Source organism: Xiphophorus maculatus, chromosome 2 (genome assembly GCF_002775205.1).
Source record: "Xiphophorus maculatus strain JP 163 A chromosome 2, X_maculatus-5.0-male, whole genome shotgun sequence".
NCBI classification, from domain to species: Eukaryota; Metazoa; Chordata; class Actinopteri; order Cyprinodontiformes; family Poeciliidae; genus Xiphophorus; species Xiphophorus maculatus.
In genome coordinates this window covers 26,630,973-26,755,366 of record NC_036444.1, presented here as the reverse complement: position 1 = coordinate 26,755,366, position 124,394 = coordinate 26,630,973, and the positions used below count along the sequence as shown (strand labels likewise).

The window sequence follows — 124,394 nt, the reverse complement described above, 5'->3', positions numbered from 1 at the left end:
TTAATGTTAGCCTATGTTAGTGTATTGAAAAATCCTAAACATTTTTTAAAAGTCAGGTTGTACACCACTTGCCCTCTTACTGTGGATTATTGCCATTTGCTCCAGGTGCCATCAATGTCTTGTTGATTTATGAGTTTGTAGTTTCTTTAAAACTTCTCAAAGTGAAACTGAAATTGGCTCAGTGTCCTTGAAAATATTTATTGAAGTACATAAGCAAATATATATATATATATATATATGTACATACAAAGTAATGGAATCACAAAATATAAAGGTTATCGTTTGTATGAAAGTCAAAGTGACCAGAAGTCATCGACAACTTTACATCTAGAAATGTACTTGGTTATGCAAATAATAATAATAATAATAATAATAAATAAATTCATTTTGAAAAATAGAAAGGGAATTTCTGCTCAGAAATCAAAGCAGCAGCACTGATTTCATTAACTGAGAAGCTGGGGAGGAAAAAAGCCCCTTTGCGAGTCTCCAGACAAGAATCTGTGATGGTCCTCTACAGTTCCAGGCCCAGACATCTAACTTTTGCTGCAGGATGTTTTGCTTTGTCAATGTATTTACAGACAAGTCAATCACAACATTAACATTTTAAGTCATCCTCGCCACATTCGCTCATCAAGTAGAAAATCCTAGATAGAAACAGACATGCTCTATAGCTCCAAAATGGGAAAATACCCTTCCTCTTCCATATTACTCCTAAACAACTACGGTAGGAAACAAGATGTTGTGCTGAATGTTGCATTGTTTGCTACCTCTACACATTATTTCTGTACAGCTGTAAAACCAGCCAGCAGTGGAGGTTTTTACGGAAAGGTCCGATGTGCATCTTCGAGCAGCGTGAGTTAGTGAACTAAATGCAGAGTTTGCGTGGCAGCAGTAGCTTTACACATAAAGGCAGGACTGCAAGTTTGGTTCTGTTCAGTTGACCTCCATCTGAAGTCCTCACTGGGTGGAGTCGGAGTCGCTGGAGTCCAGGCTGGCCTGCGTGGGCGTGGGGGTGAGATTGGTCGCCGCCGGGCAGTAGAGGGCTTGCGTGCTCCGCCGGAGGTTCTCCAACGACTGCAGGAAGGAGCGACGCGCCCTCTCTTCTTCCAAGGGGCAAGAGCCTTCCTCTTCTACCTCAGCGATCTCGGCGAAGGTGACGGGCTGGGTTTTGAAGCGTGCCTCCCGGGGCCGGCGGGAGCGACTCTTGCCCTTCGCCGGGCTCTTGGGGACGGGCAGCTGCTGGGGGAACTCCTCTGTGGCGGTGGCCATCAGGTGGGCTGAGAGCACATGGAAGCCCGAGGTCTCCGGCGGCATCTGACGCACAGCAGCCATGGTGGAACGGGAGCCCAAGTGAAATGAAAATGTTAAGACAGTCTCTGCGGACACAAGCTAGTCCTCTCTTGCCCGTTTGGGAGTCTTGTGGTAGAAGAAGAGGAGAAAAATCTCTCCACTCAGAAGCAAAACAAAAAAGCCAGAGAGGACCAGGGTACAGACCTCCAATTCTTGGCAGAATGGAGAAAATCAGTCTTGAAGAAAAAGCGATTGCTGCCGCTGTCGACTCTAACCCCGTCAGTAGGTTTCAGCTCTGTCTGTCGTTTGTATGTGCCAGTTTCAGCTTGCTGGAGCGAATGCCACCAACAGCTCCGACTGTTTCTTTTATAGTGGCTCACTCCCCACCCTGCATCTCTTTCTCTCTCTCTCTCTCCACACCATGTGTTTACCAGGGCTCTCCCTCTCCCCTTCCCTCCTCTCAGTCAAAAACCCGGCCTCTGAAACAGTCAGCCCCTCGAAATAAACACATGGATATGCAACGAAGGACATGCAGAATCCAAGAACAGTGAGGAGAGATAATGTTTTAAGACCGTGTTTTAAAAAGTAGCTTTTGAGACTCTAGTTGCGTTGCCCATATAATTGAGCAATTTGCAGTTATGCTGCTGCTAACAGGACTTGGTCCAGTATCGCTTCATATTTAGCTTAGTCCACCTCTTCCCATCAACTCTGAAAAGATTTCCTATCCCTACTGTAGAGAGGCATCCCACAGCTCGGTTCAGTAATATAGTTTGCATTTTCCAGTCACATTGTAGGATCTTATAGTACAGTGGTTCTCAAACTTTTTTCAGTGATGTACCCCCTTAAAAATATATTTTTAGTCAAGTACCCCCTGACACGGGCAAAACATTTTTGGAATAAAAAAGAGGTACAGTGCTGTAAAATCACTGTCTGATTTATTAAAGCCAAACAACTTATATCAGTGAACCTGACAAATACATCCATATTGCAAACATTGCATGGTTAAACAAAAAAGAAAAATAGAAGACGGTGACCACCAGGAAGGTATAAAACCAGTCAAAATTGAAATATGCAAAACGCTGCTAATTTATATTGGTCTCTGTAATGGTACAAAATTAAATATATACATAAATAATAATTCAGTGCATGAACACACATTTATATTTTATCGAACTTTTTACAAACTAATTTTTCCCAAGACTTATGAGGAGCCTACTGATTTTTTAAAGATATTTTGAAAAGCTTCACGTACCCCCTGCAGTACCTCCACGTACCCCCAGGGGTACGCGTACCCCCATTTGAGAACCACTGTTATAGTACAATCAAGTACGTACAGTATGTTGCCTTCAGTTGTTATAAAAATGCAGTATAAATCAAATATGACTTAAAAGAAAACTGACTTTGTAATTTAATATCGTGAAATTGAGCCTCTGTCTCTTTAAGAAGCTCCTGCTCTTTCCGAATCTCCGCCTTCAGGAATTCATCGCAACATTGCTCCTATTGAACATTGTTAAAAACCCTTTAACAATGTTTTTTTTTTTTTACCAGCGTTTCATTGAGAAGCAGCGGGGAGGGCTGCTCTGTGAAACATTTTTTACATGTTATAAATGAAATGATCAGCCAGCGGAAATAGTACTTCCTTTAAATCAATTTTAAGGAATTATTGACTCCTATATATTGTTGAAAATTTACTTATAGGGTTAGTTTGTCTTATTTCAAGCACACTAAGATATTTGCACAAGAAACCAGAGCAAAAACACTTGGTAAGATCTTCAGTTTTTGCAGTAAATAGCCTGGACCAAAGTAGTGAAATGTCCACAGCTAAATATATACGTAAGTTTGTTACGGTCACTTTTTGTGCGTTTCTTAATGCGACAAACATGGCCAACCAGGGAAAGTTCACGGTGCAAGAGTGCCTTCAGTTCAATAGGCGCTATGTTAAAAAGCAAACTGGACCAAAGCAAAGATTTACAAAGCTGTGAGACTAAAATATCCCAGGAAATAAACTACAGCAAATTTTGGCAGAGGTGTAATAATTCATCTCACCGAAGGTAAAAAACAAACAAACAAAAAACGGAGCCTGGTTTTTCCCACGAGAGGGGCATGACTTAAAGCTGGCCTCTCTGTGTTAATACTGTAAACATGTAAGCATGACTGCAGTGGAGCAAAAATACTGGAAGTAGCAACAGACCCCGTGTTGATACATCAGTCTGATCTGTCACCAGTTAAACGCGCAAAACTTGCACTCAAAGACCAGAGACCAAAACAAGACAGATACGGGTTATGTGTAGAAAAAGAGGCCAAATCACCTTAAAGGAAAAAGCTCTAGAAATCAAGACAAATCACAGCAGTTACAATGCGACAACATTTTTGGAGGACAAATCCAGCAGCTTCTCTGCCTTATTTTGCAGACATGTCTACAGAATGTAGCTTTGCATTATTGTCAAAGTCTTCAAGGCTTTAGATTTTACGCTCAAATCTGAGCAGATCTCCTCACATTTACACCGCAGTGTCTCATTTGATACCGATAAAAATACCGTAGCAGGTCATGACCTTTGTACTTTCAGCACAACAACATCTTCTGGTTGCTAACCAGCTTTTTGTTCCCTCTGTTAGTCTTCCGATTTGGTTTTGGTGATGAGCTCCAAGTGTGCGAGTTTGGAAGGATACGGAGCTAAATTGAGGCCATAAAGTTTGTTCAAAAGAAGAAAAAAAAAATAATTGAAACTGAAAAAATGAGAGGAAAAGTTCAAAACTACTTTTCAGATTCAAGTTTAAAAATAAACTTTTTTCTTTTTTTTGGTGCTAATCAGTATCTAGTAAAGAGGCATGAGAGCAATTGCAGGTTTTACAATTTTCTGGTTGTAAGAAGCAAAATCGTAATGTATCTTTTAATGTATACTTCCTTGTTTGTTTGCTTGTTTTTTTTTTGTTTTGTTCGTTTGGAGATTTTATTTTTATTGGTGTTCTATAATATGGTCAGTTATTTTGTAGATCAATACCCCTTCTTGCTTTTTGTCAGTTTGTAATGTTTATTACATACACACTAGTTGGTGAATAATAATTTTTTAAAAAAAAAGTCAGTTTAGAAAACAAAGAAGTTCCAGGGTTATGGACACAGTGACGTCCGTTTCAGCGCCACGTCGCAAAGGTTCGTTCCGGAAACGTTTGTGAAGAAGAGGGCGACGAACCGGTAATGGCAACCAGAGTGGATGAATAGGCAGTGAGAAAAGCCTCGGATTCATCAGCGGTCCCAGCGACACTCCCAGCGTGTCACGTCAGCCTGGCTGTTACCGTAGTGACTATATTTATCAGTGTCACTGCTGACGGTGGGGATGTCAGAGCCAGAGTGGACTGCTGGGATCAGATCTGTGACAGGGGTCACATGTCTGATCAGGGGTCACATGTCTGATCAGGGGTCACATGTCTGATCAGGGGTCACATGTCTGATCAGAGGAGCTGCGTTTCGACGCATTTTTCCAATCTTGATCAAAAATATTAAAAGCCGATTTCATACTCATTTAAATTTTGCTAGAAAAAAAAAGGAGAAAGAAATGAGAAACTCAATAAAGTGAGAGAAGCGCATAATGTTGGGCTGGGCATTATGTTGGCTGGAAAATAAAAATTTCAGATTTCTTCATACTGGACCTGATTTCCGATGTTAAGTCCATTTTTCTTTTGCTTTCATTTCCAAAAAAGTACAAGGGAGTAAGGCCATAATAATAATAAAAAACAATAAAAACATAAAATTACAAAAACATAGTCATAATAGTATGAGAATAAAATCACAGTATTACAAAAACTAAGGTCGTAATATTTAGAGGAAAAAAGTCTATTTTGAGAAGTCATGGTATTACAAGAATAAAGTTGTGATATTATGACTTTGTTCTTGTAATTATTATAATAATTTTTTTTACTTTCTTAATGTGGCCTTAATACTGCATCATAAAATCAAAACTACAAGAACTAAAGAAAATATTTGGAAAATATTTATTTCAGTCGTGAGTTGCATGACAGCATGTCAGTGCCAGACTATGAGAAATTTTGCTTAATTACAAGAATATAGTCATAATATTAGTAGAGTAAAGGTGCAATTCTACCAGAAGAATGTCTAAAATGATAAGAAAGAACTAATTCAAGAAAAGAGCTTCTAGATTATATATATATATATTTATCTAGGATCTGACGTGAGCAGCTGAGTCTGTGGTTTTCTTCAAAGTAGACTCAATCGTTTCAAAGTCCTGCTACTAGTGATAATTTCATGTTGATGTGTTAAAAGATGAAGTATTTGTAATCTGCTAAACGTATACCAGAGTACAACTTTGTACAACAGAGTACAACGCTCAAAATTCCTCGTTTTAACCTTTTCGTTATTTTTGTGTAGGAGTTGCCATGAGATGGCTGCATTATTCTCCTAATCTTGTGACCTTATTCTGGTAATGTTAACACGTTGTTCTCATATTGTTTCATCTTTATTCTCATAATTAAATCCATAGTCTGGTCCTGATATTCAAAATCCAAACAAACAGAAGCTGTACAACGCGTTTGTAAAACAAGATGGCCGCCCTGGACTTGCTGGCATCATTCTGGACAGTGAAAACTCAAGGATTTGGTGAGAAGATAAAAAAAAAAAAAAAAAAAATCCAGATTTCTCCTAAATCAAATCTTCAAAAACCAAAAAAATTCTATTAATTGCTAAAAATCGATTCATCGCCCAGCCCTAGTGTGATGTCTGTGCAATTTCATTACAAACGTGTCTTCTACTTGTAACTGCAGTCCTCACAGCTGATATAATTATTTTCATTTTTAGTTTTAAGACCACAGTCAGTGAATCACCAGTCCCTCTGAAGGAAGAACGCTTTTCAAAGCATGGCCTCATGGGATTTCCTCCAGCTGGGGTTTCAGGAGTGATGTTACACCTTTAAATAAGTTGCCACGATTTCATCACACATTCATCTGGTGTGGAGCTCAGTGGAGCTCAGGAGGCGAACAGGTCATCCGCTCTCCCGTCTCACATGCAAACACTTGCCAGAGCAAACATACCCTCACGCACTCAGCATCTTGTTAACGGGAACTTTGAAATGACCCCGCGGTTTGTTTTGAGTGGATTTACGGTCAGCAAGGGGAAGGTCGGCTGTTGCCAGTCAGGCTGGGGGGGGGGGGGGGTACAGATTATTTATTTATTTTTTAATGGATAAATGTTTTTTTTCTTTGTACTTCCAGTAAGAGTCACAGGCTCATATCAGGCGAGTTGTAATAATATTTGAAAATCTTTAAGACTGTAAACAATACTCAAGTATTTGAAAATGATGAAGTTATAGTCATTTGTTTTGGGAACAACATGGAGCTACAGGCCAAGGAACGCATTAAACCTACCATCATCAGTTCATACCTAACTATTCATAGAACCACCTATTGATGTGCTTTAATTTGCATTAGCAAAAGGATGATTCTTTAGTGGAAAAGGCAACAAAACAGTTCCCTCCCCAGAGGCCACATCCTTGTACTTCCGGCCCTGATTGTAGATGTTTCTGAAACGCTGCGAGAGGAAACATAACCGTATTGTAACGGACAGCACAGCAGTCCAAGTGTTGTGCGTTTGTGGCCAGTGGGGTCCAGATGTTTTCCTCACAGCAACAAGCCTGCGTGTGTGGTAAACAAACACGGACACAGTTTGGCGAAAACAAACTGGACATTTCTGCTGTTTCCACACTTGTCAGCCACCAGAAAATTAAGAAATAAAAAGCACATTCCAGTTCAGGTCAATGCATTGTGCCCAAAACAAACAAACAAACAAACAAAAAAATGAGTCATCCATTATTTTTACATGATACTTTTTTTCTGCCAAGTAGAGAAGCTGTCTTGGCAGTGATGTCTGGAGCTGTGTAAAGTAGAAACTATTTTTAACCGTAGAAACATTAACACTTGGTATTGCAGATCTCAGTCTCTCGCTGCTTCCAATTTTTCATACATTAAAATCAAAATATAAATATATTTTTTGCATATTATTGAAGTTTCTGTAACATAACTAGCCACTACTTTGCTCTCTGCCGTAGTGATTTGTTTTCTTTCTTTTTTTTTAAGCACGGTCATGAAAGTTACAATCAGGAGTCAGGAGAAATGGAGAAACAAAGAAAATACTGTCGCATTATGCAGGGTAAAACGTAAATGCAGCTGATTCACAGCAATACATCAAATGATAAAGTTAAAGACAACTATTCTTCTCTTGCCACAAATGAAACGCAGTTAGCCGGGTTATGCCAGATCCCGCGTCCAGCAGCTGATGACATTTTGAGGGGAATACACCCAGCTGGGAGCGAGAGGCAGCCAAGACATAATCCCCTCCCGTCCTACCGACTGGCACCGGCCCAAACATAAACACACGGCTGAAAAAAAAAAGATACAATTTTAAATTAAAACTATTAATCGTGACCTTTAGGGAAAATGCATTTTGTTTGTTTGGACAGATTTTGCTAAAACGTATTTCTTATTTTACCAGATCAAATGAGTAGTTATTAAGGTGTCAAACGGTATCAAAGCGGCTTTGCTTTGTATACCCTGGTAGGGTCGTTGTTAAAGCTTTATGCTAACAAACATTGGCTTTACAGCTGCTCAGCGTCCAAAAATAATTCCTTAAACATGCAAAAACTCATTATAAAAAGGATGACTAAAGGTCTACAGGAAGAACAAGTCAGAACATTCTGCCACTATGATAGCCAGATAGCTAGCTAGTTATATTAGTAGCTAAATAGACAGCTAGATTGATGGCTAGGTAGATAGCTAGCCATACAGCTTGCTAGCTAGCTAGATAGGTAGATAAATAGGAATGTAGACCAAACTTGAGGCATCTTTTTAAAGTTTGTTTAAAACTGCTTTCAAAGAAGGTCTCATCTCAAACAAAGCGTTGCTACTGTCTCGGTTCTAGGTTAGACCGTGGGAATCATCTCGTGGAAATGAGTGTTGCAACGCTAAACGCCAGGAGCTGGTGAAAGAATTAACAGCACACTTCACAGAATTGAGACACTCGTATTTAGAATTTGATTATTTGATTGAGAAACCGTTTCTTGGTAGCAACTTGAAGTATATTCGTTTTGTTCAAAGCGTTGAGAGGTCACAGATGATTCACACACAGCAGACTCCAAAATTAACACCAAGTGCATTTATCCAATTAACCAACACTTTATTCACAATGATGGATGGATGGATGTTTTAACAGAATCTTCAACAAATATTGAACTACCCGCTTTATCAGATCTTCATATCTGTTAAAGCCAAACGTAAACAAGATGTTTGCTGTGCAGAGAGACGAACCAGGAAACATGGAGCCACTACTCAGCATGAACCTTCCCACACTAATGCTTGCCTGTGCTGGCCACAGTGATGACCTTTGGCTGTACAACAATTAGCCAACCTGTTTACGTAGGAAAGAAAAACATGCAAAAGGTCAAAGAGGCAGCAAACATTTTATGTCGTTGTATAATTGTAAACAAAAATGATTATAATAGTAATAGAAAGCAATAGAAAGACATATCAAAATGCAGATTTTGCATACAAAGCAGTCTTTTCATAGTTCTACTTCTGGATTTTGAACATGCAATAAATAAATAAATAAAATAAAATGCAGCAAAAGTTTCCAATTTAAAAGAAATACAGAGTTAACTTACTGTACAGTGCTGTGCAATGTGTATTCTTTCTGAATACTGTGTTCAAGAGGGCGGTGGTGAAAAAGGAAGAAATATAAGGGAGAAAATGATCCAGGGCCACAGGGTGAAAGGGTGAGGAACACATTCCCAGACTAGCAAATCTCCTTGCAGCCATTGTTACGGGACACTCCTGCTAGCACAGCAACCTAAATGTCAGCAGGCTCTAGAGAGCAGGAGGATTAAAGGTGCAAAATCACAGTATGTCCTCTGTCCTTATGAACAGTAAGCGTCTACTGTACCTCAAAGAAACCAAGCACAAACGTTGTGTACGCCAGAACAAAACAAACAAACAATAGTGTACGTTGTGTACGTTGTGTAAGACAAAAAAAGGCCCTAAACCAGGGGTGAGCGATATGTCCAAAACTGCCATGTGAGTAACTATGACTACCATTCAGGGTCATATTACTAGTATTTAAGCTATGAAACTAAACACAAACAAGATATGAACTGATATGGCAACACCCTTCGAACAATCAGGAATGCAGTAAAGTGAAAATGGCAAGAACTAACAAATGGAAATAAACATATAAATGTTCAAACCACAAACACAAATGAAGACCAAAACACCCTGGGATCATGACAGAAACGTATCTTTTAACTTCTGATAAATTCTTTGAAAACTGATGAGTCTGAAAGGTCAACATAAAGTTTATGCAAAGACTTAATATTTCATGTCTATCCTGTTATTTTATAACTTCCTCAATTCATTCTGCCGTGGTAAAGTAAACATTCTGAGGTGAATACTGAACGATGTTGACCTGCTCTTTATTTTTATTAGAGCTTGTTTAATTGTAAACTTTTATTTTAAAAAATTAAAAATTTGATTTTAATCAGTTTTGTCAAAATAAATCTTGTGAATTACTCAAGCGCCACTTCCACACAGAACGTAGCGTTGTAAGACAAGCAGGTTTTTTTTTTTCCTTTCTTATTGACTGACTTAAAGGCAACATGGAGAGAACACAGTTATTTATAGAATGAGACGTGGACAGTGGGAAGCACTCCCATCAGGAACACAGTGTCTGTTTATGCTGCATTTTCACAAAAAGCAACAACACTGAAGTCATGTCTTAAGTCCCAAAGCTAAATTTGAGAATTGATTAGGTTGTCATTTTATTCTGTTTGCAATTAGGGAGGAACAAACGACATTTTGTTTCTGCGGGTATAAAGCAAACGGAAAGTCAGAAGCCAGAGAATATGAAGCAAGTATCAGTTGAATGTGGAATGATTATTAACTTGTGCTACTTTGAATTGTAGTTATTGGGACTTTTCGTTAACCACTGTTGACACTATGCAGCTTCGTCACCTCATCACATTGAAATGACATGTCGGACATCGGGACGTGACACCTGGTATATTTAACGGTCTCGATTGTTTTCCCAAGTCGTCGTCACCAATTCAGCCGTGGCCTCTACTTGTTCAAGCCAATTTGTCTGTATAGGTAGCACAACTTCTTGGGGCTCAAAAGTTGGAACTAGCTAGCTTAGAAGCGGACCTTTATCTTCTCCCTCATGTTAGTCGATTTGATCAAATCTCCAACTTTGTCTGAATTCACACATGATTCATAACACTATGTCATAAACTGTTTCCCCTTACTACCGGGGGAGGCTTGAAAGTGTGCAAGAGTCTAGATGCTAACCAGTTTTATCGTACATGCTAGGCTACATGGTGGTGGGGCAAATGACATCCCACCAAAAAACTAGCTGCTTTGTTCTCGATCTGGTTCCAAGTGGCTGGAAAACAGATTTTTATCACCATTTTTTGGCATAAGAGTAGTCAGTTTGTAGACAATCAAATCGCACACCATGTGCAGCCCTGAAAGGTCGATTAAAATGTCCAAAAATATTTAGACTAGTATCGAACGTGACCTCACAGACACTTAAGGAGCCACTGATGATGTTAACATGGGATTGGCGCCAGCTGCTAACGCCTACAGAGGAAAGACGAGTATTTAGAGAGCGGCGGACAGATGGTGGCAACAGAGAGAGAAACAAAGGGACGTCATGTTTTCCATGATTCCACAACGAGACAGAGCAACTAATAGGTAAATATGAAGAACGGTGCAAATTTCAGCTTCCCAAGTTGCTTTATGGCAACTTGAGAAGCTGAAGCTAAGGAAATGTTCCAGAAATAATTAGTGTAATCCATTTAGGGCTGCAATTAATTATTAGCTATTATTAGCTATTGTCTGGTGATTGTTTGATTAATCAGACAAAAAAAAAAAACATTCTACAGATTTGTCAATTAAACAACATTATAAATACATTAAAAGGTGGAAAGAAACTTTTTTTCTTTTTTGCAGAATTTGAACCGGGCAAATATATGTAAAGAGAATAAAAGTTTTCTCCCCAATCTTAAATGCAAAATGTATTTATTTTTGTACAATTTTGGCTTAATTACCGCTCTGATTGTATTGTTCTTTCAGCAATTGGTCCTGGTTTTCATTTTGTCTGTGCACTCCAGTTAACGATTAATCGATTACTCGATTACTCGATTAGCTGACGATTATTTCAATCACCGATTCATCACAATGAATCGTTTCAACCTTAAATCCATTATATCCAGTTAAAAATACCTACTAAAAAGTATTTTGGGCACTACATGGGAGAAATGTCCACCAATTGAATACCAAGGCTGTAATTTACATCCGATCCAGCAGAGAACTTAAGCTAAATAAAGAATAGCAGATACCAACCCTCGCAGAGGTAGATCCCTGAGTGGCAGCTGCAACATGATAGAACAAGCCCAAACAGGATAAAGTAGAAAAGGAGGGTGCCAGGAGGTAAAGACACGTAGAACACGACCCAGGCCGAGGGTGGACTATTTCTGTGTTGACGGCTGTCCTGTGTTTAGGACATTTCCCTGCTTGAAGATGTCTTGTTTAAATAAATGGATCATTAGCAGGCTTATAAAGAGCTTCCTGGAAGGTTTCTAAGATTGCAGAACTATTTAAAGCAGCGCGATGGAGCGGGGAAACGCGCAGACCATACGGGGTCCTGTCCGTCAACAACCGTTATTGGAAAGTGAAGCGAAGAGTAAAGGACAGGAGTGGCGGGAATAGAGCGAATGCAGAACAGCTTCCCAGCAAATCAAGACGATTTCAGACTGTGCTTAAACAGGAAGCATGAAAACACAGACAGATTCCCAGACGGAGATAAAGCAGGAAACCGCAGTAACCTCTGGTGTCCACAGGTACAATGTTAGTTATCTAAATGCTGAGGTTCACAGACAGTCCAGCTCTTTGTGTCGGTGTGTTTAGATTAGCCTACAAATCTAAAACAAAACAAAAAGTTGACATCATCGTTCACAACTTCTCCTTCTGTTTGCTGATTGGCCTGTTTGAAATTTTACTGAAATTCTCTCGTCCAGGTCAAGGACGAGAGAATTTCTCAAGTTAATGAAAAATCCTCATTGACTTGGACTTCGCTCAATCCAAGTCAATGAGAGAAATTTCTGATGGAGCACCGAAGGGAGATGAGAATCGCGCAAAATTGTGTAGGTAGGCTAAAAAGAGTCTAAATTTAAAAAGAATTCACTTAGTCATTGTAGTAGCTTTAGCTGGAATATCAGCCTTTGAAAATAGAAACGTCTATAAAGAAAAGTCTGTCATGGCGCTTCGTTAACACTACCAGAAGAAATTTCAGAATTGCAATAACATATAAAAAAAATATAAATAAAATAACACAATAACACAATCCACCATTTTTAAGCTCTGATTAATGAAACCGAATGACAAAACGATGTTTTTCTCAGTGATTTGCTGTTATTGTCATCTTAGCTGGAACAGTCGGTGCTCAAGGTCATCTCGTCTGGAACATCAAGGCGCTGCGCCGAAATTAAATCTAATGTTCGGCTCTAGTTAATTTAATGTGAGATGGTGTGGAGTGCCTTTTATTTTGTACAGAACGTTCCAGACCACACACCCGGACACTTCAAATTTAGCAGGTTTTCGTTCTTTTGTTTATTTTTTGACACTTTTCAAGCAGTACTCTCACAACAGGACATTTTGCCACAATCAATGAGATCCCCTAATTGCCCTATTCTCAAATTTCCCCTTTTTGGATAAAGAAACGTGTTGTTCCGCGGTGAGCTGCGAGGGCAGTTTGCTCGGCTCAGCGCTCAGACGTACGAGAAAGTGGTCAGAGGGAAGAAAGACGAGAGAAAGTTGTTGTGGCCATGGTTACACTGTTTGATGTAACTGATGGGAAACTGAGGTAAACAAAAGCAGGAGGCAGGTTGCTCCGGACCGAACATTATGAGCGGTGTTTGGTGAAAATATTCACACTCATAAGGACTCTCCTCAGCCTTACAACGGTCAGCAACATATGGCAACACAGTCTGATCTTGAGCGTCAGTAAAAATCAAAGACTAAACTCACTGTTTAGTTTTGTTGTGAGGACAGAAGTCAACTCTTGTTGTCCAAACTTTTTGCCACAGTGGCCAAAACTGTCGAGTTGAAAGTAATTACAGAATCGTTTTTTTAAAGGGGCAGTATCGCGTAAAATCAACTGTTTTTTTAGTTTACATCATGTTTTAATGTTATTACCTAATCAAAACCATACCTGGAGTGTTGCTTCTAATTCCTTCATGCATGTTTGAGAAACCTCAGCTGTTCCAAACAACTGGGCGGACCTAGCCCCGCCCACTCAGCTCCTTCAGAATAGCCAGCAGCAATTAGCAAACACCTGGTGAAACTACACATCAGCTGAGCTCATTATAGGAGCAGCTTCTCAGTGAAACTCTGGCAAAAACGTTATTCAAGGGTTAATAGAGGTGCCATGTTGTGATGACTTCCTGAAGGCGGAGTTTCAGAAAGAGCAGGAGCTTCTTAAAGAGACAGAAGCCCAATTTCAAGGCCTTAACTTACAAAGTCAAATTTTTTTCACGTCATATTTGACAGCATTTATACGACAACTGAAGGTAACACAGTTAACTGATTGTGCTACGAAAAGGCACCATGTTCCTGGAAAATACATAATATTATTACTTTTAGCTAAGAATACAGAAAAAGTAAAATATTTATTTTTGATCAAATACACAATATTACAAAAAAAATATAATAATAATAAATAATAAAGAAATGTATTATTATTATAATAATAAAGAAAAAAACCCATTGTATGGTTTTTATCAGTTGGTTCTGGTGAGTCTTAAACTTTGATGCACAGCTTTGTCTGTCAAAAGTAAATTACTTAAAAACGGGATTTTCTTTTTCACCAGTCTTAGCCGTGAAGCTAAACCACATTTGAGCTGCATCAGTTTCCTCACGGCAGCCTTTTCTCTAACACATAGTGCCGAGAAGCTGTTTAATTCAGCTTCAGTTTCAAAACAACCTTCTCGCCTTCCAGGAGCGGAGAGATGTTACATCACACCTCGATCCAAATTTACCAGAGGATCGTTGGGTTGTGATCAAGTTAAGAGTTCCCATGCTGAATGGGGCTATTTATAAAGTACATGGAGAGCCCAGTGGAATGACTGGCTCCCCACCAGTGGGTTGAGGTTGTGTATCCAGTGACCCATCGTCTAATTGTGTAAACATCGAGGAGCCGCAAGTCATGCAGTTTAAAAGATGGTAATTCTGGATGATGACCAAATGTATGTAACCCTTTGAATTCAAGCAGAAAAAAAAGATCTCTTAAAAATATTCTCGCAACATTTTCTGGCAGCTAGGAAATAGAAATAATTTGGGTAATTCTAACTGACCTAAATCAAGAAAGGTTTGGTCAGATTTAACTTCAGGCAGTGAGTAAAAAAACCCCCAAAAAACCATGTATGTTTCTTTTTAGTCAGTGTATGTAAATATATTGGTTTAAGTTGTAGACCTATTTCTTTAAGTCACACTAAATCAAATTTCCTCATTGTTTGATAGAAAGTTTCAGGTTTGTTTTCAATTCCCCACCAGGTAGCAACACTCTCACTTTATAGAAAAGATTTACAGAGATCCTCCATTTACATAAGAATGTTTAAGACAAAAACTCTGCAGCTCAGCAGACGGATTCGGTTTATGTTACCACAAGACACAAACTTCAGAAAATGAAGTGGTTGAAATAGTTTTGCAGTTTCTCACATTAAGTCTCGTTTTTATTTCTCGAACACAGAAAACTACAGACTTCAATTTTCAAAAAGCTTTCGTGTTTTTATTATTTCAGGATTTGAACATTTGTCAAGAAAATTAAACAAACAAACAAAAAACAAAGTAGTTTTGTTTGATCAACTTTTCCATGAAAGTTTATCCCCACTAATAAACCCACTTGCTGTCACTAGCAGTTTCTTTACACATTAGTCACTCCAGATCCTTCTTATACTATGAACCAGCACAAACATTTGAAAGTCATCCAAAATCAGTTGTTCAAAAATAGATTTTGGCCAGATTTTACATCGAACAGATGAAATTCATTCATTAGGGTGAAAATCAGAAAAAAGTATATTATTTAACATATTGAACACTGCAGGAGTCAGTGGATGGAGCCGCGTTTCAAGTTGGCAAAGCTAATACTAAATAAAATATTTCAAGGTTTTGATAAAGCAGCAGCCTCAGAAATGTTAAGCACAACTTTTCTCAACTAGTTTTCTCTGATTATATAAACTAAGCAGGGCTGTGTAATAATTTACAATCCCACTGCAACTCATACCTCCTTCTTCAAAAGCATATCTACATTTAAGTGGTGAACATTTCCATCACCAGCCTGACTCAGAGAGGAACCTACGGGTTCTTTGCTGTGAATCTCATCTTTGTGCCCGGCCTGTGGCCTTCCGGCTCCGGGTGGATGGTCCTGAAGGTCAGGTTGATGCGCGGGCCCCGGTCATGGTATTCCTTTGCCACTTGATGCTGATGAAGAGAAAGAAACTGATGAGTAAAGCATCTCTAATGCTAGGAGGAGCATGATAAAGTGTCAGGAACGTGGGCAAGTCTCTGCTAATGTGCAACACTTACAGCTGCAGTATGTAACTTTTATTTAAAAAAATTATATCATATATATACTGTATATTTCAGATATTTGTTAAAACTATCATTATGTTGTGACAGTATGAGACAAATCATCTGTGAAAAGGTGGCTTATTGCGGTCCGATGAAATGAACCGCTCCTGACGAAAAACAACCAATCAGAGCCAGGGGGAGGGTCTTAGCGTTGTCAATCAACCTCATGTTCCTGCTGCTAAATGTGCTAATGGCGGAGAAACAACTTACCAATCCAGGAAAACCATTACTGCTGTCATTGGTGGCTGTGCTAACTAGCCTTAGCATTCAAAACAGAAGCTGTGGGCTCAGCGGTGCGTACATGAGCGTGACTGACAGCGCTAAGACCCTCTTCCTGGCTCTGATTGGTTGTTTCTGATTAGAACAGGGAAAAGGCAGAGGAGCTTGATTACCTGTCTCATTCCAAACTGTCCCAACCTGACAGTTTCAATCTGAAAAATATATATTTTTATAAAACTTACACAATGCAGTTTTAACACAGATGACAACAAAGATGACAAACATTTTAACCTATTCACTGTTAAAAAAAAGAGGCTTTATTCTATTACTTTTAATGATAAATGTGAGAATAATATGAAAAAAATGTTCCTTATTTTAGAGCATACACACCAATAACAGGAAAGAAGAGACATCGAACTGGCCTAATGACAACCACATATTAAAGTAGAGAAGCTCTGGTTAGTAATTTATTAATAATTAGAGAGTCATTAATAATTCACATAAGTAGACGAGGAAAATCCCACTAAGTGTTTGTATTAAATATCGTTTACTATAGTAAAACAGAGAAACAAACAATTTGGAGTTGAACTGGTAAACTGGATTTTAAATAAGTGACGGGTTCAATTCGTTTAATCTGAGGAATAATCCGTCTTAACATAAAACGCCACCTCTTTGTCTTCAACTCAACAATTAAGACCATTACATTAGCTATTGAGTTTTCTAAAATGCCAAGATTCTCAAATTCAACACTGTTCCATAAAATTCAGCGTCATACAGTAAAACCATCCGAGACTCAGTTCTTCCTGGTCTCTATTAAAGTCAACACCGATGAAACATCCGAGCCTCTAAAAAAAAAAAGAAGCAAAAGTAGGAAACAGTGGACTGAAAAACATGGCATCCACCAACAAGACTTACTTATTCACTTCTCAGCCTAAGTAAATTTCACTCACCCTTAGATCAGCTTAGTTACGATATGTGGACCTTTTGCATTGGTGATCTACAGTAGTATGCTGGATCTCTCTACCCGAACCCCACTGCACACTCACACTTGCGTAAGGCGCAACTTATTCTGTTTTTAAAACGGAGCCCTTTAAGCAGAGCAGACATTCAGACTCTCACTGAAAGGTCTGACTGCAGTAACAGAGCGGATTAATGACCCGCGTGATCTCCTCTCCCTGAACTCAATCTGAAGCACCACTGATACCTTTGTTGGGTCAGTTGGAGAGACGTCAACATAAAACAGGCCTGACCTTATCTTATGTTCTGTTGGCGCTCGCAGCTTTTCCCCCGGCTCTTTACTTTCCACGTTTTTTATTCTCTTGCTCTTTAGTTTGTCACTTTACGACTCCACTAATTTAGTTTAATGAGAGGGAAATGGATGGAAAGCTTTGAAGGAAAAAAAAAAAGAAAAGTCATGGGGGAGTACAAACAGTGTTCATACAATTTCTGATGTAAACTTATGCGAACAATATTAAGGGCAAAAATGTATCGACGTCCATCTATTTTACAAAGAATTCTTGAATATTTCTATTATATTTTAACACTTATTGAAATATATTTATAGTATGTGTTATTATGTATTTATTTGCACTGCTTTCAGTGTTGGTATTTTCTAAAATGTGTTGTGCTTTATGACAATAAAGCCATTCTAATTCTAATTCTATGCGGAGTTCCTCATGGTACCGTTTAGGAGTCTCTGCTATTGTGACCCAGAAATGTTGCTTTCCTGATTATACTAGACCACTTTTTACATCAACAAAAATCACAAAAGATGACAAAAATTCAGATTATAACATGCAAACATATTTTCACAGTTTTCTCTTTTTCATTTTGATTTTAATGCCATCTAGCACCGATTGTACAAATAATTAAATAATTAAATGATGATGATGCTAATTGCGCCTTCTAGTTTACTTTAAAACAGCTTCTGAATGCTTCGTTTTGCTTCAAAAAACACAAAACTCTCATATAGCTTGGCAATTTTAAGCTTTCTGTGAATTTTTTTTCTACACAAAGTGAAATAAATCAATCTTTAGTGACACAATGCATTTACCTTTGTTTTTGTCGCAAAGCTCTGATTTTACCCATGTGAAACTGCCCCGCAAACGGTATCATACCCTCACTCTGTCGCCCACTTTAAGGTTCCTCCTCTAATTTAAACCTAGAAGCTGTCTGAGCCTCAAATACATGTCTCTCCTTGAAAGGTGAGGCTCTAAACTCGCCAGGAGAAGCAAATCTGTCCTGGCCGCCTGTCAGTCGTGGAAGGAACTCCATCACACGTCTTCAGTCAAAGCACATGACTATTTACGGTAAACATTGAGGCTTGGTTGTGGAAATCTTGCACTCCTGATTAAAACTGAGTTAAAACCTGCCTGCCAGTCGTCCTGCGTGGCTCCCTCCATCAGCAGCAGAGTCCCGTGGCTCAGAGGAATCCGAATTCGCTCCACATATGTGTAGTCGCCGTCGTCCTCCTGACATGGAAGCAGATTGATGCAAAACACGGCCCGAGAGTTAGAAACTCAGACCTTTAAATCAGAGTTTGTAAAGGAATCCCTTTGACTTCAAATGAGCAAGAACCAACAAATTATTTTAAATACACATGTAATACAAAATGCAGGTTTTTAGTAGTAAGTCCTCTCTTTATCAGAATTTACACATCAGAAGATGATTTATGGATCTTTTTGTTTCTTGTGTTATAGATTGGAAACACTCAATGTCTCTATCCTTTTTTTTTGTTTTTTACAAAGTTTAAAAAATTTCTTTATTTCAAACCCTAAAAATAAAAACAGTGGTTCTATAAAAATGACAAAATTCCAGATAATAGCTGATATTTATCTTTTTTCTCCCAACAGGTCTTGTAATTTTTGCGGCTCTAAACAAGTTTTATTTCACTGGAATGAGAGAGAAAATGGCTCTATGGATTGCAAAGTTTGCAATCCTAAAACATCACAGTTTTTTCACCTGACTGTAGCTTTAATTAAAATTACAGTTTTACTAAATGTGAGCCAAATTTTGGCACTGATGCCCAAACCAAACTGAGGATTTAAAAAGAAACAAACAAACAAAAACCCACACAAATAAGCGACGCATCTAACAGAATATTTTTAGGGAACTGTAAAGCTAATTTACTGCCAACAAACAGGTCCTAAAAGTGAGCAGAAATTCATAACCGAGTTTCTGCAGGTTTCACAAAATTGAATTTAAGACTTTTTAAAGTCATTACGGATGGAATTGAAGTCCAACGTGTCCGCAGAAATGTGCAAACATTGTACAGCCAGTGACAGTCGCAAAACAGCTACCTAGCTAGCAAGAGAGTACTAGCAGCTACTTAGCGGTAGCCTCAACCACAATGTACTTCCGTACACTCAAATGCAACAGAAATGTACAAACATCGTCCAGAGATACATTTACGCAAAAAATGCTAGCTAGCTAGCTAGCATATATTAGCAGCTAGTTAGCAAAAGCCTCAACCGTAATACATGTCCGTAGAGCAGAGTGTTGCTCAAACTTTTACCTGACAGAAAAATCCCACAAGAAAAAAACCCCCAAAAAACATAGAATATATAAAATCAAACAGTCCAAAATGTAAGACCTGTGATTGACGTATTTTAAGGCCAACTTAGTCTTTTTTTAGTTAATTCAAGACATTTTGTAAGACTTTAAATGTAGACACGTGAATTTTAAACTATTTAAGGACGTGCGGGCACACTGCTTAATATACGTGTGTAAAAATGAAACAAATAGGAAACGTTTGAGGGCAGGGAAAGCAGCTGTCGTCGCCATGATCTCACCGCTGAAGGCTGCTTGCGAAGGCTGAACACTCTGGTGTCGCCCAGACTCAGAGACGCGATGGTGGGTTCGGGGCCCAAAGAGGCCTCGTCGTCGCTGTGCCAGCCGATGCCGTCGTGTCCGTCTCGGTACAAGTTACACAGCAGCGAGTTGAAGGTGCAGCCGCTGGCCTGCTCCACCGCCTCTCTGAGGGCGACCAGCAGTGGATGCCACTGTGTGGAGAGGATGAGAAGACGACGATAAAATGATTCAGGATGGTAATATTAAGAACATTTATTTATCGTTTCAGGTACCTGTGTGTTGGCAGCCATAGTGGAGCGAGCGTATGTGTACGGTAACTCTCCGTACCAGCAGGTGAGCCTGGGCTCGTCATACGCCTCACCTGGACAAATAGAAACAATCAGAACATTACAAAAATGGCCATGTCTATAATAAGAATGAGAAAGTCACAATAATGTTTATTAGAGCGAAAGCATTTTGTTTTTTTCAGGGGGGCGGGGGGTTCTTTAGAAATTCAATGCATTTCTTTAACACAAACATCAAAACTGTAGCAAGTTTTAAAATCCTTTCTGAATTTACTTTTCTTCGCAGAAAACAGCAAAAAAAAAAAAAAAAAAATCTAAATAAACGCATCCCTAATGTCTTTAAACAACATCAGTACATAAATGTAACCTTTTTGAGTTGAACAGAGCAGGAGGAGAACTGGTTCTAAACCATTTTGCCACCAAAGCGTGTTTTCAGCCTGCGGCAGAGCGAAGCTGTCGACTAAATCTAATTCGACTCTCATTCACTTGTTGCCTTTGGGCCGATCTCCCGAGAAACGACTCTCTGGCTTTCTGCTTATTCTGGCCGATCCTCTGGCACAGAAACACGGTGGAACCAAAACAAACTGCAGGACAGGCCATCACTTGTACTGGGACTGAATTATGACAGGACCCGGGGAACAAGCGTTTATAAATACGAGAAGAAATTTAAGCACTTCTTCCATAAAAAGACGGGATCAGAGGAAAAGAAGTTAGAAGTCTGTATGTGGCTTAATTTAGACGCCAAATGGATGGGAAAACTGAGTCAGAGCATTAAAGTGGGCAAGCAAAGAAAAAATAGACAAAAATATTAGCAGTAAGTATTTTAAAGATAAAAATACTTTTTAAACTCACCATCTACATTCTGGCTTACCTGACAACACGAAATATTTGTATCATATTTTAATTACAACCTGTAAAAATTTTTTTAAAAAGCAGTCACCAGATGCTGAGTCCTCCCTGAGACCCACCGACAAACTTTTTTCACTTCCAACACCGATATCTGAGGTTTGGTGTCGGCCGATACCAATCCGATACAGGAAAACAGCTGAATTGACTTAAAACATTTCTTTCTTTCTTTTTCTTTTTTAAACACAGACATAAATGTACCGAATAATTAGGCCTGTCTCAATAAACGGTAAATCAATTAATCGTATGATAAATTAAACTATCGTCTCTTCCGACCTTTTTCTCTTTCAGCTAAAGACACTGAATGAAAAAAGGCTCAACTCCGGTGCTCTCCACTGACCCTCCTTCCTCATTTTACTTAGTGTAAAGCCCAGCGCACACCAGCTGTCGGCCGATTGTCGGCCCATTTTCAAAACCTGAGAGACCACATGTTAGCCGACAGAAATCCTAGGTATAACTGTTCAATGGTTCGTTCCTGCCGTGTGGTGTCCAACAATGGGCACAAAATAATGGCCACAAGTCCAGTGAACTAATTTTAAAACCAGACATTAATCAATGCTTTACTACAATCTACCTGCAATGCATGTGGCTAGTGTCAGAGTAAAGTCCTGACTGAATGAAAATCATTAGAACCTGTTTACGTCATGTTAACAAAGAACAGCTGAAAAGTTACCGGTTTCCTCCCCTTGTCATTTCTATATTCTTTGCATGTTGAATAAACATTAATGTTGTTTCCACATATCATCTCCAATGTTCGCTGGACTTCGGGTTGCGCCGTGTCAGCTGTTTGGGATTCCCCTCCGTAATTTCACCTCAGAAAGCATAGAGGAGAATCCGCGCTTTCTGATTGGCTACCTGTCACATTCAACAGGTGTAGTTAAAGCTCCCAGTCGGGGAAAACCCTGATTTGGATCGGAGCGGCAACGACGATCTACCATAACACACCACACAATCTTAGAAAGATGAACGTTTCAACATGGTCTTAGAAAGTCAGGATCACAATCTTAGTGGGATTGGGGCCAAAAGAGAAAGTCAGGACGACAATCTTAGAAAGTTGGTCTTTCTAAGACCAACTTCTAAGACCAATCTTAGAAAGTTGGTAGTTGGTCTTAGAAAGACCAACGTTCTAAGATTGTCGTAAGGGGAAAAATAGGAGCAAAAAATCATGTAGTGTGAACTATTGCATCAGGTAGTCGATGTGCCCATCTTCTCTATTTAAATCTAATTATTACTGAAGGGCAACATAATATACAGACTTCATAATCTGCACTCTTTTGGTTGAATGCAGTATTTATTTACACTTTGGCTTTATGTTGTTTAGTTTTTTTTTTCAAGTGAGTTTTTTGTTCATGGAGACTGAGAATCCATTTTATTTTTGTTTTTGGTTGTTTTGTTTATTTTGTTTATCAGCTCAAGTGTTAAATGTTCTTTTGAAAATAAAGTGTATCTATCTTTGGCAAGAAATCGCATGCATTATTACGTCATTTACATTAAATCAGTGTAAAAAGGTCTTCAAACTGTATTATCGTTTATCGCAATAATTTTTGAGACAATTAATCGTTGAGCAAATTTGCTATCGTGACAGGCCTACCCAGCCCCATGATTTACCCTCAGTTACCTCATTAGGTTGGATATTTATTGGCTTAGCTAAGTATGTGTTTTGATTTCATAAAGTATAAATGGGGCTTAGCTAACATGGAAATTAATCATTAATAACGTAGTGATTCCTTTAAGGTATGTGTGAAACGTAAAACAGATGGAGCTTATAAAGTCAAGCACTTCTGCGTGCTGAGAACAATTTTCTCTTTAATTTGTCAAAATTTGGCTCTTAAACTGGTGAAATGCTGAGTTTTTGATGGGACTTTCCAAAGTGTAAATACAGATGCTGCTGCTGCTGCTGCTCTGACTGTGGTGCAATTCATATCCTGGCCATTAGGGGGCGCGGCCGTTTTGTGAGCAATGTTTTGTTTTGGTGTAGCAGTGTAAATCGGCAGTAGCCATGTTTGGAGGCATTTCATGTAGTTTCTACAAGTGTGTGTCCATAATACAATATATTTTGTGTTTTATTAAGATAATTTGTGTATTTTGTAACTCTGAACATTTTTTGTTTTCTCACTTTGTAAAAGCTATGGTTAAACTAAGCTAAGTTTTCAGTTAAACTAGTGATTTTTATCATGTTGTTATCTTTTACTTTAATTAACATTACAAGTAACTGAAACACAAGACTGGAGTAATGGGAAGAATGTTACCCAATATGGCTTAGACCTAGTAAAGCCCTCTGGGTCTAGAAGACAAGAATGTGACTAATATGTTATGTAGCCTGCTAATATGATGTATACTTTGGATTGTAATTTGTATGATGTTTGTTTACTTTGTTTTGTAGAACCACACACACACTCAAACCCTCCTAAATCTACCAAAATGTACCTAAATCTGCCAATTAAAGAACCAGACAATGTTCTGTCCTTGTCACTTTGGTCATTAAATTTCAATGACAATTTTATTTACTCTTAATAGGAAATGTTAAGCACAAAGTATTTTTCTTATAATTTTAATTTAATCGTGAGCAGAGCTATAGACATCTATAGACATTTTTGACTCAAACTCATGTATTTGTTTTATTTTAGAACATTTATGATTTTTTTTCTAGCAAGTTTTGGACTTTTCAAATTCAGAGATTTTGAAAAGTCATGTTTTGTTTTCTTGCATCCTGTATCCAGGCACTGTGGCATTTCGATTCACCTTAGTTTCTTCTCTTATTTTGAAAAACTGAAGGCATGTGGAGACAGATTTGTTAGCACACCTGGTGAAGACGTGTAAAAAGCCATTTTATGTGTTGGAATCAATCAGTCGTTTATTGCAGCAGCAACGTCTCACTCTGCACTGCAAAAACTTCTTATCAAGCATTTTTGTTTAGGTTCTAGTGCAAATATCTTAGTTTTATCTTATTTCAAGTGCACCACCTTACAAGTAACAGAGGCGGGTCCTTACTCGGAGGCAGGTCCTGACTCGGTGCCCGGTCCTGACTCAGAGGCAGGTCCTGACTCGGAGCCAGGTAATGACTCTGAGGCAGGTCCTGACTCGGAGCCCGGTCCTGGCTCAAAGCCCGGTCCTGACTCGGAGCCCGGTCCTGACTCTGAGACAAGTCCCGACTCTGAGGCAGGTTCTGCCTCGGAGCCCGGTCCCGACTCGGAGACAGGTCCTGACTCGGAGGCACGTCCTGACTCTGAGACAGGTCCTGGCTCAAAGCCCGGTCCTGACTCGGAGCCCGGTCCTGACTCCGAGACAGGTCCTGACTCGGAGCCCGGTCCTGACTCCGAGACAGGTCCTGACTCCGAGACAGGTCCTGACTCGGAGCCCGGTCCTGACTCCGAGACAGGTCCTGACTCGGAGCCCGGTCCTGACTCCGAGACAGGTCCTGACTCGGAGCCCGGTCCTGACTCCGAGGTAGGTCCTGCCTCGGAGCCCGGTCCTGACTCGGAGACAGGTCCCGACTCTGAGGGAGGTCCTGCCTCGGAGCCCAGTCCCGACTCGGAGACAGGTCCTGACTCGGAGGCAGGTCCTGACTCAAAGCCCGGCCCTGACTCTGAGACAGGTCCCGACTCGGAGGCAGGTCCCGACTCTGAGGCAGGTCCCGACTCGGAGGCAGGTCCCGACTCGGAGGCAGGTCCCGACTCGGAGGCAGGTCCCGACTCTGAGGCAGGTCCCGACTCTGAGGCAGGTCCCGACTCTGAGGCAGGTCCAGACTCGGAGGCAGGTCCCGACTCGGAGGCAGGTCCTGACTCGGAGGCAGGACGAGGCTCAATGTTTGGTTCCCTCTGAGACGGTTTTTGCCTCTGATAATCGTCTGTATCCTCTAAATCGTCTCCACAACAGACAACGTATTGAAAGCCCTTCCATGCTTTTCTAAGATAGTCTTTTTGAAGGTTAACTTTCCTGGGACGTGCCAGGGTTCTCCTGAAACACTCTATGACCTTGTAAATCACTATTGGGTTGTCGCTTCTTATCATTTTGAATAGCAGTTCTCGAACAACATCATCATTGCCACAAAGAAGTTGATAAATGTCTTGGCAGTGTTTCCTTTCCATCTCGTCAAAAAAAACAAAATCGATGTCCTTTACTTCTTCCCACAGTCTTGGAGCAAGCTTTCGTTGGACCGGTTCGGTGTGCTTCCTTTTGTAATGTCCATAACTCGATCTATAACTAGACTTATAAATTAATCGCCAAAGAATTTTCTGTACCTTGTATCTCCTTTCTTCTTCGGTGCCACGTTTGAAACCCATCTTCTTGGCATCTTTCAAAAACTGCTCAGGGTCCATGTCTGCCTTAGTATAATCCTCACTGAGGCACTTTTCATCTGAGTACAACTCCTCAGTAGGAAAAAATGTCTTTATGAACTTCTCTTTTGCAAAAGAAAATCTTTTCTTTGGAGGAACAGGATTCTCCAGGTGACATTTGAAATTTTCCACGATAACTTCATGTCCTTCCTTGTAATCAAGCAGTGCAATGAAATGCAGCCCAGAAGCAAAGTGGAAAGAATCACTGGCAATACTTTGAAAAATTCTATTACTGAGTTCTTCTGACACCTCAGAGAGCACGTCCACATTTAACTCTCCGGTTCTTTTCAAAAGCAACAGCAAAATTCTCCTATGCTCTTTGTGAAATATCTCTTTGACTAGATGCAGAGTTGGTCCGTCCGCAGATTTTTCGATCACTTTCCAAAGCAGATGGCTGAGAAAATCTTTCTTCCTGTAGTCGGAGCTTCTTGGACAAGGATGGACTCTTCTGGAGAAGTTTTTCTTGATTTTTGTCCAGAAAGAATCCTTAGGTTTCAAATAAACCTCACTCTGTCCGCTTTCTTCAGTCATCTTTGTTGAGCTGTGTTAAGACCAAATGAATTTTGTTTACTGACCAGGGAATTAGCTAATCAGCTGGTCGTGTCCCGGACTCTATGACATCACAAAGTCATCCTTAGAAGGTCCTCCTGACACAGACATCATTTGAAGTCATGCTGATGACATCATTGTCAGCAGCATGGCAACTAATGCTAGGGGTGATAATAGCACGCAGTGAGCATTATTATGAAATAAAAGAGAATCTGTGGGCACTAAATCATTATTCCCACAAGTCTGAACTGGAAGTGATCCGCTGGAACCACTGGTCCCTCCACTTTACCGCCCGACCCATTTTTATTTGTTATTTGGGTTCTATCTCCTAACAGGTATAGGGCAAGTGTCAATGGGACCGCTACATCCAACCAGTTACTCAGCAAATCCACCACTTTAACCCAGAAGAGTTTCACCATTTTGTAGTCCAATATTCAGTGTAAAACTTTTATCTGCTCCCCTGCAGGAATCCGCTGCTAATAAACTGCAGATGTTCCGCTTGGTTCAGTTTGATCGCAGTCACGAGGTCATATTTATATATTTTTCTGTATATTTTACAAAGTGCTTCTCTGCCACCTAGTCATCCAGGCGAAGTCGTGAAAATGTATATTTTCTCATGGTGACTCGCTAGTCTCAACACCTTAGGCGCTCTCAACACCACGCAGGCGCACAGCAGATCGGACAGCGACACCAATCGAGTCTATCAACGTCAGCTCAGGTCCTGGGAGTAGATCTCATTTTTAATACAGATTTTATAGTTAGAGGAACTTAAAACAAAAATTCAGCATCAATGTAAAATTCCAAATATATTGAAGGGGTCATGAAATGTTTTTTGAAAAATTTACTACCAAGTCAAATTGTATTGGTTACCTTCTACTACCTGGTCTTAATTTGAGCTAATTTAATTTACTACCTTTTACCCAGAAACCCTGTTACATGAGGCAAGAAGCTTCTGACCCACTGTAACAGTTTATAAACCACTGACCTACTTTAACACGCCTGATTAGCGCACCATTCTGTCCTAACATGCAACAAATTTAACGCTGGCGGAAACACGAGCTAAAATGAAACAAAACCAAAATTAAAAAAGAAACAAAGGAGTAAAGCGATGTTGGGGAGGTCGGGGGATCTGTAAATGAAGTTTTTTATCCCCCTCGCCCTCTCTTATTATTTTCCCGTAAATAATAAATATCCGGAGGAGGAGGAGAATCCGCACTTTCTGATTGGCTACCTGTCACATTGAACAGGTGGAGTTAAAGATCCCAGTCGGGGAAAACCCCTGATTTGGATCGGAGACGATCTACCGTAACACACCACACAATCTTAGAAAGATCAACGTTTTAAGATTGTTGTAAAGGGAAAAATAGGAGCAAAAAATCCTTGTAGTGTGAAATATTGCATCAGGTAGTGGGATGTTCCCATCTTCTCTATTTAAATCTAATTATTACTGAAGGGCAACATAATATACAGACTTCATAATCTGCACTCTTTTGGTTGAATGCAGTATTTATTTCCACTTTGGCTTTATGTTGTTTAGTTTTTTTACCAGTACATTTTTTGTTCATGGAGACTGAGAATCCATTTTATTTTTGTTTTTGGTTGTTCTGTTGATCAGCTCCAGTGTTTAGTGTTCTTTTGAAAATAAAGTGTATCTAACTTTGGCAGGAAATCGCATGCGTTATTACATCATTTTCAGTGTAAAAAGGTCTTCAAACAATATTATCGTTTATCGCGATAATTTTTGACACAATTAATCGTTGAGCAAAATTTGCTATCGTGACAGGCCTAGGAATAATAGATTCATTTGATCATCTGCACCACACTTAAATGCCCCAGCGGCTTGGTCAAACTGGTTAAAACAATACAACTTTTATTTCTTCAGTCAGGAGTAAAACAACAAACGTAAAATAAATCATAGAGAAACTGAAACTGACAAAAACAATAGGTTGACTAACTTGGTCAAACATGTTAAAAATAAACTGCAACAAATCTTTCAAATCGTTCAGGAAGTGCAATTAGGAATTGTAAATATAATGTAGAATAAATATTACAGCATGATCTCGCTCAGAGCACAAAACATAAAGTTAGACTGAATAGATCTGCGTATATGGGTCGGGCACGTTTCAACTATATCCAATCTAGAATTTTTTTCAATATCTAGATTGATACAGATATTATAATCAGATTGGTGCATCTTTACTGTCCATTGACTGCAGCTGCTTTACCACTGACCATATATTTGCGCAATTTGGCAAATCAATATTAGTTTATTTCACAAAGCTGCGATGAAAACACTTTTTTCACGTCACACGAGCCACACGACCAACAACTAGACTTTGCCACGAAGAAGACGACAGAAAGTAGCACGCGGCATGTTTTTTAATGACTTATCGCCTGAACAAACTTTGATTTTAATTACGTTTCCTACTTACTGGAAGCACCGCAATTCCAAAATTGTATTTTGTTTTTTTCGACATTAGGGCAATAGCGATGACGGCTTGTGCCTATTTGTAATGGAAACGCAGGCTGTGCTGGAAAGCAACATTCTCAATCCAGAGGAACAAGTTTACAATCTGCCAAATGGGCAGTCCGTATTAATAAAATACAACGTGCAAAATATTGGAATGACATTATTAAAAATGGAAATGCTAAAGTGGAGGAAGAAAGCCTGTGACCTGGAGGCCCTATAAAGCTTCTGTAATCTCAATGTTTCAAAAATAAAGAATAAAACAAACAGAAAGGCAGAAACAAAGCATGTCTTCTTTCAGCAGATCCTTCAACCAACATGTTGTTGACAAAGTCTCCCAAGTGAATGAAGACCTTATAAAATCTGACCCTGACCTCCCACCTCCCCGCTAGGTTTACATCATCCTGTTGTCATGTCTGAAGCGGCGCTGTCGCGGAACTGCTCATCGGATGGACGAGAGCCAGCTGGGAGAAAAGGGAGACCGGAGTATGGCTTGAGCTCAACGTGATGCCTTCATACAGAGTGAATAGTGTGTTTTTATCCAATTTAATCAATAAACCAAGTTCGTTTGCAAAGTGCATTTCAGCAACAAAGTTCAAAGTGTTTTACATCTTGAAAGGTTCTCTTTTTTTCCGACAGTGGTCAATTGTGAGAAACAATTTTGCCGAGTGTCATCATCAAACTCATCAACACACATCAGACAGGTTGGTCGACGTTCCAGTCATCATGGTTTCAGAAGGCGACTCTAATTACTAACTCTGTTAGACAAACATCTGTGGAACCTGAAGTAAACAAACGTTTATGGAGTGAAATTAAAAGCAATGCGAACCCACAGCAAAAAGCTAAACTGCTAAAGCTATTCTAGATTATAAACTATGGAATTTTGTTCCCCCCACTTTGCCCCCTTGTAGGTCTGGAGTTGGTTCTGCTGGTACCCACCCAGTCTGTAGTTAGTCTTCTGGGACCATGGCAGCTCTGCTAGTAGCTTACTCAACATCCAGTCAGCCTCCTCTGGTGTGAGGAACCCGGGCCGCAGCCGCAGCCTGAACGCATTCAAAACAAAAAAATCACAAAATGACACATCTCTCATCATGAAAACAATGTAGATTTTTCTTGACAACGCTAAACTCCAGCAAAAGACAAGGGCTGTACCACCAGGACGGTTACTTTTTCTTCTATCGGTTCATTTTGAGCATCAATAAATATGAAAATATGACATGTTAGTAATACGAATCGCACATCTTCATGTGCGTCATTTCGAGGCAGGGATGTAGGCTAACTGATTAAAGATCACAAGTGATATTTAATCCTTCAGACTCATTGATAAAATCTTTTTTAAGCACCACTGAAGTGGGGTTAATGATGAGGCACACGGGATGATACAAGTAAAAATCAGTATGTTTTCATTTATTTACATTTGATGAAGACAAATTTCTTTGTAGCCTCTTTTTGTTACATGTACACATAAGACACAAACTAAAAGTCAAGACGTTTTTATTTGCCGAAATTCAAAAGCTAACCTGCGACCGATTATTTGAGTGATTGCTGCCACCTAGTGGACTCAAATAGGCACTGCAGATTGGTTTTAGCTTCAATAAGTATAGTGGATTGTTTATTTAAATGTCTGGTACTTAAACACGTTTCCTTCCTCATTAGAACCGTACTCACCGAGACACCCCAGAAGGCCTGAGACTTATTTCATAATCACCCAAATGTCTGTTGAAAGAATGTTTTCGTTATTATTTGTCCAGCTCTGTTTAAAAAAATTGAAATCTTAAAAATACGCCATTTAATAAAGGGTCAAATATGTGCTTTTAATCCCAGTAAGTCTTAAAAACTGAACCAGAGTTTAACTTACTCTATTACTTTCTCTGGAGGCACTTCTCTTATTGGCTGCAGGGATTGAAATGAAGGGAAGTTTGATTGTATTTTAAACTCAAACACAGCTTACATGGATCAGTTTTACAGTTTACCTTGGAGGGTTTGTGAAACTCAAATGCTTCGGATGTTTTCTGGTTGCCAAATCCCCACGTGCCAGAGGCGGCGTTTTTGGGTTGATTGTTTAGGCCGCCCGCTGTAAAGGGGGAGAAAGAAAAATAAAAAAATAAAAAGGCTCACATTTTTTGTCTATCATCCTTTGTTTTTAGAAAGTGGCAAAATGTGCATTTCCTTTGATTTTGAATAGTTCAATAACTACAGAAAGCAAAATAGAGAGTCTCCAAGAAAATAAAATATTAAAAGGGGCAGTATTATGCATTGTCTGGGCACCTGGTGCCATCTTGTAGCGTAATCAAGTAACTATGTTACCTTCAGTTGTTACAAAAACGCTGTTTATGTCAAATTTGACTTAAAAAATGTTTTGATTCTGTAACTTAATGCTCCTTCAAACTAGCCAGCAGCAATTAGCAAACACCTGGAGGAACTGAGAATCTGCTGAGCTCATTATAGGAGCTCCTTCTCGTAAAAAAGCTAAAAAGGTTAATAGAGGAGCCATGTTGTGATGACTTCAGGAAGAGCAGGAGTTTTTAAAGAAACAGAGGACCAATTTCAGGGCATTAAATCACAAAGTCAAAACTTTGTAAGTCATATTTAATATATACAGCATTTTTATGACAACTCAAGGTAACATAGCAACTTAGTTGTGCTATAAAATGACACTATGTGGCTGGAAATTACGTAATACTTCCACGTTAATGATCAGAAATGTTCACAACTGAAAGAGAGACCTTAAAATTACCCGTTTGACTGTTTGAGGGTTTTGGCAGCTGTTTGGCCCAGGAACCCTGGACTCTTGCACGCTGGCGCTTATCTGACATCCCATCCGATCTGCAGTTAGACAGATAGACGGATAAACCTGGCTTATCATTCACACTTAAGGTCATTTTGTCTCAAATCAAACAAAATAACACATCAATGTTGTTGGATATGGGTGTTTTTTTATTTTATTTAGCAAGGTCAATGTCTTCCTTTGAGAATCCTTCCATTGATTTGCTTAGTTGTAAGACAGAGGCGGTGTGTCTTTTTACACAACTAATCACCTCTCAGGTAAAGATGTGATTATCTGAATTAAAAATTGCAACAACAAAAAAAGAAGAAGAAGAAGAAAGCTGCCTTATGTGAACGTGGAAGCTTTTCTATGTTTTTTTTTTTTCAGGAAGGTAGATTTAAAAAAAAATCTTGGTTAAAAAAAACGATTTACAACAAAACATGAGAGCAAACAGAAAAACCGAGGATGACGTGTAGATGAAATTAGATACACAGTAAAGTTACAGAACATAGATAGTAGCCTTAAGTCTGTAATATCAATGCACTCGCTGTCAATAACGCAAAAATGTTCTTAAATTAATAAAATGCGTCGTCAAATAATATGCCCACAATAAAGTGGCTCTTCTCAAGCAAATGTAACCAAAAAGACTCATACACTGGGGGAGAGAACAGCCAGTCTGTTTAAAGTTACGTAAATATTGTTATAAGCTGACAGACTTATGAAAAATATAAAAATAACCTTCAAATACTCACCCAAATAGAAGTTAAAGCGCCACAACAGAGCTAAGTCAAGAGACAAAAATACTGACGTCTGTCAGCCATTGCTACCGTGTTACAGAAAAATAGTTCCTACTTCAAACTATCAGGCCTCATTAAGGTTCCCATGCAATGTCCACCCATATCATAGGCATGTCTATGGTCTCAGTCATGTAATAAATATACCCAGTTCTCAATGCGTGCACTGTACCTAAAAATAACACCATATTTTCACCTAAACATATTAAGCAATAATTGAAGTACTTTTAAAACCCTAAATCGCCATTTGTATCATAAATGATACATAGGTTTCTGTGGTCTCTATCTTTTATACCACGATCAATACTTACCCAAAAACCTATTGTATACAATTTGAGACGTGTATTCTGCCATCTACTGGATTATCATTGCACCGATATTGCGAGATTGGTCATACGCGTTTTCCAGGAAAGCATGACATTAATCATTTTCCAACATGGGAAGCCCAACAGAGATGCAAGTACTGTTCTTGAAATCATTTTGCACACATCTACTGTAAAAAGTGTAAGGTACAGCTTTGCCTGAACAAGGACAGAAACTCTTTTGGTTCCTATCACGATGTGAAATAAATGCCTATAAAAAGTTGTTGGTGGAAAAAAAAACCAAACAAGAAAAACTTTCTAAAGTGTTCCATATTTTCCAAATGTTATAGGCAACATTTGTTTTTGCACCTAAAACTCATATTGTTGTGAGCCAGGAGTTCTAAGAAAAGCCTGCTGTATCAAATCTGATACAAAAAATATATCATAAAGTAAATGACATGGCAAAAAATATTTTTTAGATTTTGCTTCAAGGCTTCATGAAGATCCTAGTTCTAAAAAAATCAGAATTGTCTGACTATTTTTTGATGGGTCAGGCCTTTTAAGTATATACATTGTATCTGTTTAACTTCATGGTCAAGGTCTGGACATCTACGTAACCAGGCCACTGTACTTCAATTGAACTATACAGAATAAATGTCAATATTTGGAAAGTTTAATTTTTATTTTTCACAGGGGTGTGTTACACTTTCAAGTCTCTTAAAAATAAAAAGAAACATCTAAAAGTGCCTTTAACACACTAAATGGATCATGATGCATTGAAGGAAGGATTGCATCGTCAGCATGTTGGAAAATCAGCATGTTGAAAAAAATAAGGTATTTCTGAACTTTGTACTGTTCAAATTGTGCCATTGTACTGGCACAATTTTGCGAATAAAATCTGAGAATGAATGTCAACCGATAAAGCACAACAGCTACTAATGCTGTCAAATCCGACTACTTCTGACCACCTTCATTCTGGTTTACAGAAAATCTCATTGCGATTTAAAATTTTTAAATCTAAATGTAACGTAGAGCCCAGAATGTTCAGCAAAGCATTCACTCATCTCCAACTCTTAAGCACTGAATGGTAGGAGACAGATAATTTGAGAGAAAAATAAATAAAGCTTCTCTGCCTTCTCCCACCACCAACTAGAAACAACCAACCAACCAATCAGAGCCAGGAGGCGGTGTTAGCACTGTCGATCTCACCTGGTGCCCTCACCCTCTTTACTTGCCCTCTGCTACAGCTTTTCCCTGTCAGCCAATAGTGAATGCTAAGGCTAGTTAGCATAGCCACCAATGAGGGCAGATAAACAGTTTTCCTATAAAGGTAAGTCGTTTCTCACCATTAATACATTTATCAGCAAGTGCATGAGGTTGATTGACAGCGCTAAGACCCTCCTCATGGCCCTGATTGGTTGTTTTTGACCAGCAGCTGTGCAATTCATCCCACAGCATTAGTAAGGTCAAGGAGAATTACCTATTCACAGATTACCTGTCTCAACATACTTTCACTCCATGGCAACAGTTTTAACAAATATATATAAAAACATTCTGGATTTAAAGCTACATACTTTAGCTTTAATGACAAGTAGTACAAAACATGTCTAATTTAAACATGTTCACACACACAAAACAACACAGAGCTTATTCTGCCAAAGTTTTTTTTATTAACAAACGGTAGAAAAGATAAGCAGAATTAATACATTTTACATTTGGAACTCTATTTGTAAGGCATATAAAAGACTAGAAAAAAAAATTCACAAGAATACCACAAGAGGTCCAGGTCAGACCACATCATATGGAGTGTTGCAGCAGGCATCAAGTATATATAATAAAAAAAAAAAAAAAAACACTTGCATCGTTTGATTTTGAAAATTTAACACTTTGTGGCATCTGAACTAATCAATCGTAAAAAAATCGCAGATGAAAAGCTGATGATGCGACAACCCTAGTTTGGTGATATTAAAAAACTCCAATTAAATATTTGCTCAGCATTTAACAGAGGGATCTGTCAATATTAGAGCCATTCCGATACATTAAAGAAAACTACCAAAAATAACAGTCAATTGATTGGGAGAAAAAAGAAAAGAGTTCACTATTCCCATTTAAGATCCTGTCATGATAAATCAAAGCAACCACCCCGTCACTGAATCCAACCGTTTCTAGCAATATTACAAGAAAAGAAACTAAGAATTTGAATAGACTAGCATGGAAAAGGCGACACGTCAATACAAATACAACCCACCACAGTGACACTTTAAATAGTCTGCAACACACAAGATCAGCAAACAAAAAAAAGAAGAAGAAAAAAACAGGGGGAATGTAAGCCAAGTAAGAAAAAAAACAGGAATAATAAAAGCAGAAACTGCCTGTTTTTTTTTTTAAATATCTTACATTAGTAAAGAGAGCTACTGTAGGTTCAACGCTGGTGCTGCAGATTTTGTGTTTTACATGTGCATCTTACAAATATACAATAAATAAGTATATATATAAAAAATATGCCCATCACCATTTTTCACTGCCTAATACAGCAGCGTTTGGTCTTCGATTTGCTTTGTTATTTTTCACCGTTAGTGTCGATGACCAAAAAAAGAAAAAACAAACTAGCACTTTATACCACACAACTTCCTGAATCCTTTGGCCACACCTACCCAGACAGACATCAGGGGCAGATTATCGCAGATTTAAGTCTGCTGTGCATGTTTACTCAAGGCACAAAACGGGTTACACTTGAAGGCAGCTCCAGAGGATGGAAGCACACCAACGTACTTCCTTAGGCACAGTCTCGGCCGAAAAAGGAGCGGCTGCCTGTGTTGCCTGCGGCCTTGCCGTTATTCAGTTTTCAGACTGGCTCCGTTCCTTTGCTCCCGCAGCTTCCTCCTGTGCAGGTATCCTGTGCGCTGAAGGCGGTTCATTCTGGCCCCCAGGAAGATTACGATGCTGCTCGGCACCAGCCGGGTGGTCACCCAACCCTGCAAGCAGGAGACATGCGTTTACACAGACACGCAACATTAAACTTTGGAGTCAAATATAGATTCATTTTATTTTTTATTTATCAGATTAATCACACTCTACCGTTGTGATTAACAAGCTTGAAGTATAAATGTGTACAGAGTTGTGGTTCTTGTAGGAATGGTACCCGGGGCAAGCCCCTCCTTCTGACACTCTCCAACTAATTAAATGCAAGTAATTATCTGGTGTTTTATTTATTTTTTGTATTAGAACGCAGATGATGTAGTCTCCTAGGACTCAACAACTATGGGAAACTTACTCTACTACACATGCATGCTAGTAGTAGCAAACTTATTCACAGGAAAACTGAAAGGTTTCATTTTCTAGTTCTTCGGTGCCCCACTCCTTTGTGATGCTGCCCCGAGCAAATGCCCATACAGCCCATATCAAAGCCACCACCGTATGCACGTTTTTCCACAAAACTGTTGAAGAAAACCTTTATTTTCTCAATCCAAGCATTTCTGAAGATTCTCAGTTTTCCAGGTCTTTATCTCCAGGAAGGTTTAAGGAAAGTCATTTTGTTTTAAGAGTCGTCATAGAAATGCGCTTCTCCATGGAGCCTCTGTGATGAGGCGACAGTCGCTTGTCCTCGTCCAGCCGAGCGATTGATGTAATTCACGCATGTGAAATTCAAGCTCGTACACGTAGATGTGCAAACGTGGGCTGGCAACGAAAATTTTTTAACTTCTGTTGCATAAAACTTTCAGCTTTTGCCGTTTGTTGCTCCCCATGTGTTGAGCCTATAATGCGCTGCTGTGAACTAGGTGGGAGAAAGGCTTTTAGGCCAAAACAGGTAGCTCCATTCTTTTGAGCTATGTAATAACACATTAAAATGTTCAGATTAATTGTATGCATTAACTTTGACAGTCCTCTTAAAAATGCATCAAGATTCTGGCAAAGTTGGTGGTTAATTTAATTTGACTGGTTTTGTTGCACAAGCTGTACCTTTAATTATGACAGACGTTTCAATAAGGGTAAAATCTAGAATATTCCAGAAGCTTGATAGACTGCTTTGATTTCTTTCAATGTGCTGTTGGAACACCCATCTGTGTCCAAATCTGAAACATTTCACCCAAACCGTCAGACTCGGAAGCAAGGTAATCGGACAATTTGCACAGGAAGCACCACAGTGCATGAGTTGAAGACGGCTACACATCCAAACGCACTGTGCCGATGCAAAAAGAAGACAACCATCTTAAAATTTTTCAGCTTCACCTTCAACCACGTCTACAAAAAAATGATTTCAAAAGCCACACCCAAACTTATTTCGTAATGGGTAAAGCAGGCCAATATCAGGATCCCGGACAAGCCCCCACATCAACACCAAAGAAAATGTATTTACTCTGCTAAATACAAGGGCTGTGTGTGAGGAGACCAACTTAAACCACCATTTTTGATAAAGAGCATGGTCAAATATCCAGCTATGACTAAGCCAGAAGCTGGTTGATGGCAACAAAAAGTTTCCCCAAATATAAAGGACTTGAACGTGAAGAGATTTGAACTTTTACACTTGAATTTAGATTTTAAAAAGCCATTGAAGTGGCTTGTGTTCATCCTGGGCAAATATTTTTAATCCATCCTCATAAGGTCCAGAAATCAATTAAACAAATGCCAAACACAGAGTAGAGGAAAAAAGTATTTTCAAGCTTTACACTGAACAGTAATTTTAACTTGGGCATTCTCTTTCAATAACTGTAAATAGATTTTTTTTGTTTTCCATACCATGACAGCGTGGGGGAAGTAGCCGTTAGTCTGGCTCTGCAGACCCACAGTGTTGAGCTCAGCTGCTACGTAGCGCTCCGGGGTGGGCTTATCCAGGGTGGGCTTCCTGATGCGGGTCATTTTGGTTACCACAAAGAAGGGAAGCACACTCTTTAAAAGAAATAAAAGAGAAAAGACAGAATTACAGCACATAAAAATGCAGTTCAACTTAAAATATCTCTTGCAACATCACACTTATGAACACTTTGGCCACAAGGTGGCATAAGTGCACCACAGTGCTGAACAGAAAACCCCAGTCTTATGTGAAGCATGTTTCCATCACCAACTACTGTATGTCTTCAGCTAAATTTGGCTCTTGGTTCCCCAGAGCCAAATTTAGGCCCGTCACAAGAAATCAACCACATGATAAATTAATGATAAATTTGCATGATTTATCATTGCGCTTTTCTCTCCGTCTCTTTCTACCGAACACAGGCCGACAAAGGTCTTCAGTCTGGTGATTTGGTCGCAAATGGACTTTATTCTTTCAAAGGACAATTTTGTTTACAGATTAATTTTATTTGTCATTTGTTTACTTAGTTTGGCTAAAATGTCTTCCAGTTTCAGAGTTAAATGTACAGAAGAAGCTTTATTGATCTTTGAGAACGTGTTCTTGGATTACTATTATTATATTACCTGAAAATGGTCCTCAGAAAAAGTTAGTTGCAATAACTTGAGGGACGATTTATTGTCCAGCAAAAACTTATGACATTTATTATAATTTTTAGTCAAAAAACAAAAAAAATTAAAGCTGCAAGCAGCCTCGGGCGGCCCTCGCAGCAAGCGCCGCTCCGGCCTATTGGCCACCGCGGGGGCTCCAGCCACCGCAGAAGCTCTCGCACGATTTCCAGAGCCGCAGCCAACTCCCCACCGCAGAAGCTCCGCCGCAGTTTCTAGCACCGCCGCCCGCCAGCCGCCGCAGTAGCTGTCGCGCATTTTCCCCGCCCGGCCACCGGGCGACACGCGTGAATGCGTTCGGCGGCGCTCCCCGACGACTGTCGAAAAATCTGGTGCAGATCGGTCGATGCGTCGAGGAGATACGGCCGATGTATTAACTTAGGGGGCGCAGTGGACCAAATTACATTTCAATCCCGTTGGGCTCTTTAGAGGTGAACAAAGGTCATACATATCCAGTTTGGAGCCAATCGGATGATCCATGTGTGAATTAGAGCCAAACGTATGAATATGGCGAGGGACTGATATTCGCCGTTTGGCCACGCCCACATGGTTCAGCCAGAAGCGAGCAATGACAGACCTCATCATCCGAATCATCTTGATTAGGTCAAGAGAGCCATAAACGGAGCTTTCCAAGGAAAAAAACGGCACTTCCGGTTCCGAGGGGGCGGGGCTTAGATGACGTCATAATATGATGACATAGGGTCGTCAGGGATCCCGCCATGGTCACTCGTGCAAAGTTTGGTGCAGAAGCTATCGACCGTTCACAGTAGAATTACAAATTTTTAATTTTTTCCTACATTACAAAATTGAACTCTGTAGGGCAATGCTGCCCTCTGGTGTCGAATTACTGAAATAATGAAACTATTTCAGTAATTTCAGTTATTCGACACCAGAGGGCAGCATTGCCCTACACATGACAAAGCCCTTTGTATTACACAGTCGATCACAGGGGAACTTTGAGCCTTGCTAACCCCCCTTCCACATGTTCAAATGTCACCATATTGATAACTTTGAATCAGACATGCCTTATGATCAGACTGACCGAGTTTGAAGTCGATCAATCGAAATCCCTAGGAGGAGTTCGATCAAATACGAAGGCTGTAAAAGTCAAAATCGAGGTCAAATGAAATTCAATCTAAAATGGCCGACTTCCTGTTGGGTTTAGAGCATGGCTCTAAGAGACTTTTTTGTACGTCCCGACAAGATACACATGTGTACCAAGTTTCGTAATTCTAGGATAAAGCATGGCATGGGGCTGTTCATTTAAAATACTCTAGGGGTCGCTATAGAGAAATTAGGCCACGCCCACCAAATTTTGTTATGAATTCCTGTCGGTGGGTGTACAAGGATCCATCCTAGTGAGTTTGAAGCAGCTGGGCCCGAAATTGTGGAATTCAGAGCCAAACGAAATTCGACGGCGTTCGCAACGCCGCCACGCCCACCTGCTTCATCGCAGCCGGTCGGGGTTGGAATAACTCAACACACCAACATGTCTTCTGTCTCTGGACACAGTTTCATGTTGATTAGGTCAAAGGGCTAAGATAGCGACCGTTCACAGTAAAACATGACACTTCCTGTTCTCAGGGGGCGTGGCCTACTTAAAAAAATAATTTCACCACAGGGTATTTTAGGACACCCGATGACGATCAATCAATGAAAGTTTGGTCCCTCTCTGTGTTTTTGTATAGGAAATATAAGAGTTTCGTGTTTCATGGCGAGTAGGTGAACTTTGACCCCTGCTAACCCCCCTTCAGCAAGCTCATACAGTCACCAATTTGATAACTTTAAATCAGACATGCCTTATGATCAGACTGACCGAGTTTGAAGCCGATCAATCGAAATCCCTAGGAGGAGTTCGATCAAATACGAAGGCTGTAAACGTCAAACTCGAGGTCCAAAATGGACCTTCAATACAACATGGCCGACTTCCTGTTGGGTTTAGAGCATGGCTCCAAGAGACTTTTTTGTACGTCCTGAAAAGATACACATATGTACCAAGTTTCGTAATTCTAGGATAAAGCATGGCCTGGGGCTGTTCATTTAAAATACTCTAGGGGTCGCTATAGAGAAATTAGGCCACGCCCACCAAATTTTGTTATGAATTCCTGTCGGTGGGTGGATAAGGATCCATCCTAGTGAGTTTGGAGCAGCTGGGCCCGAAATTGTGGAATTCAGAGCCAAACGAAATTCGACGGCGTTCGCAACGCCGCCACGCCCACCTGCTTCATCGCAGCCGGTCGGGGTTGGATTACTCAACACACCAACATGTCTTCTGTCTCTGGACACAGTTTCATGTTGATTAGGTCAAAGGGCTAAGATAGCGACCGTTCACAGTAAAACATGACACTTCCTGTTCTCAGGGGGCGTGGCCTACTTAAAAAAATAATTTCACCACAGGGTATTTTAGGACACCCGATGACGACCAATCTCTGAAAGTTTGGTCCCTCTCTGTGTTTTTGTATAGGAAATATAAGAGTTTCGTGTTTCATGGCGAGTAGGTGAACTTTGACCCCTGCTAACCACCCTTCAACATACTCCAAAACTCACCAATTTGATAACTTTAAATCAAACATGCCTTATGATCAGACTGACCAAGTTTGAAGCCGATCAATCGAAATCCCTAGGAGGAGTTCGATCAAATACGAAGGCTGTAAACGTCAAAATCGAGGAAAAAAATGGACGTTCAAGACAAAATGGCCGACTTCCTGTGATAGTTGGCTAATAACATTAAATGTAAGTTCTGAGTCTTTTGGGGAGCTCTACAAGTGTACCAAATTTCATGTCTCTACGATGAAATACGTTCATACCATTGTGTCAACAGAAAATTGCTAGTTGCCGCCGTTGAGCAATTTTTTTTGCGATTTTTGCGACAACCTTAAAATTCAAAATTTTTAATTTTTCTAGTCGCGACCGCCAAGTTTGGTGAGTTTTTGAATATGATAAAGCCCCCAAAAAGGCACACGAAGAGGTGGGAAGAATAATAATAATAATTAAAGCTGCAAGCAGCCTCGGGCGGCCCTCGCAGCAAGCGCCGCTCCGGCCTATTGGCCACCGCGGGGGTTCCGGCCACCGCAGAAGCTCTCGCGCGTTTTCCAGAGTCGCAGCCCGCTCCCCACCGCGGAAGCTCTGCCGCAGTTTCCAGCATCGCCGCCCGCTAGCCGCCGCAGAATCTGTCGCGCATTTTCCCCACCCGTCCACCGGGCGACAGGCGTGAATGCGTTCGGCGGCGCTCCCCGACGACTGTCGAAAAATCTGGCGCAGATCGGTCTATGCGTCGAGGAGATACAGCCCATGTATTAACTTAGGGGGCGCAGTGGAGCCAAATTACATTTCAAACCCGTCGGGCTCTTTAGAGGTGAACAAAGGTCATACATATCCAGTTTGGCGCCAATCGGATGATCTATGCCTGAATAAGAGCCAAACGTATGTATATGGCGAGGGACTGATATTCGCCATTTGGCCACGCCCACACGGTTCAGCCAGCAGCGAGCATTGACAGAGTTTATCATCCGAATCATCTTGATTAGGTCAAGAGAGCCATAAACAGAGCTTTCCAAGTAAAAAAATAGCATTTCCTGTTCCGAGGGGGCGGGGCCTAAGTGATGTCATCATTTAACCATTGGATATTATTGGACACAAGATAATGATCAATAACTGCAGGTTTGGTGTCTCTGTCAGTTTTTGAGTTAGAATTACAAATTATTAAATTTTTTCCTCTTTAATTCAACATTGAACTGTCATTCCATAGGGCAATGCTGCCCTCTGGTGTCGAATTACTGAAATAATGAAACTATTTCAGTGGGCAGCAGAGGGCAGCATTGCCCTACAAACAAAGAACATGGACTGTTTATTATGTAATTACACAGAAGATCTCTCTAATTCATTCTGAGGGGGCGGGGCTTAGATGACGTCATAATATGATGACATAGCATTGTCAGTCATCACACCAGGATGAGTCAGGCCAAGTTTGGTGCAGCTCGGTCGAAACATGTGGAATCTAGAAGCAAACGTATGGCATCGGCGTTACAGGTCACTTCGCCACGCCGCCACAGCCAGCTGCTTCATCGCAGCCGGTCAGGGCTTGAATCCACAACACACCAACATGTCTTCTGTCTCTGGACACAGTTTAATATTGATTATGTCAAAGGGCTAAGATAGCGACCGTTCACAGTAAAACATGACACTTCCTGTTCTCAGGGGGCGTGGCCTAAGTGATGTCATCATTTGACCACAGGGTATTTTTGGACACCTAATGATGATCAATAATTTAAAGTTTGGTATCTCTGTGAGTTTCTGTGCAGGATATATAAGAGTTTCGTGTTTCATGGCGAGTAGGTGAAATTTGACCCCTGGTAACCCCCCTTCAGCAAGCTCACACAGTCACCAATTTGATAACTTTAAATCAGACATGCCTTATGATCAGACTGACCGAGTTTGAAGCCGATCAATCGAAAACCCTAGGAGGAGTTCGATCAAATGCAAAGGCTGTAAACGTCAAAATGGAGGTCAAATGAACTTCAATCTAAAATGGCCGACTTCCTGTTGGGTTTAGAGCATGGCTCTAAGAGACTTTTTTGTACGTCCCGACAAGATACACATGTGTACCAAGTTTCGTAATTCTAGGTTTAAGCATGGCTTGGGGCTGTTCATTTAAAATACTCTAGGGGTCGCTATAGAAAAATTAGGCCACGCCCACCAAATATCGCTATGGATTCCTGTTCGGGGATGGATAAGGATCCATCCTAGTGAGTTTGGAGCAGCTCACCCCGAAACTGTGGAATTCAGAGCCAAACGAAATTCGATGGCGTTCGCAACGCCGCCACGCCCACCTGCTTCATCGCAGCCGGTCGGGGTTGGAATCCACAACACACCAACGTGTCTTCTGTCTCTGGACACAGTTTCATGTTGATTAGGTCAAAGGGCTAAGATAGCGACCGTTCAGAGTAAAACATTACACTTCCTGCTCTCAGGGGGCGTGGCCTACGTAAAAAAAAAATTTCACTGCAGGGTATTATAGGACACCCGATGCCGATCAATCACTGAAAGTTTGGTCCCTCTATGTGTTTTTGTATAGGAAATATAAGAGGTTTTTGTTTCATGGCGTGTAGGTGAACTTTGACCCCTGGTAACCTCCCTTCAACATGCTCCAAAACTCACCAATTTGATAACTTTAAATCAGACATGCCTTATGATCAGACTGACCGAGTTTGAAGCCGATCAATCGAAATCCCTAGGAGGAGTTCGATCAAATACGAAGGCTGTAAACGGCAAAATCGAGGTAAAAAATGGACCTTCAATACAAAATGGCCGACTTACTGTGATAGTTGCACTATGACATTACTTGTAAATTCTGAGCGTCTTAGTGAGCTCTACAACTGTACCGAATTTCAAGTCTCTACGATGAAGTAAGTGAATAGCAATGGGTCTGTTGAAAATTGCTAGTTGCTGCCGTTGAGCAATTTTTTTTGCGATTTTTGCGGCGACCTTAAAATTCAAAATTTTTAAACCGCCTAGTCGCTTCCGCCAAGTTTGGTGAGTTTTTGAATATGATAAAGCCCCCAAAAAGGCGCACGAAGAGGGGGGCAGAATCGTAAGAAGAATTAAAGCTGCAAGCAGCCTCGGGCGGCCCTCGCAGCAAGCGCCGCTCCGGCCTATTGGCCACCGCGGGGGTTCCAGCCACCGCAGAAGGTCTCGCACGATTTCCAGAGCCGCAGCCAACTCCCGACCGCAGAAGCTCCGCCGCAGTTTCCAGCACCGCCGCCCGCTAGCCACCGCAGAAGCTGTCGCGCATTTTCCCCGCCCGTCCACCAGGCGACACGCGTGAATGCGTTCGGCAGCGCTCCCCGACGACTGTCAAAAAATCTGGCGCAGATCGGTCGATGCGTCGAGGAGATACAACCCATGTATTAACTTAGGGGGCGCAGTGGAGTCAAATTACATCTCAAACCCGTTGGGCTCTTTAGAGGTGAACAAAGGTCATACAGATCCAGTTTGGCGCCAATCGGATGATCTATGCCTGAATAAGAGCCAAACGTATGCATATGGCGAGGGACTGATATTCGCCATTTGGCCACACCCACACTGTTCAGCCAGCAGCGAGCATTGACAGAGTTTATCATCTGAATCATCTTGATTAGGTCAAGAGAGCCATAAACGGAGCTTTCCAAGTAAAAAAACGGCACTTCCTGTTCTGAGGGGGCGGGGCTTAGATGACGTCATAATATGATGACACAGGGTCGTCAGGGATCCCACCAGGGTCACTCGTGCAAAGTTTGGTGCAGAAGCTATCGACCGTTCACAGTAAAATACAAGACTTCCTGTTGTCAGGGGGCGTGGCCTACGTGATGTCATCATTTAACCATTGGATATTATTGGACACAAGATAATGATCAATAACTGAAGGTTTGGTGTCTCTGTCAGTTTTTGTGTTAGAATTACAAATTATTTAATTTTTTCCTTTTTAATTCAACATTGAACTGTCATTCCATAGGGCAATGCTGCCCTCTGGTGTCGAATTACTGAAATAATGAAACTATTTCAGTGGGCAGCAGAGGGCAGCATTGCCCTACAAACAACGAACATGGACTGTTTATTATGTAATTACACAGAAGATCTCTCTAATTCATTGTGAGGGGGCGGGGCTTAGATGACGTCATAATATGATGACATAGGGTCGTCAAGGATCCCACCAGGGTCACTCGTGCAAAGTTTGGTGCAGAAGCTATCGACCGTTCACAGTAAAATACAAGACTTCCTGTTGTCAGAGGGCGTGGCCTACGTGATGTCATCATTTAACCATTGGATATTATTGGACACAAGATAATGATCAATAACTGAAGGGTTGGTGTCTCTGTCAGTTTTTGTGTTAGAATTACAAATTATTTAATTTTTTCCTCTTTAATTCAACATTGAACTGTCATTCCGTAGGGCAATGCTGCCCTCTGGTGTCGAATTACTGAAATAATGAAACTATTTCAGTGGGCAGCAGAGGGCAGCATTGCCCTACAAACAACGAACATGGACTGTTTATTATGTAATTACACAGAAGATCTCTCTAATTCATTGTGAGGGGGCGGGGCTTAGATGACGTCATAATATGATGACATAGGGTCGTCAAGGATCCCACCAGGGTCACTCGTGCAAAGTTTGGTGCAGAAGCTATCGACCGTTCACAGTAAAATACAAGACTTCCTGTTGTCAGAGGGCGTGGCCTACGTGATGTCATCATTTGACCATTGGATATTATTGGACACAAGATAATGATCAATAACTCAAACTTTGGTGTCTCTGTGAGTTTTTGTGTTAGAATTACAAATTATTTAATTTTTTCCTATTTAATTCAACATTGAACTGTCATTCCGTAGGGCAATGCTGCCCTCTGGTGTCGAATTACTGAAATTACTGAAATAGTTTCATTATTTCAGTAATTCGACACCAGAGGGCAGCATTGCCCTACACATGACAAAGCCCTTTGTATTACACAGTCGATCACAGGGGAACTTTGAGCCTTGCTAACCCCCCTTCCACCTGTTCAAATGTCACCATATTGATAACTTTGAATTGGACATGCCTTATGATCAGACTGACCGAGTTTGAAGCCGATCAATCGAAAACCCTAGGAGGAGTTCGATCAAATGCAAAGGCTGTAAACGTCAAACTCGAGGTCCAAAATGGACCTTCAATCCAAAATGGCCGACTTCCTGTTGGGTTTAGAGCATGGCTCCAAGAGACTTTTTTGTACGTCCTGACAAGATACACATGTGTACCAAGTTTCGTAATTCTAGGATAAAGCATGGCTTGGGGCTGATTTTTTAAAATATTCTAGGGGGAGATGTAGAGAAATTAGGCCACGCCCACCAAATTTCGCTATGGATTCCTGTTGGCGGGTGTATAAGGATCCATCCTAGTGAGTTTGGAGCAGCTCTCCCCGAAACTGTGGAATTCAGAGCCAAACGAAATTCGATGGCGTTCGCAACGCCGCCACGCCCACCTGCTTCATCGCAGCCGGTCGGGGTTGGAATCCACAACACACCAACATGTCTTCTGTCTCTGGACACAGTTTCATGTTGATTAGGTCAAAGGGCTAAGATAGCGACCGTTCACAGTAAAACATGACACTTCCTGTTCTCAGGGGGCGTGGCCTACTTAAAAAAATAATTTCACCACAGGGTATTTTAGGACACCCGATGACGATCAATGACTGAACGTTTGGTCCCTCTATGTGTTTTTATATAGGAAATATAAGAGTTTCGTGTTTCATGGCGAGTAGCTGAACTTTGACCCCTGGTAACCCCCCTTCAGCAAGCTCATACAGTCACCAATTTGATAACTTTAAATCAGACATGCCTTATGATCAGACTGACCGAGTTTGAAGCCGATCAATCGAAATCCCTAGGAGGAGTTCGATCAAATGCAAAGGCTGTAAACGTCAAACTCGAGGTCCAAAATGGACCTTCAATACAAAATGGCCGACTTCCTGTTGGGTTTCGACCATGGCTCCAAGAGACTTTTTTGTACGTCCTGACAAGATACACATGTGTACCAAGTTTCGTAATTCTAAGTTAAAGCATGGCTTTGGGCTGTTCATTTAAAATACTCTAGGGGTCGCTATAGAGAAATTAGGCCACGCCCACCAAATATCGCTATGGATTCCTGTTCGGGGATGGATAAGGATCCATCCTAGTGAGTTTGGAGCAGCTCACCCCGAAACTGTGGAATTTAGAGCCAAACGAAATTCGATGGCGTTCGCAACGCCGCCACGCCCACCTGCTTCATCGCAGCCGGTCGGGGTTGGAATCCACAACACACCAACATGTCTTCTGTCTCTGGACACAGTTTCATGTTGATTAGGTCAAAGGGCTAAGATAGCGACTGTTCACAGTAAAACATTACACTTCCTGCTCTCAGGGGGCGTGGCCTACGTAAAAAAAAAATTTCACTGCAGGGTATTATAGGACACCCGATGCCGATCAATCACTGAAAGTTTGGTCCCTCTATGTGTTTTTGTATAGGAAATATAAGAGGTTTTTGTTTCATGGCGTGTAGGTGAACTTTGACCCCTGGTAACCCCCCTTCAACATGCTCCAAAACTCACCAATTTGATAACTTTAAATCAGACATGCCTTATGATCAGACTGACCGAGTTTGAAGCCGATCAATCGAAATCCCTAGGAGGAGTTCGATCAAATACGAAGGCTGTAAACGTCAAAATCGAGGTAAAAAATGGACGTTCAATACAAAATGGCCGACTTTCTGTGATAGTTGCACTATGACATTACTTGTAAATTCTGAGCGTCTTAGTGAGCTCTACAACTGTACCGAATTTCAAGTCTCTACGATGAAGTAAGTGAATAGCAATGGGTCTGTTGAAAATTGCTAGTTGCTGCCGTTGAGCAATTTTTTTTGCGATTTTTGCGGCGACCTTAAAATTCAAAATTTTTCAACCGCCTAGACGCTTCCGCCAAGTTTGGTGAGTTTTTGAATATGATAAAGCCCCCAAAAAGGCGCTCAAAGAGGGGGGCAGAATAATAAAAATAAGAAGAAACAGTATGAAAACAATAGGCCTTCGCAGCGCTTTGCTGCTCGGGCCTAATTAAAGCTGCAAGCAGCCTCGGGCGGCCCTCGCAGCAAGCGCCGCTCCGGCCTATTGGCCACCGCGGGGGTTCCGGCCACCGCAGAAGCTCTCGCGCGTTTTCCAGAGCCGCAGCCAACTCCCCACCGCAGAAGCTCCGCCGCAGTTTCTAGCACCGCCGCCCGCCAGCCGCCGCAGTAGCTGTCGCGCATTTTCCCCGCCCGGCCACCGGGCGACACGCGTGAATGCGTTCGGCGGCGCTCCCCGACGACTGTCGAAAAATCTGGTGCAGATCGGTCGATGCGTCGAGGAGATACGGCCGATGTATTAACTTAGGGGGCGCAGTGGACCAAATTACATTTCAATCCCGTTGGGCTCTTTAGAGGTGAACAAAGGTCATACATATCCAGTTTGGAGCCAATCGGATGATCCATGTGTGAATTAGAGCCAAACGTATGAATATGGCGAGGGACTGATATTCGCCGTTTGGCCACGCCCACATGGTTCAGCCAGAAGCGAGCAATGACAGACCTCATCATCCGAATCATCTTGATTAGGTCAAGAGAGCCATAAACGGAGCTTTCCAAGGAAAAAAACGGCACTTCCGGTTCCGAGGGGGCGGGGCTTAGATGACGTCATAATATGATGACATAGGGTCGTCAGGGATCCCGCCATGGTCACTCGTGCAAAGTTTGGTGCAGAAGCTATCGACCGTTCACAGTAGAATTACAAATTTTTAATTTTTTCCTACATTACAAAATTGAACTCTGTAGGGCAATGCTGCCCTCTGGTGTCGAATTACTGAAATAATGAAACTATTTCAGTAATTTCAGTTATTCGACACCAGAGGGCAGCATTGCCCTACACATGACAAAGCCCTTTGTATTACACAGTCGATCACAGGGGAACTTTGAGCCTTGCTAACCCCCCTTCCACATGTTCAAATGTCACCATATTGATAACTTTGAATCAGACATGCCTTATGATCAGACTGACCGAGTTTGAAGTCGATCAATCGAAATCCCTAGGAGGAGTTCGATCAAATACGAAGGCTGTAAAAGTCAAAATCGAGGTCAAATGAAATTCAATCTAAAATGGCCGACTTCCTGTTGGGTTTAGAGCATGGCTCTAAGAGACTTTTTTGTACGTCCCGACAAGATACACATGTGTACCAAGTTTCGTAATTCTAGGATAAAGCATGGCATGGGGCTGTTCATTTAAAATACTCTAGGGGTCGCTAGAGAAATTAGGCCACGCCCACCAAATTTTGTTATGAATTCCTGTCGGTGGGTGTACAAGGATCCATCCTAGTGAGTTTGAAGCAGCTGGGCCCGAAATTGTGGAATTCAGAGCCAAACAAAATTCGACGGCGTTCGCAACGCCGCCACGCCCACCTGCTTCATCGCAGCCGGTCGGGGTTGGAATAACTCAACACACCAACATGTCTTCTGTCTCTGGACACAGTTTCATGTTGATTAGGTCAAAGGGCTAAGATAGCGACCGTTCACAGTAAAACATGACACTTCCTGTTCTCAGGGGGCGTGGCCTACTTAAAAAAATAATTTCACCACAGGGTATTTTAGGACACCCGATGACGATCAATCAATGAAAGTTTGGTCCCTCTCTGTGTTTTTGTATAGGAAATATAAGAGTTTCGTGTTTCATGGCGAGTAGGTGAACTTTGACCCCTGCTAACCCCCCTTCAGCAAGCTCATACAGTCACCAATTTGATAACTTTAAATCAGACATGCCTTATGATCAGACTGACCGAGTTTGAAGCCGATCAATCGAAATCCCTAGGAGGAGTTCGATCAAATACGAAGGCTGTAAACGTCAAACTCGAGGTCCAAAATGGACCTTCAATACAACATGGCCGACTTCCTGTTGGGTTTAGAGCATGGCTCCAAGAGACTTTTTTGTACGTCCTGAAAAGATACACATATGTACCAAGTTTCGTAATTCTAGGATAAAGCATGGCCTGGGGCTGTTCATTTAAAATACTCTAGGGGTCGCTATAGAGAAATTAGGCCACGCCCACCAAATTTTGTTATGAATTCCTGTCGGTGGGTGGATAAGGATCCATCCTAGTGAGTTTGGAGCAGCTGGGCCCGAAATTGTGGAATTCAGAGCCAAACGAAATTCGACGGCGTTCGCAACGCCGCCACGCCCACCTGCTTCATCGCAGCCGGTCGGGGTTGGATTACTCAACACACCAACATGTCTTCTGTCTCTGGACACAGTTTCATGTTGATTAGGTCAAAGGGCTAAGATAGCGACCGTTCACAGTAAAACATGACACTTCCTGTTCTCAGGGGGCGTGGCCTACTTAAAAAAATAATTTCACCACAGGGTATTTTAGGACACCCGATGACGACCAATCTCTGAAAGTTTGGTCCCTCTCTGTGTTTTTGTATAGGAAATATAAGAGTTTCGTGTTTCATGGCGAGTAGGTGAACTTTGACCCCTGCTAACCACCCTTCAACATACTCCAAAACTCACCAATTTGATAACTTTAAATCAAACATGCCTTATGATCAGACTGACCAAGTTTGAAGCCGATCAATCGAAATCCCTAGGAGGAGTTCGATCAAATACGAAGGCTGTAAACGTCAAAATCGAGGAAAAAAATGGACGTTCAAGACAAAATGGCCGACTTCCTGTGATAGTTGGCTAATAACATTAAATGTAAGTTCTGAGTCTTTTGGGGAGCTCTACAAGTGTACCAAATTTCATGTCTCTACGATGAAATACGTTCATACCATTGTGTCAACAGAAAATTGCTAGTTGCCGCCGTTGAGCAATTTTTTTTGCGATTTTTGCGACAACCTTAAAATTCAAAATTTTTAATTTTTCTAGTCGCGACCGCCAAGTTTGGTGAGTTTTTGAATATGATAAAGCCCCCAAAAAGGCACACGAAGAGGTGGGAAGAATAATAATAATAATAATAATAATAAACAGTACAGATACAATAGGCCTTCGCAGCGCTTTGCTGCTCGGGCCTAATTAAAGCTGCAAGCAGCCTCGGGCGGCCCTCGCAGCAAGCGCCGCTCCGGCCTATTGGCCACCGCGGGGGTTCCGGCCACCGCAGAAGCTCTCGCGCGTTTTCCAGAGCCGCAGCCAACTCCCCACCGCAGAAGCTCCGCCGCAGTTTCTAGCACCGCCGCCCGCCAGCCGCCGCAGTAGCTGTCGCGCATTTTCCCCGCCCGGCCACCGGGCGACACGCGTGAATGCGTTCGGCGGCGCTCCCCGACGACTGTCGAAAAATCTGGTGCAGATCGGTCGATGCGTCGAGGAGATACGGCCGATGTATTAACTTAGGGGGCGCAGTGGACCAAATTACATTTCAATCCCGTTGGGCTCTTTAGAGGTGAACAAAGGTCATACATATCCAGTTTGGAGCCAATCGGATGATCCATGTGTGAATTAGAGCCAAACGTATGAATATGGCGAGGGACTGATATTCGCCATTTGGCCACGCCCACATGGTTCAGCCAGAAGCGAGCAATGACAGACCTCATCATCCGAATCATGTTGATTAGGTCAAGAGAGCCATAAACGGAGCTTTCCAAGGAAAAAAACGGCACTTCCGGTTCCGAGGGGGCGGGGCTTAGATGACGTCATAATATGATGACATAGGGTCGTCAGGGATCCCGCCAGGGTCACTCGTGCAAAGTTTGGTGCAGAAGCTATCGACCGTTCACAGTAGAATTACAAATTTTTAATTTTTTCCTACATTACAAAATTGAACTCTGTAGGGCAATGCTGCCCTCTGGTGTCGAATTACTGAAATAATTAAACTATTTCAGTAATTTCAGTTATTCGACACCAGAGGGCAGCATTGCCCTACACATGACAAAGCCCTTTGTATTACACAGTCGATCACAGGGGAACTTTGAGCCTTGCTAACCCCCCTTCCACATGTTCAAATGTCACCATATTGATAACTTCGAATCAGACATGCCTTATGATCAGACTGACCGAGTTTGAAGTCGATCAATCGAAATCCCTAGGAGGAGTTCGATCAAATACGAAGGCTGTAAAAGTCAAAATCGAGGTCAAATGAAATTCAATCTAAAATGGCCGACTTCCTGTTGGGTTTAGAGCATGGCTCTAAGAGACTTTTTTGTACGTCCCGACAAGATACACATGTGTACCAAGTTTCGTAATTCTAGGATAAAGCATGGCATGGGGCTGTTCATTTAAAATACTCTAGGGGTCGCTATAGAGAAATTAGGCCACGCCCACCAAATTTTGTTATGAATTCCTGTCGGTGGGTGTACAAGGATCCATCCTAGTGAGTTTGAAGCAGCTGGGCCCGAAATTGTGGAATTCAGAGCCAAACGAAATTCGACGGCGTTCGCAACGCCGCCACGCCCACCTGCTTCATCGCAGCCGGTCGGGGTTGGAATAACTCAACACACCAACATGTCTTCTGTCTCTGGACACAGTTTCATGTTGATTAGGTCAAAGGGCTAAGATAGCGACCGTTCACAGTAAAACATGACACTTCCTGTTCTCAGGGGGCGTGGCCTACTTAAAAAAATAATTTCACCACAGGGTATTTTAGGACACCCGATGACAATCAATCAATGAAAGTTTGGTCCCTCTCTGTGTTTTTGTATAGGAAATATAAGAGTTTCGTGTTTCATGGCGAGTAGGTGAACTTTGACCCCTGCTAACCCCCCTTCAGCAAGCTCATACAGTCACCAATTTGATAACTTTAAATCAGACATGCCTTATGATCAGACTGACCGAGTTTGAAGCTGATCAATCGAAATCCCTAGGAGGAGTTCGATCAAATACGAAGGCTGTAAACGTCAAACTCGAGGTCCAAAATGGACCTTCAATACAACATGGCCGACTTCCTGTTGGGTTTAGAGCATGGCTCCAAGAGACTTTTTTGTACGTCCTGAAAAGATACACATATGTACCAAGTTTCGTAATTCTAGGATAAAGCATGGCCTGGGGCTGTTCATTTAAAATACTCTAGGGGTCGCTATAGAGAAATTAGGCCACGCCCACCAAATTCTGTTATGAATTCCTGTCGGTGGGTGGATACGGATCCATCCTAGTGAGTTTGGAGCAGCTGGGCCCGAAATTGTGGAATTCAGAGCCAAACGAAATTCGACGGCGTTCGCAACGCCGCCACGCCCACCTGCTTCATCGCAGCCGGTCGGGGTTGGATTACTCAACACACCAACATGTCTTCTGTCTCTGGACACAGTTTCATGTTGATTAGGTCAAAGGGCTAAGATAGCGACCGTTCACAGTAAAACATGACACTTCCTGTTCTCAGGGGGCGTGGCCTACTTAAAAAAATAATTTCACCACAGGGTATTTTAGGACACCCGATGACGACCAATCTCTGAAAGTTTGGTCCCTCTATCTGTTTTTATATAGGAAATATAAGAGTTTCGTGTTTCATGGCGAGTAGGTGAACTTTGACCCCTGCTAACCCCCCTTCAACATACTCCAAAACTCACCAATTTGATAACTTTAAATCAAACATGCCTTATGATCAGACTGACCAAGTTTGAAGCCGATCAATCGAAATCCCTAGGAGGAGTTCGATCAAATACGAAGGCTGTAAACGTCAAAATCGAGGAAAAAAATGGACGTTCAAGACAAAATGGCCGACTTCCTGTGATAGTTGGCTAATAACATTAAATGTAAGTTCTGAGTCTTTTGGGGAGCTCTACAAGTGTACCAAATTTCATGTCTCTACGATGAAATACGTTCATACCATTGTGTCAACAGAAAATTGCTAGTTGCCGCCGTTGAGCAATTTTTTTTGCGATTTTTGCGACAACCTTAAAATTCAAAATTTTGAATTTTTCTAGTCGCGACCGCCAAGTTTGGTGAGTTTTTGAATATGATAAAGCCCCCAAAAAGGCACACGAAGAGGTGGGAAGAATAATAATAATAATAATTAAAGCTGCAAGCAGCCTCGGGCGGCCCTCGCAGCAAGCGCCGCTCCGGCCTATTGGCCACCGCGGGGGTTCCAGCCACCGCAGAAGGTCTCGCACGATTTCCAGAGCCGCAGCCAACTCCCCACCGCAGAAGCTCCGCCGCAGTTTTCAGCACCGCCGCCCGCCAGCCACCGCAGAAGCTGTCGCGCATTTTCCCCGCCCGTCCACCAGGCGACACGCGTGAATGCGTTCGGCAGCGCTCCCCGACGACTGTCAAAAAATCTGGCGCAGATCGGTCGATGCGTCGAGGAGATACAGCCCATGTATTAACTTAGGGGGCGCAGTGGAGCCAAATTACATCTCAAACCCGTCGGGCTCTTTAGAGGTGAACAAAGGTCATACATATCCAGTTTGGCGCCAATCGGATGATCTATGCCTGAATAAGAGCCAAACGTATGTATATGGCGAGGGACTGATATTCGCCATTTGGCCACGCCCACACGGTTCAGCCAGCAGCGAGCATTGACAGAGTTTATCATCCGAATCATCTTGATTAGGTCAAGAGAGCCATAAACAGAGCTTTCCAAGTAAAAAAATAGCACTTCCTGTTCCGAGGGGGCGGGGCCTAAGTGATGTCATCATTTGACCATTGGATATTATTGGACACTCGATTATGATCAATCACTGAACGTTTGGTGTCTCTGTGAGTTTTTGTGTTAGAATTACTAATTATTTAATTTTTTCCTCCATTACAACATTGAACTTTCATTCCGTAGGGCAATGCTGCCCTCTGGTGTCGAATTACTGAAATAATGAAACTATTTCAGTGGGCAGCAGAGGGCAGCATTGCCCTACAAACAACGAACATGGACTGTTTATTATGTAATTACACAGAAGATCTCTCTAATTCATTCTGAGGGGGCGGGGCTTAGATGACGTCATAATATGATGACATAGCATTGTCAGGCATCAGACCAGGATGAGTCAGGCCAAGTTTGGTGCAGCTCGGTCGAAACATGTGGAATCTAGAAGCAAACGTATGGCATCGGCGTTACAGGTCACTTCGCCTCGCCGCCACGCCCACCTGCTATGTCAAAGCCGGCCGGGGTTGGAATCCACAACACACCAACATGTTTTCTGTCTCTGGACACAGTTTCATGTTGATTAGGTCAAAGGGCTAAGATAGCGACCGTTCACAGTAAAACATGACACTTCCTGTTCTCAGGGGGCGTGGCCTACTTAAAAAAATAATTTCACCACAGGGTATTTTAGGACACCCGATGTCGATCAATCACTGAACGTTTGGTCCCTCTATGTGTTTTTATATAGGAAATATAAGAGTTTCGTGTTTCATGGCGAGTAGCTGAACTTTGACCCCTGGTAACCCCCCTTCAGCAAGCTCATACAGTCACCAATTTGATAACTTTAAATCAGACATGCCTTATGATCAGACTGACCGAGTTTGAAGCCGATCAATCGAAATCCCTAGGAGGAGTTCGATCAAATGCAAAGGCTGTAAATGTCAAACTCGAGGTCCAAAATGGACCTTCAATACAAAATGGCCGACTTCCTGTTGGGTTTCGACCATGGCTCTAAGAGACTTTTTTGTACGTCCTGACAAGATACACATGTGTACCAAGTTTCGTAATTCTAAGTTAAAGCATGGCTTGGGGCTGTTCATTTAAAATACTCTAGGGGTCGCTATAGAGAAATTAGGCCACGCCCACCAAATATCGCTATGGATTCCTGTTCGGGGATGGATAAGGATCCATCCTAGTGAGTTTGGAGCAGCTCACCCCGAAACTGTGGAATTCAGAGCCAAACGAAATTCGACGGCGTTCGCAACGCTGCCACGCCCACCTGCTTCATCGCAGCCGGTCGGGGTTGGAATCCACAACACACCAACATGTCTTCTGTCTCTGGACACAGTTTCATGTTGATTAGGTCAAAGGGCTAAGATAGCGACCGTTCACAGTAAAACATTACACTTCCTGCTCTCAGGGGGCGTGGCCTACGTAAAAAAAAAATTTCACTGCAGGTTATTATAGGACACCCGATGCCGATCAATCACTGAAAGTTTGGTCCCTCTCTGTGTTTTTGTATAGGAAATATAAGAGGTTTTTGTTTCATGGCGTGTAGGTGAACTTTGACCCCTGGTAACCCCCCTTCAACATGCTCCAAAACTCACCAATTTGATAACTTTAAATCAGACATGCCTTATGATCAGACTGACCGAGTTTGAAGCCGATCAATCGAAATCCCTAGGAGGAGTTCGATCAAATACGAAGGCTGTAAACGTCAAAATCGAGGAAAAAAATGGACGTTCAATACAAAATGGCCGACTTTCTGTGATAGTTGCACTATGACATTACTTGTAAATTCTGAGCGTCTTAGTGAGCTCTACAACTGTACCGAATTTCAAGTCTCTACGATGAAGTAAGTGAATAGCAATGGGTCTGTTGAAAATTGCTAGTTGCTGCCGTTGAGCAATTTTTTTTGCGATTTTTGCGGCGACCTTAAAATTCAAAATTTTTAAACCGCCTAGTCGCTTCCGCCAAGTTTGGTGAGTTTTTGAATATGATAAAGCCCCCAAAAAGGCTCCTCTTTGGGGGGGCAGAATAATAATAATAATTAAAGCTGCAAGCAGCCTCGGGCGGCCCTCGCAGCAAGCGCCGCTCCGGCCTATTGGCCACCGCGGGGGTTCCGGCCACCGCAGGAGCTCTCGCATGGTTTAGGGCGAGCTTTCCAAGGAAAAAAACGGCACTTCCTGTTCCGAGGGGGCGGGGCTTAGATGACGTCATAATATGATGACGTAGGATCGACGGGCCTCCCACCAGGATCACTCAGGCCAAGTTTGATGCGGCTCGGTCAAAATATGTGGAATGTAGAGGCAAACGTATACGAACGGCGTTGCCGCCATTGAAAACTCTTGGCACTTTAAAGCAAGCGAGACCAACGTCCTATCTGTCATCCAACACAGAATCACCTTGATTAGGTCAAGAGAGCCATAAACAGAGCTTTCCAAGGAAAAAAACGGCACTTCCGGTTCCGAGGGGGCGGGGCTTAGATGACGTCATAATGTGATGACGTAGGATTGACGGGCAAGCCTCCAGGATCACTCAGGCCAAGTTTGATGCAGCTCGGTCAAAATATGTGGAAGGTAGAGGCAAACGTATACGAACGGCGTTGCCGCCATTGAAAACTGTTGGGACTTTAAAGCAAGCGAGACCAACTTCCTATCTGTCATCCAACACAGAATCACCTTGATTAGGTCAAGAGAGCCATAGATGAATGTTTCCAAGGAAAAAAATAGCACTTCCTGTTCTGAGGGGGCGGGGCTTAGATGACGTCATAATCTGATGACATAGAATTTTCAGGTATCACACCAGCATCACTCAAGCCAAGTTTAGTGCAGCTCGGTCGAAACATGTGGAATCTAGAAGCAAACGTATGGCATCGGCGTTACAGGTCACTTCGCCATGCCGCCGCACACAGCTGCTTCATCGCAGCCGGTCAGGGCTTGAATCCACAACACACCAACATGTCTTCTGTCTCTGCACACAGTTTCATGTTGATTAGGTCAAAGGGCTAAGATAGCGACCGTTCACAGTAAAACATGACACTTCCTGTTCTCAGGGGGCGTCGCCTAAGCGATGTCATAATTTCACCACAGGGTATTTTAGGACACCTATTGATGATCAATAACTGAAAGTTTGGTGTCTCTGTGAGTTTCTGTGCAGGATATATAAGAGTTTGGTGTTTCATGGCGAGTAGGTGAACTTTGACCCCTGGTAACCCCCCTTCAGCAAGCTCATACAGTCACCAATTTGATAACTTTAAATCAGACATGCCTTATGATCAGACTGACCGAGTTTGAAGCCGATCAACCGAAATCCCTAGGAGGAGTTCGATCAAATGCAAAGGCTGTAAACGTCAAACTCGAGGTCCACAATGGACCTTCAATACAAAATGGCCGACTTCCTGTTGGGTTTAGAGCATGGCTCTAAGAGACTTTTTTGTACGTCCCGACAAGATACACATATGTACCAAGTTTCGTAATTCTAGGATAAAGCATGGCTTGGGGCTGTTCATTTAAAATACTCTAGGGGTCGCTATAGAGAAATTAGGCCACGCCCACCAAATTTTGTTATGAATTCCTGTCGGTGGGTGGATAAGGATCCATCCTAGTGAGTTTGGAGCAGCTGGGCCCGAAATTGTGGAATTCAGAGCCAAACGTATGGCAACGGCGTTACAGGTCACTTCGCCACGCCGCCACGCCCACCTGCTATGTCAAAGCCGGTCGGGGTTGGAATCCTCAACACACCAACATGTCTTCTGTCTCTGGACACAGTTTCATGTTGATGAGGTCAAAGGGCTAAGATAGCGACCGTTCACAGTAAAACATGACACTTCCTGTTCTCAGGGGGCGTGGCCTAAGTGATGTCATCATTTCACCACAGGGTATTTTAGGACACCCGATGACGATCAATCAGTGAAAGTTTGGTCCCTCTATGTGTTTTTATATAGGAAATATAAGAGTTTCGTGTTTCATGGCGAGTAGGTGAACTTTGACCCCTGCTAACCCCCCTTCAGCATGCTCCAAAACTCACCAATTTGATAACTTTAAATCAAACATGCCTTATGATCAGACTGACCGAGTTTGAAGTCGATCAATCGAAATCCCTAGGAGGAGTTCGATCAAATACGAAGGCTGTAAACGTCAAACTCGAGGTAAAAAATGGACGTTCAATACAAAATGGCCGACTTTCTGTGATAGTTGGCTTATAACATTCAATGTAAGTTCTGAGTCTTTTGGTGAGCTCTACAAGTGTACCAAATTTCATGTCTCTACGATGAAGTACGTTCATACCATTGTGTCAACAGAAAATTGCTAGTTGCCGCCGTTCAGCAATTTTTTTTGCGATTTTTGCGACAACCTTAAAATTCAAAATTTTTAAATTTTCTAGTCGCCACCGCCAAGTTTGGTGAGTTTTTGAATATGATAAAGCCCCCAAAAAGGCACACGAAGAGGTGGGAAGAATCGTAATAATAATAATAAACAGTACAGATACAATAGGCCTTCGCAGCGCTTTGCTGCTCGGGCCTAATAATAAACAGTACAGATACAATAGGCCTTCGCAGCGCTTTGCTGCTCGGGCCTAATTAAAGCTGCAAGCAGCCTCGGGCGGCCCTCGCAGCAAGCGCCGCTCCGGCCTATTGGCCACCGCGGGGGTTCCAGCCACCGCAGAAGCTCTCGCACAATTTCCAGAGCCGCAGCCAACTCCCCACCGCAGAAGCTCCGCCGCAGTTTCCAGCACCGCCGCCCGCTAGCCGCCGCAGGAGCTGTCGCGCATTTACCCCGCCCGTCCACCGGGTGACACGCGTGAATGCGTTCGGCGGCGCTCCCCGACGACTGTCCAAAAATCTGGTGCAGATCGGTCGATGTGTCGAGGAGATACGGCCGATGTATTAACTTAGGGGGCGCAGTGGAGTCAAATTACATCTCAAACCCGTTGGGCTCTTTAGAGCAGAACAAAGGTCATACATATCCAGTTTGGCGCCAATCGGATGATCCATGTGTGAATTAGAGCCAAACGTATGTATATGGCGAGGGACTGATATTCGCCGTTTGGCCACGCCCACACGGTTCAGCCAGCAGCGAGCATTGACAGTGTTTATCATCCGAATCATCTTGATTAGGTCAAGAGAGCCATAAACAGAGCTTTCCAAGGAAAAAAAACGGCACTTCCTGTTCCGAGGGGGCGGGGCTTAGATGACGTCATAATATGATGACGTAGGATCGACGGGCCTCCCACCAGGATCACTCAGGCCAAGTTTGATGCAGCTCGGTCAAAATATGGGGAATGTAGAGGCAAACGTATACGGACGGCGTTGACGCCATTGAAAACTCTTGGCACTTTAAAGCACGCGAGACCAACTTCCTATCTGTCATCCAACACAGAATCACCTTGATTAGGTCAAGAGAGCCATAAACAGAGCTTTCCAAGGAAAAATCGGCACTTCCGGTTCCGAGGGGGCGGGGCTTAGATGACGTCATAATGTGATGACGTAGGATTGACGGGCAAGCCTCCAGGATCACTCAGGCCAAGTTTGATGCAGCTCGGTCAAAATATGTGGAATGTAGAGGCAAACGTATACGAACGGCGTTGGCGCCATTGAAAACTCTTGGCACTTTAAAGCAAGCGAGACCAACTTCCTATCTGTCATCCAACACAGAATCACCTTGATTAGGTCAAGAGAGCCATAAACAGAGCTTTCCAAGGAAAAAAATGGCACTTCCGGTTCTGAGGGGGCGGGGCTTAGATGACGTCATAATATGATGACATAGGGTCGTCAAGGATCCCGCCAGGGTCACTCGTGCAAAGTTTGGTGCAGAAGCTATCGACCGTTCACAGTAAAATACAAGACTTCCTGTTGTCAGGGGGCGTGGCCTACGTGATGTCATCATTTGACCATTGGATATTATTGGACACAAGATAATGATCAATAACTCAAACTTTGGTGTCTCTGTGACTTTTTGTGTTAGAATTACAAATTATTTAATTTTTTCCCCTTCAATTCAACATTGAACTGTCATTCCGTAGGGCAATGCTGCCCTCTGGTGTCGAATTACTGAAATTACAGAAATAGTTTCATTATTTCAGTAATTCGACACCAGAGGGCAGCATTGCCCTACACATGACAAAGGATACCCTTTGTATTACAGAGTCGATCACAGGGGAACTTTGAGCCTTGCTAACTCCCCTTCCACCTGTTCAAATGTCACCGTTTTGATAACTTTGAATTGGACATGCCTTATGATCAGACTGACCAAGTTTGAAGCCGATCAATCGAAATCCCTAGGAGGAGTTCGATCAAATGCAAAGGCTGTAAACGGCCACAATAGGGCCCAAAATGGACCTTCAATACAAAATGGCCGACTTCCTGTTGGGTTTAGAGCATGGCTCCAAGAGACTTTTTTGTACGTCCTGACAAGATACACATGTGTACCAAGTTTCGTAATTCTAGGATTAAGCATGGCTTGGGGCTGATTTTTCTAAATATTCTAGGGGGAGATGTAGAGAAATTAGGCCACGCCCACCAAATTTCGCTATGGATTCCTGTTGGCGGGTGTATAAGGATCCATCCTAGTGAGTTTGGAGCAGCTCACCCCGAAACTGTGGAATTCAGAGCCAAACGAAATTCGATGGCGTTCGCAACGCCGCCACGCCCACCTGCTTCATCGCAGCCGGTCGGGGTTGGAATCCACAACACACCAACATGTCTTCTGTCTCTGGACACAGTTTCATGTTGATTAGGTCAAAGGGCTAAGATAGCGACCGTTCACAGTAAAACATTACACTTCCTGCTCTCAGGGGGCGTGGCCTACGTAAAAAAAAAATTTCACTGCAGGGTATTATAGGACACCCGATGACGATCAATCACTGAAAGTTTGGTCCCTCTATGTGTTTTTGTATAGGAAATATAAGAGGTTTTTGTTTCCTGGCGTGTAGGTGAACTTTGACCCCTGCTAACCCCCCTTCAACATGCTCCAAAACTCACCAATTTGATAACTTTAAATCAGACATGCCTTATGATCAGACTGACCGAGTTTGAAGCCGATCAATCGAAATCCCTAGGAGGAGTTCGATCAAATACGAAGGCTGTAAACGGCCAAATCAGGGTCCGAAATGGACCTTCAATCCAACATGGCCGACTTTCTGTGATAGTTGCACTATGACATTACTTGTAAATTCTGAGCGTCTTAGTGAGCTCTACAACTGTACCGAATTTCAAGTCTCTACGATGAAGTAAGTGAATAGCAATGGGTCTTTTGAAAATTGCTAGTTGCCGCCGTTGAGCAATTTTTTTTGCGATTTTTGCGGCGACCTTAAAATTCAAAATTTTTAAACCGCCTAGACGCGACCGCCAAGTTTGGTGAGTTTTTGAATATGATAAAGCCCCCAAAAAGGCCCACGAAGAGGGGGGCAGAATAATAATTAAAGCTGCAAGCAGCCTCGGGCGGCCCTCGCAGCAAGCGCCGCTCCGGCCTATTGGCCACCGCGGGGGTTCCAGCCACCGCAGAAGGTCTCGCACGATTTCCAGAGCCGCAGCCAACTCCCGACCGCAGAAGCTCCGCCGCAGTTTTCAGCACCGCCGCCCGCTAGCCACCGCAGAAGCTGTCGCGCATTTTCCCCGCCCGTCCACCAGGCGACACGCGTGAATGCGTTCGGCAGCGCTCCCCGACGACTGTCAAAAAATGTGGCGCAGATCGGTCGATGCGTCGAGGAGATACAACCCATGTATTAACTTAGGGGGCGCAGTGGAGCCAAATTACATTTCAAACCCGTTGGGCTCTTTAGAGGTGAACAAAGGTCATACATATCCAGTTTGGAGCCAATCGGATGATCCATGCTTGAATTAGAGCCAAACGTATGAATATGGCGAGGGACTGATATTCGCCGTTTGGCCACGCCCACACGGTTCAGCCAGCAGCGAGCAATGACAGAGCTCATCATCCGAATCATCTTGATTAGGTCAAGAGAGCCATAAACGGAGCTTTCCAAGGAAAAAAACGGCACTTCCGGTTCCGAGGGGGCGGGGCTTAGATGACGTCACAATGTGATGACGTAGGATCGACGGGCAAGCCTCCAGGATCACTCAGGCCAAGTTTGATGCAGCTCGGTCAAAATATGTGGAATGTAGAGGCAAACGTATACGAACGGCGTTGCCGCCATTGAAAACTCTTGGCACTTTAAAGCAAGCGAGACCAACTTCCTATCTGTCATCCAACACAGAATCACCTTGATTAGGTCAAGAGAGCCATAAACAGAGCTTTCCAAGGAAAAAAACGGCACTTCCGGTTCCGAGGGGGCGGGGCTTAGATGACGTCATAATGTGATGACGTAGGATTGACGGGCAAGCCTCCAGGATCACTCAGGCCAAGTTTGATGCAGCTCGGTCAAAATATGTGGAATGTAGAGGCAAACGTATACGAACGGCGTTGCCGCCATTGAAAACTCTTGGCACTTTAAAGCAAGCGAGACCAACTTCCTATCTGTCATCCAACACAGAATCACCTTGATTAGGTCAAGAGAGCCATAGATGAAAGTTTCCAAGGAAAAAAATAGCACTTCCTGTTCTGAGGGGGCGGGGCTTAGATGACGTCATAATCTGATGACATAGAATTTTCAGGTATCACACCAGCATCACTCAAGCCAAGTTTGGTGCAGCTCGGTCGAAACATGTGGAATCTAGAAGCAAACGTATGGCATCGGCGTTACAGGTCACTTCGCCACGCCGCCACGCCCAGCTGCTATCTCAAAGCCGGTCAGGGTTGGAATCCTCAACACACCAACATGTCTTCTGTGTGTGGACACAGTTTCATGTTGATTAGGTCAAAGGGCTAAGAGAGCGACCGCTCACAGTAAAACAAGACACTTCCTGTTCTCAGGGGGCGTGGCTTAAGTGATGTCATCATTTCACCACAGGGTATTTTAGGACATCCGATGCCGATCAATCACTGAAAGTTTGGTCCCTCTATGTGTTTTTTTATAGGAAATATAAGAGTTTCGTGTTTCATGGCGAGTAGGTGAACTTTGACCCCTGCTAACCCCCCTTCAACATACTCCAAAACTCACCAATTTGATAACTTTAAATCAAACATGCCTTATGATCAGACTGACCGAGTTTGAAGTCGATCAATCGAAATTCCTAGGAGGAGTTCGATCAAATACGAAGGCTGTAAACGTCAAAATCGAGGAAAAAAATGGACGTTCAAGACAAAATGGCCGACTTCCTGTGATAGTTGGCTAATAACATTAAATGTAAGTTCTGAGTCTTTTGGTGAGCTCTACAAGTGTACCAAATTTCATGTCTCTACGATGAAATACGTTCATACCATTGTGTCAACAGAAAATTGCTAGTTGCCGCCGTTGAGCAATTTTTTTTGCGATTTTTGCGACAACCTTAAAATTCAAAATTTTTAAATTTTCTAGTCGCGACCGCCAAGTTTGGTGAGTTTTTGAATATGATAAAGCCCCCAAAAAGGCGCCTCTTTGGGGGGGCAGAATCGTAATAATAATTAAAGCTGCAAGCAGCCTCGGGCGGCCCTCGCAGCAAGCGCCGCTCCGGCCTATTGGCCACCGCGGGGGTTCCGGCCACCGCAGAAGCTCTCGCGCGTTTTCCAGAGCCGCAGCCAGCTCCCCACCGCGGAAGCTCTGCCGCAGTTTCCAGCACCGCCGCCCGCTAGCCGCCGCAGGAGCTGTCGCGCATTTTCCCCGCCTGTCCACCGGGCGACATGCGTGAATGCGTTCGGCGGCGCTCCCCGACGACTGTGGAAAAATCTGGTGCAGATCGGTCGATGCGTCGAGGAGATACGGCCGATGTATTAACTTAGGGGGCGCAGTGGAGTCAAATTACATTTCAATCTCGTCGGGCTCTTTAGAGCAGAACAAAGGTCATACATATCCAGTTTGGCGCCAATCGGATGATCCATGTGTGAATTAGAGCCAAACGTATGCATATGGCGAGGGACTGATATTCGCCGTTTGGCCACGCCCACACGGTTCAGCCAGAAGCGAGCATTGACAGAGCTCATCATCCGAATTACCTTGATTAGGTCAAGAGAGCCATAAACGGAGCTTTCCAAGGAAAAAAAAGACACTTCCTGTTCTGAGGGGGCGGGGCTTAGATGACGTCATACTATGATGACACAGGGTCGTCAGGGATCCCACCAGGGTCACTCGTGCAAAGTTTGGTGCAGAAGCTATCGACCGTTCACAGTAAAATACGAGACTTCCTGTTGTCAGGGGGCGTGGCCTAAGTGATGTCATCATTTAACCATTGGATATTATTGGACACAAGATAATGATCAATAACTCAAACTTTGGTGTCTCTGTCAGTTTTTGTGTTAGAATTACAAATTATTTAATTTTTTCCTGTTTAATTCAACATTGAACTGTCATTCCGTAGGGCTATGCTGCCCTCTGGTGTCGAATTACTGAAATTACTGAAATAGTTTCATTATTTCAGTAATTCGACACCAGAGGGCAGCATTGCCCCTCACTTGACAAAGGATCCCCTTTGTATTACACAGTCGATCACAGGGGAACTTTGAGCCTTGCTAACTCCCCTTCCACCTGTTCAAATGTCACCGTTTTGATAACTTTGAATTGGACATGCCTTATGATCAGACTGACCGAGTTTGAAGCCGATCAATCGAAATCCCTAGGAGGAGTTCGATCAAATGCAAAGGCTGTAAACGGCCACAATAGGGCCCAAAATGGACCTTCAATCCAAAATGGCCGACTTCCTGTTGGGTTTAGAGCATGGCTCCAAGAGACTTTTTTGTACGTCCTGACAAGATACACATGTGTACCAAGTTTCGTAATTCTAGGATAAAGCATGGCTTGGGGCTGATTTTTTAAAATATTCCAGGGGGAGATGTAGAGAAATTAGGCCACGCCCACCAAATTTCGCTATGGATTCCTGTTCGGGGATGGATAAGGATCCATCCTAGTGAGTTTGGAGCAGCTCACCCCGAAACTGTGGAATTCAGAGCCAAACGAAATTCGATGGCGTTCGCAACGCCGCCACGCCCACCTGCTTCATCGCAGCCGGTCGGGGTTGGAATCCACAACACACCAACATGTCTTCTGTCTCTGGACACAGTTTCATGTTGATTAGGTCAAAGGGCTAAGATAGCGACCGTTCACAGTAAAACATTACACTTCCTGCTCTCAGGGGGCGTGGCCTACGTAAAAAAAAAATTTCACTGCAGGGTATTATAGGACACCCGATGACGATCAATCACTGAAAGTTTGGTCCCTCTATGTGTTTTTTTATAGGAAATATAAGAGGTTTTTGTTTCATGGCGTGTAGGTGAACTTTGACCCCTGGTAACCCCCCTTCAACATGCTCCAAAACTCACCAATTTGATAACTTTAAATCAGACATGCCTTATGATCAGACTGACCGAGTTTGAAGCCGATCAATCGAAATCCCTAGGAGGAGTTCGATCAAATACGAAGGCTGTAAACGTCAAACTCGAGGTCCAAAATGGACCTTCAATACAAAATGGCCGACTTCCTGTGATACTTGCACTATGACATTACTTGTAAATTCTGAGCGTGTTAGTGAGCTCTACAACTGTACCGAATTTCAAGTCTCTACGATGAAGTAAGTGAATAGCAATGGGTCTTTTGAAAATTGCTAGGTGGCGCCGTTGAGCCAATTTGTTTGCGATTTTTGCGGCGACCTTAAAATACGAAATTTTTAAACTCCCCGTATGCATCCGCCAAGTTTGGTGAGTTTTTGAATATGCTAAAGCCTCCAAAAAGGCGCCTCTTTGGGGGGGCAGAAAAATAAGAATAATAATAATAATAATAAACAGTACAGATACAATAGGCCTTCGCAGCGCTTTGCTGCTCGGGCCTAATAATAATAATAAGAAACAGTACAGAAACAATAGGCCTTCGCAGCGCTTTGCTGCTCGGGCCTAATAATAAACAGTACAGATACAATAGGCCTTCGCAGCGCTTTGCTGCTCGGGCCTAATAATAATAAACAGTACAGATACAATAGGCCTTCGCAGCGCTTTGCTGCTCGGGCCTAATAATTAAAGCTGCAAGCAGCCTCGGGCGGCCCTCGCAGCAAGCGCCGCTCCGGCCTATTGGCCACCGCGGGGGTTCCAGCCACCGCAGAAGCTCTCGCACGATTTCCAGAGCCGCAGCCAACTCCCCACCGCAGAAGCTCCGCCGCAGTTTCCAGCACCGCCGCCCGCTAGCCACCGCAGAAGCTGTCGCGCATTTTCCACACCCATCCACCAGGCGACACGCGTGAATGCGTTCGGCAGCGCTCCCCGACGACTGTCAAAAAATCTGGTGCAGATCGGTCGATGCGTCGAGGAGATACAGCCCATGTATTAACTTAGGGGGCGCAGTGGAGCCAAATTACATTTCAAACCCGTCGGGCTCTTTAGAGGTGAACAAAGGTCATACATATCCAGTTTGGCGCCAATCGGATGATCTATGCCTGAATAAGAGCCAAACGTATGTATATGGCGAGGGACTGATATTCGCCATTTGGCCACGCCCACACGGTTCAGCCAGCAGCGAGCATTGACAGAGTTTATCATCCGAATCATCTTGATTAGGTCAAGAGAGCCATAAACAGAGCTTTCCAAGGAAAAAAATGGCACTTCCTGTTGTGAGGGGGCGGGGCTTAGATGACGTCATAATGTGATGACGTAGGATCGACGGGCATACCACCAGGATTACTCAGGCAAAGTTTGATGCAGCTCGGTCAAAATATGTGGAATGTAGAGGCAAACGTATACGAACGGCGTTGCCGCCATTGAAAACACTTGGCACTTTAAAGCAAGCGAGACCAACTTCCTATCTGTCATCCAACACAGAATCACCTTGATTAGGTCAAGAGAGCCATAAACAGAGCTTTCCAAGGAAAAAAACGGCACTTCCGGTTCCGAGGGGGCGGGGCTTAGATGACGTCATAATGTGATGACGTAGGATTGACGGGCAAGCCTCCAGGATCACTCAGGCCAAGTTTGATGCAGCTCGGTCAAAATATGTGGAATGTAGAGGGAAACGTATACGAACGGCGTTGCCGCCATTGAAAACTCTTGGCACTTTAAAGCAAGCGAGATCAACTTCCTATCTGTCATCCAACACAGAATCAACTTGATTAGGTCAAGAGAGCCATAAACAGAGCTTTCCAAGGAAAAAAAACGGCACTTCCGGTTCCCAGGGGGCGGGGCTTAGATGACGTCATAATGTGATGACGTAGGATTGACGGGCAAGCCTCCAGGATCACTCAGGCCAAGTTTGATGCAGCTCGGTCGAAACATGTGGAATCTAGAAGCAAACGTATGGCATCGGCGTTACAGGTCACTTCGCCACGCCGCCACGCCCAGCTGCTATCTCAAAGCCGGTCGGGGTTGGAATCCTCAACACACCAACATGTCTTCTGTGTCTGGACACAGTTTCATGTTGATTAGGTCAAAGGGCTAAGAGAGCGACCGTTCACAGTAAAACATGACACTTCCTGTTCTCAGGGGGCGTGGCCTAAGTGATGTCATCATTTGACCATATGGTATTGTAGGGGACCCGATGCCGATCAATCACTGAAAGTTTGGTCCCTCTATGTGCTTTTGTATAGGAAATATAAGAGTTTCGTGTTTCATGGCGAGTAGGTGAACTTTGACCCCTGCTAACCCCCCTTCAACATGCTCCAAAACTCACCAATTTGATAACTTTAAATCAAACATGCCTTATGATCAGACTGACCAAGTTTGAAGTCGATCAATCGAAATCCCTAGGAGGAGTTCGATCAAATACGAAGGCTGTAAACGTCAAAATCGAGGTAAAAAATGGACGTTCAATACAAAATGGCCGACTTCCTGTGATAGTTGGCTTATAACATTAAATGTAAGTTCTGAGTCTTTTGGTGAGCTCTACAAGTGTACCAAATTTCATGTCTCTACGATGAAGTACGTTCATACCATTGTGTCAACAGAAAATTGCTAGTTGCCGCCGTTCAGCAATTTTTTTTGCGATTTTTGCGACAACCTTAAAATTCAAAATTTTTAAATTTTCTAGTCGCCACCGCCAAGTTTGGTGAGTTTTTGAATATGATAAAGCCCCCAAAAAGGCTCCTCTTTAGGGGGGCAGAATCGTAATAATAATAATAATAATAAGAAACAGTACAGAAACAATAGGCCTTCGCAGCGCTTTGCTGCTCGGGCCTAATAATAATAAACAGTACAGATACAATAGGCCTTCGCAGCGCTTTGCTGCTCGGGCCTAAATAGATACACTTTATTTCAGAGGAAGGACTTTAAAAAGCTGCACACTTTAAGTTTCTTTCAATCTTGTCACATAAGGGATTAGGAGTTGTGGATCAAAATTCAAGAAGGAATCAAAATTCTTTACTGCTCCAATGCCTACCGGTTTCTCAGCTCCATACATCAACATTTTACATCAAAACTGCCTGGGCATGGTGTACTCATAAAAAAACAAACAAAAAACAAACAAAAAGTACAAAAAGCGCAAGATGAAGTAATGACCCAGTCTCAGCAGACGAGGCCCAAACCAACCTGAATGATGATGCCCTGCCGTCTGTACTCCTCATGAAGGCCGCGGGAGAAGAAGTCCACAAACGCCTGCCAACGGAGGCGTAAAATACAGTCAAGCTTTTCATCAGCAATAAAAAGTCACAGAGAAGAAGGAGCCATTTTGAACGTATGGCACTAAAAATACCCATGAGACATCGCCGCGCCGGATGCTGCCGAGTGGTCGGTTTGACCTTAGTGGGGTTTTAAGTTATCTTTTATCAAAGGGAGAGTGCAAAATAAGTCCATCTTTATGGTCGTTTCTTTGTCGTTTTTAAACTCAGACATTGTTTTTGTCTGGAGATTTTAACCTAAAGTTAGTTGCAACACGTTTCACCGTAACAAAGACTCTACATCAGTTTGCAGAAGCAGCTACTGTTTTAAGCAACCTACAGTACCTCTACTTATGCAAAATTAGTTGGTATCCATGGTAGAAAAATTTGCAAAAAGTCCCAAAATAAATGTCTTTGTACCAAAGCATCTCACTGAACAAGTTCAGGCTGATCAGACTTGACTGCTAAAGGGATATTAATAAGCCACCGCGAGGTACAATGTGCGTAAAGCTTTGTCGTTATTCCACTAAAGTCGCAAAAAAAAACATTGCAATTGCACTGTGTCCATTAAATAAATGGAATTTAAAAAAAGAAAATCACACTTTAATATGTTTGTTCATGCGATAAGTCACTAAAACCACGACATGATCTCCAAACTGCTTCCTGTCGTGGGTTGTGCCAGTGGCCACATCCGATTACCGATGATCCGACTCGTGTGACATTTTTGCTCCAGTAAATGCATGCACACCAAAGGAAGTCTGGATATTATTATGTTTTTGTTTTAGTGTGACATAATGTTACTGCTGCATCAGGTGATTTTAATGATTTCACATCCTTACCAGAGGTGCCGACAGCAACGGGTTAAGCGCATACCTTGGTTGCAGAGTAGACTGTGAGCAGCGGGACGGGGTACATGCCGCTGGCAGAGGAGATGTTGAGGATGACGCCTTTGGATCTGAGAGAGAAACAAAAGCTCAATCAGTAAATTCGGGAAGAGCAGAACAACAAAAAGAACAATAAATACTCAGAATGAGCAGAACTTTTAGAAGGTGGAGCGGAGAATAAAGTCTGAAAATGCAAACATTTCCCCACTATTTCTATAATAAAATTACACCTAAATTCTAGACATTTTCAGACTGTAGGAATCCAGCAGAGCACAGATAAAACAGAAAGCATTCTGTGCATCACATTTCTCCCTCAGAAGCAAACTTCTTTATTAATACATTTTGATAATTATGGCAAATTCCACAGGAAGTTAATCCTGCACACACACACACACACACACACACAGAGAGACAGGGGATGGCAGTGCCCTGCGTGCGTTGCCATGGCAGCCTGTTGCTGCAGTGACGTAGTGAAGACGCTACAGCCTCACACGGCACCAAATGTGCCTCCGTTTCCATTGGCCGGCGGGAATCACATGGGAACGGAGCAGCCAATCGGGTGGGAAGAGCACTTTGTGTGAATTGAAAGCTTGTCAGCATTGGAACAAAGGAGGAGAAGGAAAGAGATCCAGTGATGGAGAAAGAAGAAGAAGAAGAAGAAACAAAACTAATTTCTCATCCCACTTCCTAATGAAAAGTGTCTGGTTTATATATATATAAACAGCATTCCTCTCAGAAGATGATAATTATTTGTGGCGATCCTAGCTGAGGTGTGTGTGCCTCACTCCACCACTCGGCACTCTGCTGTTTGACTGCAGTCATGTCGCAAAACATGGAAGCCCCAACAACTCACCTCTCTACCATTTTGGGCAGCACCAGGCGAGTCATCTAGAAAACAAAAAAAACAAAAAAAAAACACAATAAGTTCAGTCGGTATTAATAACTGCAAACAAACAATAGCAGGAGAATAAAGATGAAAAGAAAAGGATTAAAAGTAGCAGGGTGAGAGATGGACAGAAAAAAACAAAACAGCAGAGAGAAAGCGTTGCGTGGGTGGCGAGCACAGACAGCGATGGTGTAGTCCACCGTTGCTTTGGGAACAACTGAGACACTGCAGGTACCACGGTGGGAAGAGCAAGAGGAGGAAGGGGGGGAAAGTAGAGGAAAAGGAAAGTATGGAAGGTAAAAGCAACAGGCTGGCTTTGGGACGTGGCACTGATGGACAATTTGCAGGTATTAGCAAAAGAAAAGAAAAATGGAGCAGAATCCTCACCTGGCACACCGAGGTCATGTTGACGTTGATGGTGTTTGTGATGAACTGAAACGCAGAGGAAGTATGTTCAGATTCAGAGTTTAATAATAATAAAGTTTAATAATTAAAGAGGTATTTGTTTAAAGAGAAGAAAGAAAAAAAAAAAAAAAGACTCGATTTCAGGATATTCCCTCCACCCCCACCAGTAAAACAGATTTACTCACATTTTCCAGATCAGGAATGTGGAGGTAGTACTCAGGGTAGGGGTAGGAAACACCTACATTATTAACTGTTGACAGAAAGAGGGGAGGGAAAGGAAAATTAATCCACTGTTTTCATAAAACATGTTAGAGCTTCAGAGTTTAAAAAAAAAAAAAAAAGAAGAAATAAATCATCTCCATCAACCACAAGGTGGCAGCAAAAGCCAGCAAGCACGGGGAAGGGATTCACAAAACGGCAGACACAGCCACACCTTGCAACCAGTGGAGCAAAACTGGTATCATAAAAAGAACAAAGAGTTCCTTAAATGTTCAGCTGAAGAGTGCAGCGTGAACTCTGTAGATGTACAGCCAACGTCACCGCTTGGCGCGCGCACACACACACACACACACACACACACACACACACACACACCTCCCTGACTCCGGGGATGTTGTTAAAGCGACAGAAAAATAAAGATTTGTTGAAATGTTTCTGAATGACTTCAAGAGATAGTGCAGTTTTTTTGCTCCCCACCCCCAAAGTAATCTCGGCAATCTCAAAGTAAGTATGAGATTTTATGTCTCTGGTCAAACGGTCATAATACCCGACTGAGAGGGTCTGGATGGAAGAAGACATGGTACCATGACACAAATAAACCGATCCAAAGTCAAACTACAAGAGATGTCCCATTTATGCAATTTCAAGACAATTCCATCTCCTCATTCAGCAACATTCACAATGTAACCAACAGCATAAAACACAAATCCCAAAGTTTACAATAGTAAAGCTAAGCTTCTCTCTGTGGAACATGTCAGGCTCCAACACTTTATGAAGATTTAACGAAATCTAAAAAGAGATTCTCAAATTTTTCCAATTGTATTTTTTGGTTTTACGGGAGACGTTTTAATCTCTGGCATCTCTCTGGGATTAACGCAGGTCTTAATGTCAAAATTATACACTTTTCAAGATTCAATCGTCTCGATTTTGAGTTTCCGCCACATCAGCTAGGAGACTTGCGATTAGGCTTAAAAAGAATATTTCTAAAGAATCATGACACGCAGGCTAAAAGAAGAGGATTTGCTTCTGCAGGATTCGAAGGCGTTTCATAAAAACAACAAAAGGACTTGAGGGATTTTCTCCATTTATGCATCAAAGATCGGATCCCCAACCTTCATCCGATTTGTATAAAAGCGGCAAACACAGATCAAATAACATGGTTGGTGCGTTACTGGAGGGAGTTTTGTTGATGGACTTGAAGGGAAGACATTAAAAGTACAGAATTTCCTGGGCTGGACATCTGAATCTGTGACCATTGAATGCAGATTTTCAAAATCATCCATTTGGGATCTAGGATGTAATCATTAATAATAACAAAAAAAGAAAACACAATTGAAAAGGAGAGTTAAGGAAAGTTACACAAAGCAGGACAAATATCGACAGATACTGCACTATGAGAGCAAATTGACACGGAGAAATAAATGAGGAACAAAACAAATCAGCTCTTACCAAGAACACCAATCTCCAGATCAGCCAGTCCTTCCTCAATTTTGGAGTAAATATCCAGTCTGCAAAAGTCGACAGCGATGGTCCTGGTCTCCACCTTAAACTGCTCCTCTGTGAGAGGAAAACAAGAGTTCATTTGTTTCTCAGTAACAATTACGCAGAAAGGTGAGAAAGGTTTTTTTTGTTCTCAAGAGGAAAACAAATAAAATAAAAATAAGATGGTTAAAACAGTGCATGTTTAAAGTCCCAAGCTCCCTAAATTAGACCCAACAGGATGTTCCTGTTACAAGATTTGTTCCCAGTCAGTGTCAGACATGAACTGAAGAGGGCGCTGTGCACCAACAAACTAGAGTGGTTGTCTTCTTCGACCCCCTCTGCCTTATGTTTGACGCGTCTGCTGCAGTTACAACCCCTTGTCCAAAGACTCGTTTAGCAGAGGATGAACCTCAAACATGAGCTCAGTCAACAGAGTCGGCTTACGCTCTACAGATCTGGGTCCAGAAAAAAAAAAAATATTTAACAAAAGACAAAGTATAAAAAGTGGGAGAGAGTTCAACTACAACAACAACTTAAGGGTGGACTACAACGTAGAAAGTCTGAAACGTCCGGCTGACTTTGACAAAAGTAGAAAGAGCCTCCTGCACGTTGAAGACGACAAAGATAAGGGACGAAAGCAGAAACTCCCGTGGCGACTTTGTGAGACTGCATAGAAGAAACTGAGATTGAAATAAGTCTGCGTGGAACATGGCGGAAAAAAACCCCAAACGCACAAAAAAAAAAAAAAAACAATCACAGGTGGGACAGGGAGGGTTGCCAGGTTACGTGTCAGGCAGGTTGGGTTTCTCAGGCTAATTGTGAGGAGCCGCTCCTCGCTCGTGACTACCCATCAGCCCCCTCTGTCGATTGGAGGCACGACAGGGGGAAACCGCGCTGTGGGAAATTGTCAGAAACGGATGTGAATAAGACGGCGAGTCGCCGAGAGAGGGCACCGCTGACGGAGGGACGGGGCACGCTCGTCATGCAGCCAAAATCTGGACAGAGGGCAGAGAGGTGGACAGATCCCCATCGCAGGCAGGAGGAAATGTGAACACAGAAACAAGTTGGTGCAGTTTCTCGAAGCAGGGCGGATATTAATCCCTTCTTCCCTCTGAACAAAGAGGAAGTAAAACAACAGGTTTGTGTAGGCAACCATGTCATCACCAGTCGAGTTGTGCAATGCAAAGAACTTGTGTGATTTTTAATGTGCCACAGCTGTGGCACACTATTCCGTGAAAGGCGAGCCACTCTTAAAAAAAAAAAAAAAAGAAACGATAGCTTCCTCCCCTTTCCTCTTCAGTACCACGCTAACAGTTGCTAGATAATCTTCCTGTGACTTGTGGAGCCCCAGAACCGTTTTCAGCATCAGTTAGGTGTCAAGAGGAATAAGGGCGTTTTCACACCTGATAGTCTCATAGTAGCGTTGGTTGGATCTGGGGTCAAAAGTGTAACATTTGCTTTCACACCGTTCAAAGGTTTTGGTTAATCTGGCAGTGCAAACTGTTCACTCCCTCACCTGTGGCGGCGCTGCACCAAGAACTACTGAAGCAAATGACACACACAAAAAAAAAACACTCTGAAGACGACACTGAACGCAACTTCTTCACAGAAAGGAGTCGTGTCAGATTTTCAAAGACCACCAGCCACATCTACCTGCAGAGGTAAGCCCACACGTTTGAGTTGGTTGCAATTACCCAGAAAGCCCTGCGCCGCAGCCCGCTTCCTGCTATTGAAGCGGTCTTCGTTCACATATGCATTCAAACTGCACCAGAGTTTACTTCAAGCGTACTGAGACCAAGGTTTTTTTTAGCATTGTACTTTAGGTCTGCATCAGAGTGCAATTACACGTTCACACCTCCCCAAACCAACTGGACTGTCTATGCAAGTGAACCAGAGTTCCTTTGAAGTGGAACAAACAAGGCTGTTTGTGAATGAACCTTAAGAAGCTATCAAAGAGACACATGTTGTTTTTATGACCTGCCAGGTAGCCAGAGCATGACTGATGGCAGATAACAGCATCAGAATCAAGTTGCTGTTTTGTCACTTTAAGCTTTTCACTTCCGTCGGTACATTTTTGAAACTGGAGTACGAGATGAATGATGGTTTAATATGCCGATCATTTTGAAAACATCAACCTTTTATGTCCGGTCCACTCCCCTACTCCAACGTCTCTCTGACCAGCTTTTTAATTCTATAGTGAAAATAGAGATCTAAGGAGGAGCAGCAAAAACAAATGAGGTGGATTAGCAGTGATTGCTAACAACTGATGGCATCCAGAACATATTGCTGTTACTCTGTCTGTCGTTTCTGAAGACTGAGCTGTTAGCATTTCATGAGAGTCATGAGAAGGTCATATAGTCTTCAGTCAGAGGCTTCTTCAGCTTTGTTGCAAGACTCAGTGCTACCGGAGATCGTTCCATCCACAGCAGCTCTCTAGAGATACTTGGATTATCAGAGTTGCGACAACATTTAATTTCCATTTGGGATAAATAAAGCATCTTTGAATTATGATCATTAAAAGCATGGAGGTTAGAAAACAATTCTCTAAAAATAGATCTCTGAAATAGTTAAGCATACAGCTTAAAAAGACTGAAATCAGCCAGAACATCCTGAGCAATCTCTATCCATTTTAACGGAACAAATGTTAGAAATCTATTTTCAACATCTGACAAACTGGGGAAGCAGTGCAGACGTGCAGAGCGTCACCTCGCTCACACGTCCAGCTCCCAGGCCCAAACAGAAACCAGCCGCCAAACAATCAGCTTCATTCGGGTCAACACTTACCAAGTGACCTGGCGACGTCATCCAGCTTCTCTTGGGAGCGACTGATCAACATCATGGCGAACCCTCGACGAGCCAACTGCAAGTCAGAGAGAAGAAACCGGAATCATGTCACACAGCCTGATTACCGTGATGATGAAGAACAGGTAGTTTTATTACTGATGGTGGGTACAGAGGTGGTCAAATGCTCAACATGCTTTTATTGTAGAATAGCTGAGAGGGTAAAGAGGTGAGAGACTGCCTTTTTGTAAATGGACACTATAAAAAAAAAGAAGAAAAAAAAAAAGGTACCAATCTCATCTGAGGTGCAAACAGCCAAAGGTGCATTAATAAAAATTAAAAAAAAGATCAAAATCATATTCGACTTGACTGGCTCTAATCGAAAAGCCCAAAACTTAGACTTTTATCAAAGCCAAGAAGTCCTGCACTTTAGATTTATCACTAAAGGATCTATATATTAAATCAAATAAAGATAAGGGACATACGCTTGGATAGTTCCAATCCTTTTTAAAAAAAATTGTATGTAGTGCAGATAAAGTAATCAAGAAACACCTCCACATATTTTCTTCTTGCGCACATCAAAGAATCGTCCTTAGAATTAAAAATATCAGAAACGACTGGTCAGACCTACACAACAAAAACCAGCAATAGCTAGAAAACAACCAAATCTGTGCAGCTTTTGGATGTAGGATTTATTATTATTATTATTGTTATTATCATCATATTTGGGTGCAATGAGTCTGTGTGCACTTAGATATGTCTGCACACTCTCTCCCTACTGTGACCTGTGAGTGAACAGAGTATGTGCATGAGTCACAGATTTTCCAAGAAAGGAAAAAAACAAACAAACAAAAACAAACAACCAGTAGGCACAGGGAGCCTCACCTCCTCCGCGTAGGACTTCCCGATGCCGTCCGTGGCTCCCGTCACAACTGGGGAGAAACGAGAGGAAACGAAGCGAGAGGTCAGTGGAGGTTAATGTTGACAAGCTCACAGTACGACTCGGACCAAGGTGATATCAAGAGTCTCAAAGCTGGGACGTAAAATATTTCAACTGAAATCACAATTTCCAAGTGTGACAAATATAAGCCGACCGTTACAATGACTCAGTCACGCTTCAGTGCAGGAAGAAAAAACACAACAACGATAACTAGTGACTGAATTTCCTCTCAATGAGGAAATGAGTCGCAAATCAGATCTTTGTTCAAACAAAAGTTACAACCCAGCAGCAGGTTTAGCCACTTGCATCAGTCAACGCCTCGTTATGGAGTCAAGCCAGAAGATCTTACTGTGCAAAAAGACAGTCGACGCAAATTCAGTTGAACACACCCTGCAATAAAATTCACCTGCTGGGGAAAATGGGTTGGATATGGAAAGTCTGTGCGTCCAGATGTTGTAGAGGTGTTTCATTAAATCAGCCAATTTGAGCTTTTTTTTGTGTGTGTGTGTGTCTGTCAGGTTTGTTCTTCCCTCACTTACACTCCTGTCATGTCCTGAATAATACACATTTTCTTGTCATCCCCCCCATTTTGTTCTCAGTTGGTTCATACTTTGTTCAAATAAATAAGAAAAATAAGACGGCAAGTACCCAGACAATATTTCTGCTTTTTAAATTGTAAACATATTGCTGACTTCAAAAATTGGGTAAAAAAAAAAATCTGCATCACACACACCGTCTCCATCAAAAAGGATGGAGACAGTGAGAAACCAAAGGAAGCCCTAGAGGAGGGGTGGGCAACTCAAGGGCCGGTCTCCTGCAACTTTTAGATGTAGCTCTACTTCAACACACCTGAGTCAAATAATGAGGTCATTAGCAGAACTCTGGAGAACTTGACTGCACTCAGGAGGTGATTCAGCTGTTGGATTCAAGTGTGTTGGACCAGGGAGACATCTAAGAGTTGCAGGACACTGGCCCTCCAGGACCAGGATTGCCCACCCCTGCCCTAGAGCGGCGTTTCCCAATTCCGGTCCTCAGGCCTCCCTGCCCTGCATGTTTTAGGTGTTTCCCTTCTGCTACACACCTGGATTCAATCTATGGGTGATCAACAGGTTTCTGCAGCACTTGATGGTCATGCAATCATTTGAATCAGCTGCTCTGGAATAGAGGCACATCTAAAACATGCAGAGCAGGGAGGCCTGAGGACCGGAATTGGGAAACGCTGCCCTACAGGGTTGGTTTGAGGTTACAGATTGGATTGCTCTTTGCCAGCCTCATGAAGACGACATCTATACCATGACTGAGCGTGTGGACGGCATGTACTTCTGTGTGAACACCATCCCCACCAGAAGAATGATAATAAAATTAAAAAAAACAGTGATCTAAAGAAACCGATAAAAACAAATAAATAGAGCATTTGGGGAGCGAGACATGGAGTTACCGAGGAGCGTACCGAATCAGCTCAAAGTCAAGATCAGAGGGCAAAGAATCCTTCCTGTCCACAGCTTTCAACAGCTCAGAAGGATCTTGGATTAACATGAGCTACAAGAACATTTAGCTTGGTATCAATAAAGTTTCTTTTTTTATTATTTTGAGCAAACCCTACACTTTGCTTTTTGTGACGTACTTGTCGATGCTCCCTAGTTCAGAAAACGAGCGGGGGACAGAAAGTACCGGCAGCAAGTCAAGTGTGGAGAAGAAAGGGTTTGGTAAAAGCAGCCGATTCTCGTAGAAGTCGACAGCAGGAAGGGCTGAGGAGACGGAGGCAGTAAGAGCTTCACCTTGTCAAGGGAAAAAAAAGAAAAAGAAAAAAAGAAGCTATTTTTAAACTTGTGCTGCCCATCAACCCCAACCAAACTGAATGATCAGAGAGCGCGGTCATGGAGTTTAGTGCTGCTTACAAGTGTACAAATGCATACACACGATATGTTGTAAAAACATCTATCTACATGTAAATATAAAAAGGTATTTAAAAGACATGAAATATAAAAAGATTTATGCAGGTAGAGGACATTCTCTTGCAAAAGGCTAAAAAAAAGGAAGATGACAGGGTGGGGGGTGCGGGGGAGACGCAGAGAGGAGGGGAGTGATGACGAACATGGAGAGGGAGGAAGGAGGGTGAAGTGGGGGTAGGGAGGGATCCTAGGGGTGGCTAAAAATAGAACTGGAGCAAAGCAAGAGAACAAAAGAGTGGAGGTCTACAGAATGGAGATCAGAGCGGAGGAGAAGAAGAAGAAGAGAGAGAATGAGAGGAACTGGAAAGAGAGCAAGAATCCCTGGTTATTTTTAAACACCCACCCTCCCTCCTCCTCCTTTACCCCCCCAATGTTAAGAATGAAACACTCCCAGGCAGAAAAGCCTCAATGGGCTTGAATGGGTCGAACCAAATCTGGTTGAGGCTGCAGCTGCAGGTGGAGGAGGGTGGGGAGGCTACAGATGCTGCAAAGAAAAATGGCTGAGGAGGAAGAGGGTGGTACCCCTGCCGACATGAAGGGAACGGGGGTTTGCAGCAATTAAAGAAACAAAACAAAAAAATAAACGCTGGACATACTTTTATAGGAAAGAGAATCTGTCCAAGTGGAGGAAGACCCTCTGACAAACGGCAAGAAACTCCTTCAAGGAACCAAGTAAAAGAAATTCACATTTTTAACCAAAGTCTCAATGCATCAGAAACTCATTTCCCCCTCCCCCCAAAAATGGCAGTCAGGATGCACTGGACCGACTGGCGATCAGGTGCAAAAAGAAAAAATGTTGCTCATTTTTGGGAATGGAGCAAGAATGCACCAAAATGCACGTACGGCAAAAATGAGCTTGAACCACGACACACGCACGTAGATGAGCAGTAATGCAGGAATGCTCTCCGACCTCAAACCAGTCCGTGTTGACCCGTTCGCTTCAGACTGACGTTCCTGTCAGACACGTCGTGCATTTTAGGAATGCGGTTTGTAATTTTCCAAGTGTGCGCTTCTAATAAAGAACCTCCACTGTGTAACTGTTTGGTTTTTTTCCCCTTTACATGTAAATTAGATGTGATCTGCATGAAATAAATATTTCCCCCCTGAACATTTTTTATTTTTTTTTTAAGAGTTAAAAGCAGGACCACACTGATACGGGTATTTATCCAACAGGCGGACAGTCGCGGTACATTGAAAATCTGCACCGCAGAAATTTTCCAGGAACTCAAATACGCGTCCCCACGTTTCAAGATTAAACATCTTGATTTGTCACCTTTTAAACCCCGATTACAATTTAGCTGCTTCAACAGCAGGAGGGAATTACAGCGAAGGCGACACGGAGGCGATTTGCCCGGAGGAGTCGGGCAATAAAATAAAACACACATGCAGCTTGTGTTTATTCACGCAACCAGTTTCTGAATGGCGAGCCTCCTTCACATCCATTATATAATTTTCTCAATAAATATTGCCCAGCAACCGAGTTTGTCTCTGCTGCATTCGAGTCCTAAGAAATTCATCGCTGTAGAGATAAAAATAAATAATAATAATATCACAAGCTCATTATGCCTTTTCTTCATTATTAAAGCCCCCCACACCCCCCCCCTCCCGTCTCCCACACCTCACGTGACCATCGCATGACATCAGTGACATGAAGCTCCAACGTAACAAAGGCGGTGTACGCAAGCCGGCATGTTTAGTGACAGCAGCACTGACGACAGCAGAGCGAGTGTGTGTGTGTGTGTGTGTGTGTGTGTGTGTGTAATGAGGGGGGCTGGCTGTTGCCTCGCTGTCCATGTTCTGCCACCCATACCCAGCACCTTCTGAAGGAAGCGCTCCCAACGTTGCAGGGACCCGGCGTGACCTGAAGGGGGCGCGTTTGTACTGCAGCTCAACACATTCAGGAGGTGTAAGACATCCCCCCCCCCTCCCAGCCAGCCTTCTCCGTCTCCCCTCCTCTCCCTCCGCAGCTGAGCAGCCCCTGCCTGCAGCCCGCTCACTTTTCTGACGGTCTAAAAAAAGCAGCCAGGGGAGTAAAAATAGCAGCGCCTGCACTGGCTCGTCCGGGAGCTGCCTGCCGCAACACCTGAATACCAATCGGATCCCTCCCTCGACCTCCTCATCACCGCCGCCACCTGTCACCGTGGCCGCCACGCCGAGGAGGAGGAGGATGAGGATGCTCGGTCCAGAGTCTTCCACCCAACCCTGCATTACCGCTGCAAGCACAGAGGACAGGTACAACACCGGCGTTAGTGAAGCCGACTGCAAATAGCCTGCAGTCATCATGATGCTCAGCGTTACATAATCGGTCGGTACCCGTCCCCAAAAATAATAATAATAATACAACCTTAGGGGTGGACATTTATCGTATCATTTATCGTCTTAAGTTTCTTGGGATTTTGATTGATCGCGGTGACGACAAATTCCAATTAACGACGTGTTAAGTGGAATTTATCGGGACTTTTAAGAAGTCCCGAAACTGACCGTATCCTCAAGATTCTTACTTTTACGATTTTTCCCTTCAATGAGAGCATGAATAAATATGAAAAATATCTAGTTCCTGTGTACAAATCACACTTCTTTACAAATGGGGATGTTTCTCAAGAGCAATATATTTGTGGAGCCAGGATTGCTGTGCCATGTAGTCACCGAAAACAAAAAAAAAAAGTAGTAATAAATAGTTCTTATCACTTCGTTACAAAACCACAAAATATGTCGTTAAGTCCATATCGCCCACCTCTTCTCGTCCTCCCCACTGTTCACATTCAAAATACAGAAATGGGCTGAAGGGGGAGGAGGAGGGAGGGGATCAAACCAAGACTAAAATAAATCTCTATCAGGCCAAAATGAGACTGGAGTGAAGAGGGAAGGGAGGGAAATAACAGAACATGCACTTCAGAGCTGCTCAAGATAAAACCTGCATCTATTTTGGGGGAGAAGAGAACAATAAATAATTCAGTTTTTCTTCTTTTCTAAAAGCAGCAGCCATATTCATCTCTGCCTACTTGTTTTTATTTGTTTTAAAAACTTCATTATGGAGCAGGACTCCCAACACCTATTGTATGGAGAAAAAAGTAAAAATCAAAAGCCATCATTTGTATTTTTTCAATCTCTTAATCCTGCAGCCAGAAACCTTTAAAAGCCGGCCTCTAACACTAGTTAAAAGTTCAGCTATTTGAACCCAACAACAGCCCTCATGTTTATCTAGTGAGAAACATTTGGGCACAGCCTAGGTGATGTAATGCGATAACAGCGTAACTTGATACAAAACATTCCTACGAGAACGTCCTAGAAGAACTATCCGAAACTGAACGGACCACATTTTCTTCGGACAAGCAAGATGGCGTCAAGCCACGCTGGCGGTTCAAGCTTAAACTGCGTGACTGAGACGGTTGCACTGATGCACTTATCGCTTGAGAGGTGAGATAAACACACCAATATGGTAAGGAAATGGTGATTGCAAGTGGGGATGTGTTGTAATTCAATTTAATTCAGTTTCCACAGAGTTAGCAACTTTTATAAACCTTGAAAACAACAGGAACAAATTGTTTTCAGGTTTCCTTTCTCCAACACATTCAAACATTTCTCTTCCACTGTCCAGATGTTTTCCTTCAGACGGTAAGGTACATTTACGCTGCAAACAAAAAGTAGCGCTAGTCGATGCAAGATATCAGTATTAATACAGAGTCGCCGCAGGCATCGGACCGACTTGGTAATATTGATATTTTGTATAGACGATCTCTACTGTCTTTGTTTGCAGCATAAATTTAAATTTAACTAACATAATATTTCAAATACTCAGTGTCAGATTCTTTTGAAATTTTATTTTAGTATCATGTTTCTCCCCCAACTCTCCTTCAAAGATCGTTTCAATTGACTCTCAAACGATAATATTTTGTATCGTTACCATTTGTCATGTTAGTATGTTGAAGTATTTTTTAGACCTTTGTTCAAATTCTGTCCTGGATTTGAATTAAAAAAATTATTTAAAAAAAAAAATGCCTACAGATCAGAAGTTTAATGAACCCACCAATAATAATAAAAAGTATCAGTATCGGCAATATGGGCTCTGTATTTATGATATCATAGTGCGTCTCTACAGCAAGCTATAGTTTCATTTCAAAAACAAGCATTTAAGAAAAGTAAAACCTAATCATGGAAAGAATTGCTTTAAACGTCACACTTTTGATGCTGGCATTCAGGAATGTCAAAGCAACCATTATAAAGGGGAAAAGTGAGTCTTTTTAAAATGATTAACCAAATTTAGGGGAATCAGGAGCGGCATAAAGAAATGCTAAAAACCTACTATCGTTATTACCAGCTGTGAGAGGGCTAAGAAAAAGAAAAAATAAAAAGGGACGGTGATGCAGAGAGAGATCACTTGAGGACGGAGAATGTGTGCGAAAGGTCAGAGGAGGACTCGAACCGGTCGTTGCGTTTCCTCCATCCCGGCGACAGAGCGTGTTCACGTGAGCAGCCGTGCGCGCTCCCGCTGCCGACACACGTCCAGGGCACGCGAGGGAGGGAAGCACATTCACAAGGATGAAAGGAGAGACCCTGCATCCATTGAGACGCGCGCGGGGATGGATTTCATTCACATGTGTGCCCATGGAAACCCCGATTCATAAAGTGTTTCCTTCAGTTAAAAACAGATGTCCGTGTTCTCAGAGGCGACGTTTCTAAACTGGCATTAGAAACAAATAATGTTCCCATTATTGCCTTCGTCGGTTCGTGAGTTGTGCTGATGAATGGCTGCATCCTCCTTGCATAACATTTTCTGAATAAACTGATGTCAGAGAGGAAGTTGGGGTGGAAGCGGAGCAGCGTCCCATCAGGCTCCCATCCTCACACAGAGAAAAAAATAAAAAAAGCTTCCCTCGGTCTAAATTTATTTCCCCTCTAATGACGTTTTACAAGCAGGCAGCGGAGCAGACGCCACTGCTCGATTACATAATATGGCAAGCTGGAGTCTGACACTGGAGGAGAAAGGGAGGGGGAGCGAGGTAAGCCCAAGGAGTGATGCAAATCTGACTAGAAAGATGCAAAAATGATTTGGAAAAAAACCAAAACGTTTCAACAGCTTAGAATACTACACTAATAGTTTCATTTTTGCAAAGTGAATCTGACTTGAGCATTGGGGGAAAGAAAACTTGGTACTTGTGTGGAAGTCTAAATTCAGATAAAATCGTTCAGATCTTCAGGATAAATTAAGTTAATCTTTCTTATGATTTGAGTTTATTGTGATTAAAAAAAGGGTACAAAAAAGTACAGGATGATAAATTACAGGTTCAAAACTCTCATGCAAAAAAAAAAGGATTTGTAATATTAGAGATCAAGTTCCTCTTGTAAATTTGCATATTGAATTACTTCTTTTAATATGTCATTCAGTATTGAATTACATGAGGGTTTTTTGTTAGTGGGGGAGTTACTGCAGCGGTTTTTCACCTCATTTGTATAATTATTGTACTCGTTTTTGTCCATAATTTACGTTTGTGTCGTTTTTATTTTGGAAGTAAACAGCTTAACCTTATCAAGAAGATACAGCCTGTTTTGTTTTTGTAATCAAGTGGACAACAAGGGAGGGGACGAGGGTGAATTGAGAGAGTCAAGCTTATGGCTTCATCATCAGTTAGGAAGCTTCAACCTGTCTATAAGAAGAGAGGCAGAGGAAATAGTTTTAATTCATGCTGCAATGCTCCTATTCTGCCACTAGGAGTCCCAGTCGTCTGACTAGAAACTCCTGTGGAATCCCTGAGCTGCCCGTAAGAGCTGCAGAGATTCATCCACACACACACACACACACACGCACACACACACACACACACACAAACAACCCCCCACCTCCCCCCCCCCACACACACCAGCTTCGGAGTTTCTTTTTTTTACCACTCCGTTTCTCAACAGAGACAAAAACCCGTCCCTGTTAAAAAACAAACAGAACACCTTTATAAGAAAGCATTCCTCGTCGGACTCAAACCTGTCCAACCAGGAAATGCCAGTTACCATAACTACCAGGTAATCAGCCAAGTCAGCAAGATTTTTTTTTCAGGCTTGAAATGAAAACAAGCAACCCCTCCCCCCCCTCGATGAAATGAACACATTCTCAATCCGACTCCTCATATATTGACGAGTCGGGACGAGTTCTGACCATGCGTCAGTAGGGTACCCCCTTCGCGTCAATATGTGACGATTTGGGAAGGTTCCCTCAGCGTCACATGTTGACGCGTCGGGTACCCCCACGTGTCAAAATGAGGCGTCAGGGGGTACCCGACACGTCAACATGTGACGCTGAGGGACCTGCACAAGCGTCAATATATGACGAGTAGGGAGTGAGAATGGGTTGAAATGAAATAATTTGTTGCCGATACTTGATTTTTATCACGATTTACGACCTGATCAGCAAATGTTCTTGAAGTACTGGCGGATTTCTCGCGTGGCTGCAGGAGTCAGCACCGTAGTTGCTCGTAGAAACTTTGTGCTACAAACCGCTTCTAGCACAAACTGTGTTTTTTTGGGCACAAATTTGGACGGTGATTTGGATATTTGATTAAACAGACCCTCCACACCCTGAGACTGCTGACGGAGTCGTACCTTAAAGAGGCGAGTCAAACTCATTTTGGGCGACATGAAGCTCGGAGTGCATTAAGAAAAGCAGCCATTACATTGTTGAAATACAGAAATCTGCATTCCACGAGTACTTAGAAGAATTAAAACAATTATTTGTCATTCTTTCAAATCAACGCAACTTGGCATTATATAAATAGAAACTGATTTGATCGATAAATATTTAAGCACAATTTGTTTTCTTGAAGGACCACATAAATGGTAATCGTGAGCCAAATTTGGCCCATGGGCCTCAAGTTTGACATGCAACTGTGAATAATATGAATGGGGGGGAAAAGTACAAATGGACAGCATAAAGCATCAAGGTAAGTTGAGCTGTGGTGGCTATGGGCTAAACCGGAAGTTGGCCCCCTTAACTCACTCCGCTTAGGGCCTCATGATTTCTTGGGTCGGCTCTGGCCACAAGACACTGCCATTACACGTGTGTTGCCAAAAACTCAACAGGACGCACACACACCTACACTTCTGTGGGATCCAAGATAAAGTCGACAGTTTAATAAGCACTGCTGGTTTTGTTCCATTTTCATCATTTCGTAACCAGATCAATGAGAAATTTACTTTAAGTAGGCCCCCAAATTAAGACTTTTAAGAGGCAATGCGAAGCTGAGCAGGACTTCAAACTTTTGTCTCATTAAATTAAGGGAAAACTACTTTAAAAAAAAAAAGAGCAATAAAAGTGACTCAGATTGAAACTTTAAGTTGTTGAGTCATCCCGCCGGTTGTGTTTCGGAAAAAGAAATACAAAAATCGCCACCGCCGGCTGAACTGGCTGCACAGGCGCATCAGGTCCAACCTGCTGAGAACAGCTCATCCATGGCGCACAGCTTACACACACACACACACACACCCACACACACACACCCGTTCGCCCTAAGACAGCCATCCTTTTAGCCGTTGCGATCGGCGACGAACGTCAGACTCGTCAGACTGGTGGCGGCCATTGGTTTCAGGGAGTGGCATGCAAACTTCACATGTTACGCAAAAGAACATGCGTGGAAAAGTTAGGATGAAGGTAAATCCACGCTGCGGCTGAAGGGGCCAGACCCCTGAGTCATGCTCGGTTCGCAGAAAACAAACACACACACACACACACAAAAAATGAATAAAAGGAGAAGAAGAGGGAAGAACTCTGCAGGAGGATCACAATTAATACGCATAATGAGTCACTTCTTGTTACCCAGCACGCAGGACAGAAACCTTTTGGTAAGAAGTTAGTGCCATACCTGAACATAAATGGCTTCCTTCTCTGGGTGGAGAAGAGAAGCGGGTGGAGGAGGGTGGGGTGATCAGAATCTATAAGACCCAATTGATGACGATGAACAAGCATGATTCATCAGTGCAGCGGCATTCCTCCGCATACTCCGTCAGAGCCACCGGGGGGGGGAGGGGGGGTTGGGAGTGCATTAGTCATTCCTGAAGGGGCAAAAATTTATCTCCCCTCTTATAGAAGCAATTAAAATCATATAGACAACATTTTTAGAGGAGTTCGGAGAAGAATTGCGTCAGAATGGACAGTCATCCCAAATCACCAGGTTCTCCTTGGATGAAACCGGCAGAATACCAACATTATCCCGACGCCAAAGAGAAAGAACCCAAATAAATAAATAAATAAATAAATAAAAATTGCGCAGCAGTCTTCACCAGAGACTGGAGAAGTGGGTCAAACCCAAAGAGGGGCGACACCACTGCTCCCAGTATAACAGAAACTCCACCGACAGAATCCAGACGGAGTTCAAACATCCGAGCAGCATTTAAGGGTGAAGTGACTCCAAGATGATGCGGGACTGAAGACGCACGCGACAAAGACGATGGACCGACAACTTTAATGGGACACGTGTCAATCAAAAGCGTCGGAAACTCTCCAATCGTGGGTCGCGTTTTTAACTACAAGGTACCTGGATTTGTCTCGCAGTCTGTGGCTCAGAGACATTTACTGTCATAAAAAAATAAAAAATAAATAAAAAGGTTGAGCGCTGACCCCCACACCGAAAAGTGCGCATAGCCTGCGCAATTTCGGCTCACCAAAATGGGGCACCCGTTCCCCCCCAAACACACACAGACACACACCACTTTACCCCTCCACACGGCTCTATTTGGGGGTCGATTGGGAGCCAATTGAAGCCACATGTTTTTTTTTTTTTGCTTGTTTGTTTCTCCCCAAAAAAGTGGAACAAATAAAACCCCAAAATCCTGTCAGTCAATTAGCAGCTCACCTGCGCCTGTTACGCAACACAAACCCTATCCTTGAAGTCAGTCACCCAAACCTCACACAACCTCCCCCTTCTCACCCCTCCGACATCAGGATGCAGCTTCTTTCTGTTTTTTTTTTTACAGAGGGCAAAGTGAAGTTTGTACCTTCCACTTTTTTTTTTTTTTTTTTTTTTTTTTTGGTGGGCGTTTTGTGTGTCCGCCATGTAACTGGCAGGTGGAGAGGAGGAAGAGGTGATCATTGCTGAAACCCGACTCACCTGCCCATTTTCCCAGCCTCGGGGTGAGAAGCTGCCCGTTCCCCAGGATCCATATCCTAAAGCCGGTGAGGAGCCTGTAGAGCAGCCAAAGCGCCAGGGAGGCCACGGTGAACGCGCCGACCCAGAAGAGAGGCGTCTCGGCCCGGCTCATCATCTCATCCACGCTATCCCGGTTCATGGCAGCGGCTTCTCGGTGACTCCGGCTTGTGTGTATGTGAGTGTGTGTGTGCGTAATACTGGAGACCTCAATTTTTAGGCAATGTACTCTAGTTTCCAAGCCACAACGTGAGAGAGAGAGTTCCTTTATAAGGAGGTTGTAGCATCACACACACACACTCTCCTACCTCTCTCCCTCCTCCTTGCCCACACCCCCTCCTCCAACACTTGTCTAGCCTGATTTGAGGGTGCCACGCCCACTTCCGCTGCTCACCGGCTGCGGCAGGCGTCCCTCTTCCAGTCCGCCTCACCTCATTGGCTGATTCTCCATCTCAATCATCCCCCGGAGCTTTCCCTCATTCATTAGGTTTTTCTGTATGGGGGAGGAAAAAAAAAAAAAAAGAAAAGCGAGGGTGGGTTCGATTCGGAACCCGGAGCGGCGCTGTGATTGGAGCAACGTTGCGGCAGGGTCCCCTTCGGAGCCGGTGATTGGCTCCCGACGGTGACAGGTTGGACGGTTTCAGTGAGAATTATGAAACCCTCCGAACCCACGCTTTCTATAAATAAATAATAATAATAAAAAAAAAAGAAGAAACTGCCCGTACCACTTTATGAATGAAACGGTGCTCTCATTGGTGAGGAATGTGCGCGTGCCTCCCGCCCGACGGAGTCGGTTTGAAGGCTCTCCATTGGCTGAAGGGACGCCAGTCTGTGAGGTCAGCTAAGCGTGACTCACTCCACTATTTTAGGTATTCAGTCTGCACCGTGCTGCTGGAAATCACAACAAAAAACAAAGAAAGAAAGAAACAGGTGAAGGTGAACATCCTGGATTCACCGATCAGATCCGGCAGAGCTGCAACTATGAGATTTAAAAAACAACAAAAAAAGAAAAACAAACTACAAACCCCAGCTGGAACGTCCACCCGAACTCTCGCGAGAGTACCCACTAGTATTTCGTTCTCCCATCCAAAACATTGAGGTGTGATGTGTGTGTGTGTGTGCGGGAGTTACATAAACATTCAGGCACGCTTGTAAATTTCCATCGCTTTTATTTCACAGTGTTTTTAAAATTTCCACACACGCTTGTTTACAGAGAATGCATGTTCCACGAACAGCTGTCACCATTTTTTTTTGGTTGTTGTTGTTATTTTTATTTTTCAGGAGAAGAATGTGCAGGAATAAACTCTCTCTCTCTCTTCCTCTCTCTGCATGCAAGCCGCCATGCTTCTCCTCCCCATCACCGCCACCACCCCTCTTCCTCCCCCATCCACCCGTCCATCCACACGGGGCAAACCGAACACGAAATGCAGGCAGACCGAGGCTCCGGGGCTGAAGGCAAAGCCTGTCGTGTACTCTGCACAGGGGCGAGAGTATAAAAATGGGTCCGAATCCGAAAGTGAATCGCGCTGCTGTTCGCAAAATTGGACACAAAGCTCTGGGAACCGAGAGGAAGGAGATGCAAGTTGTGTAACAGTTTCATAACACGCTCAGCAGGAACAAAATGTCTCCATGTCGTCGCAACGACAACATAAAAATACATATTTGCACAAATGTCACCTTTAAAATACATAATTCATGGGACACAGTTGTACAGTATTTTTTTTTAAACTTACAAGTTTAAAGAAAGATGTGAAAATGTTCACATTATATCGTCAAATTAACACGATGCACTAATATACAGTGTGATTATTGTTGCACCAGCAAACATAAAATGGCATCAAGCTGTTTTTAAATACATCCCATCATTATCTTTAATTTTACACTTTAATATTTAGACACACACACACACACACACTCCTGTTAGACTTGAGGGGAGTCCACCTTCACATCACTGCAATGATCCACACAGCTGCAAAGACACAAGAACACGTTTAGCTTTTCATAATGCTCTAATGATATATACACATTTATGCACCCAATAACCAGACTTAAAATAAATTATATGAATTTTTTTTTTTTTTAGGAAAAATTCATTTAATGTCTAAAAAATTCCTATTAATGATAGTGGTTTTTGTTGTTGTTGTTTTTAGCAAAATCATTCACGGCACAATTACTGCTGCATTAAATACCTTCAGTATAAATATAACTTTTGATTATTTTTATGTTGTTGTTTTTCTCTCCAAATGTGTTCAAGCTGTGCATCAGCAGCAGCGTCTCTCCTGGCAGCTCCTCGAAATGGGAAAGACAAGAAAACATTTGTCTCCTCTGCACTGAAAACCGTGTGGACGCCATAAATCAGCAAACGGCCATAAGACACGTTCAATTAAACGTGACAAGATGTACGTTAACGGCCAAAGTTTAACACGCTTCATAAAACGATCGCAGCCGCGACGAACCGGAAGCAGCAGCGGAGCAGGACGGTCAAAAACGACAACAAAACAACAAAAACACACACGCCTAAAAGTGTTAGACAGTTATTGTTGGAGAACTACAGCCAGACCGGCACACTGCACCCATCCAGTCTCTATAGCAACCAGTGGACAGCGTCAACGAACATGCTAACTGGAGGTTAGCCTCTTTTTCTGCCCTACCAGCTACAAACACGAAACCATTGAAGCTTTCTGTGTGTTTCACTCCAGCCGGAGCTGTTGGGGCGAGAAGAACTTTGACATTTTCAGTAGCAAACGGCTGAAAACGGTGGACGAGTGCAAGAGTGCCTGAAAAACACCAAGACGTCTCAAGGCAAGAATCTGCCAGAAAACTAAAGCGGCTCAACACTAGCTTTCTGTTCAAGCAAGGAATCGATCCAAAACCAAAGCTCAACTTTGAGCTTTGGTTGAGCTTTGCCCCTTTTCCTGTGTAGGAAAAGGGGCAACTGGACGCAGAAATGAACTTCCTGTCACTGCAGTGTGAGCCCCCAGAACTGGAGGCTGGAGAAAAACCAGTTGGGTGACAACTGGGATTTCTGGATGAGGATAACACCCAAAAAATCAGCTGATGGTGATTTTTTATTTTATTTTATTTTTAAAATAAAAACAATCCTCTCCTGACATGGCTTATCCCTCATTCTCCTCCCCTTTAAATAAATGTGCTGCTGCAGTAAAAGATGGAGCGGTCTACAGACTTTGTTTTTCTCTACATCTCTCCAGCAGGAATGTGCAACAGCTGCAAACACACAGAAAGCTGATGGTGGACCTTCACAGGCAGCTCGGCCACTTTCAATGCTTAAAACACCAAGAGGAATTTAAAACAAGGAGCAAAATGAAAACTTACACTGCTTCACGAAGCAGCGCTTTCATCGCCCTTCATTCACATAAAGCCCACTCCTCCCGTGGGCTATTGCAGCAAGAACACACACACACACACACACACACACCCACACACACACACCACAACACCCCATTATCGTCTTTAAATTGAAAGCTTTGGTGAAGTTTCTGTCCCCCTGTCTTTACCACAGTATCCACGCTGACCCCTCTCTCTATCTCTCTCTCTCTCTCACACACACACACACCTGCACACCCCCACACACACCCCACATCGCCCTGTCCGGGCTGACAGAGCATTCCCAGAGCCTCTCCGGCGCACCGCGGGGCCTTGGGTCCTCTCACATTCTCACATTCTCACTTCAGTCTCACACGTCCCGCAGTAACTGCGTGTCATATAGTTTAGATTTAATTAGATCAATTCTCCACTCTAACACTCCTTATTCTATCGTTTCCACACGCAGACAAAACATTTTTCAGCCGATTTCATTTTATTTTTCTTCTTCTTCTTTTAAAAAACTGCCACAAATATACGAGGCGTTTGTGTAAACAGATTTGCACTAAAGATTCAAACGTGATATTTTCATCACTGACCCTCCGGCTCCGTGTGTTGCTGTCCAGCTCCGTGGTGCTGAAACGCGCTTTGCGGAAGGACAGCGCAGCTCTCACGTCTCCCTTCTCATTTTTCAGCACAGACGGCGTGGCTGCCGTGCGCCATGTCGTTTCCACATTTACGCTGTCGCTGCGCGGTGAAGCACACAACGACCGACAGATTTTAAAAGCTGAATTTGTCTCGGGATAAGTCGGCAGAAACCCTCCCTCTCTCCCTCGTTTCTCTCTTTTGCATTTCTGCAGACATAAATTAAAGATAAATCATAGATCTGATCCGAGACGTTTAAACGCGAGCAGAGCTCCCGCTGAAACCTGCATGAGGAGTTTTTGTTTCTCTTTTCTCTTCTCTTCTGACCTGGACAGGAGTTTCCAAAACTCTCCCAGAAGCGGCGTGATTTACGCGCGGCAAACACGAGGTGTAGCATGCGTCACACGCCTCGATACACTCAGATTAAATCTACAGCACAACGACACGACACACAGTCGGCTCCATAGGGAGCGGACAGGATTCTGAACTTTACTTTCTGAACCCTGAACAGCTGGATGTAGTCCGAACAACCTCAGGGAAAAACACAACAAACGTCCAGAAACTCAAATATCACGTGTTCTGATTTACATCCGATCAATCCAACGATTTATCCAATAGAAAACTGCGGACACAAACACACACACATGCACACGTAGCTGCAGCAGAGCTCAGACTTTGTGTTAGTTTGGATTTTTTTTTTGTAAAAGAAGTAAAAAATAAATACCTGTAGGTTCATGTTTACCTCTGATCGTCTAACATATTTCTGAAATAAGGTTCAGATCTGAATGTTTCTAGTCGCTTTGTGCGCTTCTAGTTCTAAGATTTTAACAATTGAAAACATTACAGATATTCACATGCGTGAAAACACAAAGGAGGTGAGACATTTAACCGTCTGTATAGGAAAATAACATGTCACAGACTTCTGTGTTCTTGTCTGATTTGAATCAGCACTCCAGTAAAAGACGACTCTCCTATTTCTCTTATTTCACTGTAAAGTGCTTCAAATTCACACATTCAGCCAGGAGTTCCTGTTTGTTGTGTTTAACGTGACCTGACCGTGAAAAGCAACGGATACACACCTGTCCTGTGCGTGTGTGTGTGTGCGTCCAGCCCGAGTGTGTGGCTGCTCAGCACGAGGAAGATGGAGGCCATGTTGCTCATCCTGGAAGAAAAACACAGACAGATAAACACACTGAACACACACACTGAACACACACACTGAACACACACACTGAGGAGAATACGCTCCCAATATGCCTCTATGCTGATCTCCAGACGTACAGCAACTTTTTCTCTTTCACACACTCACACACACGCCCACGCAAACACCCATGTTGGACACCCTTCTCACACTGTCACATGTCTCCTTCATGTCTGAAAATTCCTATGAAAGCAGCTGGAAAACAACCAACATGAATCTTCCTGACTCTGTGGAAACGTCACACACACACACACACACACACACACCCACGCCCACACACACACGTCAGTCAACCCATCTGAACATTAAAGCAGTCAGAACATTTATCGATCCATGAGCAGGTTGGATATTCCTTATGAAATGTACATTAAACCAGTGATCCGATGTGTATTTTTTTTTTTTTTTTTTGCAGCTTGTCAAAGATATGAGCTTGATCATGTCGGGCTGTATTTTTTTATTTATTTAATTACTTCCTTTTTTTTTTTTTTTTTTTTTTTTTTTATATACATTTGTAAAACTAGCTTGTAAATGCGAAGGACAGCAGAAGAAGAACTACAGAAGGATTCCTGAGAGGTTTCCAGCGTCGTTCCGACAGGAAGTGCGTCTCGGAGGCGTTACTGGGATTCATCAGACAGACCGTCCTGCTTCGCAAAATGCATATTCAAAATATTAAAACAGAAAAAAAAACACCCTGACAACTTTTATGCTGAAACTCTGAAAAGCTGATTATTTTTTGTAAGTACCTACATTTGTTTTCATGGCTATTTAAAGGTTTTTGAAACGTTCCTCAGATCCTAAACAGTCTCTCTGGATTGTGCTGGACTGAACGAGGGTTGGAAATATCTTCCCCCCTCCCTCTCCCTCACTCCAGATCCAGGCTTATATCGACACAAATCTACACGTCTCTGTTAGGCAGGAGACTTAAAAAAAGAAAAAAAAAAAATCCAAATCGACCAAAACTGGTATCTGGTTATGCATTTGTACGACTGAAACAAAAAAACTATGCTTCCGTTCATTCAGTCGTTTTTCTGCTCTCTTCAAGTTGCAATCTGACCGTCTGGATTTTAAACACGCAGAGACGTTCAAGGCGTTTCATCAAAACGGTCATCTTGCGTTTGTTTTTTGTTGTTGTTGTTTTTTTAAAGGTAACTGCATTCAAAATACCCAAAACGCATCTGATTGTCGAATTACTCCCCGCTGCCTCATCAGACATGAGGTAAAGTTTTCTTTTACTATTTCATATAGTTCATGATATCATTTGGAGAGAAGCAAGCCCGCAGCACCACACGCTCTCCACCGTACCTAACAGTTATATTGATTGTGCATGTTTTCTTCCTTATATGTATATAATGACGTGAATGTGGATGGGGTTTTTTTCTTTCAATTATAAACATTATATTCATTTGTTTTGATTTCTTCTTTGCCTCTATGTTGTATTTGCACTTGTTTGTTTCTGTTTTTGCATTTGGTCTTATTTTGAATTTGCGACGTCAGTTCTGTATCTTCACTTGTTTATGATGAACGTGTGAAACCCAGGACGAGCGCACACTGGGAAACGCAGCTAATGAGGACCCAGAAAAAGAAAAAAAAGTTAGTCCACTTGAAATGAGACGAAACTAACTCACACGTGACTTTACAGCAAAATGCAGGAGCTTGTTGAAAGTCAACAATTCCTTCATACTGATTAGAAGTACCAGGTTATTTTATGACAAGACATTTTTCCCCCCCCAGAAGTGAAGTAATGAGCTAAAATTTTCATCAATATGAAGGAGATATTTGCTTAAAACAAGCTCCTATATCTTGCAGAAAAGTTACTTGTGATAATTTTGTCTTATTTTAAGTGTTTGCACCGAAACACTATAGACCAAAGTCACTTACTAAGATTTAATGTTGCAGTGTACAAATTCTGCGTTGGAAAATTGTTTTTAGATGTTTTCTTTATTCTTTTTGCTGATTTTCACATTCATTCCTGCAGTCGCCTCCATTTACCTTCTTGCTTCCCGTGACCAGACGTGGGCAGAGGCGGACGGAGGGACTCCGCTCAGACTTGACCTCCTGGTTTCGGGTGGAGCGACAAGGAGCCGGCTCTCTCCTCCACCTCCACCTCCACCCAGCAGCCGTCTCCCCTCGTCTCCGTCTCCTACTCTTTGCCTCCTCGGCTTGATCAGCTTCCGCTTCCTGTCACCTGACACTCTAACGGCAAAAAAAGAACAACAAAAACATAAATACTTCAGGAAAGGACGTGACATTTTTGAGCACACTGAAGGCAGTCAGCTGTAGAAAACCCACTTTTCTTACTTTTCGCCTGATCCTGAACACGTTTCCGCTGCAGTCGGACATTTTCTGTCAGAAACCAACCGCTGCTTAAAATGTATTATTGGTAGTTCTGTAAAAACACACACACAAAAAAAAACCAGACATGAAGCATCAATTCTGCACCATTCTTACCACTAATGCTGAAAAAATATTTAAATCAGGGGGGGGGAAACCTGGTGAGAATCTCAAAATAAATCCTCTGTCAGCAGATTTTCCTCACTGTAAGATTATTGTCACAAAGTTCAGGAGAACAAACGCATCTTAGAGATTGTCCACAGCCTGCTCAGAGTTCAGCCCACACTCTCATTCTGTCACAGTTGAGAGTTTATATTTGTGTTTTCACAAATCATCTGCCTAGAGCCCTGGACACGCACCACTAAAACAAACAAAAATAAAATAAACTCAAATAAAACAGTGGAAAATCGTAATGAGACCCGACAAAGAGCAGCCGGACATTGAAGCAAACGTCTAATGTTGAGCTGAGCGGTTTCCGTGGAAACGTAAAGCTTTATATTCATTCACATTTAAAAAAGAAAACAAAACATTAAAATCATACCAGGATATTTTACATATTAGTCACATTAATTCGTTCAACTTTATATGTGACACAGAACTTTGACTCCTGAGAGTTTTTGTTCCACACACACACTCTCACACACTCACACACACACACACACACGCACACACACCACACACACCCCCAATCCTCACAGAGCATGACTCTACCTGGGGTATTTCTTTTACTTTTTACTACCTGCAGGATTAAATCTCCGTGAAAATGCAAACTGCGATGGTTTTCTGACATAAAACCCCCCCCATATAAATCAGCTGATTTTTATGGGGTTTTTTTCAGATTTTTTTTGTTCTTATTTTGCTTGTTTTAAACCAGCAGACGAAAAAAATGTAGACGTAGTTATCTGTCTGGCATTAATAAAGTAACAGGTTAAATAACTGTCACATTTCAGTCACAACTGGATGTGAAATGTTCAATTTAACGCCACAAGGTTTTTATTCTGCAAAAAGAAAAACGTTTTTAATTCTTAATGTCAATTTATTTGCTTTTTACATGAAGGAAATGCAGAATTAATTTGGATTTTTATTTTATTTTTTAAAATTTATAACTCCTGATTGTGGTAAGAACACACACACACACACACACACACACACACACACACACACACACACACACACACACACCCCCACGCCCCAAAATTCAGATATGAAGAGTGTGTAAGGGAGTCTTTAGATACACTTTGAGTTTTTTAGAGTGTGTTTTCACACTCAACCGGACAATAAATGCTTTCTACAAATTAAGAAAAAAGGGTAAATATTTCTGCTTGTGTGTAGTATTTCTTTAAACCAACACACACACACACACACACACACACGCACAAAAAAACGGAAACTATTTGCCTTACACCTCGTAGTTAAAACAAAGAATAAATTATAAGTTAAGAATAAGCGACATGTCCTCAGCTGTGTGCTGCCGTTCCTGGTTAAAATACAGAACACAACACAAAGGTCTACGTCTCTCTCTCTCTCACACACACACACCCCCACTCACACTCTTTTATTCAGAACAAACATGCAAAACCTAATATATTGTCATTAAAAGTGACAAACCCTTCGATACGCTGCATCATTTGAAGTTTATTTTTGTCCGTTATCGCCTCATGTACTTATTTTGACATCATTTGTTTTTGTTGCTGTTCTGCACAGAGCCTGTCGCGTCTCCTCCTCACTCTGGAAAAGTCTCTAAATTCATTTGGTCAACATGAAACACTCTTCTAACAAATCGTCTCTCTCTCACACACACACACACACACACACACACACACACACACACACACACACACACACACACACACACACACACACACACACACACACACAGAGAGACAGAAAGAGAGAGTGTGTGGCATGAGCAGCACATTCCACTTTTATCACATTTTGTCAATTTACATCCATAAACATTAAGGTGTTGCGACAGACCAACTTGTAAAGCTGTACAAAAAAAAGGATTAAAAGATTTAAAAATACAAATCTTTGTATTTTAAGATACAAAGATTATCTTAAAATATAATCTTTTTGCATGAAAAGATTGCACTTTTCATGTGCAAGCCACACATGAAAAGTGTGGCTTGCATGTATATTCGGTCCCGAGTCGACGCTTTCTTTTAGGGCAGCTTTGCGCAACAAGACATTGACCATTTTTTTTCCTCAAAATTCTTCCTTGCAGAGCAGCTCAAAGCTCAGTGAGATGAGCCGGGGAGCATCTGTGAACCTCAGCTAGCCACAAAACTTCGGTCGGATTTAAGTCTGGACTTTGATTACACCATTTTTGCTGCATGAAAACCTGAAAAAGCTGGAAAAACAAAAGTAAAAAAGACAAAAGAAAAAAGCGCAAAAAAAATAACTGGGAACCGAGAACTAAAACCGAAGCTGTAGCTGTGAGTTCTGCTGCTGAACCCTCACATCCAGAACTCTGTCGAAGGAAAAGGATCCCCGCAGCATGACACTGCCACCACCAAATCAGGATCGGTCTGATGTGGACTGTTAGTTTTCTGCCACTGACAGCATTTTGTCACTTTACTAAAATGATTTTTTTGCCAAAACATTTTTCTTTTGGCAAAAAAAGGACATCATTTTATTTTATTTTACTTTATTTTACTTAGGGACTGCAGATTAAAAGGTGGCTGAATACAAATTCATGTTTTATTTGCAGAATTTCTCTTCCTCCCACACGACCTTTATGCTCTACTTTATGTTGGTCTGCCACAAACACACACAACAAATGGAGGTTGTTGCAAAGTGACTCCATGTGCAGAAAAGTGAAGGGCTGTGTGTCGCTCTGCCAGGCGCTGACCGTCAGAGGGGCATCAGCCGCCTGGACCGGGGAGTCGGGCTTTACTACGGCAAACACCAGCAAATAATCTAAAACGGTTTCATCTCCTGCACTGATTTTATGCGACGGTTCTGGGATCACTGGACAACGTTTGAGGAAACGTCTTAAAATGTCTCCGATTTATTCTAGTTATTTTGTTCCCTTGTCCAGAGTTGGTGAAAATGTCGGTTCGCAGTAAGTCCTGTGATGATAAGTGGGACCCTGAAACCAGTCAGTTTATGACCTCATGTATTAAACTCTATCCTTTTTTTTTGTTGTTGTTGTTGTTTTTTGGGCCCTCTTTGATGCATTTCTCAACACGTTCTAAACTTTACACAATTATTTCAACACTTTAAGAGGATTTTTTGGTTGTTGTTGCTGTTTTATTGTAAGGAAACAGGAGCTTTGATCCAAGAATGACAGATGTATGAGTGATTCTCCCAGGTGAGAGAGCGTTAAATAAAAACACAACAAAACAAATGAAACCCCCCAGAATGAAGAGTTGGGAAAATCAATAAAAAAAAATTTAAAAAAAAGTCTCCTGATAATCTGCTCCAAATCACCTCATCTGGGCTAAAATCCAGCCAGTGTGTTTCTCTTAAAATCCTTCCAACGTTACATAAAGTCTCTTTATGACACGTTTCTAAAATCTTCCAAACTGCAATTTCTTCAACCTTTATAAATCAGCTGCTTTTTTTTTTGTTTTTGTTTTTTCCTTTTTAAACAAACCGAGACATCCTGACAGGAACTGAAAGGTGCTTTTAAACTCATAAGCGTTTTTCTAGCTCTGCTCGACAAAAATGTGTGGCTCCATTGAAGTTAGCAGGAGACTTGATTAACAGCTGAAACGATCTGCAGAACCTTGAACGGGATTTCCTCGCTCGCCTTCACTCTTCCCTCTTTCTCTTGTTTCGTTTTTTGCCAACAAATATAAAAACTTTTGTGAGATGAAGTCATTTATTTTTCCGCTTGCATGTGTGTGGAAACAGGAGTCAAGCTCAGTCAGACTCAGACGACACGCGTGTTTACCTCTCCAAACTGAGGACTTCTTCACACCAAACGACCTCTGACCCTTCCTCACGCTTCGCCGTCCACTTCGTCGGCGGCGAAGCGTCTCGCTTCCGTCCGCTGGAGGTCATCGCCCTTGCTCCCTAAAAATGATACACACACAAACAAATGTATGTATGCTAAAGAAAACGCTGGAAAATAATGTAAAATGTCGTTTTGTTGAAAAACGTCATAAAATTTGTTAAGAAAACTTTAAATCAGATATAAAAATATTTAAAACAGGAATCAGAGGGACTTTGTGTTAAACTTGAAAAAGCTCTCTGTCAGCAAGGTTTTGTTTCAGGGGGTTTTTTTTGGCAGTGGGGTTCCTCTGGCTCGCAGGGTTTACAGTGAAATAAACACACACACACACACAAACACACACACACACGTTAAAGAAAGACAACAACAACAATAAATAAATAAATTCAAAGAGCGCACGCTCAAAAAGTGAATGCAAACATTTTTCCTCAAAAGCTACTCTCAAATAAAGTAAAAACACACAGAAGCATAACGTGTCAATTTTAACGCATAATTCACACAAAAAGCAACAATCACTTCAAATACATTCTTGCTGCTTTTTAACAAATAAAATAAATGACTGCACTGAACTTTCTGAGGAACATTCATATGATCTCTCTCTCTCTCTGTGTGTGTGTGTGTGTGTGTGTGCGTGTGTGTGGGCGTGTGTGTGTGTGTGTGAATGTCCCGAACTCCTCATGCTGCTTTTATGATTTCCATAATTCATACACTTATAGGTTAACATATTTTTCTGTTGTAGCTCTTTATTTTGATTCTTTTTTTCTCTCACAGTTAAAAAAAATGCTTTTTTTTTTTTTTTAGCTAATTCTTAGACAAAACAACTTTTCCCCAACAAATATCACTTTGGGTTTAATTTAGATATTTATAAAACTCTAATTCTCTTCAGTTCTGATAATATAACATCTGTAGGGCAAAACGATGTTCATTTTTAACAGAAGAAAAAATATTTTCTATGTGTGTGTGTGTGTGTCTGTGTTTCCCTTGTTCTAAGTCATCTTTATCTTTAAAGAGTTTCTTTCAGTTATCCTGAATTGATCATTTCATTTATCAGATGCAACAATGTTACATAAACTGAGTTCATTTCTGTTGTCTGTTGCCTCAACAGTAAACTTCAAACGTAAACGAGGGTTGAGGTCATCAGAGAAAATCATCATATTTTCTTTATAATCACTCGGTTTTCTCAGACGACGGTTTTCTGTCAGCTCTCCTCTGGCAGATCCAGGATTTGAGCTCTGAAGCCTTCGGCTGTACCGTTGGCCATTTTCTGCCGGACCGCAGCGCTTCTTGAAACTCTCTCAGAACCGGATCGTCCATGAAGAAACAGAACAATGAAACTTGTAAAATAAAAGGTAAGCAGCTGGACAGCAACCTCCCAAAAAGAGCATTTTTATTCTTCCCGTTTGCTGTTGGCAGCGGCGCTAACGTGGCTAACAACAGAGGGGTCGCAACAAAATGGCTGACTGTGATTTCAATTCAAAACACACACACACACTCTCATACACCATGTGTGTATCATTATAGAGGGAGACAAATAAAAAGTGTTTGTCCCTCTTTTTTAAAAGACGAGATGAAGGAATATTACATTTGAACTCGCATCTTTTCACTTCATATTGTTTTATATTCTTGTTTTCTGTGTCATCTTCTGCTGTTTTTAATAAATAAATAAATAAATAAATATCACACCAAGACAGAAATTCACCTCCAAGGTATAGACTTTCAAAAAAAAAAAAAAAAACCATTAAAAAGGAAATAATTTGAACTCTTTAGAATTATAAATGTTCACAGAGAAGCAATATTTTGACTTTGTCATAATAAAAAAAAAGCCAAACAAAGTACCACATCTGTACAAAATTACAGACAAAATTAATTGTTTTAAATGAGCCATCGAGAAAACTCTTAAAGAAGAGTCTGAGTGTTTAGGAGCTTCTGGGTCTGAAAGTATCTCGATGCATCCAGATCTTTTCTCCCATCACAGAATCGTCCACACACCTTTAATAAAGCTTTATTCATGTCCTCACAAGAAGGAAATGATCTTCCTCAGCCGCTTTTAGCTTTGATTTTATCTGCAAAATCACACCTGTCGTTATTAGAGACGCACCGATCCGATATCAATATCTGAATTGGGCCCGATATTGAAAACAATTCTAGATCAGTTATGGGTGACAATGTGCCGGATCCATAAGAGCAGATCTATTCAGTCTACTTCTGAGCGACGTCATGCTTTATTATTTATTTCACATTATATTTATAATTCCTAATTGCTCTTTCTGAACCATTTGAAAGAAGGTTTGTTTCAGTTTATTTTTACGTTTGAACAAGACAGTCGACCCATTATTTTTGTCAGTTTCAGTTTCTTTATTATTTATTCTACATCGGCTGTTTTACTCCTAATTAAACTGAAGAAATTAAAGTCATTTTTACAAGTTTGACCAAACCTGTGAAGCTGTTGCAGTATTTCAGTGAGCTGTGCTGGTGCAGAGTTACCAGATAAATGTATAATTCAGTACATTTATGTCCTGAATAAATGTACTGAATTTACATTTTCTGTTTAAAAAGAGAAATGTTTGTAGTCAAATCAGCTTTGTTTTGCTGTATCGGATCGGTATCGGACGATACTAAACCTCAGGTATCGGGAGTAAAAAAGTGGATCGGTGCATCGCTAGTCGTTATACAGCTTCACTAAATGTTGTGTAAATGGATGAAAACATGTCAAGCTACAAATGTATCTTTTAATCAATCAATCAATAAAATTTTATTTGTATAGCACATTTCAGCAGCAAGGCATTTCAAAGTGCTTTACATCATATCAAACACAGAAACACAATGCAATATAGAATCAACAATCAAAACACGACATTAAGTCAAGTTCCATCAATAAATTTGTAATTGATTACATTTCAAATACAATTCTAAACAGGTGGGTTTTTAGTTGAGATTTAAAGGAAGTCAGTGTTTCAGCTGTTTTACAGTTTTCTGGAAGTTTGTTCCAAATTTGTGGTGCATAGATGCTGAAAGCTGCTTCTCCTCGTTTGGTTCTGGTTCTGGGGATGCAGAGCAGAACCAGAACCAGAAGACCTGAGAGGTCTGGAATGTTGATACAACAACAGCAGATCTTTAATATATTGTGGTGCTAAGCCGTTCAGTGATTTATAAACTAACAACAGTATTTTAAAGTCTATTCTTTGAGCTACAGGGAGCCAGTGGAGGGACTTTAAAACTGTTATGTGCTCTATCTTCCTGGTTTTAGTGAGAACGCGAGCAGCAGCATTCTAAAGCACCAAAAGAAATGAATATCGCCGTACAGAATCCCACAACCTGAACCAAAACAGTAAAACCTGCCTTTAGTCCACGGCGATGTCCGAAACTTTGACAATCCCAAACACGTGTCAAGTTCAACCTTTGGGGATCCAGATCAAAACCAGACCAGAATCGATTTTCTTAAAAACCTCTAAAGGAAACTACGAACAGATTTTTATGTTAACTGAGTAATTTTTCAGACCTTTGAAAGAAAACATATTTTTAAAGACATCTCATCTTCTAACGTCTGTTTTCACATGAAGTCCCAATAAAATACTTTAAGGCTTGTGGTTGTTACAAGTCGGAACATGAACAAGTTCCAAACCTGCGAGTAATTTCACAGGGTGCTGAATGTAGATTAAGTTACTCCAGTTCACTATTCTTACCAGCAGTTCCATCATTAGCGTTGCGGAGCGATTCTGCAAGAAAAAGACAAGATGAACTTCTAAACCCAAATCTGCTGCACAGGAATTTAAACCTAAATATGACGATGGCAAAATGAATTAGGCTTTTGTCAACACTGTGCATTTTGGAGTGAAACACTAGAAAAACAGAATTTAAAGTCCAAGTTTTTCTTTCTTTTTTTTTGTATTTGTTTCTTGCTGCAGTGCAATCCTACATTTTTCTGGCACGTTAACAGTTTGGCTGCAATTTAAAAACATTCAGTGAGCTCAAACAGTAGGACAACTTTCTTCTTCTTCTTTAAAAAAAAAAAAAAAAAAGGATTAACAATGAAAGCACTTTGAACTGCCCTTGATGAAAACAAGCAATATAAACAAAATTACCTTAAAAATAAAAGAGAAATATTGATAACCTTAAATGATGGAATTGAAGTTTTGGGTAGGGAAGAAAATTAATATAAATCTGTGCACAGTATGGTTTTTGGTATAAATTATTTTTATTGGAAAAAGATGCTTGTTTCCTAATGTCCTCAGTGACGTCTCATGAGCCGAACAGAGTAAAAGAAAAAAAAAAAACCCAACAACAAAAAAAAAACCCGTAATTACCAAAATTTCTCCTGAAAGCGGCCCTGATGTCTGCGGCAGCACTCAACTCAATCTTTTCTGAGCAGCAAAATGTGCAATTGCTTTTCATGTTTCCTCAAATACTTACCGTCTACAGTCTCCGCCCTCTGCTGCGCTCAGATCAAAACACTCCAAACTAAAACCCGAGGACGACAAATAAAAAGCGAGGAGGCGCGTGCCTCGGTGCATGTGAGCCACGTTTTCCTGCACCCCTGTCAAAGGTCGTGAACTCCGAAACAGGAAGCGGGACGACGTCTACTAAACTGCTTAGGCTTTTGCGAAAGGTTAGAGTTAGGGGTCAGGTCTGCGATTTGTCAGGAAAAGCAAAATTTCATCCAAATGGAAACTTTTTACAAATTTGGATTTCCATACTTACCTCTGCAGAACTTCAAAGGACATAAAAGGATAAAGTTCAACGCTGCAAATCCTCGTTTATGTTACAGAAACTAGGTGTCCAAACTATCACTTGGTTTCTACATTAAAAATAATCAACTCCTCTGTAGAAGAAGAAGGCAGTGGCAACATCCAGCAACATGTTTCGCCTGTTATTGCTCATAAGTTTTCATGACGGTAAAGCAGGTGCTTGCAAATGATTCATATCCACTGAAAAACGATTAAAAATGAGGAAAACTTTGGAGTAGTTGAAAACTGCAGCGTTGTATTAGTGCTTTGCTTCAAAGTCTGCATGAAGAGGGTTTTTTTTTAATAAACTGGAGAATCCAGAGAGAGATGAACTTCATTTATAACACAATGAAGTTCATCAGAGTTCACAGAGCTGCTGTCGGAAGGGATTCAGAAAAACAACCAGTAAAAGAAAAACGGCGCAAGCGGTAAAAATAAACCTTCTAAAACTCACTAAGCTGAAGATCAATTATTTCACACGGAGTGTTGAGAATATTATGACGAGTCCAGAGTCTTAATGAGGGATCTGACATGCTGAAGATGCGCTTAAAAAAAAAAAAAATCAGCAGAGAATTTTAGACGCTAAAATTTCAACATAGGAGTGTAAACACCTTCACTGCCGTCTTTAATATCAGTTAAACCTATTTGATTTCATTTACACAGCACAATCGTGTTCAATAAATGAGAATATTTCGATGGAGCTCTTTGGTCAGACTGAACGTTTGAAAACAGCAACCTCAATAAAGCTGCAGTTCTGCATTTAAAGACATTTTTTTGTTTTTTTTATTTGTCTGATGCAATATTCTAATTTTACACGGCATGTTTTCATAAACTGTAAGCAGAAGACTTGTGATCATTTACAGAAATGGAGGCTTCCAAGCATCCGTCTGGGTGTCGCCGTGACGCGTTTCACTCAGCGAGAAACTTCCTGGAATAAAGTGACTTTCCTGTAATATTCTGATTCATTTGAATCCGTTTGCGTCTGAGGGGTCTGCAGAACGCGCCAACGTTTAACAGGCTGCAACAGGAAACTGAAAACCTGCAATCTGAGCACAACTAGCACTCAGTCTGCTGTGATTTTCTGCATTTTCGTATCTCCAGGTTGCAGATTCAGACTTCCCGTATGCATGTAGGATCCTGTAAGCTGAACGTCTGCTTCCTTTTCCAGCTGCGATGTTTATGTGCTTCAAACGTGAGTCGGTTCAGTCTGAACTCTGAGCAGGAGGTTAGTTACTAGATTAGTGCGAGTCGCAGGAGGGACGTTTAGTGACTTTGTAAGATAATAACTGTTTTCTTATGGCAGTAATTGGCCTTTTCAGTCTTATCATGTAAGAGCCGAAACTCTGTATTCGTTGAGAAATAAAAAAATGTTAAGAAACTGAACAAATTTCCTCACCTGAAGACAAAGTTTTCTAATTGTTACTAAGAATTAAACATACAAGCCCTTCATGATGGTTGATACAATTATTATAAGGTTGTATTTTTGTTTCCTGCGTAAAATGTTGTAACATTTTGACTGTCAGTGAAACAAAATAAGATTTTAAAAAAAAAAAGAAAGAAAGAAAGAAACGGATTTGAAAGTAAAACATTTGCAAAGTTGCAGCTCTAGATGTTCGAAAAAACGGATAAGCATGAAAGGTGGAGGTGATTGTTTGAACAGTTTAAGAGTGAGCTGAACATAACGCACTACGAGTGGGAAAAATTTGATATTTGGGGTTATTAATATTTCTTTCCTTTTCCTGTTATCTGAGTTCATCTGCTTTTATTAAACAGATTTTGAAAAATAAAAAGATGTTCAAGAATCTGTCTGATTGTGTTTATAATTAACTCTTCAATGAACGTGTGAGTTGGTGTGCGCGGGTGTGTGTGGGGTGTGTGTGTGTGTGTGTGTGTGTGTGAGTGTGACTCAGTGAGTGTGCCGCAGCAGGAGTGAGAATTTACTTGAGAACTTGTTGGTTTCTGACGTATGTGAAGGACGTGTGCGCAACAAAACAACCAGCCTGGATTCACATCTCACTGAACTAAATCACAAAACAACAAAATAATGGATCGAATTTATGATTTATTCCTCTGCTTTAAATATAAACTCAGCATTTTACCAAAAAATCTAAATTTGGCTCCTCAAAACTGGCAGCAAAAAAACAGAAAACAAAAGCATCAGTTGACATATTTGTATTTGTAAGGAAGTGCGCATTAAATGAACAATTTTGTTAAATGAAAGTTTGTGATGCAAAAGTGTAAAAAAAATATATAACAAAGACAGCAAATATTTACGCGTAAATGAAGATCTCTGTAAGACATAACAAGCCTGCGTCTATGAAATCACAGAAATCACACACAGACATACACAGACACACGTATACACAATATACCATCTCAGGAAACACACACACGTATACACACCACAGGGTGTTCATGTAAAAAAAACAAAAAGAAAATCTCACCATAGCCTACAGAATATATAAAGAGAAAAAGAAATGGTACTTTTAACTAACAAAAACATTATTATTTTTATTAGCGTGATGCCGATTTTAAGAATAGACGGAGAAACTTTCAGTTTTCGGTTCTCAGCTTCTCCTAAATTCCTACTAAATCAAAATTTCTGCTCATCTGAAGGAAACCTTGTTAAAACGACAGACAGACAAGCCCAAATATATTCACACAGTCGACAGATTTACATTTAAAATTGTATTTATTCAACCGAGACGTTCGTTTCTGACAGGACGTGGGACTGGCAAACGACGATGCATCTTTTTTAAAAAATTTACGTTTTACTTATTACATAAAACAATGTATCATTAATGAATGGGAGTCAACGAAGGCTTCCGCTGATAATTTGATGATTTATTTTTGGTGGTGAGCTCCAGGCCTCTTTGCAATCACCTGAATTTTCAATATTCAAATCAAGATCTTTTGGAATAATAAATACTTTAATGTGTCGAATGAGGCGATAAATGTAGCTAACGATGCTCGTTATTGTTCACACACATTCTACAAAATGCCAAGTGCAGACCTTGAAATTGTCAAAATAAAATAAAACGCCAAAAGTGGTGTAAAATGTGTCGCAAGACTGAACGGCTACTGTAGTTAAGAAGGCTGAAGAAAACCTGCAAACCGTATAAAGCGCGTTTTATTTTGTCGCTGTTGTTTTTTTCGTTCAAAAGAACGTAGAGGAGAAATCCAGAAACAAAGAGTGAGTCACATTCTGTCGTCGCGTTTTGCTGGGATTGCATGTGAGAGAAAAACGCAGTAGTGCATGACTGTGAGGCAGAAGGAAACTGATCTGCAGTTTCCACTTTTTTTGATTTTCAAATGAAAATCAGCCAATTTCGGCGTGTGTTATATATACTGCTCAAAAAAATAAAGGGAACACTTTAAGTGTTAAACACCTGTTTAAGTGTTCCCTTTATTTTTTTGAGCAGTGTATATCCGACCCCCTTTTACTCTGACACTTCTGAAGAAAATCTAGCGGAACCATTTTCAAAACACTGTGATAAAACAAAACACTGTGAGGCATGGTGGTGGCAGCATCATGCAGGGATCTAAACCAGGCAGATGTAAAAAGTCAAAAATTCAGACTTTAACCCAACTGACAACTTGTGACAAAATTAAGAGGGCGGTGTTATGTATTTTATGTCATTTCTAGGCGCATGACATCATTTTAAAGCACACTGAAGTAACTCTGTTAACTTCAGGTGTTATAAAAATACTATAGTTAAAAATAAAATAAATTTGACTTTGCAAATTAAAACCTTGAAATTGCTCCTCTGTCTCTTTAAAAACTGCTGCTCTTTCTGAGACTCCGCCTTCAGGAAGTCGCCACAACGTGGCCCGTCTATTAACTCGTTTTTACCAGAGTTTAACTGAGAAGTAGCTCCTATAATGAGCTCAGTAGACGTGCAGGTCCACCAGGCGTTTGCTAATTGCTGCTGGCTAGTCTGAAGGAGCAACGAGGCGGAGGGCTGCCCTGTGAGGCGGAAGCTCAGAAGAGTTGAAACTGCGGCTCGGAGGCGGGGCTAGGTCCAAACAGGCGTTTTGCACAGCTGAATGGTTGCCACGGGAGATTAAAGGATTTCTCAAACATGCGTGAAAGGATCAAAGCAACATTTGATGAGGGAATAACATTGTAACATGATGTAAAGCTAAAAAAAATAAAACTAAATTAAAAAAAAATCTATTTTACATAATCCCATCCCTTTAAAAACTCCTGTTTACAGACACCCTCCTCCCAGTCTGACTGAGTTGTAGTTATTATACATAAAACAATGTGCAAGAGTTTCAGTCTTCAGTGCAAACGTGGCTCTACAAAGTATTGACTGGACCGGGCTGAATACAAATGAATACACATGTGCCCCAAAATCAGTTTTATGTGCAATTTTCTTCCATTTCACAGGTATGTACGACTCTGTGCTGGTCTATTCCATGAAATCATGATTATTTATATATAAAGTTTTGGTCATCTGTAAACTCTGATTAGTTCTTGGTAGATGTGTAAAACCTGAACAAAACCGAAGATGCTTTCTGATCTGTGGAGATCTTTAAGCTCAATATTGAAACGTCAATATTCTTTACTTAAACCTTTTACTGCAGCTTTTATCCAGCTTTGCTAACATACCTGTGTTGGACCGCAATCTGACCCGGGTCACAGACTCGGGACTCCTTTGGGGTCGTGCTGTTGTATTCTGTGTACAGACCAAAAGATAAATAAAAATAAAAAAATAAAAATCTGCTCCAGAAATCTCAGATTTCATCTGAACTGAAACACCTTCACCTTGTTCCACTTTGAAAATCACAGTGAAATCCCATTTCCTGATTCACGTCTGCAAAGCTGTCAGAAACACGCCTGAGTGCGATTTAGGTGAGTCATTACCGCTGCTAACTATGACATCAGCAATAAAAGACTAGACGTGCACACACACACACACACACACACACACACACACACACACACACACACACACACACACACACGCCCACACACGCCTGCACACACATATACCTGTGATGACCTACAACCAGAACAATTTAGGCTTTTCTAAAAGAGTAAGTATTTTTGTTAGATTACAGAGTAACTTTCCTCCCTTAACGTTTTTAAAGAGCAGCATCTGTGACGACGGAGTCCTGAGCTCATACTTTCTTCAACTCTGTGACGCATTTCACGCGACAAAACGGCGAGGCTGGATTTTCGTAGGTAAGCTTGATCATCAGGGCTGACTGAAAGGAAGTCGTTTTAAAAGTAAGAAAAGTAAAGGACAACCAACCTGTGCTATTAATTGTCCCCTGCGTTACTTGTGTGTGTGTGTGTGTGTGTGCGTGTGCGTGTGTGTGTGTGTGTGTGTGTGTGTGTGTGTGGTCAGCGTTCTCCAAAGACGCATAAAGTGCCACTTTGACTGGAGAAGCATAATCTGATGCTGGAAAAATAGATTTAAAAAAAAAAAAAGAAAAAAAGCAAACCTTTAATTTGAGCACATTTTAAGTGGGGGGAAAAATTCCACGTTAAGAATTACACTTTTTAAGTGTGTTCCACATATCAATGCCTATGACAGAGATTTGGTTGATTTTCTATTCACAAACTGTCTCCGTGAAAAGTTCGGAAATCTGAGACTTCATTGGCTCTCAACGTAGGTTTTTCCTGCATCTTTTACAATGGTTCCTGATATCTTTCGTTAAAAATGAAGAACCAACTACTGTTTTTAAATATAGATATGTTAACACCTGCAGGTTTTAGCAGAGCTTCAGTGGGTTTCGTTTTTCATTGACTAATTTTGCTTTCTTGTAACTGGAAGAAAACTTTGTGCGTTTTCTTATGTCATTTTCCACAAATATCAACAAAGAAGAAAACATATCTACTTTCTTTTTTTAACTTAAGAAATATAAATGAATTAGATCTGACTTTCTTTTTTTTTAAACTACCTCATGTAACATTTGTTTTTATTGATCTGTACAGCACTTTAAGCTGCTTTTAGTATGAATGGTGCTTTATAAATAAAATTGATTGACTGACTGAGTTTTCTTTCACTAGACCCAGGGCAGCCTTAGGACTGTATAAGTTGCCAACCTCTGATGTAGATCTTAGAGTCCTAGATCCTCTCCTAGTCAAGTCTGTTTGTAAAGCACATTTCAACAATAAAGACTGTCAAAGTGCTTGTAAAAACACAATACAGAAGCTAATTATGAAACAAGCAACAATCATTACATTTTTGTCAAATACCATCAAGCAAATGTACAATAAATATGCTGATCAACGTTCCAGTTATTATGAATCAACTCCGATTCAAAGGAACTCAGTGTTCCGGCAGTTTTGTAGAGTTCTGGAAGTTTGTTCCAGATTAGCGGAGCACATTAGCTGAATGTGTTTGGTTCTGGTTCCTCTCGTCTCTTCAGCTCAAACCACAGTAACTTTCTGGTATTTGGGACCGGGAACTGAGACGGTTAGGACAGAAAAGGCTTTTCCCGGGCTTGTGTCTCAAGATCTGGATATGATCTAATGTTTGCTATGGACTTTTGGTGACAGACAAGATGCTACAGTTGTCAAAATGTAATCTTGTCAAGGTAAACATGACTCGTCATCCAGCCTTGTTAGTCAGATTGAGTTGTTTTTTGTTTTTTGTTTCCTATTGCACTGATTGAAGGTACGGCTGAATTTATTCAGGTAGGTATTTTTCTTGAAGACATTTACTAACTTATGAATATCAAAAGTCTCTTGCGTGTTGTAAACAGTAGCTGCATTTAAATTACCAATGTGCGCAAATCTTTGTTAATATTCTGCTAATGTCAAAAAATAAATAAATAAATAAAAAATCCACAATTTTGCAGTTGCGGCGTTTCCATTGAATTCATCCATTAATTATCGTACACGCTCATCCGTACTAAGGTGGCGACGGGCGCTGGCGCCTATCTCCAGCGGACGTTTCCAGTAAATAAGAAATGAAGTTAAAATCTCGCATTAATAAGCTAGTTATACGTCATTAAAAATAATGGCAGCGACGGATGTAAACAGATGAGGTATGTTCACCATTCAGCCACGGCGCGAGAACTCGTCATCTGTTACCCGTGTTTTATTCAGGCGCTGCGGGGACAGGCCCCTTACACCTGGGCGGGCGCGGCTACGTAGGCGGCGTCTTGGGGAAATTGTACCGAGGAGTTATGGATTCAACACGTTTGAATGACAACTTTTTATGAGCTGCGCTAAGCTGTGAGAGCTCTTGTGGAGCCAGCTGCATATTATCCCCCCCCAGAACCCAAAACAAACCTTTATCCTCCTACCACTTCCGGTCGCCTTCTTCTGCGTTTCGCCATTACTAACAACCGGCTGTTGGTCACGTGACTCGTGTGACGTGGGGAGAAAAAAAGAAATTTGTTTTCGTGGCTGTTTTACGAAACATTTACAGAACAAACTATGTAGAAGCATATCAGTCCTGGCTGAATGTCCTTCATATTCTTGATAACTCGCTGATTTTGCCACATTTAACATATTGTTCAGAAGTGTGTGGAATTAATTACAACCACTGGGTATCCTACAGAAACGAGCCATTAGAATCATCCATGATGTTGGTTATTATGAGCACACACACCCGTTATTCTTAAAATCTAGAATTTGAAGAGCTGGTGGAGTTTAAAATGGCTCAAATTATGTTTAAAGTATCAAATAAACTGCAGCCTGAGCTCATCATACACAGCATGTTTCTTGAAAGAGAAACTTAAGGGGTTACTCAAACTTAAGGAATCGTAGTTTACACACAACAAGAAAGAGCTTTTTTATTTCACTTCATGGTGTAAAATTATGGAACAAGTTAAATGAGTTAAAGCTAAGTGAAAATGTAATACAATTTAAAATGAAATATAACACAAGCTATAGAAATATGGGTGAGAGTTAGCACTAATATGTAAATTGAGGCTAACGCATATGAGTGTGTGTGGGTATGGATGTATGGATGCATATATTTAGACGTATGTGTGTTTGGTGAGTTCATGGCAAAAATAAAATGTAAAAGCAATTAACTTATATCAAGATTGTCCTATTTTTTCGGATTTAATAATGAGGGTCCGTCTGAAAACTTCTGAGTTTAGCTTTTCATATTTTAAGCACTGAGTTCTACTGGAGGACTGCGGGGACGATCACGAGTGGACGGAGACGTACGAGTTGTAGAGAAGACGAACGAAGCAGCTTTTGAAGAACGAGAGCGAGCAGAAAGAACAGACGTGGGAACGTGGAGCTGAAGGCAAGAGGCGTCGTCGTCCAGGTTTCATTCGGTCAGGGTTTTCCGTTTCCCCTCAGGCCTCTGATGAACAAAGAGCCAAGGAGAGGTAAGAGACAGGAAGAGGGAAAGACGAAGATTTACCAAACAATCAGATGGACTTTGTGCTGCAAATAGCTCAGTATGTAAACATGTAACTGAAGCGCAGATTCATTTGGTGATGATTTGATTGACGTACATCTGTTTAAAATCTTTTCTAAAAGGTGATACGACTAATTGGTCATTTAATTGGTAATGTAGTCAGTTTAATGAGGCAGAGTCCTGAAGATCTGGTCTCAAGCGTCTCAAAACATAAAGTAGAAGTGAAACCGTATAGTTTTATGTTTTATTCATCATTTTAACTGTTTTGTTTGCTACTTTTTTCTTACTATAGAATCTCCATCGCGTTCGGCATTTCAGCTGACGACGACCGGATGGTGTTTATTGCTACCTGTGAGATAAGAAGCTCATATCTAAGATCCTCTGCAGAGGCACGGCGTCGTTTTTTGACCTGGTTTGAAAGTTTTTACCTAAAAAAAAAACGTAAGTATAGCTTGTTCTCTTCACTGAGCCGTCGGTTTTGTACTAACGTCAGATCACAAAGAAGACTTTCACTAATTCAGTGAAAGTTGTGTCCGGACCTCTTCAGCTTTGTCGTGAAAACTGGCACAGAGTGGTGAGATCTTTCCAGGTTCACGCAGAAAACAGAGACACAAGTAATCTTGCATTTTGATTTAATGATGATTAAAATATATAAATATACTGTATATTCTTGTATTGTGATTACTGATTGATGATTAGAAATGTATTTCTGTACTTTGATTTACTGATGATTATACAAAGAGTTGATGTAATAAAAAGCAGATCAAGATGTTTATCTCGCCCAGACCTGCTTTAGGATAAGACTCGGTGGGTTAGAGATTTTCCGGACCCGTTAGACGGAGAGCTGGTCAGTAGTCAGTCCTTGGGAGTTGTGAGGTTTAGGGCGCGGCTGGCTATTGCGCAATAACAGCTTCTATGCACCACAAATCTGGAACAAACTTCCAGAAAACTGCAAAAACGCTGAAACACCGAGCTCCTTTAAATCAAGGCTTAAAGCTCAGCTGTTTAAAGTCGCCTTTGATTAATAAAAACTGGAACATTGATATATATTCAATGTGTATTTGCCTGGTGATTTTGATGAAAAATGTAATGTTTGTTGCTTTTTGTCATAATTGGTCACTGTGTTGTGTTTTTATAACACAACTTAGATCTGCTGAAATATTCCATACAAATCAATTTTACTTGACTAATTTGATGTCTAGAGCAAATCGCTTGCACTGGATTTTAAATCACGCACTTTTTTTATTAGTACATTTTTTATATATATATATAAATGTCTAAAGTGTATTCGCATTCAACATCTTTCTGCTGACTCAAATTTGAATGTAAAAAAAAAAGAGAGCGAATGCATTATTTTCTTCACGCGCTAGTTGTCCTCTAAATAAAAGAGACACAAATTAGTTTACTGTTCATTGTTGTGCTTATGAAATAATAAAAAAAATGTGTCTGCTTGTCTTCATGCAGAAGTCAATGGGACTTCTGCATGAAGTCCCATTGACGTTTGTAGTTGTAACGTTTCAGAATGAAAAATTCAAAAACTACCACAAGAAATTTCATATATTATCTGATACTGACTGGAAGTCAAAAATAGCATTTCAGGTTTTTTTAATTTGCTTTATTTTTTTACTGAAAACCAAAAATTGACTCAGATTTACCTTCTTTAACCGATTTAAAGGGAGATGTCACCAAATGTCTAATTTAAAAATTAACCAACATTTTTATTTTTTATTTTTTTTTTTTGGTCATTATTTTATTTCTTGCCACAGCTTTTTCTCTGCAAGTCACCACGTTTATATATTTAATCACATTTTTTAATATTTATCTAAATGGCATTAGCAGGGTTTGTCAGTCATCTGAGAAAGCACAGTTCACGAGCGTGCAGCGAAAACAAACAGTCTCGGAGAACGGCAGGCAAAAACCAGAGTACGAAGACATTTTGGTGCATGTTCTCCATCGCACACACACACACACACACACACACACACACACACACACACACACACACACACACACACACTGCCCTCCACAAGTGTGTGTCGCTTCGTCTGCAGGGCCGCAGCTCAAGTGAATAAAACGTTGCTCAGCTAAAAATAAATAAAGGGGCTCCAGAAGGGAACGGAAAGCATTGTGAGCCTGGGAGTCACGACCAGCAGTGGTGGTGACGATACATTCTCGTCGCTGAGTGCACACACACGCCTAACACACACACACACACACACACACCTTCTCCTTTTCACTCACATGCTGAGAGAAAGACTATAAACAACATGTCATCATGACTTCCAGACGATCAGAAAAGAGGAACAAAGAAAATGCAAACACAATCCCACAATGATAATGATTTAATCATTTCTCTGCTTTGTATGTGAATTTGTTTCTCCAAATTAATATAAATGGTACATTTCTTAATTTTATTTTTTGAAATGTATTTTATAGATGATATTTAATTTTTGTAGCGCTCCACTATCAGGCGGATTAACAGAATTTGTATTTTTATTTAACAGCCTGTTTTTTTTACGTTCTCTTAAACGCAGAACGTTTCTAAAGAAAGCCCTGCAGACCTGCACGGCAATCATCTACGGGTTGTGATATTAGGCTACAGGTTAAAGGTCAACAACGTTACAGCTCCATGATCTTATTTAAAACAAGTAAACTATCACAAGAAATTTCATATATTATCTGATACTGACTGGGAAGTCAACAAAAGCATTTCAGGGTTTTTTTTAAATTCGTTTTATTTTTCTCTGAAAACCAAAAATTGACTCAGATTTACCTTCTTTAACCGATTTAAAGGGAGATGTCACCAAATGTCTAATTTTAAAAATTAACCAACATTTTGATTTATGTTTTTTTTTTTTTTGGTCATTTTATTTCTTTCTACAGCTTTTTCTCTACAAGCCACCACGTTTATATATTTAATCACATTTTTTATATTTATCTAAATGGCATTAGCAGGGTTTGTCCATCATCTGAGAAAATACAGTTCACGAACATGCAGCGAAAACAAACAGATTCATTTTGGTGCATGTTCTCCATCACACACACACACACACACACACACGCACACACACACACACACACACACACACACACATGCCCGCTGCCCTCCACATGTGTGAGTTGCTTTGTCTGCAGGGCAAGTAAACTGTTTGTGACTTTCATTGTATATGTGACAAGAGGCACAGCCTGGAAACATCTGGGAAGTATTTATCAGATTAAGTCGTTCGGCTCTATAAATGAAAAAAAAAGAAGAAAGAAAACAGTGTGTGTTACTTTGTGTGATAGGCCACCATCTGAAATGTCACGTGTCAACGCCTGACCCGTGAAAAAATGTGTCTGAAAGCACCGCAGAACTGATCCTCCACCCTGTTTTCTAATGCTTTGTCATTTAACAGGAGCAAACCAAACTTTACAAAGTGATTTCTGCAGACAACAAGTCTGTAACTATCAACATGTGCTTGTTAAAACCAGAAAAATTATTTCTGTTTTATTTTTTGGGTGGGGTGGGGGGGTTGCAACAGTATCTTTAGCAGCATTCACCTTCTTTGCACCACAAATCTGGAACAAACGTTTGGAAAATTGTAAAACAGCCGAAACACTGACTTCTTTTACATCTATCCTAAAAAGCCGCCTGTTCAGAGCTGCTTTTGAACCACAGTAAATGAAACGCTGACCAACATTTGGATGTGAAATGATGGAACCTGGCAAAATGGAATGTTTCAGTGGTTGATGAATATGTATTTATGTGTTTTTATGATGTAAAGCTCTTTGAACTGCTTTATTGCTGAAAAGTGCTACATAAATAAACCTGATTGATTGATTGATTGATTGATTGATTGACTAGCTTTGCTAAATCCAACTTAAAATCTAACTGGTGTAAATGAAGACGTCTTTAGTAGCTTTTGCAGTAGGGGTGGGCATTTATCATATTGTTTATTATTTATTCTGATAAATTTCTCATCATGATACGAATTTTGATGCACGGCCATCACAATAAACTCCAATTAATTATGTTTTTTTTTTTTTTTTTAAATGTCTGCATTGTGAGATTTAGGATTTTCTCCACAGTTTGTCCAATGAAAGCACCAATGAATATTTCCAGTAAGTTAGAAAATATGATTCAATGCTGTTACTGTGTGCAGTTTAGGAACATAAATCACACTCCTTCGTGTGTTTTGTGTCCTAAAGAAGCAGATTACCACACAGATATGTTTTTCAAGGGCAGTGTTTGTGTTTGTGAAGTTATGAATGTTCAGCCATGCAGTCACAGTAATACAGTTACCTAAAAAAGAAGTAATAAATAGATCTTATTGTCACTTTTTATCATCAGTACCACAAAATATCGTGATGAAACTTTAAATCCGTGTCGCCCGGCCCATGTTTTGTAGATCAGTCGTCTGGTATAGTAGAATCTGATCCAAAGTTAAAGTATTTGACAAATAATTTAATTCATAATTATATGAAACACTTTTATACAATTTCTCTTGATAACATGCTGCATATAAGGTGGTTCTTTACGATCTTGCTAACAGTTGAAGACTCCTGAGCAAACAGCTGATCTTAAGAGTTTTGACTTTGCACGAACCATATGTCGTCACGGTTACACGGACGAAACTGAATGAAACGGCAGCAAAAGGTCAAAGAAAAACTCTGAAGTATCAGTAGAAAGCATCGAGAAGTGCTGACAAAGACGATTTTAAAACACTCTGTAAAGGGTTGGACATTTTAAATCAAGGTATAAAACCTGAAAGACGAGTCAAGGTGGCAACCCAAGAGGAATCTGGGTGTAATTTGATGAGAGTTGTTGTTCTGCACTTAGACCGTAGCTCAGTGATCGATGGAGTTGGACACAACGTAGCTGTGCTGGTCATAAGTTTTAATGCAAGTCACTGATTTTGAGATGCTAGTTTAGAAATATTTATGGTGTTTAATGTGACTTTTTGCTACTTGCCGCATCGATCACGCATCATAATTTGACATCAAGTAAGGTTGAGGCAGCAGCATGAGAAAAATAAGAAACGCTGCAGAAGTTTTCCTATTTGGAAAGAATAAATCGTTACTTGAGGAGTAAGTAACGATTTACTTACTCACATTTCTCTCAAGTACACAAGAGAAATGTGTACTCAAACTGAAGAGACAGAACATCCTAACTCCAATTTCATCCTTTTTGACTCAAATAAGATTCTTAACCATTTACCAGTTTCTGACATCAGTCTGAAGAAAGTTTGCCAAACGTGTTGCGTGTACAGCAAAGCAGCTCAATGAAGTTAAGATCCTGCATTTGATCATTTTTAATACTCTGACAGTCTGTGGTGATTTTACTTGTGTCTTTTGCCTCATTGTCGTGTTGTAGCATCAGGTTCTGCTTCAACTTTAAATTTTACGGATGGTCTCACGTTTTCTTCACACATCTTTTGAGATGGTGTGCAACTTATGGTGGAGTTTAGGCTTTAGCACTTCATCATTTTAAAAAACTGTCTCAGTTTGGCATGAGGTTGGGGGAAGAAATCCATCCATCCATCCATTTTCTGTACACCTTTGTCCCTAGTGGGGCGGGAAGGGGTGCTGGTGCCTATCTCCGGCGAACGTTTCAGGCGAGAGGCGGCGTCACCCTGGACAGGTCGCCAGTCTGTCGCAGGGTGGAACAAATGTCACGTTAAATCCTCTGAAATTTGAAAAACGTCATTAACGCGGTGAGTAAAACTTTTTTGTACGTGCATGAAGACTAACCAGAGACTATCTACCTTTCCAAGGTGCAAACTTTTTCATACATAGGATTTTGTTATTTGTTATCCTTAATTTTCAAGAATTTCAAGACTTAACCGCCTCTGTTTCCTCACCGTCTGGAGTTCAATTACTCCAAACGTCTCTTGTTTCCCCTTAGTTAGAATGACCAACGTTATTTCTATCTGCTAAAAGTCACTGAGAGAAAAAAATATGACAGAGGTTTGTTTAATAATGTCTTCAGGGTCAGAAGTTTACACACATTTCCTGGGTTTTTGGTAGAATCGTCTTGCTCGTGTCGTCATCACATCGACTTTCCCTCCTTGTTTAAAGCCGTAGCAATCATTCAACATGCAAACTTCTGACTGTGAAGACATTCATAAACAAATGTCTGACATTAATTCTCTCCTTATTGTGGTATTTAGGAAATAGAAATCATTTTGGCAATTCTAGCTGTCCTAAAACAGCAGAAGTTTGGTCTGATTTAACTTCAAACGGCGGGGGGGAAAAATCAGGTGTTTGCTTGATTTATTAGACTTCTGTGCTGTGTTGGTTACAATGTAAGAAGAACAAAAAGCACCACCACTACATGGACTTTTGGAATTTGTAAAACTTTTCAGTGTACTTACTAAAACATGTTAAAGAACGTCTTCTTGGACGCCTTTTCTTCCCCCATTCTTTAAAGTGGATCTTTTAAAACATGATGGACTGAATGCATGCGTTAAATATCACTTCAACTCGAGGTAAGGCTGTTTTACTTGTATGGCACATTTCAGTAGCGAGGACATTCAAAAAGTGCCTCACATGATGAGAACATGAAACGGCGAGAAACATTACGTCGCAGACGCAAAGTGAAGGAAAGCGGCGAAAACAACTAAAGATGCTCCGATTTTTATTGATCAAAGGCAACTCTGTGAAGATGAGTTTTTAGGCTTTGATTTAAAGGAACTCAGTGTTTCAGGATAGTTTCATGTTTTCTGGAAAGTTTGTTCCAGATTAGAGGAGCAGGGCATCACCAGAGCCAGAAGACCTGGTGCTGATATAAACGCTCAGATAAGGTTCTCTGGATCTTTAATCCTGGAAATGTTCTTCAGGAGACAGAAGGCCGACTTTGTAACCGACTTCATGTGGCTCTGAAGGTTCAGCTCTGAATCCATCACCACACCCAGATCTCAGACCTGATCGTTGCTTTTTAGCTGTAACAAGCGAAGCTGTGCGTCGACTCCGGATCGTTTCTCTGTAGCTCCAAAGATAATAACTTGAGCTTTGTTTCTGTTCGACTGGAGGAAATCCAAAGAACCTCCGAGAGCTTCCCAGAGCAATTGTGTTTACACTGACATTAAATTGCACACAGGCGGACTCTCTCTCTGTGAATCTGAGAGGAGTCGCTTGAACTGGACTTTGCTTAGGGAATTCAGAATGAAGGGAACCAAACACAAATGCATGCCACACTTTAAAGATTTTCAATTGCCAAAGAATTTTAAATCCTTGTATCGTTCTCTTTCCACTTCACCGCCACGCAAGGCTTAATCTTGATCATGGAAAAACCCAATATAGCACAAAGAAATTTCTGGTTTTCACCTGAAGAAAATTCAAAAAGGTTGAAAGGCGTCGTACTGTACATGCAGCTGGTTGTCACGATTCTTGCGAGCACTACTTTAAGAATGTGGAACGCTCTCTTATGTTAACACCAGTGAAGTTAAAATCTAAAACATGTGCAGCTTCTGTTCATCTCTATATTCACAAATAACTCTAGCTTTCAACACGAGCTCCACAGAGTCTTTGTTTGCCTTTATTATTTAGTCTATATTGGTGGTGTTGTTTGGCACTGCATTATTCTGGACCCCCACTTACACCTGGTGCGTGTGTGTGGGCGTGTGTGTGTGGGGGGGCGGGGGGTGCGTTTGTTTCTAATACCTTGTGGGGACCATTTTCCTGACATGTACAACGTTGTGGGGACCCACTGCTCCTTGTGGGGACAGAAGCCTGGTCCCCACAAGGGAAAACGCTGTTTTTGGGTCAGGGGTCAGATTTAGGACTAAGGTGTGAATTGAGTTTTGGTTTAGGTTAGTGTTAGGTATGTAATGGTTAGGGTTAGGATAAGGGTAAGGGTAAGGCTGTAGAAATGAATGGAAGTCAATGGAAAGTCCCCGCAAAGATAGCTGCGCAAATGTGTGTGCGTGTGGGTGGGGGTGTGTGTGTGTGTGTGTGTGTGTGTGTGTGTGTGTGTGTGTGTGTGTGTGTGTGTGTGTGTGTGTGTGTGTGTGTGTGTGTCTTTATAAAACCTGTGTGGATCAGGTCAGTGTTTGTCACAGTCGAAAGCTGGTCAAGATAAAGACACACACTGAAATGAATACAGCAGCGTCGTCCCCGATGCTGACCGAATTCAATCAAAGTCACAAAACAAAAATCTATAGAAAAAAATAAATGATCACGCCAAGTATCCAGCATTTAGCAAATGGAAATAATTTTGGCCGTTCTAACTTCAGACAGCGAGGAAAAGAATATGTTTGCGTCATTTTGTTGAGTGTACATAAATATCTGATTTGGACTGCATAATTAGGAGCTCAAAAACAGAGAAGGAAGGCTTTGGATGTTTAAAAGATTGATATCAGGTGTTCTGATATCAATGTTCTTCCGGTGTAGTGTCATGCTGGCAAAGGCGTTAACTTCCTCAAGTTCTCAAATGTTTCTGCTTGTTAAAAAGGATAAAACAGTCTTTTCAATCTCAATTTTGAGGCTGTGACGGTAGAACGTCTCAAGATGGTGCAAAGAAGGATTTGACTTATAAAATCGAGAAAATCACAGACCATCCTCTTCCGGAGACTGCCTTAGAAAAACAGCGCGTCTTCAGTCAGAGGCTTCCACAAACTTGCCGTGACACGGACCGCTACCACCACTATCTACAATAACGCTTTTGAAGAATCGTGAATTGATCAGAGTTACAGCAACATTTTTGGGATCAACGTTTTCCGCTGAATTTGGACCAGCAGAGACGAGGGAGCCGCTCTTTTCCTGTGGACGGAAGCTCGTCCTGTGCTGACGTCACGTTGACCGCGCTGCGTCCAGGGTGCGCGAGACGCTCTGAGCGCTCAGAAGAAACCGATGTAAAACTTTGGTGGCGCTAAAAAAATAATAATAATAAAAAAGAAGTTGATACTTATACAACACGGATGAAAGGAATACGAAACGAAGAAACTATCTAGTCAACTATACGGATTGTCAAATAAATTGGGGGGGAAAATACAACTAGAAAGTAAAACAACCACATGACATTTGGTCAAACCAATGGCAGCTTCACATGTAAAAGTCACTGCTGTCCAGGGGACAATCCGTCTAAACAAGCAGCGGGATAAAGATATATATCTATTTATAACAACAATAATGAATCATTTACTGTGTTGTCGTCGTTGTGTGACTGGGAGTTGATAAAACTTCATCTCTTTTTCTCGCTCATGCCTTCAAAACCCCTCGGTTTCAGTTTTTGCCGTGACGTCACCGTCCTAAATATAGCTTCATCACCGGTGGCTGGTATCAAACGAGACAAACGATTGTTAACGGATTTATTTTATTTTATTTTATTTATAAGAACATGCTGTTATGTATCGGTGGACGCGGGAGCAGGACGCACCAGGACGCTTCGGTTCTTTTTAGAAAAACCACAAACAGGCCGAATAAAGTCAAATAAATAAATACAAGTTTGTAAGATGAAAACAGCTGTCCTCCTGCGTGTATTTGTCTTTGGTCAAGATGTGGTTTATAGAACAAAGTGGGGTTGTTTTTTTGTTTTTTTTGGTGGGAAACTATAATACCCCACCATTTTGCTAATAAACTTAAAATCCTGATCATGCAGCGTTTAGAAACCACTCGGGGTCAACGGAGCCGATCCGCAACACCAGCGCCGCGCGCGAGGTCAAGAAGGGAGCAGAACCCGAGACGTCTCCGGCTCCGACGCACGACACACACGGCGAGAGATCCGTTTCCAGGAGGCAGCAAACATGCAGTAAACACGTTGTGCGGTGAAGAAGAGACTGTTTTCAGAGGGGGGGGAGAAACAGACAAACAACTCCCAAAGGCACAGCAGTCAGTCAGTCACTGTTTTCCTCGAGTGACGAGAACCGTGAGGATCTGGTGACTCGGTCGGCCCCGACTCTCGTCTCCAACCGGATCTGTTAGGGCCTCGTTTGAATTGGAAGGTTTTGCCATATCGTTCCCATGAAGCCCAGCTGAGCGACGCTCCCGTCACGGGGCTGCTCGGTTTCAGGGAACGCCACGCTGAAACTTTTTTCTTTTTGGGGAGGTGAGGGAAGTTTGGGGGCGGGGGGGAGTAAACGTAGTTTGTCTTTCAGCAAAATTCATCTGAAACAGCTGAGCGCTCGGTCTGAGAGCGACATCACAGAAGTCAACAGGTTGGCTGTGAGGAGTTTGTGGATACGTTGAAATGAAATGGAGCCACTGTGGCGGCGGTAATCAATCAATCAATCAATTAATCAATCAATCAATCAAATTTTATAGCACATTTCAGCAGCAACGTATTTCAAAGTGCTTTACATCATAAACACAAAAACCCAAAGTCAAGCAACAAAGAATCAACAATCAAAACACGACATTAAGTCAAGTTCCATCATTAAATTTATAATTTATTACGTTTCAAATAGAATCCTAAACAGGTGGGCTTTTAGTTGAGATTTAAAGGAAGTCAGTGTTTCAGCTGTTTTACAGTTTTCTGGAAGTTTGTTCCAGAGTTGTGGTGCATAGATGCTGAAAGCTGCTTCTCCTTGTTTAGTTCTGGTTCTGGGGATGCAGAGCAGAACCAGACTTGATACAACAACAGCAGATCTTTAATGTATTGTGGTGCTAAGCCGTTCAGTGATTTATAAACTAACAACAGTATTTTAAAGTCTATTCTTTGAGCTGCAGGGAGCCAGTGGGGGGACTTTAAAACTGGTGTTATGTGCTCTATCTTCCTGGTTTTAGTGAGAACGCGAGCAGCAGCATTCTGGATCAGCTGCAGCTGTTTGATTGATTTGTTGGACAGACCTGTGAAGACGCTGTAGCAATAATCAATACGACTGAAGATGAACGCATGGATGAGTTTCTCTAGATCTGGCTGAGACATTAGTCCTTTAATCTGGAAATGTTCTTCAGGTGATAGAAGGCCGACTTTGTAACTGTCTTTATGTGGCTCTGGAGGTTCAGGTCAGAGTCCATCACTACTCCCAGGTTTCGGGCTGATCGCTGGTTTTCAGTTGTAATAACTGAAGCTGTGCATTGACTCTAGATCTATAACTCTAGATCTATAGCTCTAGATCTATAACTCTAGATCGTTCCTCTTTAGGTCCAAAAATAATAACTTCAGTTTTGTTTCTGTTCAGCTGGAGAAAGTTTTGGCACATCCACACATTTATCTGTTCTAAGCATCTGTTCAGTGATTGGATGGCGTCAAAGGTCACCTGGTGACATCGTAATGTTGAGCTGCGTGTCATCTGCATAACCTGAGCTAGTGGGAGCATATAAATATTGAATAAAAGGGGTCCTAGGAATGAACCTTGAGGTACCCCACATGTGACCTTTGACCTCTTTGATGAGAAGTTTCCAATTGAAACAAAGAAATCCCTGTTCTTTATGTAGGATTCAAACCAGTTGAGCACCGGACCGGATAGTCCGACCCAACTCTCCAGTCGATTCAGTAATGATGATTCTTAAAAGAAAAAAGAACTTAGAGCCAGATGCATATTTCAATGTTCACATTTTCTTAGTCTTTAGAGAAAAATAACTATCAGCTGAACGTTTCAACAGGTACTTTATGCGTCACTCTGGTCTCAGTGTGCACTCATGAAAACCACAGCTGGGTTTTGGAATAGACTCTGGCTCACCGCCCAGGGCAGCCGTCCACCAGGGGAGGTAAGAAGAAAAGTATTTGAAGCTTCCAATTGGTGGATAAAATTAATGGTTTCTATGTATTTGTTTTATAATATAGACAGTATTTTGTCATCTGTAAAAATGCTCATAAATATACACTCTACATCGCTAATTAAATGTTATTTAAGCTATAAAGGTTGATACTAAGTAGTTTAAACTTTCACAATGTTTTTTTGTTGTAAGTGTAGCCAGTTTAAGTGTGATATAACAGATTTTTCCTTTTTTTCTTTCTTTCGTTTTTTTGTATTTCTGAATGCAAACCTGCTGTGCATCCAACTTTTTAGTCCAAAGTGAACGCCTCATTGAATGTTCTGAGTTATCTTCCATTGCTTACAAACTGTGAGGCCCTGGGTGGGGGCTTAAAACAACGGGGTGGGGGGGGGGGGGGGCACCCGGGGCCTCCGTAGAGCCAAGAGCCGCTTCTGGAACATTTTGTGCAAACCGCTCCCTGTCACAGCAGCAGAGCCTCAGCCCAGTTTAATGAACAATCTGACACAAATGACTTACACAAAGGAAGATCTGACGACGTGAAATATATATATATCATAATTAATTATAATTTATATATATATATATATATATATATATATATATATATATATATATATATATATATATATATATATATTGGACCAATGGCTACAACAGATCCCCAGGAACAACATCAGACATCTCAGTCCAAAAATGTGCAGTCCTTGGCACAGCCAAGATACTGCGCAGGACCCTCAAGCTCCCAGGCCTCTGGTAGAGGACCCGAGCTCAGAGGATAAGAACCACCCACGGTGGGTGAGAAGGGAATTTTTTATTTTATATATATATAATTTTTTCCCACTATATGGAGACATTTAGCAGGGACCCTGCCTCATTTTCTTAGTAAATCATAGAAACCGGAAACCAAGAAATCCAAAGTTACGCAAGAGACGCGGCTCAAAACAAAGACGCGTTTTGGGGTTTAGAAAGGCGCAGAAAAGTGTGCAAATCTCCTGACGTGACCCAGGAATCGAGCCGGACAGCAACCAGATGACTTATAATAG

The 124,394-nt window shown here is 41.7% G+C and overlaps 3 protein-coding genes across 3 annotated transcripts; all 3 read right to left on the bottom strand.

Annotated features, from left to right (window-relative positions):
- Positions 1-182: 182 nt before the first annotated feature.
- Positions 183-1,642, bottom strand: c2h11orf96 (chromosome 2 C11orf96 homolog). The gene has a single exon (XM_023344918.1). The coding sequence runs from the start codon at positions 1,330-1,332 to the stop codon at positions 958-960; it is 375 nt and encodes a 124-aa protein (XP_023200686.1). The 5' UTR covers positions 1,333-1,642; the 3' UTR covers positions 183-957.
- A 13,458-nt stretch (positions 1,643-15,100) lies between these two features.
- alkbh3 (alkB homolog 3, alpha-ketoglutaratedependent dioxygenase) lies at positions 15,101-32,150 on the bottom strand. Its single transcript, XM_005807451.3, has 10 exons — positions 32,061-32,150; positions 31,279-31,367; positions 30,515-30,615; positions 30,400-30,434; positions 30,210-30,257; positions 29,481-29,584; positions 20,271-20,359; positions 19,980-20,189; positions 18,561-18,659; positions 15,101-15,819 (listed from the first exon to the last, which is right to left on the bottom strand). Exons 2-10 carry the CDS (start codon positions 31,355-31,357, stop codon positions 15,694-15,696), a joined length of 891 nt encoding a protein of 296 aa, XP_005807508.1. The 5' UTR covers positions 31,358-31,367; positions 32,061-32,150; the 3' UTR covers positions 15,101-15,693.
- A 1,901-nt stretch (positions 32,151-34,051) lies between these two features.
- On the bottom strand, positions 34,052-87,520 carry hsd17b12 (hydroxysteroid 17-beta dehydrogenase 12). The gene is made up of 11 exons (XM_023326168.1): positions 87,160-87,520; positions 76,064-76,110; positions 75,182-75,257; positions 72,365-72,472; positions 70,882-70,946; positions 70,679-70,723; positions 70,259-70,293; positions 69,395-69,476; positions 68,454-68,519; positions 37,142-37,291; positions 34,052-35,379 (listed from the first exon to the last, which is right to left on the bottom strand). The coding sequence occupies exons 1-11, from the start codon at positions 87,335-87,337 to the stop codon at positions 35,239-35,241; spliced, it is 993 nt and encodes a 330-aa protein (XP_023181936.1). The 5' UTR covers positions 87,338-87,520; the 3' UTR covers positions 34,052-35,238.
- Positions 87,521-124,394: the final 36,874 nt, after the last annotated feature.

What these genes read in the sequence shown, in the direction of transcription:
- hsd17b12 (XM_023326168.1), bottom strand. Translation starts at nt 87,337, where the DNA reads ATGAACCGGGATAGCGTGGATGAGATGATGAGCCGGGCCGAGACGCCT. An exon ending in GGAAGTCCTACGCGGAGGAG is followed by an intron (nt 75,258 to 76,063) that starts GTGAGGCTCCCT and finishes TCTGACTTGCAG; the next exon opens with TTGGCTCGTCGAGGGTTCGC. An exon ending in ACTTCCCCCACGCTGTCATG is followed by an intron (nt 35,380 to 37,141) that starts GTATGGAAAACA and finishes TCCTGCTTGCAG; the next exon opens with GGTTGGGTGACCACCCGGCT.
- c2h11orf96 (XM_023344918.1), bottom strand. Translation starts at nt 1,332, where the DNA reads ATGGCTGCTGTGCGTCAGATGCCGCCGGAGACCTCGGGCTTCCATGTG.
- alkbh3 (XM_005807451.3), bottom strand. Translation starts at nt 31,357, where the DNA reads ATGTCAGATAAGCGCCAGCGTGCAAGAGTCCAGGGTTCCTGGGCCAAA. An exon ending in AGTTTCACAAACCCTCCAAG is followed by an intron (nt 30,435 to 30,514) that starts GTAAACTGTAAA and finishes CAATCCCTGCAG; the next exon opens with CCAATAAGAGAAGTGCCTCC. An exon ending in CTATGGCTGCCAACACACAG is followed by an intron (nt 20,190 to 20,270) that starts GTACCTGAAACG and finishes CTCTCCACACAG; the next exon opens with TGGCATCCACTGCTGGTCGC.